The 133,756-nt window shown below is 39.0% G+C and overlaps 1 protein-coding gene, 2 long non-coding RNA genes, 1 other non-coding gene and 3 pseudogenes across 6 annotated transcripts; 3 read left to right on the plus strand and 4 right to left on the minus strand.

Annotated features, from left to right (window-relative positions):
* Positions 1-22,342: 22,342 nt before the first annotated feature.
* LOC141494039 (caspase-14-like) lies at positions 22,343-72,192 on the minus strand (annotated as a pseudogene).
* LOC141493663 (uncharacterized) lies at positions 26,003-28,884 on the minus strand. The gene is made up of 3 exons (XR_012470274.1): positions 28,776-28,884; positions 27,689-27,799; positions 26,003-26,468 (listed from the first exon to the last, which is right to left on the minus strand). It is a non-coding gene; the product is annotated as an uncharacterized LOC141493663 (long non-coding RNA).
* A 3,478-nt stretch (positions 72,193-75,670) lies between the features above and the next one.
* On the plus strand, positions 75,671-76,713 carry LOC141493664 (calcium-regulated heat-stable protein 1 pseudogene; annotated as a pseudogene).
* A 24,934-nt stretch (positions 76,714-101,647) lies between these two features.
* On the minus strand, positions 101,648-116,199 carry SLC25A38 (solute carrier family 25 member 38). The gene is made up of 8 exons (XM_074195903.1): positions 115,948-116,199; positions 115,337-115,527; positions 110,517-110,638; positions 107,704-107,788; positions 107,031-107,210; positions 105,947-106,115; positions 103,043-103,209; positions 101,648-102,455 (listed from the first exon to the last, which is right to left on the minus strand). Exons 2-8 carry the CDS (start codon positions 115,403-115,405, stop codon positions 102,333-102,335), a joined length of 915 nt encoding a protein of 304 aa, XP_074052004.1. The 5' UTR covers positions 115,406-115,527; positions 115,948-116,199; the 3' UTR covers positions 101,648-102,332.
* Positions 115,838-120,294, plus strand: LOC141494565 (uncharacterized). Of its 3 annotated transcripts, none has more exons than XR_012470479.1 (3): positions 115,838-117,746; positions 119,069-119,233; positions 119,679-120,294. It is a non-coding gene; the product is annotated as an uncharacterized LOC141494565 (long non-coding RNA). The 3 variants fall into 3 exon arrangements; XR_012470480.1 differs by having other exon boundaries at positions 115,838-116,730; positions 117,621-119,233; XR_012470478.1 differs by having other exon boundaries at positions 115,838-119,233.
* On the plus strand, positions 120,188-120,294 carry LOC141494617 (U6 spliceosomal RNA). The gene has a single exon (XR_012470510.1). It is a non-coding gene; the product is annotated as a U6 spliceosomal RNA (small nuclear RNA).
* Positions 120,295-124,707: 4,413 nt separating this feature from the next.
* On the minus strand, positions 124,708-128,643 carry LOC141493665 (C-C chemokine receptor type 8-like; annotated as a pseudogene).
* Positions 128,644-133,756: the final 5,113 nt, after the last annotated feature.

The raw sequence follows: 133,756 nt of genomic DNA on the forward strand, positions 1-133,756 counted from the left end.
TGTTTTCCATATCAGTTGTTTTATCAATGAGATGTTTCATATTTTCTTTTAATTTTTCATTTTTTTGGTTTTGAAGTAATGAGTCCTGATTTCTTGTAAATTCATCAATCTCCCTGAATTCTATTTGTTGTCTGAAGGATTTGTTTTCCTCAGAGAGTTTTCTTATCTCTTTTTCCATCTGGCCAATTTTGCTTTTTAAAACATTCTTCTCCTCAATAAGTTTTCGAACTGTTTTATCCATTTGACCTAAGCTGGTTTTTAGCATGTTATTTTCTTCAGCATTTTTTTGGATTTCCTTGACTTGGCTGCTGACTTCATTTTCATGTTTTTACTGCATCTCTCTCCTTTCTTTTCCCAGTTTTTCTTCTTACTCCCTCATTTGATTTTCAAAGTCTTTTTTGAGCTCTGTCATAGCCTGATCCCAATTTCTGTTTTTCTTGGAGCCTTTAGATGCAGGAGCTTGTGTTTCCTCATCTTCAGACTGAGTATATTGATCCTTCTTAGGATCATAGATAATATATTTCTCAATGGTGTTCCTCTTTTTTCTCTGCTTGCTCATTTTCCCAGCCTAAGCCTGTTTTGGGGGTGTTTCCTGAGCTTTTGGGGCACTCCCACAAGGGTCTCAGTGTGTGAGGCTCTGTCCTCCCTCCTGGTCTGTGAATGACCATATGCGCCCCCCTCTGCCATGGGGCCGAGGTGGGGGGGGCCCTGCTGTTCTATGGGGGGGCCTAGACTGCCATCAGGATCTGAATGTGGTCAGAACCCCAGAGTCCTGTTCCAGGGGCAGAGGACAGAGCTCTGCAGTCTCTCTTCACTCCCCTCCCTCAGCTCAGTGGGCTCATGTCCTGGAGGCTCATGTCCTGGGGGCTCTTGCTTACTGGCTCTGCCTGCTTCTGTTTCCTGGATCTGGAATGAAGTGCCCATGCTGCTCACTTTGTTCCCTGAGGGCTGGACTTCATGTGCTCGCTCTGGCAGAGGTTCCCCCCTGCCCCTGTTCCCCCAATTTGTGCCCAGTGCTCCCGAGGCGTAGCTCAGGAAACTCCCCGCTGCTGTGAGCAGCAGCTCCTAGCACCCTGGGGCTGCCTCCGGGAGGCTGAAGTTCTTTCACTCTGGTGGCCCACCCCTTTGGGGGGCCGCCCCTCCAACCCCTGGGAGCAGAGCCTTTCTGCTCTTTTCCAGGTTACCTTGAGTAGGAGAACTGACTCACTGGGTTCCTCTGTGGGTTCTGTCTCTCGAAAATTTAGAGTCCTTAGTTTAGAAGTTTTATGAGAGAGCATCGAAGACACAATCCGCTCTTGTCACCATCTTGGCTCCATGCTCCCTAATACTGGTTCTTCACAATTACAGTAAGATTTATTTTCTTTTTCAGAGAACGAAAAAATAATGAGGCTCTCTTGCTCCAGAGCATCCAGAGTTAAAAATAGTTTTGATCACGTATATTTCTTACACATGTACTATAAGTTTGTGCATACTCGTCTCTCCATTGACTTCTTTTATTTTTTTTTTTATTTTTTTGGTTTTTGCAAGGCAATGTGGTTAAGTGACTTGCCCAAGGTCACACAGCTAGGTAAGTATTAAGTGTCTGAGGCCAGGTTTGAACTCAGATATTCCTGAGTCCAGGGCCAGTGCTCTATCCAATGCACCACCTAACTGCCCCTCTCCATTGACTTCTAATACTGGGAAAGTTATTTTTTTAGGCCTAAAGATAAACAAGTACTAAATAAAATAATCACTGCTAGCAATTAAATATTGGTGACAAAGATACTGAATTGTATTTAGTTGACTGTATTTATTTAAATCTTTTATTCATTCATTCAGGGATCCCTATCAATTGGGAAATAGTTAAACAAGCTATGGTAAATGATTGTAATGGAATATTATTGTGCTATAAGAAATGAGAAGCAGGAAGATTTCAGAAAATCCTGAAACTGATCCAGAGTGAAGAGAGAAGAGCTAGGATAATATTGTACACAGTCAGAGAAATGTTGTGCATTGAAAAATCTATGAATGACTTAGCTATTCTTGTCAGTATACTGATCCAAGACAAACCGAAAGGACTCACAATGAAGCATATTCTCTGTTTCTAGAGAAAGAATGATATCATCTGAATACAGACTGGGGCATGCCACCTTTTTCTTTTTATTTGAATCTTCTTGCACAAAATGACTCATGGAAATGTTTGCACTTGTATAACCTTTCAGATTGCTTACTTTCTCAAGGAGAGGGGAGGATAGGGAGAGAGGAAGGAATAGTTTTGTAACTCAAAACTTGAAAACAGTTTAAAAATTGTTTTAACATGTAATTGGAAGAAAATAAAGTTGTATTTAAAAATTGTATTCATTCATTCAATTAAGTTTTTTAAAAAAGCTTAGAGTTTTTTATAGTGTTCTGAAAGTCTTAATGGAGTTTTAAACTTATGGATAATAGTTTAAACTTCAAACTTCAAATTGCACTATTTTATGGGAGCAATATTAACCCAAGTTTGCGATGAACAAATATTTCTCCTAAGTCATTTGACTCCTATAATTATTTTGAAAATTCTTAGAATTGCAGTATTTTAAACAAATATGGATTGTTTAGGCTGCCTAAATTTGTCTATTGGTCGATCCAATGAGATGAATATGGAAGAGGGGGTCATCTGGATCTCTAATTGCTTTTCCCTTGGTATTTCAACTCATTTCAATGATATGGATTAGCATTACTGGAAATGGTCCTGGATGTGAGGCAATCAGGGTTAAGTGACTTGCCCAAGGTTACACAGCTAGGAAGTGTTCAAGACTGGATTTGGCCTCAGGTCCTCCTGACTCCAGGGTCATGGGATAATCAAATTGGATAGAGATTCCAGATGGCTATGGTTGAAGATTAAAGACCTAGAATGTTTGCAAACCCTCGTGATCATGAACTTCAGGGAAAGTTTTTAGAGTGCCTATTAGTGAAATCAGAAATTAGACTAAACTTAGTAAATATTCTTATTTGAAAAAAAGTGGGGTTTTCTCCCTTTCAAACTGGTCCCTATGAACCTTTTCCTTATATCAATATTTCAACAGATACATGTTCTCATCAATTTGTTTATTGCTCTGTTTGAAAGGTGCAAATTACACTCTATTCATAGCTCAGTTGTGTGATTTTTTTCACATATATCCTTCTATAATTGACTAAAGAGGATTTATCCAGTGCAGTGGAGTTCTATTGGTAGGTCATTTAACTTTTTGTGGGTACCAGTTTAGCACTGAGACTAACTGCAAGAGTCACAGGATTTGGACCTACTTTCAAAGCAAGACTATGAGCTTCACTTTATAGCAGAATATTTTTACTCAGCTGCAATCAAGATCGGTGCTTCATAGCAAATTTCTTTGAGCCAGCTTCCACGATTCATTTTTAATTGTAAAGCTCTTATGACCATGAAAAATTTGAGAGTCCTTTAACTTAGTGTTTGTTCATAACCATGGTTATTTTACTCTAGTATGGCTAGAACAAGAGGGAGGGAGAAAGGAAAAGAGAAAAATCTTTTGAGAGAATATAGAATTACAGAATTTTAGAGCTGGGAGAAACCTTAGAAATCATTTCATTCAACTCTCTCATTTTTTTGCTGATGGAAAAAAAGCTGAGGTTTGGAGAAAGGAAAGAATTTCCTAAAGTTACATGGTTCAATAGAAGGAGAGCCCCACAATTATTCACATCTATTGGCTGCCATTTCATTGTTCTTTCTAGGACACTGCCCTGCTTCCTGTACCCTTTTACTTGTCCCCATTGCTTCTGGTGAGCTGCAATGAGCTGCTTGCCAATCACTCTCAAACTCTTTTTTCTAACCTGATTTTTCTAAAAAGATGGAGACGAGTAGGGCTTCATTCATAGCTATTGTTGTAAACACCTATTCTTCAATAGTTCATTTCCAAGAAGTCAGTTATGATCATAAATGATCCTCATTCTGGATACCGTTTGTGAAGAATGCAAAATGGAGTCACCAAAATCATGTTCTGGTAATACACTCCTCCATTAATCAAAAAGTAGCTTGCTGCTAATCATGGTCTAGCTAGCACTCGTTAATTTAAAGAACTTTTCAAGTTCATGTACATTGAAATAAAAGGCTGAAGAGTTGTGCATCAGATGAACTGAACAAAAGGAGGGAAGTTATAAATACAATTTTTAAACATTCCGTGAATTATATAGCAAAAGAAGAATTTCAGCTCTTTGTAACTCAGAATGGAATTTGAATTTGAATTCAAATGATCCTCTTTCAGAGATGGGCATAAAATCATCATTGATTATTATGTGGACAGAAAGAAACCCTCCAAATACAAGTACATATTTGCACAGTAGTCAGGGTTTTATTTTGTTCTCTGAATTCAAATGCAGTAGAAACTGCAAATTTGTGTCTTTGAGCTCTTTTGCCTCTGTCTCTGTTGTACTAGAACAAGAGGGTCTGTTTTTTCCTTTAAAGATCTGGAATAATTTGTATAATCTGGTCCAGATGTTCCAGAAGATGAGATGGAAAGACAAATGGTGATAGAGCTGGTCCTCTGGAAAGGATGTAATAACCACCACATGCTGGAGAAAAAAATGGACTTCAGGGAGTAGCACATCAAAGTGATATCATTGGTGAGAGGGGAATTGTCCACCTAGGATGGCTGCAGACAACAGTGACAGCTGAGAGGTCAAGAGATGTGGTAGGAAAGAAGGCAAGTTGTAGTGGAAGATGCAAGCATATGGAGGAAGCAGCAAATGGTGGCAAGCTGCCTGCTAGGAGTATCAAGCTGCGAACAAATTACCCTCTCCCAAGGGCACCAACACGGGGAAGCAAACCCTGACATCTCCATTTGCTGAGCATAGTCCAAAAAGACCGCAAATCACGGAGACTGCATGGTTTCTGGAGGATCCTGAGAGAGTCATCTACTTAGCTTCAACTTCAGTGACATCATGATTCCCCCAGGATAAAGTTATCATCAGAAATCTCAACATGTGGAGATTGTCTCAGCATTGGTACTCAGTACCTCATCTGTAACCATGGTTGATTGGAAAAAACAAACAACTTCCAAAGCTTTCCTTGATAGAAGACTCAGAATTTCCAGTCATATCTTCATTTCCCATCAACTTCTCTGCTTGGTATTGACTTCATCAAAATGATACCCCCACAATGAATAACTCTTTTACACTTTTCAGTTATCTTTTGTGTAGGGACTCTCTTCTTTTTTCTTATTTGTATTCCCAGCATTCAGCACAGGGTATGAAACATAGAAAGTGCTTAATGAATATTCTATTTTATTTTGTTGTCTTGACACTCAATGGAATAAGATGTGGGTTCTTTCCATGTCCTTTAGTGAATAAATAAAATAGCATTCTATGTGTTGTCCTTGGATGCCAGTGGTGCACTACCCTCAAATGTCCAGGCTCTACCAGACAAGTAAGAGGTCTCCAAAAGGGGCCTTCTGTTGACTCATAGGTTATAGAAATGTTTTGCTGCTGCTTGCTAGATTTCCTGTCTAAGATGGTGAAAGTAATCAAGGGATAGATAATAAATCCTTCCATGACATTTTTAGAGAAAATATCATATTTTAGGGGACAGCAAAATTAATAGATTGAGCTAAAAAAGCTAATGATGTTCTCTTATAAGCAACACTAGAGAGTAATGATGTCCAGAATGATGGGTAATGTAATTATTATACTGTATTCTATGCCAGTCAGAGAAGAAAAGCAAGCATTCATAGAGCACTTTAAAGTTTGCAAAGCATTTTAGAAATATCATCTAATTTTATCCAACAATCCAGGGAAATAGGACCTATCCCCCAAGTAAATAAAATATAAAATATATGGAAGATATTTCCATGGGAAGGATACTAGTAATTGGAGGTGTGGAGGCTGTGGATCAGGAAATGCCTCCTGTAGAAGATGACAAGAACTGAGTTTTGAAGGAATAGGGGGACCTGATTCCAGGCCTGGGGTGGGGGGTAGATAGAGCAAAGATGGGAGATGAAATATATAGAGAAGGAAGAGTGAGTAGGTCATTTGACTGGAAAGTTGAACATAAAAGAATAAAATCTAGAAAAGGAGGCTGGAGATAGACTATAGAAGTCTATTTAAAAATCCAAGAGAGGAGTATTTTGAAACAAAAGTAATGACCTCTGACACTCCCTGTGGGATCTGAGTTAATTTGTGGTTCTGTGTTCTAGGTTTTATTCAAGTTAAACCTACAAAATGAGTACTAGGCCTCAAGTCTTAGAATTCTCTTTATAGTATTTTATAGTATTTATAGTATTCTGTCTGATTATGAGGATTATATCAATGCCTTATTTTTAATATTCTTTCTTCCCTTTCTTCCTCTTCCCTCCATCTAAGAAGTAAGGAAAGAAACACTGAATATTTTCCTATAGGATCTTGTGCTAATTTGGGTCTCACAATTAACACCAAGGAAATATGGGTGCACCATCAGCCAAGACCACACTATCCATATTAGTTACAGTAAATGGAGAAGTTTTGAATTCTGGAATTAAATTCCCTTACCTTGGCAGTGTACTTTTGAGGGAGGTACATATTGACAATGAGGTTGGCACATGTATTTACAGAGTTAGCTCAGTGTTTGGGAGGCTCTAAAACAAAATATAAGTGAGAAGAGGTAGTAGACTGACTACCAAACTGAAGGTCTACACAGCTATTGTGCAACCTCATTGTCATATGCCTGTGAAACCTGGACAGCGTACCAGTGCCAGGATTTTAAAGGATTCCAAAGATCATCTGACAGAATAAGATAGCAGACACTGAGATCCTTTCTGGAACTAAACTGCCAAGCTTTCAGACTCTACCATAGGGAACACAACTCTGATGGGTTGACTATGCTGTTTGAGTTCTCCATAAAATAGTCTCCATAAAATAGTGAGCAAGCCCTCAAATGGTGGCCAGAAAAAAATGATACAAGGACACCGTCAAGTGTCCAATTCCTTTGGAAATGATTATGTGAAATGGGAGACATTGGCCCAGGACTGCCCAACATGGTGTGCCCTCTGCAGAAGGTGCAGTGATTTATTGGCAAAACAGACTTGAAGCAACTCAAAAGAAACTTGAGATGTACAGATTTAGAGACTCCATCCCAGGATGGATGACCATGGGCTAACTGTGCCAGTCTCGTGCACATTTCTAAGTTTATATTGGTGTGATCAGCTACAGTAGGACACACTGTAAATTAACTTTAACGTAGTGATATCATTTTGTCCTCTTAGAGAATGAAGGAGAAATATCTATACACAAATACTATATACAAAATATACACACATGTATGTACTGCATGTCTATGCATTTGTACACATGCACGTTTATACTCATATTCATATGTGTGCATGCATGCTTATATGTTTTTTTTGTTTCAATTGTGTCTGACTCTTCATGACCTCATTTCAGGTTTTCTTGACAAAGACACTAGAGTTATTCAACATTTCTTTCTCCAGCTCATTTTACAGATGAGAAAATGAGATAAACAGGGTTCAGTGACTTGTCCTGGCAGCTTGAGGCCAGATTTGAGGAGTTATCTTGACTCTTGGCCTAGGACTCTTATCCACTGTGGCAACTCTTAGACAGCAGTGTGACCCATGAGGACTTCAACCCAATTCAGTTATATTGACCTGACAAATCAGTCCATTGGGTTTGATTTGAATTACAAGGTGATAGAAGTGGTTTAGATGAGATTAGAGATTTATATTGAAGGAACATATGACCAAGGTATAAAACCAGCAGCCCTGATATCTATTCCTACCCAATCCAGAGGACAGAGAGAGGGAATATGGTTTTAGGTCACTCAAGTTGATTCAGAGACTCATAACTGCTGCCTACCATGTGACTTGGTCATCATTGATGAAGTACTCATGGGTCCCTTGATTTCATTATCAGGGTGATGGGCACAGGAGTAAGCACAATTGTGTGGGCTTTGACCTCATTACTATAAATGGATTTCATAATCTGGTACTTGCTCCTTCTTTGTCACAACACTAAAAATCAATTAATGAAGAGATCTGACTTTTGCCTGCCTACAAGTGGGCACCAAGTAAAAATTTACCCTTGAGAATTCTGCTAGGGGATGTAGTTCAAAGTCGTAATTGCAGTCAGATATTCCTTTCAAAGGAGTTTCTGAGAGGTGTGATCCAGGGGTCAAAGGATTTACTTTTGAATCAAAGGAAGCAGTAAAGACAGAATTGGAGTTTTGCATTGAGAAACATTAACTGAATTTGCAAAGGAGAAAGGTTGCTTAGCTGAGCAAGGATGAAGTTACTGACAGAAGATAGTACTGGTAGTCTTGGAAGAGTTGCATTTTCAGAAATTAGGTTGGAATAGGTTATCTGTGTGATGAAGATAGATGATTTCTTGTTGATCAAGGAGTGCGTGCTAACTTTGCTGACTAGCTGCCCCTGTGTTTCTTTCTCTTTTTTTCAGAGATAATGAGCATTTTTATTTCCCATGTTTCTTCATAGAGGTGTGTGAGTATACAAACTTGTACACTGGCACTCTTGGTTATTGGGAGATCCATCATGACTAGACTCAACTCTTAATCCTTGCAGAAGCCTGAAAATCAGATTTTTTTTTGAAGTTCTTTCTCTATGGTCAACTTATATGAATTGGTCTTCTTTAGAAGCTACCTATTTAGCTCCTTTTTTTCTGCAAGGCAATGGGGTTAAGTGGCTTGTCCAAGGCCACACAGCTAGGTAATTATTAAGTGTCTGAGACCAGATTTGAACCCAGGTACTCCTGACTCCAGGGCCGGTGCTTTATCCACTGCGCCACCTAGCTGCCCCATTATTTAGATTTTATTCTCTGGAACATGAATTTACTTGTGTGCTTCCCAGGAATGTGGATATCCCTATTTGAGGATAAATAAGAGGAAACTGGGAAACTGACTTTTTGGCCCAAATTAGGGGTGGCAAACATTGCTGATGAGAACTGGCCTCATGGGCTTTTTTAGCACTCTGAAAACATAACCATAAGATGTCCCCATTCTTCATCCATCTGATGTTAGGGAAGAAGTACTCTTGATTATCACATGCTCAACGCTTTGAACTTTAATGGTGGCCCAGATAGTCAGCAAGAGGGAATTCATCTACTTCCATGTGTCTGCTCATTCAATATAAGAAGAAAATATACTACTCCAGAAATACCCAAATGACACCGTATTCTATTGGATTTTAACATTGTTGCTTAGTTTCTCCTTTACCATCTTGTAAATACCTGCAAGTTGGATGGTGATGATGATGCTGTAGAGATTGGGCACTTCCAAATTGGTCAGTCCTTTCCAATCCTCTAATTTGAGTTTACCTCAAATGGGGAAGACTTCAGTCTGATCTTTGATTTTCTGACTCTGTTGCTATAGAGTCAGAAGTAGAGTCCCCAAGTAGTTTTTGAGAATCTTATTTGTTCATGAACCTAACTAGAGAGATGAGAAAATAAAGTGCAGAAATTAAGTGTGGATCTTCCCCAATTTAATGTCCAAGAACAGCCCAGGCTTGCATCTTTCTAGACAAGAACAACACTTCTTGTAAGGAAAATTCCTCCAAATAGCAGAATTTTTTCCAATTAGTCTGCTAGGTGGTGTCAAAGTAATTCGAGCACTGGATGTGGAGTTGTTAGATGGAAATTCAAATCCATTCTCAGATACTTGCCAACTATGTGACCCTAGGCAAGTCACAACTTTCTGTCTCATTTTCTTTGTTTGCAAAATGGGGATGATAACAATTTCACAGAGGTATGAGGTAAAATAAGATAAGTAAAATATCTTGCAAAATTAACCTTATGCTGTGTAGGTGAGAATGCACTACAGGTTTGCATGCTCAAAGAAAAGTAGTCTTTAAGCTAGGACAGGAGAAAAATACTCAGACTCTTCCAGGCTTGCACCTCTAACTAGAAGGAAGAGGCATCTAAGAGAAGAACAAGGTACTTACAGCCTTATACTGGTGAATGGAACACTACCTCTCTCTAGTGTAGAAGAAATGTCTTTCATTCCAAATAGCTAGAGAAGCAGAAGAATAATTTCACTGTTGCAGGTTTTTCTTTTCCTTTAAAAAGCAAAACAACAAAAACCACCCTATAATAAAATATGCTCTTTTCTGAAAATGTGGACATGGTGAGTTTGACGGCCAAGATCCCCAAAATCTTGTTTCCTAGGAAGGAGTAAAATACCGAGATGCTTCCTGAGGACCAGAACTAGGCAGTTTGTGCCTTGGTGTCCTTCATAATGAGTAACACAGAATCCTTAAACACTTGAAGGTTAATGGATTGATTTATTGAAAGGCCAGTCTGTCTTCACCTGCCTCTAGGAGTGCCTGAAATACTTTGCTATTAGAGTCTCTCTAGTCTTATCTCTAATTTTATCTTCATTATCTGTATTCTTCTTAAGGGCAAATATGTTCATTGGAGAGGGTAACACATTAACCAATTAGCAACCACTAATGATTCACTCCTGCTAATAGCAAGAACTTGAATAGGTACAGAATAAACATTAATGGATAGAATTATGAAAGGAGAAGACTACAGCAAAATAAAAATTGTAAACCCACATAGATTTTAAGATTTCCAAAGCATTTATATACTATGTGTCAGAAATATTATTCCATATTTAAAATTTAAACAATATTTAAAATATAAAATTTTTAAATATTGTTTGCCTCAGTTTCTCCAGATGTGAAATGGAGATAACATCAGTTACCTTACAGGATTATTGTAAGGATCAAATAAGATAAACTAAACAGTATAAAATATCTGAAGGTATACCAGTCAAAAACAGACAAGGAACTGTATCAACATAAACATAAAACACTTTTTATATAAAGTCAGACCTAAGTAATTGAATATTTAGTCTTCATGGGAAGGCAAGACCAAAAAAATAAAAGACAATTTTACCTAATGTATTATAACGCTAAGCTAATCAAATGCTAAAAATTATTTTATTGAGTCAGAAAAAATTACAGTTCATTTGGAAGAACAAAAGGTCAGGAATTTCAAAGAAATCGGAGGTGGGGACAGAAGATGTAAAGAATTCAGATTCAGTAGCATCAGACTTTAAACTATAGTATATGGTGAGCATTGTTGAAGTATAAAATAGTTTTGATTACTTTAAAATTTTGTATTTAAAAACCCCAGACTAGAATACAAAAAATTGGAAAAAAATTTCATAGACATCTTCTCATATATAAATGAGTTGGAATATAACTATGATATAGGGAATGAGATTTAGAAAAACATGAAAAACCCATATGTACAAAAATATTCATAACAGCTCCTTTTGTAGTGACAAAGAATTGGAAATTGAGGGGATGTCCATCGATTGGGGAATGGCTAAACAAATTATGGCATATGTATGTGATGGAGTACTATTGTTCTATAAGAAATCATGAGAGATGGGATGTCAGAAAAATCTGGAAAGACTTGCATGAGTTGATGCTGAGTGAAATGAGCAAACCAGAAGAACATTGTACACGTTAACATGGGATGATGATCAATCATGATGAGACTTGATTGTTTTAGCAGTACAAGAATTAAGGACAATTTTAAAAGACTTGTGATGGAAAACTCCATCCAATCCAGAGAAGCAACTGTGCAATTTAAATGAAAACTAAAGATCATTATCTTCAATGTTTAAAAAGATATCTTATGTCATTTTTCCTCTCTAAATTTCTTTTTTCCCATTTAGATCTGATTCTTCTCTTCCAACATGATCAATATCAAACTATGTTTAGCCTGGTCATAAATGTGAAGCCTGTATTAGATTGTTTTCTGTCAGGGGAAAGGGAGAAAGGAAGGGAAGGAAGAAGAAAAATTGTAAAACTCAAAACCTTGCAAAAAAATGATTGATAAAAACCACTGCTGCATGTAGTTGGGAAAATCTTTTAAAAATGAACTTAGACAAATGAAGGTGCTATGCACTTTAAGAGAAGCAGATAAATGAAAATCATAGTATGGGCTTATATATGTCCATTTGTGTATAAATATATAAAGATATTTATGTATATATATCTGCACTTAATTGTATCCCTCTTTAGGGCAGCAGGGAAAATTTGAAGTTAAAAATACATGACAGAGAAAAAAAATCCAAGAAAGCAAGGCTGTGCAGCTCTGAAAAACAATGTGTAGTATTGTATAGGCTTTCATGAAATGGAAATTTGTTTTATATTGAATCCTCTCATGTTTTGTGTCAATGGCGATGTTTTCTTTTTCCTCTTTTTTCTTAAAATTTTAAACTTTACCAAAAATATTTCCAGAACATTTTTATAGATTTTTGATTCTCACAGCTATACTCCAGAGAAGGGAGGGAATATCCAGTCTGTGGACAGTGTGAGGACCCAGGGGAAATCATTTGGTCTGGCACTGCCAAGGCAACTGAAGGTGGGACTCAAAATTCAATAAATTTAGCTTTTTAGGGGTGAATTAAATGTTTGGCCAAATATTGCAGGCTAATTTTTAAGCTTTTTCAGGGAAAAAAATGTTCCTTATCCCTGCTCGAAGTATTGATGTCCTCGTTCACAAGTGGAATCAGAACCCAATTCTCTTCAGAAGTCAAATGGAGCATTCATTCCAGTCTACCAAGGGCAGTGTGTGGGGGCCTTAGCTGGGGCCTCCTAGCAGCATGAAGAAGAGTCCTGCTCTCTTCAAGGGAAGGGGTGCCATTATCAATTCAAAACCATTTGTTAATCACTTACTGTGTATCAGGAACCAAGTTTAGCTCTGGAGCTAGAAAACAGTCCCTGATCTCAAAGAGCTCCTATTCCAATAGGGCAGCAGAGGGGGGGGGGGGGATTAGAAAAAGCATTTTTTTCTATATCATAAACATTGTGCTATCAGCTTTACAAATAACTTATTTGATCCTCACAATTTTGGGAAGGAGCAGATGTCATCTCCATTCTACAACTGAGGAAGCTGAAGTTGAGTGACTTGCTCAGAATCATACAATTATTGTCTAAATCTGGATTTGAACTCAGGTCATCTTGATTCCAAGTCCAGTGCCTTATCCACCGCATCATGTTGCTTTGTAATTATTTCACTTATATTGATTTAGTTTCCCCAACAAAATTGCAGGGGCCTTGGGGAATCATGTGCTCTTCTCACAGGGCCTAGTCCAAGGTTTTCTGCCAATAAATGCCAATTAGTGGCTGGCCTCTCAATTGCCTCATCACTATTTTTTCAGTCTCAAAAGCCATTATGTTCAGTTTTAAAACTGTTGATACTAAAGCTCAACTGTTCTTTCTCAAGAACCTAATTCATCACAAAACGACAGTAATCGGTGACAGTCACATGGTTCCCAAAGTCCTCTCTTCAGAGCAGCTTCTTGGGGTAGTTGCTGGGGCAAGTACTGGTACCCCACTTTGTGGAGGAACTTTTAGCCTAGAATAGTTAAATGACTTGCTTATGGTCACATGGTTTCCAAGTATCAGAAGAACTGGACCTCAGGTCTTCTCAAATAATACTCCATTAAACCAAAAAGTCTCTCCAATGGCCTTGACAAATATCTATGTACATCCACTCTTTCCATTTCCTAATAGGATATGTAGGAAATGAAAACAGTCTGCCTTTGAATAAACAGTACCATGTGCTCTTGATATTCTAATTTCCTATTCAAATAGCATAGATACAATTTCTGGCACCACCAGCTCTCAGTGACTCAGGAAAACAGGGACTGGGAGAATAAAAAAATAATGGAAACATGGTTAATCTTCTTGAGCCTTTTTTAGCCACTGGCTTCAAACTCCTGTTAGGAAGCTAACCTGACAAGCTGCTGCTCAAACTTTCTTGTCAAGATGTCCACAGTGGTATAAAGTGGAGGAGATAGGAAAACCCATGCTCAAGTCCTGTCTGATGCATATTGGCTCTGGACATATGACTCAGCCTCTCAGAGCTCCCAATCAATGCTCTAAGATCCTAAGTTGTGTAGAAGATGCCAGTCTGCTTTGGTAAAGAAAGTTCTTCTCTGGAAACCCCATACTACCCCAGAATCACAGAAAACTATATTTATATCTATTATATATATATATTTTTTTTTTTGATATATATTTATATATCGAAAAAGATATAAATCCTTATCTCTTTGTAAGGACCTACCTCACAGAATAGTTGTAAAACCTGATTGAAATAATAAATGTGAAGTGGTTTGTGAATCTTAAGGTACTACATACAATTTAGCTATTATTCCTATGAAATATCATTTAGAACAATTCCATTTCATCGATAAAGACACTGAGGCCCAGAGAGTTTGGAATTCCCACCCAACACATCACACATTTCCCTTTTGATTCACCTTCACTCTGACCCAAATTTTATTGAGTTTTTGTTGATCCTAAATTAAGGCCTTCATTTCCAGATGAAGACCCTGGGGAAAAATGTTATATTGAGGCATTTAACAAGCGTATATATATTTAGTCTATATGGAAAGTTCCATTGTACATATTTGAAAGGTCTGTCCCAAGGTGAGTTCTTTATAAAATAGTAAAATATGTGGAAGGTAGATATGGGAATGACATATATCTTTTTTATTTTCTTGCACAGCAATGGCAGCAACCTGGGAAAACTATTTAAAAACACCCACAGTTGCTTATTTTTGCTTCAGGGCAGGCCTGCCAAAGGATAGTATTGATGAATTAAGGGAAACAACCAGAGATCCCCTTGGATCATGAAGCCTGTGCTTGCAGTGAATAATGGGATGCTTTCATAATGACTTCCACAATCCCTTATGGAAAGCCAGAGAGTGTTTGTTTGGGCCTGGACTGTGTCACATTAAAGATAAATATTTTCTATAGCTTCAGATTTTTCCCCTGCTGAAAATAACTCTATTTTTCAACAAAGCATATGTATTATCTACAGTCTTTCACATCATATTTATGACAGTCCTCTAATATAATGTAGATCTCCACACAGAGTTGTTTCCATGACACTAGCCAACAGAAAACTGTTCTGACAAACTTATGAAGTAACCTTCTTCTGCCTTCCGCCCCCTGCCCCACTCCTTTACATAGAGGACCTAGTTGCTTCAATTTGCTCTTGAAGATTGATGGTGGGCAGTTCAGCTTTTGTTCAGGCCTCTAAGACCACACCTTGATGCTACAGACAGCCCAGGGCAGTCAAAGCCTGAACCAAAGTGTGCTTTGGAGCACCTGGGATTGAAGGGATTAGAAAAACAGGAAGAAACATAGCAGGCAGATGCCTACTATGTTTAATTTGCTTGGACTGGATGATATATAGTCCATGTCATCACAAGAAAGGGAACAGGTGGGGCGGCTAGGTGGCGCAGTGGAGGGGCAGATGGGTGGCGCAGTGGATAAAGCACCAGCCCTGGAGTCAGGAGTACCTGGGTTCAAATCCAGTCTCAGACACTTAATAATTACCTGGCTGTGTGGCCTTGGGCAAGCCACTTAACCCCATTTGCCTTGCAAAAAAGAAAAAAACCTAAAAAAAAAAAGAAAGGGAACAGGCTTGAGACACAATAAAGGGGAGACAAGTAAATACATGCTGGCTTGGGGAGAACCCATATCACATCATAATCATTTCCCTGATGAAGAAAACAGAATGGTGACAGAGATTTGGAATAGATCCCTTACCCTTAAGGGCTTATCTGAGAAAGATAAGAAAGTTCTTTAATCCTTTAGTTGAAAGAATGGAATAAAATATTTAGAAACAGAGTGATGAAAATTTGTATTTCTGTGATGGAACCAGTAACTGAGTAACAAGCTAAGATTTAAAAGTGAGGAAAAGTCAGAAATGTGAAAAGCCTGGGTATTTACAAGAGGACTTCATGGGATGGAATTTTAAGTTTAGAAAAAAAGAAGTCATGCCAGAAAAGTGGGTGCTGTGTCTTTGTGAGCAGCTAGAGGACACAAAGAGGACAGTTGAGAACTTCTCTCTCTCTCTCTCTCTCTCTCTCTCTCTCTCTAAATATATATATATATATATATATATATATATATATATATATATATATATATAATTTATAGATGTTCTTCTAATTGAGGATGGAACAAAGAGCTCCTCTTCAAACCTCCATTTAAAGAAGGTGCCTAGTTAAGCCAAGGAAAAGAAAAAAAAGTAAAAGAACTGCCATGTTCTTGGCCACATGTGGCTCCAATTGGGGATATGGGTAGCTTACTGCAGGAAGTTGTTGCTGTCACCACTGCTACCATCTCTTTACCACCCAGAGACTTACAACAGCAGTCTTTATTGGATGCCCTTTGGCCACAGAATGTCCTTTTCAATTCACACTTAGTTATGGCTCAGGTAGCAACTACCAGTCTTTTCTTTCCTTCACCATGGGGTCATCCTAGAGGAAACAGTTGCAGAATATTTGATTACTCCTTGAAGGCTATATGTGGAATTACATCAAATAAAACCCAATGCATATGCATTTAAGCACAGATTTCTCATTTACCAGTCTCTGTTACATCTAAAACTCAGACCTTCCTTGAAAGGAGGGAGAGAGGGGATGGATAGAGGAAGGGAGGGAGGGAGGGAGGGAGGGAGGGAGGAGGATGGAGGGTAAGGGAGGTTGGAGGAGGGGGAGGAAGAAGGGAGGGAGGAGGGAAGGAGGGAGGAGAGAGAGGGAGGAGGTGTATGGATGGAGGGAAGGAGGGAGGGGAAGAAGATAGAGTGAGGGAGGAAGGGAGAGGAGGGAGAGAGAGAGTGATAGAGGGATGGAGGAGGTTGGAGGGATGGATGGAGGATGGAGGAGGAGAAGGACAATGAATGGATGGATGGAGGAGACCGATGGATGGATGGATAGAGGAGAAGGCAGATGGATGGATAGATGGAGGAGAATGTAGATGATGGATGGATGGAGGATGAAGGAGGGTGATAGATGAGGATGAGGATGGATGAGTGTTGTGGCTTGCTTCCTTGGGGCCCACAGCAGCGACCTCCCTCCCGGAGGGGAGCTGAAAATAAGGAGTCAAGCTACCACTGCCTTATGCCTCCAGCTCAATTTTATTACTGCTTAGCTATTACATATATACTGTTAGGTCTTCCAGGGTAGAACAAAGAATAATCAGGTAATTGAGGGGGTTGTACATGCAGCATCTTGCATTACAAGATAGGGAGGTACATTAGGGAGGAGTGCCCTTGGTCTATGGGGTGGAATGTTCAGCTCCCGACTCCAGCTCACCTTATCTCTCAGGGCAGCTTGCCAGCTCCTGAGATTGTCCAGGTGGTGGTTTTACTTGGAGATGATTTGTGTCATGCCTGTTAGAATAGCCTGTGTACCCACAGATGAGGATGGATGGTGAGGATGAGGATAGATGGATAGAAGAGGATGAAGATGAAGATGGATGAGGATGAGGATGGATGGATGGATGATGAGAATGATGACAATAATGGATGGATGATGATGATGATGATGATGATGATAATGATGATGGATGGATGATGTTGATGTTTGCCTTTTGTTCTAGAAGAAGATTGTGACATGAGGGAGGGGATGCCATGAGGCACTTGTGGATTCATCTGTCACACCTAAAAACTAACCCCACTCCCAAGTGGACATCAGAATCCAATGAAGGCCTTATCCTTGAACTTCATAAGGACTTGAAGAAGGTGACATGATAGGCAGATAGCTTTCCCAAGAATCCAGACTATGCTAGCAGAAAGACCTTCCTCTCCACATGAGTCAATATTTTCTTTTTTTGTTCTTTTCTTTATTTTCCTTACTTGCCATGAGCCATTTACACATATCTCCTAGCCACTCTAATTTTGATTCTGATTTGCTTTGGCTACATTATTTTCTTTTACCATGTCCTTCCCTCCCCCTACCTTTGGTTGCCTTGCCTAAATCTTTCTATGGGCATGCTTCTCTCTCAGTCCTGGCTCCTGTACAATGATACTTCTTCATGACAATTGACTTGATTTCTAGGACCATAAACAGAAAGAATAATGTGTATATTATCAGGTCTGTTGTTAAAAAAAAAAAGGTTCCTTTGTAAACTGGGAAGTGCTTCAAAAAACATGACTACAGAATAATGGGGCAAGATTTCTCTGACTTCTTTCATCAAGCTGGGACTGGAGGATCCCATAGTGCAATGGGGCTATTGACAGGTCCCTGAAGTAGTCTCCTAACTGAAGATGCTCCAAATGATCACAACAAAGAGACAAGGAAATTGAGTAGTAACATGGGTTATGCTTCACAGGGAAATCATTAGTGTTCCCTAAGAGAGAAATTATGGACAGTTTTGAGGGCTTTGCTGGGCTGAATCAACAGCAACCTGTAGGGGATAATATAACCAATGTTTTATTGGGTAAGTGGGGTAGGGAAGGAGTTAAGGTGGTGCTAGGAAGGGATTAAGGAGTGGGTGATAGGCGCAAACTGTGCATGCCCTAAGGGATCTCTTTACTGTCTTCAAGTCTATAAAATAAACAATGGGAGGGGAGTTGGGGGAGTGGCTCAAAGACTTAATCCTTTCTGGTTTGGACAGGGATTTGCCTAGTCCCTGACAAGTTTCAATGAACTTCATTGATTTCTCATCCTTTCCCCACTCAAGAAGTAAGAACCCAAATTCATTTTGGGAAAAGGATGAAGTTCTTGTCTTCTGAAGTCTTTTCCTGCTGAGAAGAGGTGTACAGCTGTACCTGTCTAGCAGGTCCCATTTAAAGGGGAATTGAAGTCCACTGGGAACTTGGCTGAGGTAGCATCCAAGGGGCACTAACTCCCAGATTTGGATAGAAGTTGACATCCAGCTGAGCTACTGTTTGGAGATATACTGCTTCTAACCTGGAGGAAACAAATCTTACAATGTTAAACAGAAAGGGATCAAAAATGACCAGAAGAAGAATGGTTAGGAGTGCAATGAATATAGGAGTGACTAATATGTGGGATAAAGTTTTGAGATTTCCTCAGTAAAATACTATAGATTGAATTTGGCTAACTATGTGCCCCTCCTCCCTTGACAAAGCAAACTTCTGGGATATTGTTGAAGAGTCAACTGACTTCATCTGATCTGTTGATGTCTGGAGAATCATTCAATTCCTGGGACTAAAGAGATAATCTGGTTTCCGATTGAATTTTATGCTCTTTTCCCTAGATTAGTTTGCTTTCTTTGAATTCTATGCCCCTTTCCCTAGGGTAGTTTTCGTGTTTAGAGTGGAAGACCACATTCCTCATTGATGGGTCAGTTGTGGGGGGGAGGGTAGAGTTAGGATAAATGTGATTCTTGGGCCTTTTGCTTTTGCCTCAATCTCTCTGATTGTGGCCTTCTCGAGAAACAAATAAAGCCTTCTCTTCATACCTTGAGAGATCTCTGAAATTTATTTAAGTGGCATTTGTCCTACACACACTAAGAAGAAAAGCTTACAGAGGAAAATTTTGGGAAAACCAGATCCTCATGGACCTTCTCTATCCAGTCAACTTTTTTCATGATTCAATTCAGAGTTTGATCTGTTGGGAGTTGTTAATGTACATACAGCAGGAGGTATTGGCAAGGGTACAAACACCTCTGCTGGAAACCAAGAGATGGTTTAAGCTATTCTATTATTCAGGACCATATCAGGGATTCATACAGGTCAGTGAGAGCATGTATAGTTTTTTTAGCTATCTGGTTAATAGTTTTGATAAACTTGGAAAGGTTTCATGGTTCATATACCCATACCAAGGCAGAAGGTATTATTCTACTCCCTTCTTCAGATACCACAAGGCACTTTCCCAAAAACCTCACTTCTGTCTCAAGGAGAAATCTGAGTTAACATTGCAAAATGAAAGAGGGGGAATCTGGTGTCCAATGGTACAAATGCCTAAAAGTTTAAAGGGAAACAAGCACAGGGGGCTTGCATGTGATAGAATTTTTCTTAGTGCCCCCCTCTTCATCAGGAATAGGAAAGGACATTCCACAAAGAGTATAGTCCACTGAGGCACAAATAGTTTTGGAACTCTGGTTAAGATGTGACTCAACTTCAGCTCTCTAGGGGTCATAGAGATTGTGTGGCAAGGTATGTAAGTGAACAGTAAGCTATAAGAGATCAACAAAGAGATTGTCAGAGGGTCCTGAAGAGGTATTGGACTACAGGGGACCATATAACTTTCCCATGAGAAAGTCAACAAATCATCCAAAAGTTTTTTCATGGTTGTAGTCAGGTCTGGACCCCTTGGTGCAGGTGGTATATAGGTAGCTGAGGCAAAATTGCACTTGGTTAATTTACAGTCTAAGGAGGAGTCACTTGGAATGCCAAGTTAGAAATCTCTCTAAGGTTAGAGTGTGAGGTGGGAGTGAGTTCATACCCAAATTATAGCCCAAATAGCCCAGGCTATTTGGGATTTATTTAAGCTTTTCTTCTTAGTCATCCTTGTAGCCCTAAAATATTAAGGGCTTGTGTAGCAGCCCTCAGTGAAATCTCCTGTGTTCAACTACAGATCAAAATGTCAGTCTTGAATTAAGCTGCTGTTTATTAGCTCTATATACTGTAAATCTTTTCCCAAGGCCTGGTCAACAGGTAAGGACTATCTTTCAAACCTGGGGTAACACCATACATGTTAACTGTTGTATGTTTGATTTTCCAGGGGGTGTTCATTAGAATGTAAAAATAAATTGAGAATCCTCTTTAGGGAAAGACATCTTTAAGATCAAGGGTAGATAATTATTGTATATCCTCCAGAATTTGAGTGAGGATTGTGTAGGAATTTGGAACAATGGGGTGGATTTCAAAAATAGACTTAGACCTTTACACTATAGGAACAGAAGGGGTAGCATGAGAAGCATGCCCAGGAATTTCTTGTGTCCATACATTAGGCTCCACTGACGTCCATAATTTTAAGGGGAAATGAGATTGTCCAGCAAGCAGAGACAATAGAGGAATGGGAGGCTTAACAAATTTGGGAACTCAATTTCACCATTAAATCCCTTTCCAACATAGGAAAGGGAAAAAAAATGATATGTTCAAATAACAAGTCAACATAGCAGGGTAGAAGATAGGTCTCTATCAGTTTCCCTTCAATGTCCATAACTTTATGCTTAAAGGATTGGAGTTGACCAGAGTGCTGAGACATAATAGAATATGTGAGTCCAATAGCAATAAGAAAATTAATCAGCTCCTTTCTTGTGACAAAGAATTGGAAATTAAATCAATGCCCATCAATTGAGGAAAGGTTAAACAAATTATGGCATATGAAAATGATGGAGGACTATTGTATTGTAAGAAATCATGAGCATAAGGACTTGAGAACTTGGTGAAGTCAGCAGAACTAGGAGATCATTGCATACATTAACAACATTGTGCAAACAGCAACTATGATGGACTCAGCTATTCAGCTATCAAGTTCAATCCTAAAAGACTCATGATAGAAAATGTCATCTACATTCAAGAAAAAATTGGACTCTGAATGCAGAGTTCTATGTTCAATTTTATTTTTTTAATTCTATTTAAGGGAATGGGGTTATATGACTTGCCCAAGGTCACACAGCTAGGCAATTATTAAGGCTGAGGCTGAATTTGAACTCAGGTCCTCTTGACTTCAGGGCTGGTGCTGTCCACTGTGCCACCTACCCACTATGTTCACTTTTAAAAGCATCTTTTATGTTTTTTTTTCTCTATGCAAGAACATACACCATAAAAACATTTACCTCTGGATGTTTGAAGAGCCCCATATTGTACCATACATGTAGGAAAGTGACAACAGGATGAAGGGAGGAAGGGTCCAATCAAATGTCTATATTTCTTTACCTTTTCCCGTAATATTAAAAATAGTTTCTGTGAACCTCTGATTTTGTCCCCATTGTTCAGCTATAATACTCCATCTTGTGACTATTTCTCTTTCTTCCTTGGCTGCCCTAGATGTTCTCATCACTCCAGTTTGTAGCAGTTTCTTTCTTGCTTAAACTTATAATCTTCATTAAAATTCACTTTCTTTACCTTGTTGAAGAACTTAATCTATGAACTTTTTTGCAGTAATCTGTGAATTAAAATTTAAGCCTTTGGAGTGATTTCTTCATCCATAAAAGGACCCCCTACTGATGCCCTCTCCCTAAGTCATTTTCCTGGTTTCCCTTTAGTTTTCATCCAAGAATGATTATGGAAGTGACCCCCATTTCAGGATGTCTTCTACATGTCCCAGTATGAAGGAGTTGCTGAAAGGAGTTCCATTAGGGGAAAAGGAATGCCCTCGACTCAGATATCTGTGCCTTATCAATTATGTAACAAACCATTAAGCATGGAAGCCTTCCTCCCCTTCCAGGATTAATGTCTTCCAGTTTAGCCATATTTGCTATTAGACAGAGGAGAATATATGTTTGTTTTTAGACTTAAGTGCCAGTAGATAAGAGCCAGTATTTTATATGGTAATACAACAATACAAATGTATAAACAAGTTATTCTTCATTTAAAAATCCACCACCTCCATCTCTTCCTCCTCCAAGTATCAAAAATACAGAGCTTTGGTGAGAGTGGACTCCATGACCAATACTACTCTTATGGAATTTCTATTGATGTAAAAGTCTGTGTTTACCACTCTGTTGTTCACCTAAAAAGTAAAAAAGCACAAATGACAAAAAGGAATGTGTAAAATTCAAGCAAATAGTTGAGCTTCAGAAAGGTAAGGCTGAATTTTGCCTCTTTTTTGTATCCCCAGAGGTTAGCAAAGTGTCTGACACATGGGAGGTACTTAATAAATGTTTATTGATTATTAACCAAATACTTATTAAACACTTTGTGTTCTTAGCAACATTCTAAGAAGGAAGAAAAAAAGACTCAAAAAAAATCAATACCTGCCCTCAAGGAGATACAATATGCACATTAAATAGGTATATAGATAGTAGACAAAATGAAGTCAAAGATTAGGCAAAACCTTCCTATGGGAAGTAACCTAAAGCTAAAACTGAATAGAAGAGGTAGAGACTCCAAGAAGCAGAGGCAAGGAGAGAGAGGATTCCAGGCAGTAGATAAAGACAGGGTCTGAGGGTAGGGCAGTTTAGCTGAAATGTAGACTTGTAAAAATCAATAAGGAGGGGGCAGCTAGGTGGCACAATGGATAGAGCACCAGCCCTGAAGTCAGGAGTACTTGAGTTCAAATCCAGCCTCAGACACTTAATAATTACCTAGCCATGTGGCCTTGGGCAAACCACTTAACCCCATTGCCTTGCAAAAAAAAAACTAAAAAAAAAAAAAAAGAGCAATAGGGAGCCATTGCAATTTCTTGATAAAATCTGCACTTTAGGAAGATTATTCTCCTAACCATGTAGAAGATAAAATGGAAGGTATGAGACCAAATAGAGTACTTTGAATCTCCTAACATGAGCTGATGAGTCTTAACTAGGAGCATGAACACAGAGAAGAGGACAGATGCTAGAGATGTCATCCTACCAAACCACAATCTTGATTTGTGACCTGGGAGGGGACATTTTAGAGTATAACAGCAATGGAACATATTATTAAAATGATGATGATGATTAAGATATTTGTCTGATTTTCCTTTATTAGGACAAAGACTGTAGGGACTAAGTTGATGCTCCTGTTTCCAGGCTGATTCATTATCATTATTGTATAATAACATAAAACTGATCTGAGACCAAGGGAGGAGAGAATGAAAAAAGTTTATGACTACTTAATTTACCCCTCAGGCCATTGTTCACTAGCTACATCAACAGCTGCACAATCCTACTCTAAGTGAGTTAAAATCTACTAAGAAAGCAAAACTATATGAGAAAAGACATAAAAGAAGGCATCATTTAAGGGGGGAAAAGACATCAGCTAAGAGTATAGTTTCCTAGTTCATATATACACAACTCCTACTAGAAATTTCTAGGAAATAACCTAATAGAATTAAATCAATGTTTGTTAATCAGTGGAGGAAAAGTTGCATAATATGGAGCATGAATTCATTTATTGATTACTCACTTGAGTAAAAAAATCTGCAATATGCCATTTCTTGCCATGTTGCCGAAAGACTTCATCTATTGCTTGAATCATCACAGAACTATCTCTAGGATGATGTAAAGCAATGTGATCTATCAGTGGAGAAGTGAGTATATTGTTTATATTTTTGATTAGAGTGTTCCAAAAATACATCACACGAAAATACGGAAGCTAGAAAAGCCTTCTACTGAGTTAGATAATCCTTTTGTCTATGTAACCATAGAACATTTCTACATTTTCATTCACCTATGTATATTTCTGCTGCTTCCCAAATCGGTTCCTTGGTCCCTTAAACCCCTTTCCACTAACTAGGCAATCTCACTGTCCAGTGTATAAAGAATTCATGGCAGATGAAGTCAGTAGCTAGTTTACAGTGGGCTAGGAACCAGAAAAAGCCTCTGACTGTCCAGGAAAATAGTCCAGAAGACCCCAGTTCTTATCTGAAGCCCAAGTTGTTTTCTCATTGATATTTCAGTTAAGAACTTCCAACTTTCAGAAGTTCAAATAGAGCTGTAAACTTGCAGGTTAGTCCCTGAAGCATCCTGCTAAAAGTCAGAAGAGATTCAATCCTCAAAGAATGTCCCAAACAACATCTTCAAGTATATGCCCAATCAGCACTCACCTTAAGATTTTAAGGCAGTCAATTCCACTTTGGACAGCAATAATCATTAGGTAGACTTTCCTGAGAGTAGCACAAAAATGCCTCTCTTAGTTTTACCCTATACTGTTAGTCTTAGTTCAGCTCTGTTAGACCAAGCAGATGATCTGAATTTCAGTTTGGAAGAACATCTAGAGTCATCTGCCCCAGTCTATACCTAAACAAGAATCTACTCTACCATGTGGCCAACAATTAAATGGTCATTAGGGCTTTGCTTACAGGACTCTGCCAATTACTAAAACAGTCTACTCTGGTTTGGTTCTAAATACTGAGAAGTTTTCCTCATCATCAAAGCTATACCTGCTACTCCATAGCTTTCACCCACTTTCATATTTCAACCACTTAGGGCCTCTTCCAAATGGTAGTCCTTCAAATATCTGATGATAGTTATCATGTCTCCCCTAACCTTCTCTTTCCCAAAGAAAACATCCCCAAATAATCTTCAAAACACACCAGCATCCTAGTCACCTAACTCCTGCTTATTTTAAGTTACCAATGTCCTCCTAAAATGAAGTAATTGTAGAGTTGTTCTGACCCTGTCTGCCTCTTTGGAACCCCATTGAGGATATGTTTGCCCTGTTTATGGTCTGTTTTCCAATCGAGGGGAGGTTTTCCCAAGTTGAGCTGCCATCACAGGGGAGGTAGGGAGGGTCCTATGTGAACACATCCATATCTTATTGGGAGAGTGATCAGGGAACCTGTGAGCCAGGGTCTCAGGGCAATCCTGGAAGCCTGGGGAATTCTCCAGCACCTACATTGTGTTTACTACTCTTAGTTCTTAGGGCTGATCAAGAGAACTGAGGGATTACTAGGGAAATTGAGCTGTGATTTCCAGGTACTCTAGGTCAACTTTCTCCCCACTGCCCTCCTTGCCCTGTGGTCAGGAGCTGTAGGCAAGACCAAACTTGCCCTGTAAGATGTTGTCACCTAGAGACTGATACCCCTCACCCTCACAGAGCTCTCCTCACTCACATCTTTGGGAATATTATGTCATTTAGTCAATAGATTCATCAGGTTCAAGATCTTATCTCTCAGTCTCATTCCCTAGCTCACTGCTGGAAGCCAGTTCCCCTTCATCCCCCAGCAATTGGCTAAACTGTAAATACCACCTGCAGAAACACTCCCTGGAGCTCTGGTGGAAAAGGCCTTGCCAGATACTACTCAGAACCAATGCTGCCACCAAACTCCAGGGGATAGACTAGTGGATTCATCTGTCACACCTAAAGACTGTTCCCACTCTTGAATGGGCATCTGAACCCATTGGAGGCCTTGCTCTTGAGCTTCATGAGGGCCTGAAGAAGACAATATGTGAGGGAGACAGTTTTCCCAAGAATCTTGGCCAGGTTTATGAGAAGGGCTCCAGCCCCACTTGAGCCCCTCCCCCCTTTTCTTTTTTTATTCTTTTATTCTTCATCTTTACTTGCCATGCACCATTTGCCCATATCTCTTGGCCATCTAGCTTAGGTTTTGTTTTGCTTTGATATATTATTTTCTTCCACCATGCCCCTCACTTCCTCTACTTTGGGTTTCCTTGACAGAATCTTTCTATAGGTATGCTTCTCTTTCAATCCTGGCACCTGTATTATGACACCTCAAGGTGGCAAGGACATGCATAAGAAAGCTACTGTCAATGGATTCCCTGGTTCCCTTACATTCTCTCTTCATCCCTAGACATATTGTGTGTGTGTGTGTGTGTGTGTGTGTGTGTGTGTGTGTGTGTGTGTTGTGTGTGACTTCCCTTTACCACTCCCTTCTTCCCCAGTGGACTGAGCTATGTGCCATCATTCATACCCAACCTCTGGTATATTCCAGACACTATCCTGGTATCTCTGAAGACATTGCTACCATGGATTTCTACTCACTGCTCTCCTCAGCATGTGGTCCAGGCAGTACTCCTCAATATAGGTGGTAGTCCTCTGGCCATTACAAGGATGGAGTAAGAGGTCTGATTTCCATAAATGAGGTTTTCAGAAATCTGTACTGACAGATGAGTGACATGAACAAGTGGATAGCAAGAATGGTGGGAGGTATGATGGGTGAAATTAAATCTCTAATGGAGATGATCTTATAAAACCAAGGGATAGGCATTGGATGCACTCCTGACAGCCCGGGGGGGGGGGGGGGGGGGAGTCTTCCTGTCTTCCTCAATGAGGGAATGCTGTTTTTATGTTAATAAGTCACAAAAGATAAAGGATAGTATTGAGACATTTCTCATTTATATCACCAGGTTAAAAGAACATGCCACAGGAACTCAGTGGTATATATTCAGTTCCCCTTCCCCCAGAATGGGCAGTTTGATTGGAACCTTACTATATCCTCTATTTCATCTTGCTGGTAACTTTTAATTTAATGGGATCTACCCAGTTTCTTCCTTGGCCTGTGGAGCCCATAAATGCTTCACCACCCTAGTGAATAAAATAAAAGTATCTGTAATCATTCCTCCTTGGTCTGCAGGACTTTTCTGGTGTTCCTTTCATCAAAAACAAGGGAATATGACCCTGGTCAAACAGGCAAAGGCTATTAGAACTGCCCTTTTCATTCCTGAGCAAGAGTAAGGTTAGCTCCCTTTAATCTTTGTTTTCCTTTAACAGCACTTTAAAACCAAACCATAAGAAGGATTCCTTTGCCTCAACAAGAGCATTCACATTCTGGATCCTCCCACCACAATATAACTGGGGAATATTCTATCCAAACCTTCTTACTTGTTCCCTTTTCTGTGAAATAATCCTCTCTAGGGTTAGGGTTAGGGTTAGCTGCCCTGAAATTTTTTTCAACTGTTATGCTCTCCAATCATATCTCCTTTATATTTTAATTATTTTAATTAATTACAACTTTGCATTGATCCCTGTAAAATTACATATTATTAAATTTTGACCAAAATTCTAGTCTATTGAGAACTCTCTAGAATATGATTCTGGCATTCAGCTTATTAGCGCTCTCTCTCTCTCTCTCTCTCTCTCTCTCTCTCAGTTTGAGAGAATCCTTTGAATGATTTGGAATCATTTGACAATTTTACAGGTATGCCAATTTTGTTTTCATCTAAATAAGGGATTAACATGTTAAAGAAAATGGAGCTAATGAGAGTCAGCATAACTATCTTTGGTGAGAGGTTTAAATGGTCATAAGAAACACCTGGATTTTTACAGTTATGCTCATTTTCACTCAACACATCTTAGCAGCACAAAACTTCATTACCTTATCCTCTTGGGTGGGATAAAACACTAGATGAAGGAAGTCACTTTTTCTCTGAATCATTTGGTTCCATTGGTTCAGCATCGACTTGAAGAATACCATGATCTTTTCAATCTGTTTTGGTGACAGAAAATGTGACTAGATAATGAAATAAACAATCAACCAGTAATCTGTTACTAATGCCAGATAAGCTCCTCATAAAAAGTTCATTTCACTGCATATACATTAGAGAGAGAGAGAGAGAGTAGATAACAATCATAGACCAAATACCTCAAGAAAAGCTAAGCAAGGTAGATTCTGGTCTAAGGAACAAACAGCACATGTATGAACAGTAACAGTCCACAAAATTGGGAGATCAGGGATTAGATATTTCATCATTTTAGAGGTTAATATAATCAGAACATCATAGATTTATAGCTGGAAGAAAATTTAGAGATAATTCAGCATAACCCCTCATTTTATAAATAAGAAAATTGAAATTCAAAGAGGTTACATGACTTGCCCAAAGTCACAGAGGGAGGTTAAGCACAAGCAATTCAAGTAAAGCACTAGGCAAAATTCTAGTCTTTATAAAAAATGCCAGTTATCAATGGTAGTCTTTTAAGTGACAGAATCAAGATTCAAATCCAGGTCTTATGTCTCCAAATAAAATAGCTTTTCCACTGTATTTTGCTTGGTCCTGAGAAGCCACAGAAAATTATTCCAAAATGTGTAAGGAAGATAAGGCCACTGAGGAATACCCAGGAAAGAAATAGAAGGGGGACTATCACAGTGGAAAAAAACTTTGGATTTCCAAATACTAAGATTTTGTATCCATTTACTTAAAAGATACTCTAACTTGTAGCATCTTAACATTATGGTATTTTGACTCTAGAATAAACAATATTTGACATCTTTATGCATGAGAAGAGGTAGTTAATGAGTATTTATTTCTTTTTGTGAAGTGAGGAACAGTAGTAGTTAGAGAAAGAAAAAATAGTTCTCTGATGAAAATCATAGTCAGAATTTCCTATGGAGAAGAAGAAAATGTTTATAGTGAAGCCTAAGAATTCCCTGCCACTCATGATGCATTCTTTTTTCTATTCCTTACCTCTTCTACAAGCCTGGATTACAAAGATTTTCGGTTTCTCTTGAAGCACTGGACAGTTTTTATTGTTGAACATGTCAAAAATGTCTGACACGTTGACTCTTTCATCCAATACGGTTTTTATAAAGTCTTTCCTCCATGGGCCATAAGAGTAACAAGGCAGCAGCTAATTCCATCTTTTACTCCACTGATTTCATCCCTAAACTGTGTTAATTTCTCCATTAAATCCTGTGACAAAATAATTTGCAAAATATATTTATTCAACAGCTGAACTTAGAATCATTTGTATTATCTATCAAAGTTCTCCAAAGTCCCTCATTTTGCTCAGATTGTAACACTGATTGCTATTCTATCATCAAATATATACCATTAATGGGAAATGAGTGTGTAATATGGCATCATCATTTTTGTAAGCAGTTTTCAAAAGAAACATGACATTCAGGGACAAAGGAGTATAAGAAGCAAGAGAAAATCAGAAGAGTAAACCAATTCATTTTTTTATTTTGAGTTTTGCAAGGCAATGGGGTTAAGTGACTTGCCAAAGATCACACAGCTAGGTAATTATTAAGTGTCTGAGGTCAAATTTGAACTCAGGTCCTCCTCCTGACTCCAGGGCTGGTGCTCTAACCACTGCACAACCTAGCTGCCTCTAAAACAAATCATCTTTAAGATAACTCTGAGTCTCTGGAATTATTTTATATAATTGCATATAGGACCTAACATAAATTTCATCATGAATATCCAAACTACTAAAGGGAAATTCAATCTCCAAGTTCTCTTTACGACAATAAAAATAGAATGAATGAATTACAAAAATCCAATGTTACTTATTGATGGGAGTAGTAGGACCAATGATGGCCTCCATGGCAAGGCCTCATCGTCCCTGGGTTGTTTTTCCTGGTAAAGGAGGTAAAGAAGAACAAAAGGAATACAACCACTAGAGAGGACTCTACAGTGATCTATACAACAGGCCATGGATATCAAATTCTATTCAGCTCAACAAACCTTGTAGAATCAATGCAATTAACAGAGAATTCATTTTCTTGAAACATAGAAAGCCTTCCCTTTACAGTAAAAGTTAAGAAAACAGTAGATTCTCTAGGTCCTTAAATAAAATTGAAAAATTTCAAAGCCTAAAAATACCACTAGAATGTAATATAATGTAATTCATTAACTCCCAGACACTTGTCCCTCAATAGAAGTACTGTGATTCTTTTATCAGGAATTTTAAAGAAAGATTTTGCTGGTCAGGTAGAAGAAAAAAGACTTCAAAAGTCAGTTACCATGATCATTTTCATAATTTTTTTAATATCCTGTTCAGCTCCTGGTCTTCCTTTCTTCATTTACATCATAAAAGCCTTACAAGCTTGGTCCATTCCTATTGGTAATAAAATTAATTATCAAAATTTAGATCCATGTATCAGAAAATATAACATCCTGGACACATAGACTCATGACTTGTCTGTTCAACTCCAGGAGTCAGTGATGAGGTTCATTTGAGAGCTCAAATCTGAAGAGCTCTCCATGGGTTAGTGGTCTGATTTTGTGTGTGTGTGTGTGTGTGTGTATGTGTGTACACACATCAAGCACTTGTATAACTAGATTCCTTTCATTTAGAAGACCCTGAAATTCTCCCTTTCTGAGTAGGGAGATACAATACAAATTACTTATTCTGAAATATGGAGAACCAGTAAAGCAGGAGCATTCTAACCACACTGGAATGGATGTGTATCAACTGAACTGCACCAACAATTAACCATCAATGTGAGGTAAGAGAAGCATTTAGTTTAAATCTATCTAGGAAAAGAGAAGCCTTGTGAAGGAACAGAAATAATAGGATCATGGAGTCCCTAGGAGCTGGATACTTCACATCATTTCTGCAAGTCAGGAGCTTTAATAAGTATCATTGGATTAGATTCAAGTTATGTCCTCAAAACTCTCCAATCCCAGAGGTTCAAATTTGGCCTCAGACACTTACTAATTGTGTGACTAAGTAGGCAAGTCACTTAACCCCAATTGCCTCACATCCAGGATCATCAGTTGTCCTGGTTCATATCTGGCCACTGGACCCAGATGACTCTGGAGGAGAAAGTGAAGCTGGGGACTTAGCACAGACTCCCCTCACTCAAATCCAATTCAGGTGCTTGACATGGCATCACTTCTCTGATGTCATGGTTTTCTTCCAGAAGGAAGGACAAACATCACTAGTAATTCCCCAGAGCGTGGCACTTAAGTCCTTGAAAAGATGTCAATGTTTCTTGCTGCCCTAAGTCAATCCAGAAGTTTGGACTCCACCAAAAGGATGGGATACAAGAAGAAGTGGAATGGGAGAGACAATAATTCTGGCATCCTTGATATTTTAGCTTTTGGGATGGAGATGGTAAGCAGGAGAGATCCTTCCTCCCATAAAGTATCAATAGACCCATTGGACACTTTCAGAAGAGGACAAATTCTCTCGTAGGGATTCTCTAGGATGATCTGGGTGACTAAGACTGAAGAGTACTGAGAGAAGCCACCATTCTATTCCCTTTTATCCTTCCCTTACTCCTTCCCCTGTCCTAGGAACTCTGGTGGGCTATGACTGCATTACTTTCAGATGGGAGAGATAAAATAATAATGAAGGGACAAAAAAGGAAATAGCTAGAAATGATGGTGGGTGCAATAAAAAGACAAAAACCACAGGATTTGGATTCAGTAGAACTGGGGTCTAGCACTTTCTGTGTCCTTGATCAAATCAGGCAAGTTTTCAACTGGTTTTCTCATCTATAAAAGGTCTACAAGAATGTTAATATCTAATACTTTTATAGCATTGTAAAATTTGGACCATACTTAAAGAGATCATCATAGTTGATCGTCACAACTCTGGAAGGCTGATGTTATTATCATCTCCATTATAAAGATAAAGAACCTGAGGCATGGAGGAAACTAAAAGCCCAAGGGTCATGCAGACAGTGTCTAAGAATGAATTTGAACTCAAGTCTTTCAGAGGTCTTCTTCAGGGCCAGAATTCTGTCCAAGCACCATCTAGCTGCCTATAATAGGAGTGGGAATAATAATTATGTTTCCTCCTTCTCTGTGTTTAAGTAACTATTGACATAATTGGATTCAATCCTTCTATACCTTAGACACCAATCTGGATACTGTAAATATGAAGATAAAGGCATGGTCCTTGCCACCAATGGAGTTCATATTCTAAAGAACTTCAACAGTTGGGGCAAAGGTGGGGCTCAGGTAGAAGAGGGCAGCTGCGATCTGAATGAAACCAGGGTTCCCATGAGGTGCAGGAAAGAGGGAGCCCCCAGGGATGGCAGTCATTCTGATGGAATGCTATTTAAGAAGAAAATCAAGCCTTCCAATGTGATTTTATTAAAGGATGTATGAAGGGGTGTAAAGATGAAATCAATTTGAAAATTTAATTTGGAGCCAGTTTTCAAAGGGCTCTAATTGCCAAACAGAGGAGTACGGTTTTTACCCTAGAGAGGACAGGAACAGGGGAGTGAAATCACATACAAATCTCCTCTTTTTTGTAGCTAGGTTAAGTAGCCAGTTCAATTGTCTGAAGATAGTTACATTATTAAGACTTAGGTTAAAAATCAAGAATTTACCAATTCAGGGCCATCATTTTCATAGGGTCTCTTCAAGTTCACCCTTAAAGGCTTTTCTATTTTCAGGAAATACAGACATAGAAAATGAATTAAGAGTAAGGTTACTTATTTATTGCTTTCCCAAATATACTTACCCTATGCCTACCCATTTTGTGAGCCTCATTCCCTCCTGTATTCTCCAGCAGATGGTTGCAACAATCATTTCCCCTCATCCTCTATCCCCTAATCTCTCCCTATTCATGGATTCCTTCCCTGCAGCCTATCAATAGACCAAATCTTTCCTACTTTCCACAAACCTTCAACTTCCCTGCTAGCTACTGTTCTCTAGCTCTCTCTCCTTTTTCTCAAACGCCTAGACTAACCTGTCTTCAATCATCACCTCTACGTCCTCTTCTCTCACTCATGCTTCAGCCCCTTGCAACCTGATTTTGGGTCTCATCACTTAACAAAAACTGCTCCCTGCAGATTTCCTAGTGACCTCTTCATGACTGATGAGCAGGATCTTTTCTCTAGCCTCATCCTTCTTTAGTCTGCAGACACTGATGACTCTTCCACCCTCTCCTCCTAGATATTCTCTTCTCAATAATATTTTGTAATTCTGGAGAAAGAGAGCATGTTTGGATGCAGTATCTACATAATACTTTTTACAAATATTATCTCATTGGATCCTCACAAAAACCCTGCAAGAAATGACATATTTTCATACCTATTTTTCAGTTGATAAAACTGAGGCAAACAGGTAAAGTGACTTCCCCAAGGTCATTCACTACTAGTAAGTTTCTGAGACTGGATTTGACTGCAGGTCCAAGGATCTATCTACTATGCCAGTAGTTACTTCGCTGGGTTTTTCTCTTTCCTAGCTGACTCCTCTTTCTCAGCATCTTTTGCTTGTCCATCATCTATATTTCTTTCTCTCTATAGTGGACATATCCCAAAGCTCTTAACTAGAAGCACTTCTCTTCTCTCCTCTTCCTCTCTAATTGGTGGATCACCACTGAGTACAGGAACGATTCTCTCATGAGGTAACTTCATTAGCTTCCATGGATTTAATCGTGGTCTTTGTGCAATGTTTCCCATATCTGGTCCTAGAATCTCTTCTCACTCCAGTCCCATATCAACAATTGTTTTTTAATTGGGCATATCCCAGATATCTCATAAAAGCTATATCCAAAGCATAACTCATTGTCTTTCCTCACAGATATACTCATTAGTCAAACTTACTTATTCAGGGTGAAGATTCTACCATCATTCTAATTATTCAATAACTTTGAAGTGATGCTCAGTGCTCCCTCCTCTAATCCAATCTGTTATCAAATGTTATCATTTCTGCCTTCATGACATCCCTTCTATATGCCCCCTTCCCTTCCACCCTGGGTCACCCTTGGCCTGTTACAACAGCGTGCTTAAATCTCCCTTTCTTAAGGCCATCCTCACACCAATACATTGCCCACAAGTCAGTCAGAATGATATTCCTAAAGTATAAATCTGACCATGTCACTTCCTTTCTCAATAAGCTCTAGGGGCTCCCCATTAACTCTAGGATAAATTATTAGACTTTATTATTTAAAGTCCTTTTTCTTCTAGAACCAACTAATCTTCACAGACCTCCCACACAGCATTTCCCTTTATGCTCCTTCCAGTTCAGCTAAATTCACCTTCCTCCTGCTTCTCATACAGAACCCTCTAGTTCTCAATGCTTTGCCAGACTAGCACATACTTTCTTCTCATTTCTGCTTCTTACAATCCTGGCTCTCTTTGAAGATTCAGTACACAGATTCATCTACACCAGGGGCTTTTCCTGATTTCTGCAGCTGCAAACACTCTACTCCCCGAATGATTGTGTATGGATTCTGATTGTATTTTTGTAATATACACTCCTAGGTATGCAAACTTCCCTCACCAGAATGGAATCTCCTTGAGAGCAGGAACTTTTTCACTCTTGTCTTTGTACCTTCAACATCTAGCACAGGGCCTGTCAGACAGTGGCTGATTAGTAAATAGTTGTTGATTGTCTTTTAAGTTGTGGATTTTTAAAAATTCTTGAAGGTTCTTTCTTGCTTTTGCCTATTTGTTGGATGCTCTATTTAAAATGTGAAGGAGGAGGGAAAAGAGAGAGGGAGCTGAAGACAGCAGAAGTAAATGCAATAAGTATTTGGGAAAGAGGGAGAATTTAAAGGGAATAGACCAGAAGAAGAAATGAATTTCATCAAGTCAGAAAAGTGCAGATAGAAGTCAGAGCCTTTTGTCCAAAAGTTTGCTTGACTATACAAACAGGAAAAAATAGACAGATAGACAGACATACAAATGAACAAACAAAGGAAAACACAAATGAATGAATAGATGAAAAAAATAGAGAGAAGTAACATTTTCTTAGAGACAAATTTAATGTTTACTCCAGCTTTCTTCAAATTGAGAAGGGGAGAGTTTAAAACTGGACTCAAATCAGCAAACATTTTTTAATTGCCTAGTATATGCCAAGTTCTGGGGTGAGGTCTAAGGATGCAAAGAAAGATAAAAGACAGCCCTTGCCCTCAAGGAGTTCACTCACATCTAATAAAGGAGACAACAGGGGAATGCTTACATACACACTAGATCTAAACTGGTCCCATTTCAGATCCCATTAAAGACAAAGCACTGGGATTATGGGGGGGTGGGAATGGACAAAGGTCTCTTATAGGAAGGAAAACTTCAGCTGACACTTAAAGGAAATCAGGAAGTGAGAATGAGGAGGGAAGAGCTGGAGGATGTGAACACATTCTGACTGAGCTCCCCCACGAATCTCTTTGCTGCTTTGACAGATAGTGTTTCAAGTTCCACAAGTTCCACAGTTTATGTGTAGCAGGAATTCATATGAGTCATCTCTTCCCAGAAAATTGGGGGTGGGGGTGAGGGTAGGGAAGAGGAGAGACATCAAATATAGGTAGATAGATAGATAGATAGATAGATAGATAGATAGATAGATAGATAGATAGACAGACAGATAATACAGGTCATAAAAAGAATAATAAAGTCCCCTGCAAAAGGTTGTCTATCCCCCACAATTTAATCCTAGTTTGATTTCAAATTTTATTTATTTGAGCCTTTTTCTCAAATGCTAAGGCAACATTTAGTTTTTTCAAAGCTGCTGAGCTGGACATCATCTGTGCAATTCCAAACTGACTAAGAATCGCCCTCTACAATATGCCTGATACAAGATCTAGTCTCCCACTGAAGATAGCCCCCGCTGCCCCCCAGGGAGGGGAAATCACATTGAAGCCCTTCATGCACTGTGGGATAGTTCTGACTATGAGGAAATTTCACATTTCATTTAGCCTAAATTGACTTTTTTTGTGACTCTCACTTCGGATGTCCTCGTTTCATTCTCTGGGATCAAACAGAACAAGGATTGGTTCCTTTTCCATATGTATTCTGATGAAATTGGATTCACTAAGTTTACTTAAACAGCTGCATCTCAAACTTGAGAATGTCTAAAGTCTGGTGTGGAAAGGGCATGTTTGGAATGAAAAGACCTGAGTTCCAATGGCACACTGGGAATCAGGTTTAACAACCAATTTAGTTAGAGATGGGGGTGATGATTATATTCAGGACTCATTTAAATTTAACCTGGATTTCTAACAATTTCTCCATCAATTTCTTAAGATTAGATAACCAACAAAGAATAAATCAAATCCTAGTTTAAAGTGTGAATGCTTGTGTGGACAATTTAACAATACTTACCTTGGGAGCATTTTTTCCATTTTTTTTACTGACATTGGACTAATGACTTGACCATTCTGATCCTCACCTGTCAAATAAAAAAGATATAATTTGTATTGTCAGGGTTGTTTTAGAAAAGTCGCTGTACAAACCAGGAAAATACTTTGAAAATATGAGCAGCTGAATGAGGGGACAAGGCTTCTCTGACTTCTTTCATCAAGGTGGAACTGCAGGATCCCACAGTGCCATGGGGCCTATGTCAGGTCTTTGCAGTAGGTTCCCATAGAGTCTGATAGCCTAACTAAGCATGCTCAGATAAGTCAGCAAGAAGTTCGTAAAACAAAGATGTTTCTCCTTAGGCATGGTGATGACTTTCAAGGGAAAAACCCTCAAAAACAAATGTGGACCAACTCCAATTTGAGTTTGGAGATATAATCAACTTCCACCTTTTCAGTTTCATCTCATGGCTTGAACCCTGTAGTACATAATAGTTGGGCTTTTCTCCCCATACTTTGCTATTCTCTCCTACCTCCTTGTTTTTGCTCCTACCTGAGATGTCTTACCTTCTGCTCCTCTTGTACTGAATTTCTATACATCTTTTAAAACCCAATCCAGATGGTTACCCAAGGGGCAGGTTGGTAAAATGTCTAGATTACTGGGCTTGGAATCAGGAAAAACTCACTTTGAATTCTGCCACTAGCAATTCTTTTTTTTTTTTTTTTTAGATTTTTCAAGGTAATGGGGTTAAGTGTCTTGCCCAAGGCCACACAGCTAGGTAATTATTAAGTGTCTGAGGTCGGATTTGAACCCAGGTACTCCTGACTCCAAGGCCTGTGCTCTATCCACTGCACCACCTAGCTTCCCCTCACCACCTAGCCACCCCCGCCACTGGCAATTCTTTACTGAGTAACCACAAGCAGGTTTTTTCAACTGACATTGAGTTTTGTTTTTTTTATTGATATTTTATTTTATTTTTCCAATAACATGTTATGAAAGTTTTTCAACATTAATCCACAAGTATTTGCATACTTTTAAGTTATATAATTTCCCTGCTCACCCCCACCCTCCAGCAACAAATAGGTGAATATTGTACAAACTCAATTTTTGTTTAACATGTTTACAAATTAGTCATTTTCTATATGAGGAATTAAGATTAAGAGAAAAGAGACAAAAACATGAGATAGGAAAAAAATACATGAGAGAAATTTTTTAAAAGTGAATGTAGATTCTATAGGGCTTTTTTGCTTTGTTTTGATTTGCTTTGCTTTTCATCCTGGATGGGGATAGCATTGTTCATAGCCCCTCTCCAGGGCTCTCCTAGCTCTCTGGATTGATGAAAGAAATTGCATCCATCAAGGTTGATCAACTCACAAGTTGTTGTTAAAGTGTACAGTGTTCTGTTGGTTCTGCTCCCTTTGCTCAGCATCAGTTCCTGTAATTCTTTCCATGCTTCTCTAGAGTCATTCAAGTTTTCTTATAGAACAATAGTACTCCATAGCATTCATATACCATAATGTGTTGAGCCATTCCCCTTTGGATGAGCATCCCCTCTATTTCCAATTCTTTGCCACTACAAAAAGAGCTACTATGAATATTTTGGAACATGTGGGACTTTTTTCTTATTTTATGATATTTTCTGGATCTAAGCCTTGTATTGGAATTGCTAGGTCAAATCAATTTTATTGCTTTTTAGCCATAGTTCCATATTGATCTCCAGAACGGTTGGACCAGTTCATAGCTCCACCAACAATGCATTAATGTGAGACTCAGTTTCTTCACATGACATAGGAAAACAATAACACCCATAGGACCCACCACTGTAAACCATATCCACACTGATATGTTTGGTCTTATACAAGAATCTATCCCCTCTCTGGTTCTTGGCACAGGCTTTCTCCCTAGGTCTATTCAGTACTTCTGTTTAATAGACTTCCTACCTTCCTTAGTTGACCAAAGTGAATCACATTTATTGCATTGGAGCTCAGAGGGTGGAGTAGGGGAAGGTCCCCTGAATTATAATACCATCTCTTCCCATCCTGATCTTCCTTTGCTAGTGTGATCTCAGAAATGACTTTGTGCATATTTGTATTTAATTTTCTGTGTCTATATTGTCTTCCCTAAAAGGTAAGCTCTCTGAAAGCAAAAGCTAAATTGGTTGTAGCTCAGTATCTCCAGTCCCTATAGCACACATATACTAATGCCTGAAGCAAGCTTGCAGAGACAGGAAAGGGCAGCTAGGTGGCACAGCAAACAGAGCACTGGTCTTGTAGTCAGGAGGAAGAGAATTTGAATCCAGCCTCAGACCTTGATTCTTACTAACTGTGTGACCTTGGGCAAGTCACTTAATCCTAATTGCCTCACATCCAGGGCTATCCCAAATCTTCCTGATTCAGATCTAGCCACTGGACCCAGATGGCTCTGGAGAAGAAAGTGAGGCTGGAGACTTAGCACAGACTCCCCTCACTCAAAATCCTTCCTTATGGACAACAAGCAGGAAGCACTTGCTTTGGGTCAAGCGCCATGCTGAGGAGTGAAGATATAAAGAGAAGAGAAGAGAATCCCTGCCCTCAAGGAGTATACATTCTAATGGGAGACACAACATACAAATGATTCTATGCAGTCCTGGAATTTATAGTAGATGCCACAAACTTGATCTATTTGGAATGTCCTGTTGGAGATCTTTCCTGTCAAGGATCCCAAAAGATCAGGGATAACTCCAGGTAGATTATAAACCCCTTCAGGGATCCAGCACCCAGTCCAGGATAGAGTTGAACCAAGGAAATCTTAGGAAAGACCTGGTAGTTTAGAATTGAAAGGGGGGGGGGGGTGTGTGGAGAGAGATGTCCCTGAATAACCTTTATGGAGCTATCAAAATGAATCTCCATTTTGGACTCAACATTTGGGCATCATGGGATTCTAAAGAAGTCCTTAGATTAGATATCAAAGAACTCAATTCTAGTCAAACTCCCCACTTACTAGCTTGACTTTGAACAAATCAAGTTACCTCTATAAGTATCAATTTTCCCATCTGGTTTCCTGTATCTCCTGATTATATCAAGTCCTACTCTTTTTTTTTTAACGGATGCTCCAAATGCCAGTCTAGGTCCCTGATCTTTAAAACTTCATCTTTCTACCTGGGTGACAGATGGGAATGAGGCAGCAAGATCATCAGGACACATGTAAACTCTGCATTCTAAAACTGCATCTGAGTTTTACTAGTGATGCAAATTGAATTGAATTGTCATTTTTTATTTTATTACCTTGGCCTACCTATGAGCAACTGGCATTTGTCCAATTATTTAGCTCTGACTTTATTTGTGACAAAAGTGTTTTGTATTTGCACTCATATTGTTTCTGGGTTTGTCTTGGCAGGTAGACTCCCAAGTGTTTCATGTTGTCTACAGTTACTTTAAAGAGACTTTCTCCTTTTCTCCCTGCTGTTGGACTTTATTGTAAATATATAGAAATGCTGATGATTTATGTAAGTTTATTTTATATCCTATTATTTTACTAAAGTTAATTGTTTCAAGGAAATTTTTAGTTGATTTTCTAGGGTTCTTCATTACCTGTTCCAATTCCTTCAATTTCTTTTTCCTTCTCTTATTGCTAAGGCTAACATTTCTAATACAATATTGAATAATAGTGGTGATAATGAGCATCCTTATTCCACCCTAATCTTATTGGGAATGCTTATACCCATTGGGAATGTTTATACCCATTACATATGATGTTTGCTGGTGGCTTTAGTTGGATACTGTTTATCATTTTAAGAAAAATTCCATTTATTCCTATGCTCTCTAGTGTTTGTAATAGGAATGGGTACTGTATTTTGCCAAAAGTTTTTTCAGTATCTTTTGAAATACTAATATGATTTCAGTTAGCTTTATTATAGATATGGTCAACTATGCTGATCACTATCCTTATATTGAACCATCCCTATATGTTCAGTATAAATTCTACCTGATCATAGTGCATTATCCAAGTGATGCTTGCTGTAATTCCTTTGTTCCTATTTTATTTAATATTTTTGCATCAATATTAATTAAGGAGGTTGATAAATAATTTTTGTTATCAGTTTTGATTCTTCTTGGTATAGGTACCACACCATATTGGTATCATAAAAAGAATTTGGCAGAAGTCCCTTTTCTAATTCTTCTAATAGTTTATATAGAATTTGATATAATTGTTCTTTAAATGTTTGTTAGAATTCACTTGTAAATCATCTGGTTTGGGAGATTTTTTTAAATTATAGAGTTCATGGATGGTTTGTTCAATTTCTTTTTCTGAATTGGGTTATTTAAATGCTTAATTTTCCCTTCTGTTAATCTGTACAAATTACATTTTGGAAATGGCAGCTAGGTGGCACAGAAAACAGCACTGGTCTTTTATTCAGGAGGATAAGAATTTGAATCCTGTCTCAGATCCTTGATTCTTACTAGCTGTGTGACTTTGGGCAAGTCACTTAATCCTAATTGCCTCACATTCAGGGCCATCCCCAATCTTCCTGATTCAGATCTAGCTACTGGACCTAGATGGCTCTGGAGAAGAAAGTGAGGCTGGTGACTTAGCGCAGACTCCCCTCACTCAAATCCAACTCATATGCTTGTCTCAGCATCACCTCCTGATTGTCATAGTCTTCTTCAAAAAATCTAGGATAATCAAAAAACATTATTTTTGTAAATATTCACTTAGATTGTCAGATTTATTGGCATGCAGCTGGTAAATAGCTCCAAATTATTTCAATATCAGTAATGAATTCACCCATTTCATTTTTGATTCTGGCAATTTGGTTTTCTTCCTTCTTTTTTTTAAATCAAATTAAGCAAAAGTTTATTTATCTTATTGTTTTTTACATAAAACTAACCCTTAGATTTGTTTATTAGATCAATATTTTTCTTACTTTCAGTTTTCTTAATTCTTTCATTTTCAGAATTTCAAATTTGGTATTTAATTGGGAATTTTTCATTTGTTCTTTTTCTAGCTTTTTAGTTGCATGCCCAATTCCTTGATCTCCTCTTTCTTTTATTCATGTAAACATTTAGAAATATAACATTTTCCCCACTAATTGCTTTTGCTATACTGCATGAGTTTTGGAATTAAGTTTCACTGTTGTCATTGTCTTGAATTAAATTGTTGATTACTTCTATTTCTACCTAAATTAAAGTACTTATTCAATACCAAACCAACCCAAACTACCAAAAAATTATTTTACGGAGTCAGACAAAATAGCAATAAAATTCATAAAGCAGCAGTCATCAAAACTGCCTGATACTGGCTAACAAATAGAATGGTGGATAAGTGGAATAGATAAGGTACAAAAGAAACAGTGGTAGATGCCTATAGTAATCTAATCATTGATAAATCCAAGGACTTCAGCTTCTTGGATAAAGAACTCATTCACTAGTGTTTCTGATAAAGTATTCATTTCAATTATATATATATATATAATAAAACAGTGAGACTTACAAGACTTACAAGAAATATTATTCTCCATGGTCAAAGGATATGAAGCAGTTTTCAGATGAAGAAATTAAAGCTATTTATGGTCTCATGAAGAAATAATCCAAATCATTATTGAATAGAGAAATGCAAATTAAAACAATTATGATATACCACATCATACCTTTCAGATTGGCTAAAATGACAAAAAAAGAAAATAATTTTCAAGAGGATGTGGGAAAATCGGGATACTAATTTACTGTGGTGGAGTTCTGAACTGGAACAACCATTCTGAAGAACAATTTGGAACTATGGCCAAAAAGACAATAAAACTGTGCATGTCCTTTGATCCATCAATACCTCTACAAGGTCCGTATCCCAGAGAGATCATAACAAAGGGGAAAAGCTTCACATGTACCAAAATATTTATAGCAACTCTTTTTTGTAGTGGCAAAGAATTGGAAATTGAAGGGATGTCCATCAGTTGGGGAATAACTGAACAAATTGTGGGATACAAATGTGATGGAATACAATTGTTCTGTAAGAAATCTTAAGCATGTGAACTTCAGAAGAACCTGGAAAGACTTGCATGAACACATGTTGAATGAAATAAGCAGAACCATGAGAACATTGTGCACATTTACAGCAATACTGTGAAGCAATCAACTATGATCAACCAATTCCTCTCGGCCATTCAGTGATCAAGGACAACCCTGAAAGACCTGTTAAAGAAAATGCCATTCATATCTAAGGAAAAAGTTGTGGAATCTGAATTCAGAACAAAGCATTCACTTTTTAAAACGGGTTTTTTCCCCCTTTCTTCTCATGGTTTTTTCCCCTTTTGATTCTTCTTTCACTACATGATTAATATGCAAATATGTTAAACAGGATTGTACATGCACAATTTATATGACTATATCTAGATCTAGATCTATAGATCTATAGATCTATAGGTCTATAGATCGATAGGTCTATAGATCTATAGATCTATAGATCTAGATATCAGATTATTCCATGCCAAGTGAAGGGGGGATGGAAGGAAGGGTGCTAGAAATATGTGGAACTCAAAAGCTTGCAAAAGGATAAAAGTTGATTTTTGCATGTAATCAGACAAAATAAAATAAATTAAAATTAAAATGTAATTGGGAAATATTTAATAGAATAAATAAAAATACAATAAATAAAAAAATTAATCTGGCCTGCTAACTTGCTACCTGGGTGAACATAAACAGCCTTGCTCTCAAAAATGGAACTAAGAATACCTGGAGCCAAAGTTTACTTCACAAATGAGATGATTTATGGAGTTCAGTAATGGTCAAACCTGATTGGTTTTTTTAGGGGTTTTTTTTAAGGTTTTGCAAGACAATGGGGTTAAGTGGCTTGCCCAAGGTCACACAGCTAGGTCATTATCATTATTAAGTGTCTGAGGTCGCATTTGAACTCAGGTACTCCTGACTCCAGGGCTGGTGCTCTATCCACTGCACCACTAGCCTCAAACCTGATTGGTTTTTTGTTTTGTTTTTTTTTTGCAAAAGGCAAATGGGGTTAAGTGGCTTGCCCAAGGCCACACAGCTAGGCAATTATTAAGTGTTTGAGACCGGATTTGAACCCAGGTACTCCTGACTCCAGGGCCGGTACTTTATCCACTGTGCCACCTAGCCTCCCCACAAACCTGATTGTTCCTAAGGGACTGGGGGAGTGGGGGTATGAGCGTTATCATTGTAAGGGAAGCCCCCTGGAAACAACAAAAAGACGGAAGCCTTGCCCCTGTAGCCCATCTTACCCCCATTCGTCTGCCAGGTGGGACCGACCCATCTTCCTGGGCATCTGACAGAAGACCTGAGGGGCTTTATTCCCTCCAGCAGCAAATCCACCAGCGCGGAGGTGGCGAAGGTCTTTTCCAGATCCTGCGCCGAGACTGTGGGCTTCACCTCATTGGCCCTCAGGTATGCTCCGATCTCTTTCTGGTCCTCAGTCAACCTGTCCAGGGTGCTCATCATCTGGTCCCTGAGCGAAGCCATGGCCCGCAGCCAGGGCGGGAAGGAAGCGTCGGGGGGCAAGAGGCTTGGGGAAAAAGAGAGAGAGAGAGAGAGAGAGAGAGAGAGAGAGAGAGAGAGAGAGAGAGAGAGAGAGAGAGCGAGCAGATCCGAGCCGGCGGGAAGAGGCGGAGGCGAAACCCTAAGAAGTTTCGGTGGCCTTGGGAGCCCCGCCCCTGGCCGGACAAAGACTCGGGGCTGGCAGTCCTGGGGCCGGGAGGAGGAGCCGCCCAGGGCGGACCGCGCCCTCCCGCTGGAGATGATCTCCTAAGAAGCTTCGCTTCTCTCCCCGGCTTTCCTCTGAGGGTCTGGCCAAGTCCCGGAGGAATCTTTGCATCAGTCCCGGCTCTGGCTCTGGCTCTGGCTCTGTGACCACCCTTCTCTTCCCACTTTCTATTTCTTTTCTTCCCCCGCTTCTTTCCTTTCTCCCTCTTTTCTCTTTCTTTCCCTCCTTTCTGTCTTCCTCCCCTTCCTCTCTGCTCTCTCCTCCGTTCTCCCGTTCTCCTCTTCAGTATAAGTACAGTATATTTCTTTCATTCTTAGTTACAGTATTTTACAGTATTTCTAATCTTTTTTTTTTAGTATTGAGATTTAAGACAACCCTGCAGAACGAATCCCTGGATTTTACTCACCCTTCAAATCTTAACTCACTTTCCTTTCTTATTCTCAACTTGCTTTACACTCCGCATTTTTCAAAATAAGATTATGGGTCTTTTCAGCTTCTTACATCATCATAGTTGTCCCAAGTATTCACCTGACTGAAAGGGTTGAACTGGAATCCCATTTTCTTAAAACTGGAAAAAAAAAATATTTTGGAAGAATCCACAGTACAAGATGACAGAATTCCAAAATCAAATTGGAGAATGAGGTAGGTAAAATGAACAATTATCGTGAATTGAGGCATAAAACAGACAAGTGGTGCTCAACAGTGTCAAGGGAAGCTCTGTGCAAAGGAGATCCAAACTTAGAGAAGACCTCTCAAGTACCTTACCCTCTGAGAGTGTTACTTTCAGGAATTTGGCTAGCACCCTGGGTTCGAATTCTCAGGTGAAAAGTAAGCCTGAAAGGATAGCTAGGAGGTGCAGTGAAATAGAGGAAGACCTGCGTTCAAATGAGCCTCAGACACTTACCAGTTATGTGACCCTGTGCAAGTCACTTAATCATATTTGCCTCAAAAAAAAAAAGCCTTTGGTCCAGGGCAAGTCACTACATAGATCTCTTCATATTTCATGTTTAAAATGAATAAAAATGTGAGGGTAGGACTATTCAAAGATGTCTTATAACAATCCCATGACTCATAGAATGCAATCTAAACTCCATCTGGCTTTTAACACATCTGTTCAACTTAATCTTTTCTCAGTATCTAATCTGAGCAAGATGTAACAGTCAGATCACTTTCCTTGGGCAAGTCTGTACTAGTTCCTCCCTCCACCTTTAAATAAAGTCTCTACATAGGTTCTTGAGTTTCTATTCTTGTGGAATACAAGATCTGAAAGGTTCTTCCCACTCAAAAATGCTTTGAGTATCATCAGGAGGATGGGCCTATTTGAAGTGGACTAGCTTAAGTTTGGAAAGAGACTCATTCATATTAAGTGACTGCAAATACAGAGGAAATACAAATCAAGAGAAATTATGGTATGATAAACCATTTAGTAAAAAAGGTCACTTAAATTTGAAAATTACTCTATAGCTATTAAACTAAGATTTTAATAAATGATTGGATTTATTTAACAACAATATGTGCTAACATCATAAAAGGAAATATTAGATTGAATAAAAAGTCTGAAATATGGTTGAACTAGAAAGTGAAATTTATAGTCAAATAATTTGACTTTACATTGATTTTCAAATCAAGCTTTAAAATGTTCATGCTCAAGCTTTCTACTTAAATTCAAACTTGCTTATACCATATCAAAAGCTTAAACAATCTTTCATTTTAATATACTTCTCTTATGGTTCAAAAACCCAAACCTTCTTATACCTTTCATTTTTTCTGATACCTATTATTATTATTATTATTAATATTATTATTTTTTTTCTTTTCAAGTCTTCCAAACTAATTACTCAGACTTTACAACCATTCTTCTTCAACCTTTCAGACTGTATTCATAAATTCTTAGCAACTGGGTGCCATTGCTACTGAATAAATGGAAATCCTTGCACAAAATGGGGTATAATTTCAAGCCTGTTTCATCCAAGCATATAATTATATATAAATTAATTTGGAAGTTTACAGCACTTAGTCAGTGCTATTTTTCTAAGGATTTATGTGAACTATCATATAGTCATCATCTATATGGGATTGTTTATAGTGATATAATATATAAAGACAATGACCAAAGAGGCAGATCCAAGATGGTGGACTCACCTGAGTTCTCACCCCAAACCACTCCAAAATCTTTAAATAATATCTCTTAAACAATTCTAGAGCAGCAGAACTCAATAAAAAGATGGAATGAAACAATTTTTTCATCCAAGAGAACTTAACAGGTGGGCAGAAAAGATCTGTCACATCTGAGGTAAACTGGAGCAGAACTTGCCAACAAAGACAGGGAACAAAGACAGGGTCCTAGCAAACTAGGAGCAGTCTTGGGTGACTGAATCAGTGGCAGCACTGACAGCTTCCAGACTTCTCAACTCACAGATACAAAAGACAACCTAGAAGTCTGGAAGGAAAGATCTATTGTACTTGGGAGTCAGTGGAGCATAGTCCTGCAAGGGCTGTGTCAACACAACCCCCATCCCAGCAAACCAGGAGCAGACCTTGGGAAGTATTGGATCAATATTGGCAGTAGGTGCTTCTGGAGTTCTCATCCTGTAGACAGTAAGGGGGTGAAGCAATTGGTCAAAAAAAGATTGCAGGAGTCTCTTTACTAGCACTGAGAGAGGACTCTTTTGCTTTACATATATTAATATCTGGGTCACAGACTTGAGAAACAGTCTTAGGGAGAGGAGGAGCACCAACTCACCAGGGATGATGGTCACAGAAGAGTGACCCTCCTCACACTTCCAAGACAGAAAAGAGTGCCTTGGTCTCTCATAGATCAGAGCACAGGTCTGGAGAGTAGAATACACACCCGTCCTTAGATCCTACCACCTTGGAAGAATTGAAAACTTGCGGGTATCAAAAAATATCTCTGAAACAACTGGATTCAACCCCTAAAGCTTGAGTCAGTGTGCCTTCCACCCATAAAGCAGTGCCTCTCTTTAACAAAGAGACTTAAAATCAAGTAATAGACTGGGGAAAATAACAAAACAACAGAAGAAAATCTGACCATAGAAAGTTACTATGAAGACAAATTCAAAACATGCACTCAGAAGGAGATAATAAAGTCAAAGCTCCTACAACCAAGTCTGCAAGAAAAATGTGAATTCATGTCAGACCATGGAAGAACACAAAAAGGATTCTGAGAATCAATTAATGGAGGTAGAGGAAAAATTGGGAAAAGAAAAAAGTGATGCTAGAAAGGAATCAACAGCTTGGTAAAGGAGACAAAAAATACTGAAGCAAATTAACACCTTAAAAAGCAGAAGAGGCCACAGAAAGTAAACAAGATACAAAATGTCAATTATCAAGGAAAACTGCCCTGATGTTCTAGAATCAGAGAGGAAAACAGAACTTGAAAAAATACATTGATCAATTCCTGAAAGAGATCCCAAAACAAAAATTCCTAGGAATATTATAACTAAAGCTCTCATATCAAGGAGAAAAATATTGCAAGCAAACGAAGGAAACAATTCATAAGAATAACATAAGATTTAACAGCTTCTACCTTAAAAGGACCACATGACTTGCAATATAATAGTCTAGAAGGCAAAAGAACTTGGATTACAACTAGGAATAAACTACCCAGCAAAATTGAGCACAATCTTTCAGGGGGAAATATGGATATGCAATGAAATAGGGAACTTTCAAAATTTCCTGATGAAAGACCATAACTGAACAGAAAATTTGACCTTCAAATAGAAGACTCAAGAGGAATATAAAAAGGTAACCTGGAAAGGGAAATAATAAGGGACTTCATAAGGATAAACTCTTTACATTTCTACATGGAAAAATGATACTGTTAATTCATAAGAACTTTCTCCTTATTAGAGTAGCTAGAAGTTAGTTATTAGAGCAGTGTGTGTATGTGGTGGGGGGGACACAGGAATGAGTTGAACATGAAGGGATGATAACTAAAAAAAAAAAACTAAGGGTCAAGAGCAGAATATATTTCAAGAAATGGTAATAGAAATACATTTGGATAAATTATCTCCCATAAAAAAGGAAGAAAAAGCTTTTACAGTGAAGGAGGAGAGTGAGTGAACCTAACTGTCCTGAGAATTGACTCAATTGGGTGGAGAAATCACTCTTATCCTACAGGAAAGTAGGAGGGGAAGAGTTCAAGGGGAGGGGGTGGTGGTGAAAAATGGGATGGCTGATAGAGGGAGGAGAGAATCAGAAGCACAACACTTTTGAGGAGGGTTAGGGTGAAAGGAGAGAGAATAGATTAAACCAGAAGAGAAATAGGATGGAGGGAAATGTAATTAGCAATACTATGAAAAAAAATTAAAGCAAGTTTCTCTTATAAAGGCCTCATTTCATAAACAGATAGAGAACAGAGTTAAATTTGTAGAAATGTGAGCCATTCCCCAATGGATAAATGATCAAAAGATATGATAGTTTTCAAATGAAGTAATCAAAATTATCTATGACCATATAAAAAAATGCTCTAACTCAATATTTTTGAAGAAGTGCAAATTAAAACAATTGTGAAATAGTCCCTCATAATGTCTAGATTTGCTAATAGGACAGAAAAGGAAAGAGACAAATATAGGAGGGGATGTGGAAAAAAATGAGACATTAATGCATTGTGGTGGAGTTGTGAACTAATTCAACCATTCTGTAGAGCAATTTGGAACTATCCCCAAAGGAATATAGAATCATGGTTTATATGGTTTTATAGTACTCCTAGATCTGTATACCAAAAGGGATTTAAAAAAATAGGAAAAGGATCTATACATTAAAAAATGTTTATAGTTCTTTTCTGGTGACAAAGATTGAGAGTTGACTGAACAAATTGTGGTATGTGATTAATGATGGAATGCTATTCTATTATCAAAAATGATGAGCAGGATGTTCTTAGAAAAATCTAGAAAGACTTTCATGAGCAGATGCAAAGTGAAATGTATTGTGTACAAAGTAAAAATAATATTGTAAAGTAATCAGCTGTGAATGACTTAGTTATTCTCAGTCATACAATGATCCAACACAATTCTGAAGGACTTCTGATAAAAAATGATTTCCAACCCTAGAGGAAGAAGTGATAGTATTTGGACATAAAAAATTCTTTTTTTTACTTCATTATTCTTGAGGAATTTTTTGTTTACATATTCTTTTACAATATGACTTTTACGGAAATGTTTTGCATGGCTCTACATGTATAATCTATTGAATTGCACACCCTCCCATTGTGGGGGAGGAAGGGAGAAAATTTAGAATTTAAAGTTTTAAAAATGAATGTTAAAATTGCTTTTATATGTATCTGTGGAAAATAAAATATTAAATAAACTTTAAAAAAGAAAAAAGAAATGAAAAACTGGATTATGGATTCTGACTTACCCTTTTCACTTTTCACTCTCTGAGGAAAAATAAGGCTCTACTGCTTTAATCTCATCTTTCCTAAACAGTGCCTTAAAGCTAAGACAAATGCAGAAGTAAATCTGTTAATAAGTCTGTTCACCTTCTGTATCCAGTCACCAAAATAGAATTGTAGGGTTTTTCCATCTTGACTGTCTTCCTCATTCTGTTTACTTGGGGGTATCTAGTGCCATCTGTGAGGTGATCCCTTTGCAGGAAAAAAACAGTTCCTGATTGAGCTGGGCCATAGCTATATTTCCCAGCTAGGCTTGCAGTTTTTGCCTTTATATTCTGTGCAGACTATTCCCAGTTCTAACTGGACCTCCCAAGCATGCATTCCTCCTGTTTGAGTGAATTAATAGTTATCCCAGTTATATGAGAAATAAGGATAATGCTCAGCATTAATTTGATAATTAATTTTATTAGAAATAGTATTGAAAATGGAAATTTTTTAATTCTTTCACTTTTGATTTTAACTGTTAAAAGATTGTAAAAAATAAAAAAATAATTAAAAATAATAATCAGTAGCAAATTAGCAACTGAGTTAATGTGTCAGTATTTTAAAATTTCAGGATCTAGTTCCATGCTTAAATGGTTAAATTGAAGTGATTTGACAAGAAATTGCAAAGGAAAAGATTTTTTTTTTTAGAATCTAGTCTGTAATTCTATTACTATAGCCTAATAGTAAGTTTAAATCATCTTTTTAATCATATCCACCCATGTTTCAAGATAAATTTGTAAGGCCTTTTAATCTAACATGTGAAAGTTATATTAATAAATAAAAATCTTATATTTCTGATCAAAAACTGGTTTCTCATTAAGGTTTATAAGTCTGAATGTTAGCCTCTACCCTTCTCAAGGTCTGTGTCTCTCCAGCTATAGATCTGAAGGCAGATTATGCCTGTGTGAATTAACCTGATGCCCTTCTAATTTCATCTCCTAGTTGGCTTTCCCAATTGTATAAACATTTAGAGAAACATCATCCCAAAAAAGCAGGAAACAGTTCTGGTTATCTCTATATGAAATCCAAATTTTGGAAAGGGAAAAATTATGTATACAGCAGCTGATTACATAAAATATCAAGTTGAAACAAGGGAACTTTGGCCAGAGAGAGAAATAATGTATTTTTTTCCTTTTTTCTATATCAGAGGTGGGTGTTATAATTCTTTTCTTTTTCCATATTGCTATAATACTTAACTTTCTGTATTGGCCTTGTAGTGAAAAGCAAACTCCTATTAGTAAGCAAGGAATGAATTTAGCAAACAGGCCCTCTGTTAAACCAGTTAATCTTTAAAACTGATAAAATTTCTCCATTCTTTATGTTGACTCTGTGCTAGTCTGGAATATAATCTTATCTAAACTAGCATCTCCAATTATCCAGGAAAAGCTTCATATAAATTCCATAAGGCTGAAATAAATTGTGTCAAAAAATATTCTGAAGCAAGCATCTCTAGTTAGGGTGCCATAATACTAAAAATTACTCAGGTCAAACTATAACTCTGAACCCCTCCAGACATTCATAGGGACACTACCTTATGTCATTAATTAAGCTACTCCTTAATCCCTCCCTGATACCACCCTAACTCTTCCCTACCTGCTCCCCAATTCTGCCCTACCTGCACCTAACCCCTCCCTCAAGAGTTCCTTGAAAATGTCCATCTTTCTTTCTCCATGCTTAGCTCTGCTGATCTTAGCCCAGCTACTGACACTGTTGCTGCTGCCCCTTCTGAAATTCACAATGTCTATCAAAAATTTTCTTTACTTTGCTGCCTCCTTAAAGAACTTTATGAATTAACTTGTCATTTTTTTGCAGTAATATGTGAATTAAAACTTATGACCTTTTCAGATACTCCTGGGTCAGAGAAACTTGTGATTTTTTTTACTAATAAACCCCAATAGTCTTTGCAAACCCCCTCCCTAGGGGTGTCCCCCTCCTAGGCACCCTTTATCAATTCACCTTGGATCAAAGTCAGAAAGGTGACACTAGTCTGGCTGCTAATTGGGTCTTTGTCAGTTCTGACATAGGATAGACCTCATGAATGGGAAGTGGATCATAATGTAATCAATGACCCCATGCAATAATGTATAACCTGATTGGTTGGGTGTTTTCTATAAATACTCTTCTCTCATTAAGCTCTGGGCAGACATCTCTAATGATGGCTACCACATTGAGGTTTCTAGGTAAATCTTAGAGAGAAACTTCCCAAATAACCTAAAATTTCTATTGTTTTATATTTAAACAAAAACTTAAGTTTCACAAATTACATAAATATTGAATATGATAAATATATTGATTATTGTGATTTTTTTATATAAAGTATTACATTTTATTGCACTGATAGGTTAGCTAATAGTAATTTAAGTAACTCTGAAATTTCAGCTTTCTGCCTGGGGAATCAGGCCTCATCCTGCTAGCATTAAAGTAAAATCCTTAGGACTTTTCAAGTGAACCAAAAGCACCAGATCAACTTAGTCTCAGAATTTCTTAACCTAGCACATATTAAGCTAACCTGATAATAACTGATATGATTTCAAATTGTTTGCAACTTGAAATTCCCAGGTGAATAGGAATTGGCAGGTGGAATGCTCTTTATCTGATAGTCTCATACACACACACACACACACACACACACACACACATATATATTTACTCCATTCTGCCTCCACCTCTTCCTTTCTCTTTACCAGTCCCACCCACTATTAATGTCCTGTTAATGTCCTATTTTTTTAAAATCATTCCATCAAAGTCATGTACATACCATGAATGTCCATACCTTCAGTCTAAGTATATTCCCTTCAAATAGAATTATAGTTTTTAAAAGTTATGAAGATCTTCCTCCCAGGTAGGCATGTAACCTGTTTAATCTTATTGGATAGAAGTCTTTTTCCTTTTCCCCCAGTTTACCTTTTCCTGAATCTCTGGAATTTCCCATTTGAAGATCAAATTTTCTGTTCAACTCTGATCTTTTCATTAGGAAAGTTTGAAAGTCTTGTATTTTGCAAAATATCCATTTTTTCCCCCTGAAAGAGAAGACTCAGTTTTGCTGCATGGTGGATTCTTGGTTGCAATCCAAGTTCCTCTGCTGTCCAGAACATCATATTCCAGGTCTTCTTTTTGGTTTATTCATTTTATATTATTACAATTATCTTGTTGTGAGAGTAAACCCCCCCCCAAAAAAAGATATAAAAGCCTAAGAACAGTGAGAGAGAGAGAAGAGTACTTCAGTTTGTGTTCAGATTCCAATGGCTTTTTTTTATCAAGGTTTTAAAGTAGTCCTATGATTTTTTTTTGCAAGGCAATGGGGTTAAGTGGCTTGGCCAAGGCCACACATCTAGGTAATAATTAATTGTCTGAGACTGGATTTGAACTCAGGTACTCCTGACTCCAGGGCTGGTGCCTTATCCAAAGCATCACCTAGCCACCCCAATCCTATGATTTTTAAGTTGTCTCTCTTAGATCTATTTTTCAGGTCAGTTATTTTATCCAAGAGGTATTTTACATTTTCTTCTATTTTTTCATTTTTAAAATTTTGTTTAACAGATTCTTGGTGTCTAATGAAGTCATTAGCTTCCAATAGTCCCAATCTATTTTTCAGGGAGATTTTTTTCCACTTAGCTTTTTCATCTCCTTTTCCATTTGGTCAATTCTATTTTTAAAGGAACTTTTTCCATTTGCCCAATTGTGTTTTTGAGGGGATCATTTTCTTTTGCATTTGTCCTATTATATATTTAAAGGAGTTGTTTTCTTTTGTCATTTTTTTTGTAAGATGTTAATTTTCTCTGGCATGATGTTAATTTTCTTTTACATTTCTTTTACAATTTTTCCATTTGATTTTTTAAACTCTCTGAGCTCTTCTAAAAATTCTTTCTGGTCTTATGTCCTATTCATATTCTCCTCTGAAGCATATCAGCAAGTTCTTTGGGCTTCTCCACCATCAGTACTCAATCTTCTTGCTCAAGTTTTGGCCAAGTGGAGAAAGGACTGTTCAGGAAAGGAAACATCAGGTCATGGAGCTGTAGCTGCATAGCACATTTCCCACCATTCTTCTTCCTCAAATTTGAAAAAAAAAATGATATGATTCCTAAATATTTTCTCCCTTCTCTTCAGTTAGGGTCCATGGATATGGAATGTTCTTTATTCTATCAAACTCTCTTGATGGGTTGATTGGTTTGCCTACTTTTTTTTCTCTTCCTTTTAAAAATTTTCATCGTGAAGGGCAACCTACTACTTACAGAAGAGAGGAAATATTCAGGGAAAAAATGGTGACAAAAATAAAAAGCAATAAAAATGTAAAAAAAGAAAATTAGAGCTTCAACACATTGCTAGGAAACAGTGACTATATTTGTTATTTGCATCTTTTAAGGTTTGGAAGATGAGTCAAGTTTAGTTTATAATTTTTTGTTGCTGATCAAATGATAATATTGAGTTTTAATAAAGGGTAAAGTGCATAGAAATTTGATGGTTCATGACTTGTCACAGAATCAAAGAATCAGATTTTTATAACAATACTCAGAGTTAAGAGGATCATTTTCTACATCTCTAATCATACTTTTCTCTCAAATAAATCATCATTTTCATCAGAAAACATCAACAAGTCTGTTTCTTGTAGAACTAAAATATCTTACATTTCAGTTCAATATCTTTGGAGCCTAGGTTCTTCTTATAGGATTGTGAGCTCCAGGGTCAGAACTAGCAACATCACTAACTGGTTGTGTGACCTCTATGTCTTCGTCTCATCTGTTTAAATGAACCAGATGATTCAGTTTTTTCTATAGTCTTCAATATTAAGAAATAATTTGAGAATAAGACTATATATCAAATGCCAATGTTTGCTAAAACTTCCCAGGAAAGTTTCATCAAAGAACTGGGACCTGAGTGAGGCCTTAGAGAATAACTAGGTGGAATTAGAAATGGAGGAATTGTCCATCAAATTGGGAAAGATTGAACAAGTTGTGATAAATGATGGTGATGGATAATTATTGACTTAAAAGAAACAACAGGCAGAATGATTTAAGAAAAATCTGACATAGGAATTGATGAAAAGTGAAATGAGCAGAACTAGAGCATTTTATATAATAATGCAATATTGTACTATGATGAATTGAGAATGACTTAGCTACTCTGATCAAGACAATGATCCAAGGACTCATGCATGATACAAAGTAATAACTACCTATAGAGAGATAACTGGTAAACTCTAAGTACAAACTAAAGTATAATTTCTAACTTTCCTCTTTTTTCTTGCTTTTTTTGGCAATATGGCTAATGTGGAAGTATTTTTTCTGCTTTCACATGTGATATATTGCTAACCTGCTCAAAGGGTTGGGGAGAGGCTAGAAGGAAGGAGAGAATTTGGAATCAAAATATTTTTAAAAGAAGGTTAAAAACGAATAATAAAATTTCAAAAGAGGAAGAGAGACAATAGTAAGGTAGAGGTGGGTATCTGGAGAAGCTGACAAAAAGTCATGAATTGGTCTCATTCAGGGCTTAGGAAGACTGAATCTGAATCCCGCCTTGGACCCTCAATAGCTTTGGAGCACTGAACAAGTTTCTTCATCTTTGTGAGTATTTTCATTTATAAAATCCAGATGTAATACTAGTAACTACCTTACAGGGTGATTGTAAAGATCAAAAGAATTGCTATATTGAAAAGATTTTGCAAATCATAGCAACAGTTAACATCTCTATAGTGTTGTCTATGGGCCCAGCACCTTGCTAAACACTTTATAAATACTTATAAAAATTTATAAATAGTATCTCATTGTAACATCACAACAACCCTGGAGGGTAGGTGCCATCTTTATCCCTATTTTACAGAAGAAAAAACTGAGGCATCAGAGGTTTAAGTGGTTTGCCCATGATCACATTAAACTAAGAAGTGTATGAGGGGGGGTGGCTAGGTGGTGTTGTGGATAAAGCACTGACCTTGGAGTCAGGAGTAACTGGGTTCAAATCCGGTCTCAGACACTTAATAATTACCTAGCCGTGTGGCCTTGGGCAAGCCACTTAACCCATTTGCCTTGCAGAAACCTAAAAAAAAAAAGGGTATGAGGGTAGATTTGAGCTGAGATCTTCTGGACTCCAGGTCTTCTCTACCCACCAAAGTGCCATGTGAATGTGAGTTTCTGAAGGCTAGGAATGACTTTTGTCTCTTTTTGTATCACTAAATATTAGCAAGGTATCTGGTATATGGTGGGTCCTTAATAAATATTTATTGAGTGGAAAACAAATACTTAATAAGAACTCAGTGTTGCCTCCAAGCAACGTTTTAGGCAAGGAAGAAACAGACCAAAAAGCATCAGCACCTACCCTCAAAGAGTTACCATTCTAATAGATTCAATATGCACATTTTACACAGAATATACTGTGTAAGTATATACAGAGTATAAGCAAAATAAAGACAAAGTAACGATAGGGGCCATGAACCCCACAGATTAAGGAAAAACATTTGTACAGGAAGTAACCCAGAGCTAGTAGTGGATCTAGAGACTCAGAGAAGCAGAGATGAGAAATGAGCATTCCAGGCTTTAAACCAAGACATGTTGAGTGTGTGTGTGTGTGTGTGTGTGTGTGTGTTTGACCAGATTATAAAGAACTTCAAATGTCAAACAAAGCAATAGGAGACAATGTAATTTCTTTTTTTTTTTTAGGTTTCTACAAGGCAAATGGGGTTAAGCGGCTTGCCCAAGGCCACACGGCTAGGTAATTATTAAGTGTCTGAGACCGGATTTGAACCCAGGTACTCCTGACTCCAGGGCCGGTGCTTTATCCATTATGCCACCTAGCCACACCTACACTATAATTTCTTGATCAGGGGTATGACATGTCAAAATCCCTACTTCAGGAAGATCATTGTGGTAACTTTAGAAGATAAGACTGGAAAGAGAGAAATCAATTAGGGTATTACAATCCTCCTGGTATGAGTTGATGAGGGTCCTAACTAGAATACCTGTAGCATGAGGGCAGAGAAGATGCCCAGTCTGGAAATGTCACCCTGATGAAGGAAATATATGAAAGGAAATATTGTCTGTGCTCTCATAAATATTGTGGACCCCTGATTTCCTTCCCATTGTTATTCAGCACCTCAACCTATTTTGAGATGTAAATTCACTAAGATCAACCTAATTTCCTCCCCCTCCCTCCTGACACATACCACATGCTCTGCCTAAATCCAGTCACAGCCAGGGGTTGGTCAGTCTTTAGGCCCTCACACTGGCTCCTCTTGGCATGGGTGGTAGGTAAGGTTTTCTTTAAAATTCTCCTCTCAGACACACTTCTGCTGATCTCAACTGTCCTGCAACCTTCCAACTCTATTCCTCTTCTGAATGCTTCTTCCCTCACTTTGCTACTCATGGCATCTGCCCCCTGCCCCATTGCCACTGCTGTTGCTGCCCTTTCACTATCTCTTCCAAAAACTCACTTTCTTTACTTGCTGCCTCCTTAAAGGACTTATTGAATCATCTTGTAACTTTTTTGCAGTTACCTGTGAATGAAAATTTATGGTCTTTTCTTACACCTCTGGGTCAGGGAGTCTTGTGACTTCTTCACCAATAAACAAACCCTAGTCATCTTTGTAAGCTCCCTACTCCAAGGGAACCTTTCATCAAGCTACAATCTTCATTTTCTCCAAATTCTTATGAGAGGCTCTGACAGCTCTCCTGGCCTATGCTCTGGTCTGTGGGCAAACTCAGACCCTTTGCCCTGGAATCGTGAGGAGGGTCCCTGTTCTGTTAAGGCAATAAACTCTGTTATCTTTCTACTCTTTTTACTGAGATTAGAGTCCCACACTGGAATCCAGATCTGAATATGGGAAAAACAACAGTGTCTTAGTTCAGGCTTAGCAAAGAGACCCCTGCAATCTCCCCCAAACCTCCTACCATTTGTGGGCTGAAAGATCCAGAACTACCTCCTGTGGTCTGCTCCTGGTCCATTAGGGCCAGGTCTGTCCTGCTAAGGCCTGTGCTAGATTGTGCTCCACTCTCAACACAGTATGGCAGAATTTTCCTACTGACTTTCCAAGTCTGGGAAGGAGGATAAGATTGTTGATGACTATTTGATGAGGACAAGTCTAATGAGTGAAACTTTGGACAGGTTCATTCAAACTCAGGTTTATTACAAGGTGATGAACTTTCTGGTCACAATAATGCTCAAAAATACTTTTAAGGGAGTTGTGATCTGTGATAGAAGAGAGAACATAAAGTAGGAGGAAATTACAGACTTTTGAAATATTGATTTCTAGAGCATTTTCCTCACTAAAGTCCTCTAATATCAGTAGTAGGAATTTATTATTTAATATTTTTGTGACCTCCTTGAAGGAGGCAGTGAAGCACCTTGGAAAAACCATCAACTCTGCAAGCAGAGGACCTGTGCTTAAACCCAACTTATGTCCTATGTTATCTTTGAGGCCTTGGGCAAAGTTACTTGAACTTCTTTAGCATCAATTTCCTCATCTGTCAATGAGCAGGTTGAAATAAAATGTCTTCCAGCACTAGATCTATGGTTCCATAAATCATTCTACCCCAGGTTTCTTGTCTGCATAGCTACTGCACTTTCCTTTTTTAACAGGCTTCCTCTCCCTTAGGATATTTGGAAGGGCAAAGTCAGATGCTAAAAATAACCACATTCAAATTGGTATTATTAGATGCCAATAACCCCTCATCCTTACACTGCTGTTCCCTTAGCCCTTCAAATTCCTTGGATAGAAGCAGACGAATGAGATACGGTTAGGTTTCATATTTATATATCTGTCTTCCCAGATAATAGAGGATCCTGTCAGGTATAGAAACAATTAGAATATGAAGACAGAAGGGTACCCTGAAATACCTAGCTAGCCTCAGTTTGCAAAGTGGTATGAGAGAAGATTTGTGTCTTTGAACAGGAATCTAATTCTGCCTAAAACCTGGTATTTTAGGAGTCAAGGGGGGAAAATAGCAAGACAAGTGATACCCTTTGAGATAACCCTTTCTTCATCCAAATTTGAGAGTTCTTCACATTTTCAGTTATATTTATCCTAAGCTCTAAGTAGGAAAAGGATGTTATTGATATTCTCAAATATTTTGGAAAGAAAATCAATGGGAGGAAGCACCTAGGTGGCATAGTAGATAGAATATCATCCCTGGAGTCAGGAGGACCTGAGTTCAAATCCAGTATCAGACACTTAAAAATTACCTAGTTGTATGACTTTGGACAAATCACTTAACCCCATTGCCTTGCCAAAAAGAAAAAAGAAAATCAATGACAACAACCTGGCAGTCTTTTCCCATGTGACTGAAAATATAGATATGAAAAGAACTGGATAATCATAATTATTATGAGGATTGATGATCTTCAATCATCCAGCATCAAGTTAAGATCAATTTATCAGAACTTTACTCATCTTTAATCTACATAATGCAGTCTAATTCTTTTTTGATTGATATTTTATTTTATTTTCTAGTTACATGTTATGAAAATTTTTCAACATTCATCCACCAGCATATTTATAAGCCACACACTTTCTTCCACCCTTCCTTCCTCCCTCTCCCCTCAGTGGCAAAGAGTCTAGTGAATGTTGTACATGTACATTTGTATTTAACATGTTTACATATTAGACATTTTCTGTAGGAGGAATGAGGACTAAGGGAAAAGAAAGAAAAACCCGAGATATGAAGGAAAAGCATAAAAGAAATTTTTTTAAAGTGAATATAGTGTTCATTCAGATTCTGTGGGTTTTTTGGTTTTGTTTTTGTTTTTCATCTGGATGTGGATGGTGTTGTCCATTACAGGTCTGTCAGGGTAGTCCTAACTCTCTGGACTACCAAGAGGAGTTGTATCCAACAAAGTTGATCAACTCATAATATTGCTGTTAATGTGTGCAATGTTCTCACGGTTCTGCTCCCTTTGCTTAGCATCAGTTTTTGTCATTCTTTCCATGCTTCTCTAGAGTCTGACCATTTTTGGTTTCTTATATAATAATAGTACTCCATAATATGCATGTGTCGTAATTTATTCAGCCTTTCCCCAATTGATGTGGTGACAATAGAAATTTCTTAAATATATTGTGAATTTTCTAGTCTAAACAGGGCTATGGTGCATATGCTGAGGACAGTCCGTGCAACCATCCTAAGTCTCCAAGTAGGAAAAAGGTACTATTAATGCTCTCACATATATGGGAGAGGAAAGAGAATTAATGGCAGAAACAACCTATGAGCTTTTTCCCATGTAACTGAATATATAGATATGAAAAGACTTGGGTAATTATAATTATTATGAGGATTGGAGATCTCCAACCATCCAACAATGTATCAGGAACTTTATTCATCTTTCATCAACCTAATGCAGCCTATTTCTTACAAAGAATAGACATCATAAAGTAGACAAAGGAGAATTTCCTATTGTTCAAAGAGTTGCACAACACATCATGAAAAAATTGCTAATAAAAATTTATATTCATTCAAAACTAAAAAGATAAGAAACTGAAGCAAATTTTAATTTTTACTTCAAAATAGACCTGTTTTATAAAGAGCCACAATTATTTAATGCTATTGCTTTTTAACACTTGTTTTCCCCAACACTTCACAAACTTTAATATCTACAGTAAAAAAGTTTGAGTAAAAATATAGACTTCTGTACATATATTTTCTTTTAATTTCTGTAACCTCCTCAAACACACATGCATGTCCAAAAGTTACTGCATGTATACACCCAGTACAAATGCGGGGGGGGGGGGTAAAGAAAAAAAACTGCTATCCAATAAGTTGAAACTGGCTATATCCCAGCATTGGAAAAAGATTCTCATAACTCTTGAGAATTGTATCTCTAACAGAGAGAATATACCTAGCTAGAAGTGATGGACACTCATGACTTATCCATGAGACTGCTATCCAATAGGATGAAACTGGCTATAACCCTACTTGGGAGAAAGACTCTAATAACTGTCAAGAATTGTAACTCTATTAGATAGAATGTACTTAGCTAGAAGTGACAAACACTCAGAATTTTCTATAACTCAGATAGAATGATTTACAAACACCTCCTCCTTAAAAAGGGGGACAGGAAGGAGATAGGAGGAGGGAGGAGATTGAATGGAGTAAATCTCATTGGGGAAGAAGGGAGGAGATGAGAAACACTTGAATCTTCTCATCAGACTTGGCTTAAAGTTAACTTACACACATACTCAGTTAACTTAAAAAACATCTTACTTTTCAAGGTAAGGGGAAAAGGAGATGGGGAGATGGAGAAAGGGAGGGGGGAGGAAAAAAGGGGAACTAACAAAAGGAAGGTAAGGGAAAAGGGAAAGGGGAAAGAAAGGGGAGGGGGTGGATATAGGAGGGCAAACACACTGAAGGGGGTAGTATTCAGAAACAAAATTTGGGGGAATAAAACTCAAAATAAATAAAATATTTAACAGGAAAAAAAAAGAATGACATAGAATTCTGATCAATTCGAGTACCAACCATTATTCCAGATAACGAATGATGAAGCATGTTACTTAATTTCTGTCAGAAGTTGATGGAATAATGATGAAGGATAAAAAAATAAATATGTTTGAACATAGGGAAAAAATGAGAATTGTGAGGCTCACAAATTGTTTTATATGATTGTATATAGCTCCTAACCTAAATTTCATCATGAATTTCCAAGTTACTTATAGAAAATTCAATCTCCAAATTCTGTTGATAAAAATGAAACTGAATGAATGCACCAAAATCCAATTTTAAGTATTGTTAGGAGTACTGGGATCACTAATAACCTCAAGGGCAAGGGATTGACTTCCCTGGACTGGTTTTCTTAATCAGGGAGGGTTTCTGTCAGGATAAAGGGGAACACAATGGAGACAAGTAGGAGGAAAGAATCTCTAGTGACCCATCCAACTGGCCATCAATCTTAAATTCTACTTCTTTCTGAAAAGCTTCTTGAATCAGTGCAATTAATGAAGAATTTATTTTCTTGAAACAGAAAAGTTTTCCTTTACAGTAGAAGTTAGGAAAACTATAGGCTCTCTAGATCCTTAAATAATACTTAAATGAAATACTTAAAAAGCTAAAAATGCCAAAAGAACATATTGAAATTCATTAACTCTCATATACTTGTCCTTAAATAGAAAGTCACTTTAACTGCATTTGCCTTTGAAGAGGCTGATTCAAACTCAGGGTGGCTACAAAATGATGAATTTTCCAACCACAATAACTGTCAAAATCTAGTAAGGAAGTTGTCATCTGTGATAGAAGAGGGAACATAAAGTAGGAAGGAATTACAAACTTACAAAATATTGGTTTACGGAGCATTATCCTCAATATAATCCTCTGATACCAGTACTAAGAGGCTTATCATGCATTTTTTGTGACCTCCTTGAAGGAGTTAGTGGAGCACCTTGGAAATTCTACAATCATAGGACTTGTGTTTAAACTCTACCTACATTTGATGAAACTTTTGAAACTTTGGGCAAAATTACTTGAACTTTTTTATCCACAATTTCCTCATGGATCAATGTGCAAACTGAGCTATAGTGCCTTTCAACACTAGATCTATGGCTCTATAAACTGTATTCTACACCAGGTTTCAGGACTGTATTGCCACTGCTGTTTTTTTTTGTAGCAGGTCCATTCTCTCTTAGGGTATTTGGGAGGAAGAAGGTAGATGTTCAAAAAAAAATTCCTTTGCATAATTATGTTCGAATTAGTATTATTAAGTTCCCAAGTTGTGCTTCATCCTTGCAATGTCCAATGCATCCTGATTATTGTCTTCCAGAGATGGGGGAGATATTCTCTGCTCTTGACTTCTTACCTACTGGCAAAGGTGACTATAAAGACTACATAGAAATCAGCCTTTGTGCCAGAAGTATAGTTTAATAAATTTGTTATGCTTTGACAGAGTCCCTTAGGAGCAGGACACCAGACAGAATTTGGGGAGTAAGTACATTATAGAAATCAAAGAGGGGCATAAAATCAGAGAGTGGGGTCCAATCCCAACTGGTAGAGTGCCATAAAACTGTCTGAGGATTTCTTGGCACTCATCAAAGGTCATTTAGAGAAGAACATCCCTCCATGTGACATCAAAGGAGAGGTGCTCTGTTAGGGAAGGAGAAGGGCCCCCCTGACTCAGACAATCGATTTAAATGAGTTTTCCTCCCCTTCCAGGATAACTGTGCTAGCTTATGACTGTTAATACAACAACTGAGATTTATATTTGCTATTAGTGAACAGGATAAATTAATATTTCCTTTTAGACTTAGGTGTCATTAAGTTTTCCACAGCTTGAAGCACAAGGCAAATGCATAAACAAGTTATTCTGAAGTTATAGTCCTCCACCTCAACCTGACTCTCTTCCATATGTCAAAAGTACACATCTTTGGTAAGAGTGGACTCTATGACCAGGGATACTTTTACAGGATTGTTATTCAGGAAAAAGTCTCTGTTCACCTACGAAATAAAAAGGACAAATTACACAAGGAAATGAATAAAATTCAAGTCAACAATTAGATCTGTGAGCTTCAGGAGGGCAGGATCAGCTTTTGCCTCTTTTTTGTATCCCCAAAGCTTACTGAGGAGTCCGGTATATGGGAGGGGCTTTAAAATGTTAATTGATTATTAAACAAATTTCTGTTAAGCACTTAAAGTCTTCTTAGCAACATTCTAGGAAAGGAGGAAGCATACCAAAAAGCATGGGTGCTTCCCTGGAGAAGTTACCATTCTAAGGTCCCTGTACAATGTCCATGTATAAAGATATATAGAGAGTAGATTCAAAATAAGGGCAAAGTGATAGGGGAGAGGACAAATTTAGGCAGACTTTTAAGAGCCCAATTAGATTAGACAAAAACTTTTGTATGGAAGGTAACCTAGAGGTAAAACAAATCGAAGAGTCACCAATTACTTTCAATGTATATCATGGAAAAAATGTAAGGATTATCAGACTGCATTATGTGGGGGGGGGGGAAGGGAAGAGAGGGTGGGCAAAAAATTGTAAAATTCAAAATTATAAGAATTGATAGGTAGAAACTACTCTTGTTTATAATTGGAAAAAAATAAAATATTTATAAAAAAAAAATCAGCAACTCCAAAAAGGATAGAGGTGAGGGGGAAAAAACATTCCAGACCTTAGACAAAGACAGGGTCTGAGTGTGCAGAATCACAGAGGAGGGCCATTGAAATTTTTTTGGTAAAAATCTATACTTCAGGAATGTTGTGGTAACTGGATAAAAGATGGACTGGAAAATGAGAGACCAATGAGGGGTCTGCAGTCCTCCTGACATGAGTTGAAGAGTCTTACTGAGAGTGTCAATAGTCTGATTTCAGAGAAGAGAACAGGAGCTAGAGATGTCATCCTCCCAACATACAATCTTAATGTGAGGCTGGGAGGGTTTTTAGGAGATATCTGAGAGAGGATAATTTTCCCATAGAACACAATAGCAATAGAAAGTCTATTAGAATGATGATGATGATGATGATGGTGTGATGATGATGAGGAGGAGGTTATTTGTCATAATCTTGACATTGATTACTTTCATTCAGTCCAGAAATATGAGGACTGAATTGTTAGTCCTACTTCCAAGATGATCCATTATCATTATTAGACAATAACTTAAAACTGGTTGGAGATAGAGGAATGAGAGAATGAACAAGTTTATAATGATGAGTTAAATTACCCCTCAGGAAATTGTTTCCTAACTACATAAACAGCTGCACAATTCTGCTCTAAAAGAAAGCTAAAAATCTACCAACGAAGCAAAACTACAGGAGAAAAAACATAAAAGAAATGACTTCATGTAGGAGGAGAAGGACTTTAGGTAAGAGTACAGGCACCCAGCCCACATGCATACAGGCATATATAAAACTTAGGGACTTCTAGGGAATGTGCTGATAGAAATAAATCAATGTTTGTTAACTACTGAAGGAAAAGTAGCAGAACATGGACCACAAATCCACAGGCTTACTCACTCGAGTAAAAAAATCCACAATATGCCACCTCTTGCCATGATCCTGAAAGACTTCATCTATCGCTTGAACCATCACAGACCCATCTCTTGAGTCCTGTAGAGCAACATGATCTGCCAGGGGAGAAATGAAAATATTCTTAAAGTATTCTTAAAACACATATGTAATCTACACCTAAATTTCAAAGCTACAAAAACTTTTCATGATAAAGATATTCCTCTTTTCTCTGAAACACAAGGACATTTTTACATTTTCATTAATGTGTTTCCCAAACCTGCCCCTTGAACCCTTAACCCTGCATATCCACTAACAAGACTTTTTCAATGACCACCCCCCCCAAATCCATGGCAGATGAGGTCAGTAACTAATTTACAGAAGGTCAGGACCCAGTAAAACAGTCTAGAGGATGGAAGATATTATCTGAAACCTAGGGTGTTTTCCCAGTGATGCTTCAGTCAAGAAATGCAACTGTCAGAGTCTCAAATTAACCCTGTAAAATAGCTGGTTAGTCCCTAGAGCACCCAACTGATAATCAGAAAGTATTCCATGCCTAAAGAACATTCTGTCACAAATTAAAACAACTACATGATATCACGTCACGCTATCAGATTGGCTAAGATGAAAAAAAAGGGAAAATGATCAATGATGCAGAGGTGGGAGGATTAGGACATTAATGCATTGCTGGTAGAGTTGTGAAGTGATCCAACCATTCTGGAGAGCAATATGGAACTATGCCCAAATCATATCCTTTGACCCAGAAATACCGCTACTAGACCTATGTCCAAAAGAAATCATAAAAAATGGGGAATAGTCCTATATGGTCCAAAATATTCATACCAATTCTTTTTTTGTAGTGGCAAATTGGAAATTGAGGAGATGTCCATCAGTTGGAGAATGGGTGAACAAGTTATGGTATATGAATGTTATGGAATGTTATTTAAGAAACCATCAATAGTTAAACTCTAAAGCAGCATGGAATTAATTACAAGAATTGATGCTGAGGGAAGAGAACAGAACCAAGAGAATTTTGCACACATCGATCACAACATTGTGAATTGATCAACTTTGATGGATGCAGCTCTTCTCAGAAGTTCAGAAAAGTAGGACAACCCTAGGAGACCTGCTATAGACAATGCTATCCACACCCAGAGCATGAAAAACAAAACAGAAAATCCTCAAAAATCTGAATGGACATGACCTACACTTTTTAAAAATGCCTCTTTCTTTCCTATTTCATTGCTTTCTTTCTTTTCCCTTAATCCAAATTCCTCATAGAGAAAATGACTAATCTGTATACATGGTAAACATAAATGTGTAAGTACAATATTGACTAGATTGTTTTTCATTGTGGGGAGGATGGTGGGAAGGGAGGGTGGAAGGAAATTATGTAACTTAAAAATATGCATATCCATGTAGATGACTGTTGAAAAACTTTCTTAGCGTGGAAAAATAAAATAAATTATCAATTGAAAAAAATATTCCATATAACATCTCCAAACACATGGTCAGTCAGTCTTCACCCAAAAAGTTCAAGGAAAGGAAAATCTACAATCTAGTACAGCAGCCAGGTCCAGTTTGAGAAGGAATAATGGTTAGGTATGATTTATTAAGAGAAATTCCTAATCATTCACTTTCTCACTTTCTACCCTGTGCTCTTGGTCTTAGTGGGGCTCGAGGAAACCAAGCACACTCTCTGAATTTCAAACTTTGAAAAGACAACTAGAGGTATCTGCTTGAGCCCACACCTGAATAAGAATCTACTCTACAAAATGACTAATAATTAAATGGTTAGCAGTGCTATACTTGAAGTCTCTACTATAAAGACATCCACCAATGCCCAGCCAGGCTACTTTGGGATGCCTCTAAATATTGGGAGTTTTCCCCATCATGAAACCCAAACCTGATCTATTTCTTCCACTTAGGGATTAACTGAATAAATCTAGTCATCCACATGGAAATCATCCACATGGAATTTCTCAAATATTTGCCATTAATTATCATGTTACCCTCTTTTTTCTGAACTAAATATCTCCATATAATCTTCAAAATACATCACCATCTTAATCACATTACTCCTAATTGTTGCAGTTTAATGATGTCTTTCTTAAAATGAGGTGCTTTTTGATGAGTCATTCTAGTCCTGTCTAAATCATGGTTACCCCATTGTAGGCTTCTTAGCAAAGATACTGTGGTCATTTGCATTTCTTTCTCCAACTCATTTTACAGATGAGTCAAACTGAGTCAAACAGGGTGAAGTGACTAGCCCAGGGTCACATAACAGATTTAAATTGAGGAAGATGAGCACACTATTCACTGTGCTACCTAGCTGCCCATTGAGACACTCAACACTGAACAAAATATTCTAGATGAGGACAATAGAATGAGCAGCCAATTTCTGAACAAATTTCCTTAATGTACTTTCTATCTATCATATCACAATGTTGAAAACTCAAGAGTTTTACCCAATTCATTGCATTCTTCTCATGTCTCCCTTACATTTACCTGTGTAGTTGAATTAAGACTTTGTATTTATCCCTGATAAAGTATGTCTTACTCAGTTTTGAAAAAGATTGTACCCTGTTGAGATCTCTCTAGAGTATGATTTTTGACATCCAACTAATTAGCTCCTTACTTGGGAGTCATCAGAAAAATTATCATTGTGTCAATTTTGCTTTCATCTGAATAAGGACTGAAATCTTAAGCAACATTTGACCAATGGCAGTCCAGGGGACTACTAATGGTTGTAAAGGACCAAAAAGACAAAGGACAAAACCCTTATGAATTGAAAAAATTTTGCATTAAAAAAGGTGTTGTGTGGGATAATTTAGTCTTTGGTGATCTCTCTTTACATGGTCATGAGCAAGAATAATTTTACTACAAATGTGAAATCTAAATAACATATCTGGATTTTTTACAGTTGTGATCACTCTGGTTTAACATGCCTTAGCAGCACATAAATTCAATGCCTTACCATCTTGAGTGGAATAAATAATAAAGGAATCACTGAATGTGGGAAGTCTCTTTTTCTCTGATTGGTTCAGAATGATTGCTTCAGCATCAGCTTGAAGGACACCACAATCTCTTTGATCTGTTTTGGTCAGAGAAGATGCGACTACACAGTGAGACAAATGATCATCCAGTAAATCTGCTTCAAATATCAAATAAACACATTATAAACAAGCACCTATACATTGGAGAGAGTAGTTCATGAATATATTTCCAGTAATTCCAGAAAAGATAGACAGGCCAGAACTCAGGTCTAAAGAGCAAATGGCACATGAATGAAGAATAATAGTCTTCAAAACTGGTGGGCTAGGGACTGGAAATTGTGTCATTTTAGAGTGTAGTTATAATAGAAGCATAGATTTGTAGCCAGAAGGAACCACAGAGATGAAACAGTCTAAAACCCTCTTTTTTTATTTTACTCTTATTTAAGGCAATAAGGTTGAGTAACTTGTCCAGGGTCACAAAGATAGGCAATTATTAAGTGTCTGAGGCTGGATTTGAACTCAGGTCCTTCTAACTTCAAGACTGATGTTCTAACCACTGTGTCACCTAGCTGTTCCTGAATCCCTCTTTTACAAATAAGAAAACTGAGCCCAGAGGTTACATGTCTTGCTCAAAGTCACAGAGAAAATTACTATGAATTATGTAAGTGATTTGGAAAATTCAAGTCTCTATAAAAATGCCAGTTATTGATAATAGCGTTTTAAATTTCAGAATCAAGATTCAAATCCAATTCTTTCTTGCAATACAGAGTATCTGGACTACATTTTGGTGGATTCTGAATAACCACTGGAAATTATCACAAAATGAAGAAGGAAAATAGAGACACAGGGAAACACCCATTAAAAAGCCAAAGGAGGAATATCATAGAGGACAAACAGCATCAGTAATGTGGAGTTACAAATACTTAGGGCCAGAATCCTCTTATTTAAAAGGAACCAAGACACTCAACTTGAAGGATCATAACATTATAGTATTTTTGGGTCTCCAAATTTACAAAAGTTGACATCTTTATGGAGGTGAAGGGGCAGCTAAAAATTATTACTTCTTGTCATAATAGGAGTGGCAACAGAAAGAAGGAAAGTCTTTCTGCTAGGAATATCAGGACCAGAATTTCCTAGGGACAAGGAAAAAATTGCTGATAGCTGACAGCTGACTTTTTCATGCTCCTTACTTCCTCCTCTACAAGCCTGGATTAAAAAGATTCTTGGTTTAGCCTGGATTAAAAAGATTCTTGGTTTTCCTTGAAGTGCAGGGCAGTTTTTATTGTTGAACATTTCAAAAACGTCTGACAAGTTGACTCTTTCATCCAGTTTGGTTTTTATAAAGCCTCTTCCTCCATGGGCCATAAGAGTAACAAGGCAGCACCTAACATCATCTTTCATTCCATTGATTCCATCTCAAAACTGTGTTAATTTCTCTATTAAATCCTGTGGTAAATAGAAATGAAAAATGTGTTGATTCAAAGGGGGTGAACTTTTAACCAATTTTATTATCTATGGTAGTTTCAAGTTCCCCTTTGCCCAGGATGCAACAGTGATTGCTTATCTCCTAATATAAAATATAGACCCTTAACAGGAAGTAAGTGCCTAAGAAGGCATCAACATCTCGAGAGGCAGTTTTCAAAAGATAACTTCCACTCAGAAACCCTGGAGGTCAAAGAAGCAGGAGAAAATCAGAGGAGTAAAATGCTTGAGACTCAGGAATTATTTTATATAATTGTATAGCTCCTAACCTAAATTTCATCATGAATTTCCAAGTCACTTATGGAAAATCCAATCTCCAAATTCTGTTGACAAAAATGAAATAGAATGAATGAATATACCAAAATCCAATTTTAAGTATTATTGGGAGTACTAGGACCACTAATAACCTCCAAGGCAACAGATTGACTTCTCTGGGTTGGTTTTCCTTATCAAGGAGGGTTTCTGTCAGGATAAAGAGGAACATAATGAGTCAACTGGGAGAAAAGACTCTCTAGTGACCCATCCAATGTAGAATCTTATATTCTACTTCTTTCTGAAAACCTTGTAGAATCAAAGCAATTAATGGAGAGTTCAATGTCTTGAAACACAGAAAGGTTTTCCTTTACAGAAGTAAGGAAATAGGCTCTCTGGACACTTAAATAATACTGAAATACTTAAAAGGCTAAAAATCTCACAAGAATGTATTGGAATTCATTAACTCTCACATAGCTGTCCTTACATAGAACTACCATGATTCTTTTATCACAGTTTTTAAAGGAAGAAAACATAGTTGGTCAGGTAGGATTCAAGATTCCTTCTTTAGAAAAGAAGGTTCTAAAATTCAGTTCCCAAAGTTGCTGTCTTAATTCTCACCTCTTCATCAGGATCTATGCATGATATAGAGTCAAATTTACACTTCCTGAGTCAGTTTCTTATTTTTTTACTATCCTGTTTGGCCCCTGGTCTATCTGTCTTCATACACATTACAAAAGCCTTATGAGTTTGGTCCATGTTGTAGCATTCCTGTTAGGAAGTAAAATTATTAAATGCAGTTTAATCCTATGAATCAGAAAACATAACACACACGATACACAGGCCCATGGGCTGCCTGTCCATACCCAGGGGTCAGAGCTCAAATTTGGTTAAGATTTTGTGTGTATGTGTCTACGGTTGTGTGTGTTGTTTCAGTTTGTGAGTGTGTGTGTGTGTGTGTGTGTGTGTGTGTGTGTGTGTGTGTGTATGTATAAATAGATTCATTTTATTTGTAAGTTCCTGAAATTCTCCCTTTCAGAGTAGATGTTACAATACAAATCAGTCATTCTGGAGAACAGAGAAACAGTCAAGTATGGCCATTCTAACCAGACTGACATGAATGTATCACTACCAATCATTACCATATATAAACACTTGAATTACCCACAAATTTACATCATACCATTCTGAGGTAAGGGAGGAGATGGGTTTGAAGTTTATGTAGAGAAAGCAGAGCCCTGCAAGAGAACAGGAATGATGGCATCATGGATTCCCTAGGTGCCAGATTCTTATCATGTCCACAATGCAGGAGTTTTAGCAGATTTCACTGAATTAGATATAGTTAGTAGTCTTCCAAATGTCCCTAATTTCAGAGACCTGATTCTAATGATTCCAATGAGAACAGACCCCTTAAGTACCTAGACCGAGGTTATGTTTCTTGGTCCCTGATCAGTTCAGAAGTGCCACCACCAAAAGATGGAATATCAAAACAAGCAGAATAGAAACAGACTGCAGCTCTGGTTTTCTTCTCATTTCAGATTTTAGAAGGGTAGTGGTGAGCAGGAGAGACCCTTCCTCCCATAAAGTATCAACAAACCCATAGGCACATTGCTAACAAAACAAAAAGTGTTCACCTGGTTCAGTTTAAAGGCTGGATGCTGGTCGTCCTGAGATAAATGAGCTGGTTTAGGATCATCCTTTGGATTCTTGGCATATGGGATCCTTTTGAATTGCAGGGGAATCATTGAGGATGATCTAGGTAAGAAAAACTAAGGGGGACAGACTCCTTACAACAACCATATCTCAGTTTCAAGCCTCTTTCCATTTTCCCTTGGCCTTTATCTGGGATGCAGCAGGGACAGCCCATTTCTTCCCCTTTCCTGGGGGGCTGGTGGGCTATGACTATCTTACTTCCAGATAGGGAATATCATAACATAGGATTGGGGGGACAAATAAGGAAACAAAAATGATGGTATATGTAGTTCAAAAGAAAGACCAAAGGATTTGGACTGAAAAATACTGGGTTTAAGTCTGGGCTCTAGCGCTTCCTAACTGTGTCCTTGATCATATCAGGTAACTTCTCCACCTATTTTCTCATCTATAAAAGGGCTACAGAATGTTAATATTATGAGATATGCACCATGCTTCAAAAGACTATCTTATTTGATCATCACAACTTAGCAAGGAGGCAATTCTTGTTATATCCATTTTATAGATAAAGAAACTGAGACAGAGATAGAATTTATGCCCAAGGGTCAGGTAGGTAATAAGTATCTGAGAATGGATTTCAACTCAGGTCTTCCTTAGGTCTTGTTCAGGGCCAGTCTTCTGTCCAAGGCGCCACCTAGCTGCCTAGGAGTGTGAATAATAATTATTATGTTCTTCCTCCAAAGGTTTAACTAGGGGCCCCTAAGTGACCCAGTGGATAGAGCACCAGGCCAGGAAGCAGGAGAACCTAAGTTCAAATCCAGCCTCAGACTCTTAATAATCACCTAGTTGTATGACCTTGGGCAAGTCACTTAACCCTATCTCCTTACAAAAACAAAAAGGTTTAACTAATGACATAATTAGATTCACCAAGCATTTATTAAGACCTTGAGTTGGACAATGCAAGTATAAAGATAAAGGTATAGTCTTTCCCACTCATGAAGTTCATATTCTTTTGGAGAAGTTCTAACAGTTGGGATGAAGTGGGGTATGGGACTGCAGGCTTCATAAGAGTGGGCAGCTGAGTTTTGATTGAAGCTTGGGCTTCCATGAAATGTAGATAAAGAGGGAGAGCCCTCCAGGGATGAGAGCCAGTCTGGTGGAATGCTGTTTTGGGGAAAAATCAAGCCATCCAATTGATTTGACTAGAAGATGGATGAAATGGTGCAATAGGAAATCAGTTTGAAAAGTGAAGTTGTTGGGGCAGCTAGGTGGCATAATGGATACAGCACAAGCCGTGGAGTCAGGAGGACCTGAGTTTAAATCTGGCCTCAGACACTTAATAATTACCTAGATGTGTGACCTTGGGTGAGTCGCTTAACTCCACTGCCTTGCCAAAACAAAAAGAAAGAAAGAAAGAAAGAAAGAAAGAAAGAAAGAAAGAAAGAAAGAAAGAAAGAAAGAAAGAAAGAAAGAAAGGCAAAGTTGGTGCCAGATTTCACAGGATTCTAAATGACCAACATAGGTCTATTATCCCAGAGGGAGTAGACAGAAACATCGAAATCACATATAAATCTCCCCTTTAATAGCTAGGTTCAGTCTCCAGTTCAATTGCCTGAATGAGAAATCAGGAGTTGTTAGATACTTATATTACTCAGGTTCAAATGAAAAGTAAGAATTTACCAATTCACGGCAGTCATTTGCTATGGGTTTCTTCAAATTCAGATCAGAAGGCATTTCTTTTACTAGAAAAGTAGACCAAAAAAAAAAAAACCAAGTGTAAGATTACTTATTTCTTGCATTCCGCCATACTCTTTCTTTAGACATCACCCTTTCCTTAACTCCATTCCCTCCTGTGTACTTCAGCAGATTGCTCTTAGGATACTTTTCTCTCATTCCCGATCCCTAATCTCTCCCTGTCCAGGAGTTTCCATTAATAGCACCTTTCCAGTTTGCTATTGTTCTCCAACTCTTTCCTTTTTCTCAGTCTAAGTCCTGGACTAAGATGTGGTTTTTTTTAAAAAGATTTTATTTATTTTGAGTTTTACAATTTTTTTGCCTATTCTTGCTTTCCTCCTCCCACAGAAGGCAGTCTGTTAGTCTTTACATTGTTTCCATGGTATACATTGATCTCAGTTGAATGTGATGAGAGAGAAATCATATCCTTAAGGAAGAAAAATAAAGTATGAGATAGCAAAAATCACATAATAAGATAACAGGGTTTTATTTTTCTAAATTGAAGGTAACAGTTTTGGTCTTGTTTAAACTCCGCATTTCTTTTTCCTGGATACAGATGGTATTCTCTATGGCAGATAGCCCAAAATTGTCCCTGATAGTTGCACTGATGGAATAAACAAGTCCATTAGGGTTGATCATCACCCATCACCCCCATGTTGCTGTTAGGGTATACAGTGTTTTTCTGGTTCTGTTCATCTTGCTCAATCAGTTCATGCAAATCCCTCCAGGCTTCCCGGAATTCCCATCCCTCCTAGTTTCTAATAGAACAATAGTGTTCCATGACATACATTATACCACAGTTTGTTAAGCCATTCCCCAAATGAAGGACATTCACTTAAGTTCCAATCTTTGCCACTACAAATAGGGCTGCTGTGAATATTTTTTTACAGATGATGTTTTTACCCTTTTTCATAATCTCCTCAGGGTATAGACCCAGTAGTGTATTGCTAGATCAAAGGGTATGCACATTTTTGTTGCCCTTTGGGCGTAATTCCAAATTACTCTCCAGAAAGGTTGGATAAATTCACAGTTCCACCAACAATGTATTAGAGTTGGACTAAGATGTCTTAATCATCACCTCTATCTCCTCTGTTCTCATTGAATCTTCCACCCCTTGCAGTCTAACTTTAGGCCTCCTCACTCAACCAAAACTGCTCTCTGTAGTTTTCTCAATGACATCTTCATTGCCAAATCAAATGACTTTTCATCATTCCTCATCCTTCTTCATGACTCTGTTGCCTTTGACTCTAAAGACATATCCTCACCTTTATCCCTTTTTTTTTAGTTGAAAAAACTGAGACAAAGAGGGTATAGACTTCCCCAGAGTCACAGTTATGTGACTAGTTTTTTTTTTTACTAGTTATAGTAAATATTTGAGACTGAATTTGAATTCCAGGACAAGGGTTCTCTCTGCTTCTCTTCTTTCAATCTGATTGCTCATTCAAATAATCCTTTGTTTGTCCATCATCTGTATTTATATTCCCATATAATGGTTATATTCCAAGGCTCTTAAGTAGAAACACATCTCTTCCCTCCTCCTCTTCCTCTCTAATTGATGGATCACCACTGAGTCTCCATTTGATAACAGCATTAGTTTCCATGGATTTAATCATGGTCCTGCTGCAAATGACTCAAAAATCTACTTATATGGCCCTAGCTTCCTGTAAAAGCCATGTCCAAAGGCTAATAATTGTCTTTCCTCCTAAACATATCTGTCTTTCAAACTTTCTTATTTATACTGAGGGAACACCATCCTTCTAATCACTCAGTAACTTAGGAGGAATACTCAACTTTCCCTCCTTTAATACAAACTGTTGTCAAATGTTATCATTTTGGTCTTCCTGACATCTCTTCTGTATGTATCTTTCTATTCCACCCTAGTTCATCTTCTCCCTTGGCTAATTATAACAGCCTCCTTCTCAAATTTCCCTTTTTAAGCCCCTCCCCATTGCCCATATAGCAACCAGAGGGACCCTGAAGTACCTCTAGGATCAACTATAAGATCATATTATTTGAAGATCTTCACCTCCTGCCCCAAACCTTCAGAGGCCTACCACACAGGATTTCCCTCTAGACCAGTTAAATTTATCTTCCTCCTGCTTCTCATACATAACCCCCTGGTTCTAAGCTCTCGAACCTTGATCCTGGCTGCCTTCCAGATGTCTCTCCTGCTCTCTGCCTCTGAAAATCCTGGCTCTCCTTCAAGATTCAGTTCAGTTTCTATTTTCACCTGTCATATGAAGAAATTCTCCAAATCATTATTGATTAGAGAAATGCAAATTATAACAACTCTGATGTACCAGCTCATACCTATCAGATTGGCTAAATAACAAAAAAGGAAAACGATCAGTGTTGGATAGTTTGTGGGAAAACTGGGACACTAAAGCACTGTTTGTAGAGTTGTGAACTGATTAACCCCTTCTGGAGAACAATTTGGAACTATGCCCAAAGGGCAATGGCAATATCACTGCTAGATATACTTCCTAATGGGATCTTTAAAAAGAGACCCACATGCACAAAAGTATTTATAGTTGTTACAAAAACTAGTCATTTTCCTGTGCTCTAGCAATGTAAAACCACCTCACACAGGTGGAACAGGTGATAAGAGAGAAGGAACATGATTAGAGGCCAAAATGAATTGTACAGGACAAATATAAGAAGGAAGAGTAGTCTGAGGTTGGTTGTGGGGGATTTTGAGGGAGAAATAGGCAAATGGAAATGGCCACCGAAGGATGGTCTCCTTTTGGAGAGCTGGAGGAGAGACTGAGTCTAGACTTAGAGGGGAGCATAACATGAAGAGGAGACCAGTATGACTGCAGGGAGAGGTTCACTATGAGAATTGGAATACTAGGTGGAGTGAGAGAATAACATTGCAGAATCCTAGAATCTTAGAAACGCAGGCAGTGCCTCTTAGATCGCCTAGTCTAGTCTCCTCTGTTTATAAGTAGAGAGTGATAAAGAAAGAAAAGTTGGGAGGAATAGGTACCCCGACTTCTGACCAGTGTCCATTCCTATTACTCTCTTAAATATGCAGTAGAAAGATACTGAATTAAGAGTCATGGATGTTATCCTCCCAACATGCAATCTTGATTTGAGGCTGGGAGGGTTTTTAGGAGTTGGCTGAGAAAGGACAACGTTCTTCTCATAGAACACAATAGCAATCAAAAATATTGTTAGAATGACGATGATGATGATGATGAAGTAATTTGTCATTACCTTAATGCTGATTACCTTCATTCAGCCCAAAAATGTGGGAGCTGGATTATTGTTCCTATTTCCAGCCCAATCTGTTATCATTATTGGACAATAACTTAAAACTGGTTGGAGACAGAGGAATGAGAGAATGAACAAGTCTATAATGATGAGTTAACTTACCCCTCAGGTCATTGCTTACTAGTTACAGCAACAGCTGTACAATTTTGCTCTATGAGAAAGTTAAAATAGCTTTCTCTCTGCCTCGACTAGATTGTGACCTCAGGATCACAGTGTCAGAATTTAGAAGGAACCCCAGAGGCCGCCTAGTCCAGTCCATCACTGAGCCAGGATCTCTCATCTACATCATATCCAGCAAGTGGTAAACTATGTCAGCTGAGCCTCCCCAACCACCAAAGCCCCCCACCCATCCAGCCTCTCTCTGTCTACCTGATGGTTCCCGGGAAAGGGACTGTTCACCATCTCCCATGAGAGGATACCTCATTCCCAGTCCCTTGCCAACCCGACGGACCAGAACCTTTTCAGCGACCGTGCGGGCATCTGAGGGACCTGTCTACAAGAGGGTCTGTAAATGCTTTTGCCGCTCCAAGGGGCATGGCTTCATTACACCAGCTGATGGTGGCCCAGACATGTTCCTTCATATCTCTGATGTTGAAGGAGAGTACATGCCTATGGAAGGAGATGAAGTCACCTACAAGATGTGTTCAATTCCACCAAAGAATGAGAAGCACCAGGCTGTGGAAGTTGTTATCACTCACCTGGCACCAGGCACCAAACATGAGACCTGGTCGGGACATGTCATCAGTTCCTAGGCAGCCTCTTAGCACCCCTGCTTCCTCTCTTCTCCCCAGCTTGGCTCTCTCAAAGGACACTGTTCTGGGAGGGGAGGTGGGACAAGTTTTGGGGACAGATAGATGAGTTATGAGTAAATTTTGGCCAAAGGGTGGGAAGGGACTGGGAACTCAAAAGTCAAATTGTTAAATGTGACTTATCTCCAGAAGAAAGGAGGATCAGGGGCAAGGAGGGAACAGGGTCTTGATTCCTTTCCACCTGAAATGTATTAATTTTTTAAAAAGAGGAGGCTCAGTAGCTGAGTGGAGGATTAAACTTTGAGCCCAAAGAGATGTAGAAAGGGTAATTTGGGATGTGTTATTTTCCTACCATTCTGGCTGGGCAACTATTAGCCCCAGTTTCCACATAAGACTGTCTACCTGTACCTGTGTTTGCTGGTACTTTATACCATCAAAGTTAGACTTCTGGGAGGCCCAGTAAGAACCATGTTAGGAAGTTTGGATTTTATCCCCTGATGTGTCCCAATCCTATAATGACTCAGCTTGTCACCTCTTAGTGTCCTTTGCTATTCTTAGATGTTTAGCTTCTGCCTTAGCTTTCAGACAGAATTACTGATTGATTAGAATGGGACTAACCTGAGGATGATGGAGACAGGAGAAGTATCTGAGTTCAGGGAATGAATCTCTGGATTCTTAGGAATTTGTTTCTGTGCCTTTCTAGAGGGTATAATTCTCTGGATGGAGAAACTGGAGGCTCCAACCATTGGCCAGAGAAAAGGAATTGATTGGAGATTGGGCAGCCCAGCCCTTATGTGAATCCCAGACTATCCCATCTGGATGATTATGTCATTTTAGCTGTGCTGAACTGTGAGACAGAATCCCTCATTCTCCTGTAAAACTTTCAACATGTATGAGTACTTCCCTGCTCCTAGCAAACCCTCTGGGCTTTGATGTTGAAGTGTTGGTTTGGATCCACATCTCTGGTTTGGCTGTTTTGTACTCTGTTTGAACCATTGTACTGTGAAAAGTAGAACAATGGTAGCTCCTGTTTAGAAAACAAAACTATCTCTTGAGGTTTGTTCTGAAACACTAGCTTACTAAGGAGTAGTTGTTTGCTTTCTGACAACCTGGTTAAAATGAACATTTTAAACATATTTTGGATGATGTCTTATTTTAAATGTGATATATTAAAAGTTTAGTAATTTTTTTTAGTGATTTAGGTTTCTATCTTAAACCAGATGCAATTGCATGTGTGTGCTTATCTTGCTACAAGATTGCAAGTATTGTAAATATATATATATTCTTTTTAGGCAAATGAGGTTTTGGGATTTTCTTTGTAAGTGGTTTTCTGCATTTTCAATGATGGCTCTTTAAAAGGAAAAATGTATGTTATGTTCTGAACTTTGTGATTTTAAAAAACATTTTAAATAATGCTTATTTGCTGATGATTTAAACTGAAGTTCAAGAATTAACTGCTTATTAACTTTTGTTGAAAATGATGAAAGTAAAGTTTCTTAACTTTAAAAAAAAAGAAAGTTAAAATAGATCAAGGAACAAAACTGCAGGAGAAAAGACATAAAAGAAATAAGACTTCATCTCAACAGGAGCAAGACTTCAGGTAAGAGTGCAGGCACCCAGTGCACAGGCATACAGACATAAACAAATACTTAGGAAATTCTAGGGAATGTGCTGATAGAATTAAATGCTTGTTAGTTGGTGAAGGAAAAGTAGTATAACATGGACCATTTGCTGAGTACTCACTCAAGTAAAAAAGTCCGCAATATGCCACTTGTTGCCATGTTCCCAAAAGACTTCATCTAATGCTTGAATCATCACAGGGGAACCATTTCTTGAGTCACATAAAGCAACGTGATCTGCTAGGGGAGAAATGAAAATATTATTAAAGTATTCTAAGAACACACACATACTACACACATAAATTTGGAAGCTACAAAAACTTTTCCTTAAGAAAGAAAGATGTGTCAATCTATTGTCAAATGTTATCATTTCTGTCTTCATGACATCTCTTCTACATGCCCCCTTCTCTTTCACCCTATTCATCTTCTCCCTTGGCCCATTATAACAGCCTCCTTCTCAGATCTTTCTTTCTTAAGCCCCTCCTCGTTGCCCACAGAGTAGCCAGAATGAATTCCATAGAGTACCTCAAAGATTAACAAGAAGACGATATTCTTTAAAGTTCTTTAACCTTCTGCACTGAATCTTGCCTTCAGAGAACTACCACACAGGATTTCCCTTCTGGCTCCCTCTAGTCCAGTTAAATTCACCTTCCTCCGGCTTCTCATACATAACTTTCTAGTACTCAGCTCTCTGCCTTGAAACTGGCTGCCTACCAGACCTGGCTTATCCTCTCTCCTCATCTCTGCCTCTTAGAATCCTGGGTCTCCGTCAAGATTCAGTAATCAAGTCCCAACTTCACTTGTCATATGAAGAAATGCTCTAAATCATTATTGTTTAGTGAAATGCAAATCTTATGGACCACCTCATGCTTATCAGATTGGTAACAGAAAAAGAAAATAATCAATGTTAGATAGGATATGGGAAAACCGGAACTTTTATGCACTGTTTTAATGGAACTTTAATGGAAAAGGAAAATAATGTTGGATAGGATGTGGGGAAGACTGGAACTTTAATGCATTGTTTAATGCACTCACACAGGGCAAGCGCTCACAAGGGGATCAGAAGAAGTGATACCAAGACACACTGAAGGTCTCGTTGAAGAACTTTAGAATTGCTTGTACAGTATGGGAGACCCTGGCACAGGACTACCCAGCATGGCATGCTGAGGGTGCTGTACCCTATGAGGAAAACAATTGAAGCAGCTCAAAGGAAACATGGCATCTGTAAGTTTGGAGTACCCACCTCAAGTGTTCACATGGACCATTTGTGCCCACCCTGTGGTAGAGCATTCTGAGCTCGTATTGGTCTGATCAGCCACAGTAGGACACACTGTAATTTCTTTCATACATAGCGATGTCATTTTGGTCTTCTTCAATAACAAAGGACAAGAACCAACCAAAATGATTAAAAATGTATAACCTATATTAGATTACATGGGAGCTATGGATGGGAGACAGAAAACTATCTTTACACATAATTGGAAAAACCAATAAGTAAACATATATTTTAAAAGCTCCTTTGTAAACCAAGGATTGCTTTGAGAGTGTGAGTTTCAAAATGTGGATTCAAAGCTTCCCTGATTTCCTTCATCATGCAGGAAATGGAGGGTCCCACAATGCTTTGGGATTGCCATCAGGGCTCTGAAGATAGATGTCTCCCTTAGAACCTGCCACCCTAACTGATCATGCTCAGAGAGGTCAGCAACAAGTACGAAGACAAAGATGTTTCTGTCCAGACTATGAGGCAACTGGAAGGAGACAGGATCCACCACCTCCAGAACCCTTGCCCTCAAGAAGCTTATATTTTACTGGGAGTTACAACATACAAATGATTCTATACAGTCTTGGAATTTACAGTAGATATCACTAGATCTGTAGCAACAAACATTGGAGTTTACTGTTGGAGATCTTTCCTACCAAAGAACTCAAAGGATCAGGGACAAACTCCAAGGATCAGGTAAATTTTAAACCCTTTCAGGAATCTTAGTAAAGACTTGGTGGTTTGGAATTGAAGGGGGGGAGGGGGAAGTTCTTCAGATGTCTCCTGAATAACCACTGATGGAGTTATCAAAACGAATCTTCACTATGTTGATATTTTTAGTCTCATGGGATTCTAAAAAGTTTACATCACCTCCTTTCTTGTGCTAGTTCCCCTCTCACTAACTTAGACATACTTCTCCCCATCTGGCCTCCTTGCTGCAAACCCTAATGTTTTTTAACTGATGCTCCAAATGGGAATCTAGGTGGGATCTTTCTATCTGGGGAACATCTGGGAGTGAGGCAGCAAGGTGATGAGGGACAAGGAAGGTTCTGGATTCCAAAACTATGTCTGTGTCACTAAGCTGTGCAAATTTAACTGGTCTGCTAGCTTACTAATCAAGTGACAGTACACAGGGAAGTTACTGAATCTCTAAGCCTCGGTTTGTTGGGCTGTAACATGGAGCTGAGCATATGGGGAGCGGGAGCTTAGTTTTTCAGGGTGCAGTGGGGCTCACAAATAAGATGATTTAAAGAGTTCAGTGACGGGCAAACGTGATTATTCCTCTGGGAGGGGTAGGAGGGTGTGGGTGCAAGGGAAGCCTGCAGGGCCGGACCCCCACCCCCCAGACCGCAATCCAGGGACAGTTCCACACGGTTTATCCGCCAAAAGGCCCGGAATAAGACCCAGTGGATTCTCCTCTTCTCAAAACACTGGAGCAGCACCTCGGCCAGCGCCCCGCGCCTGGGGCCCTCAAAAAGCAGGGTTCCGACCCCAAACACAGATTCAGACAGTTCGACTTCTTCCAGAAGCTTCGCACTGCCCCTCGTGGGCCCTCGGGTGGAACCTGACCCCTTCCAGCTCCGACTCGCTGAGCTGGTCCAGTTTGTTCACCAGCCAGAACTAGTACCTCTCCATGGCTGGGCGGGGAGCGGCGGGGGCTGCGGGAGAGGAGTGGGGGAGACACGGGCAACCCACCTCCCAGCTTCGGGACCCAGTCCCTGGTGTGGAGTTGGCCTGACAGGAATTAAAAGTTTAACTTCCCACCAGCTTTTCTGGGTGGGTCTGTTCTGTCCCTGACTCTGTTTTCTCTCTCTCTCTCTCTCTCTCTCTCTCTCTCTCTCTCTCTCTCTCTCTCTCTCTCTCTCTCTCTCTCTCTCTCGTCTCTGTCTCTCTATTTCTGTCTCTATGTCTCTCCTCACTCTCTAGTTTCTATCTCTGTCTCTACTCTCTTTGTCTCTCTGACTCTCTTTCTCTCTGTCTTTGTGTCTCTCTCTATCTCTCAATCTCCTCTGTCTCTTTCCGTCTCTCTCTTTTTTGCTCGAACTTTCTCTTTTTCCTCTTCCCCTCCTCTTCTTTCTTCTGTCTTTGATCTTACTCCCTTTCCCTTTCTTCTCTCTTCTCCTTTCTTTCCCTCCTCTCTCCCTCCCCACTTTCCTCCTCTAGGACCCTCTGTCTCTCCTTCTAAGACACAGTATTTCTATTTACAGTTAGCCATGGGAATTTGAGTTAGATCTACAGAATGACTCCCCATGCTTTATCTGGCCATTGGATTTTTCCCTAATCCCTCAGACTATCAATATATGACTCTCTCTTCAAGTCCTAATTCAACCAACCACTACTCATTTGTGTGGTTTTTTTCACATTTTTTCACATTTTTCACATTGTGCTTTATACATTGTGATCACCAATCTTTTTAAAGAATACATTTTTCCTGCTATCTTCAGCTTCTTATATCATTAGAGCTGTCCAAAGTACCAACTTCCATGAAACAATCCCTTTTCTTGTTTTGGGGGGAAAAATGTATTTTAGAAGAGCTCCCACCACAAGGTGAAAGAATTCCAAAATTACATTCCAGTATATGGTAGGTGATATGAACAGATTTCATGAAGTGAAGCATGAACAGACAAATGATGTACAGCAGGGTCACCTAGGAATGCTCTGTGCAAAGTAGGCCCAAACTTAGAGATGATCTCTCAGGTAACTGATCCTCTGAGATGGTCATTGCAGGAATTGGAGAGGATCCTGAGTTTTAATGCTCAATTGAAAAGACTACCTGAGAGGACAAAGAGTTGACTCAGGGAATAGAGCACCTGTCATTCAATAGGGAGGAACTCAGACACTTACTAGCTGTGTCACTTAATCCCAATCCCTGATCGCCTCCCCCAAAATACCTATGTGACCAAGAAGAAATCATTTGGTTTTTTCCACAAAATGAGTAAAAATGTGAGGGTAGGACAAGTCTATGATCCTTAAAAATCACCCCATGCATCATGATTAAGATCTAAACTGCTCAAAGTGACTATAAAAACATTCTATAACATAACCGGAGAATGATCTACAAGCCAGACCACATTTTTGTGGACGGAGTTCCTGTTCTTCCTACCTCCACCTCTAAATTGAATTACCCATCTAGGTATTTGAGTTTCTAGTCTAGTGTAATACAAACTCTGGAAGTTCTAACCACTCAAAAAGGCTCTGAGTCTGGTCAGGGGGATAGGTCTGTTGGATACCTATTTGATGATGACAAGCTGAACTTTGGAAAGGCTCATTCAAACTCAGAGTGACTACAAGATGATGAATTTTCTGGCCACAGTAACCCTCAAAAAATTAGTAAGGGGGCTGTGATCTGTGATAGAAGAGGGAACATGCAAAATGAGAATAAATAAATATTAAATATTAAAAAAGAAGAGGGAACATGAATTAGGAAGGAATTATGGATCTGTGAAATGCTGCTTTGAAGAGCAATTTCCTCAACATAATCTTTTGATACCAGTACTGAGGGATTTTTAAGCTAATTTAAGGCAATGGTGTTAAGTGACTTGCCCAAGGTCATACAGCTAGGCAATTATTAAGTGTCTGAGGCTGGGTTTGAACTCAGGTCCTCCTGATTCCAGTAATGGGGGGAGGCTTATTAATTTATTTTTTAAAATAGCTTGACCTCCTTGAGGGAGGTCATGGAGCACCTTGGAGAGATTGCAATCTACAATCAGAGCACCTGTGTTTAAACTCCACCTATGTCCTATGTTACCTTTGAGGCCTTGGGCAAAGTTACTTGAACTTCTTTATCTTCAATTTCCTCACTTTCAATGAGTAGGGTGTACAATAGTGCCTTTCAGCACCAGATCTATGGTTCCATAAATCATATTCAACCCAAGTTCCTAACTGCATAGCCACTGCTCTTTCCTTTTGTAACAAACCCACTCTCTCTTAGGACATTTAGGAAGACAAAGTCAGCTGTTAAAAAAAAAACATCTTTGGGGCAGCTAGGTGACATAGTGGATAAAGCACCGGCCCTGGAGTCAGGAGTACCTGGGTTCAAGTCCAGACTCAGACACTTAATGATTACCTAGCTATGTGGCCTTGGGCAAGCCACTTAACCCCGTTTGCCTTGCAAAAACCTAAAAAAAAAAAATCTTTGCATAAACATATTCAAATTGGTATTATTAGGCCTCCAAGTTGCACCTCATCCTTGTACTGTCCATCCCATTTCACCCTCCAAATTCCACATCCAGATGGAAATGAATGAGATATAAGAAACCATCCTTGGAGATGGTTTCTTCATCTAAATATGAGTATTCCTCACACGTTCAGTTGTTGTGACCTTAGCTCAAAAAGCTCAAGGACTCTCCCTGCATGTTGGGCCTTCTCCAGGCCTCCTGATCTGCATCTTGCCATTAGACCAGATGGCTCCTGAGGAGTGAGGCTATTCACTTTGCAAACCAACCCTTCATTTAAATCCAATTCCCTTGCAAAATGTGGTATCTCCTTCCTGATATCATGGTTTGACTCAAACAGTGTTTCTGTCCTGATACAATATTCTTTCTGAATTTAAAAATGTTCATCAATCATTTTACAAGGTCTTCCTAGAAAATACAGGATGCTGGCAGGTATAGAATAATAATGAAGAATCTGAGCTGGAAGCTGAAGGATGCCCTGGGATACCAAGCTAGCTTCAGTTAGGAAAGCAGAATGGCAGCAAAATCTTGTTATGGAGCAACAGTCTAACTCTGCCTAGAGACTGGCTTATTAGAAATCAGAGGGGAAATGGCAAGGGTGATGGCAGCTCAACCATTTTCCTATTGCTTGACTTCTAGAACTCTCCAAAGAGGCAAAGTGTTGCTAATACATCTGGCAATCTTTGCTCATTTCCTTTCTCTGGAAGCCATCTCACTCTGATACCTATGCCCTACAGGCCTCACTTCTGATTGGAGAGAACCTGGCCAGGACCACAAGGCTCATTTTCAATTTCATTCTTTGTTCTCCAGACTTTCCTTCCTTCTATCCAATTTGTATATATTGACTTCCCTCCACCTTCAGTTCCCATTTGAATGAAAGGGTTTTGAAGGTAGGGAAAGCCATCATTTTGCTTCTACTAGCATTCTGGACCCTTATCAAAGTAACTGGTGGAAGGTAAGTACTAAATAAATATTTCATCTATAGATCCATCTGATCACAAGCCCTTCTTGTTAGATGGGACTACCAAAGCAACAAGGTTCTATTAAGAAACCACAAAGGACTCAGAATAGAGGAATATTAGAACAGCAATGGAGGAGGGATGGTACAAAAGAAAACTAGCCATTCTTTGTGCTCAAGAAACTTAAAATGTCCCCAGGGAAACAAAAGACACAGGTAGAACAGGTGATAGGAGAGAAAAATCATGATTAGGAGCCAAAATGGATTGTACAAATCAATTATAAAAAGGGAAGAGTTGCCTGAGTTTGGTTGAAGGAAATTCTGTGAGAATAAGCAAATGGAGATGGCCACTGAAGGATGGTCTCCTTTTGGAGAGCTGGGGTGGGGAGTAGAGACTGAGTCTGGAATTGCAGTGGAGCATAATGTGAAGAGGAGACCAGTCTGACTAGAGGGAGAATTGGAGTAAATATGGTGAAATACACTAGGTGGAGTGAGAGATTAGAGAATAACATGACAGAATCTAGAATTTTAAAGATGTAGGCAGTTCCTCTTAGGTCGTGGAGTCCAGTCTCTTCTGCTTTTAAACAAGGAAAATTTGGGAGGAGAGTCCAGGTTGCCTAACTCATGACCAGTGTCCCTTTACATTAATGTCTGAAATGTGCAGTAGAAAGACACTGAACGCAAATGCTACCTTTGTTGTTCTTTCAGACCTTTGGTTTCCTCCTCTGTAAAAGCTGATGGCAGGTTGGAATGAATTCTCTTTTAGTTTAGAAGCTATGATCCTGTTGACAAAGGCTCCCTAGAGGGGTGTGACATAACAGTAGCAATTTCCGAAGGCAGAATGGAAGGACGGTGACTGGAAGGAAGACTAGGAAATAAAGTCACTATGACCATGAAGGTATGGGGTGATCTATGGAAACATCTTCAATCACATACCTCCATAAAGCTGCAAATGTGCATCACCTCTATTTATCTCCTTTGGTTCTGACAACCTTATACTCTAAGTTCTGTAGCTATGATTTGCTCCCATTTTACAGATGAGCCTAGAAGATAGGATTCAGATTCAGGCCTTTCTCCTGATTTCATGTATATCACTCTTTGATACACCATATCATACCACACTCTTTAAAGAAAGAAAAAGATGAATTTGAGGACTATTGTAAGAAAGGAATGATAGGAGTTAGTAACTGATCTAAGGAACAGGACATTTAGAGAAACTGAGGGTTGGAGTCTAGGTGAGTGGAAGATAGAAATGGACCCACTGAAAGGCAAATCGCTGGGGGCAGTGAGGGGACCCAGGACAGACAACTGAAGGCTTAGAGAGAGGAAGAACTGAGCAACTTCAGTAGGACCTACTGCTTATCAAACTTAACAGATGAGCCAGGAGGTATTAAGAGAAAAAAAAAACAACAGCTTCCAAAAACTGACTACATAGCAGTCTCTTCACATCATCTCCCATCACACCGAATTGATGCATTAAGAGTAACATTCTCACTTCAATGAGTTCAAGAAAGAGGGCAGGAATAACCAGAGCTAGGTGATCCCTCAGTGAGTCTAGTTACTCCTTCTAGCCTGTCTTTCCTAGATCACCTGTAGTGGTCAGAACCCTGGGAGGCTACATAAAGGCTTCCTGGGTGAAAAGCAAATTCCTCTTAACCTCACTAGGAACTGGAAACCTCCCTACCTCTCCCTGCTATTCTGCAGATCCCAAAGTACTTAAAAATGCACAAGACATGGTTTGTTTTGCATTAAACCTATAGCTCAGTCACCTAAATCATCAATATTTGTTATATTATATATATACCTATAATTGTTTCAAAAGTTTCTGCTAAAAATACCAGTAGGTTAAAATATAAAGTCTTTAGTTCTTGTCACCCAAGCCCATTTCCTCTCTCTAAATTTTACTATTGGAACACAGTAAGGTAATTGAGGGGAAAGAGACCATGATGTTTGCAATCTTGAGAACAATTCAGTCTTCAACTCTTGAATGGCTCCCACTAAAAAGTTGTAGCTTTGTGTCTACTATGTCTTCATAAAAGCAAATCAACTCATCCAGTCTGAGAGAAGTTTATGAAGGAAAATCTCCCTTTCTGATGATTTGGCTCGTAATACCCAAACATATTAAGGGAGGTTTTCTTCTGATTGGCAAATACGACATTTATCTACAAGAAGAGGTTTAATTTATACGGCAAATGGAAAAATATCCTTTCTCTTTAAACTCACAATAATAGTAGGTCTCATTGGCAGTTCCCCTAAAGCCTCTGATGACAGGGAGAAGTGGGATCAATAATTCCTAAAGTAGTGTATGATCCTGGGAAGGGGACATATATCTATCATCTTTCCAGGATTTCTAAATTCCCCACAATTCTGAATACTAGTTATTTTATATAGAGTGCTGTAGATCGATGAGCATTTTTAGTGTTTAAAAATCAATTTCTTCTTTTCTTTCCTCAACCTGGTTAGCATCTCAAAATTAAAAATTTTAGGGGGGGGGGACCAAACCTACTACTAATCCTTACTGATTTCCTGCCCTTTCTGTATCCCATGAAAGGAATCATTCCTAATCACGAAACTTTGCCCAGTTTCATTAGTCAAGTATTTGGGTTACTCAGTATGAGCTTTATTTTCCCCTACTGAGGTTCTATGAATAGAGAAGAAACAGAGATCTAGCTATCTGCCCAATATTAGCTTCTTCCTGCAATCTATAAACACATTTTCATTTTTCTCACATTTTCTAGGTTTTGATGTGTTGTAAATCCAGAAACTATATTGAGACTATATTCAGTCAGTTACATTTTATCAGCTTTGAAATTATGCATATTGGAGAATTATAAATCAGATCCCCAAGGCAGCTTTCTTTCTCAGGCTTTAAAAATGATTTTAAAAAGGCCTTAAAGAACTTCACCACAATCAACAAGTCAAATTAGGTTTTAAGGAAAGTATAGTATTCCTTCAGGAAGACCCATGAAGGAACCCAGATCAGAGGAGGTAACTTTAATGTAGATCTGGGGAAAATGTAATCAATAAATCTGTAACCTCTTGGTGACCCAAAGGGTTCATAACATTTCCCCAGAGTAGAATCATGGCATTTCCCATCTCTTACCACTTTAATCTGACTTCCCTCAAAATACTGGAAAAACACAAGTGCCATTATATGAGAAAAGAGCATTTTATTTATTTATTGTTTTAGGCCTTTTGCAAGGCAAACGGAGTTAAGTGGCTTACCCAAGGCCACACAGCTAGGTAATTATTAAGTGTCTGAGACCGGACTTCAAACCCAGGTACTCCTGACTCCAGGGCCGGTGCATTATCCACAGCACCACCTAGCCACCCCTTTACAGCATTTTATTTAAAAACTAAAACCAAAATCTGCCTGACCTTTCAGATTCCTCAAGAACTGGGTCTATTCCTACTCTCATAATAACATGGCACAGAAAGGAATAAGGTTGTAGATGCTTGTGTGAAATGGGGGATTGGATAAAATAAGCCTAACTGTTCCTGGATGGAAAAAGACATTTCTCTCCACCCTTCACCTCCACTCAGAAATACTTACTATCCATCAGGGAAAGAGATTTGAAGATGAAACACAATAGAAAGTAATAAGACTTCTATAATCTCTGTAGAGGTGTCCTTTAATAATCCAAGTTTGTGAAGTTGAATTGAGGCCTTAAGGAAAGCTATAAAACAGTTTTGAGCCTTCCACTGGGAGAGGGGAGGGGGTAATTTTGGTAATTTCCCTAAGATGCTTTTACACTAACAATGTTGAGGCTTTATATATTTCCTCTTGAAAAAAAAGTCTTTGTGTCTGTTACTTACACAGATTCACAGTATAAAACAACAAAAGGTTTTCTAATGTGAAAGGAAACCAGAAGGCAATTTCATTACACGTGCTAGATTAGAAAGATGATTGTCTTCCTATTGCAAGCCCACACACCCATGTTTTTGTTGGGGGTTTTTTGGGGGGGTAGTTGGTATCATGATTCAGCAATGTGGCTAATTTTAGAGTTTCTTGAAGGAGATTATGAGCCCTTTATGCTTCAGTGGCAAATATGGTCAATGGCAAAAAAAAGATTGACAAATGAAGATTCCCTATCCAGACCATATCCAACTAGTCCCTAAATCCTTTCATTCTTGCAGTGTTTGCTCCCATACTGGTATACGCATCCCAGTTACCACCACATGACACTAGGACTGGTTATAATTTCTGTGTAATATTTTGACTATCTAAACATATCTTTCCCCATTTGCCTGATGCTCAAAGCATACTATTAAGACACTTAGAAAATGAAAGAAATACCCAAAGATGTCAGTACAGTTTTACTACATTTTGTGAAAATCAGGGCCACACAAAGAACTGGAAAAAGCAGATAATCATAGGGATTGGAGATAAATAAAGTGTAGGACTTAAATGTAATGGAATACTGTGCCATAAGAAATATTGGATATGAAGGATTCAGAGAAGCATGAATTAATTACAAACTGATGCAGAGTGAAGTAAGGAGACCCCTCAAAAAATAGGCTGCTACATCAAAACAAAGAACAAAAAATAAATGATATGTAACTCACACAACCAATTTTAGAATAGGAAAGGAAATGAAAAAATATGTCTTGCTTCCTTCTATGTTGAGGTTAGGGCCCATCCATAGGGAGCTGCATATTTTTTCTTTTCTTTTAAAAATTTTTTATTACAAAGGACAAACTGCTACTGAGAGAACATATTCAGAAGAAAAAGGGGGGCATAAAAAGGCAATAAGTATATGAAAAGGAAAATTATACCTTTGCTAATATTTTATATATTGTCATAGGTGACGTGCTGTGAAAAGAAGAATCAAATGGGAAAAACTAGGAGAAGAAAAAACAAAAAACAATATTTAATATGCTTTGTTCTGTATTCAGGCTCCATTGTTCTTCCTCTGGATATGGATGGTATTGAACATCAGTAATATTTTAGAATTGTCTTTGATAACTGTATGACTGAGAAGAGCTAAGTCTATCACGGTTGACCATCAGACAATGTTGCTCTTAAGAAACAGTGTTCTCCTGGCTCTTCTCACTTCAGTTAGCATCAGTTTATATAAGTCTTTCCAGGTTTTCCTGAAGTCTGTCCGTTCATCTTTTCTTACAGAACACTTCTATTATATTCATATATCCCAACTTGCTGGGAATCCCCTTCATTTCCAATTCTTTACCATTACAAAACTATAAATATTTTTGGATTTGTGGATAGCTTTTTTTTTATGCTTGCCTTAAGAAATAGACCTAGCAGTGGTTTTGCCATTGTCCTTTGGTCATAGTTCCAAATTGCTCTGGATAACAGGTAATTCAGCTCACAATTCCATAGTGTTTTAGCATCCCAGTATTCCCATATCCTTCTGATGGGGGTGATCATTTCCCTTTTTTGTTATTTTAACCAATTTGATAGGTATGAGATGATACATCAGAGTTGTTATAATTTTCATTTCTCTAATCAATAATGATTTAGAACATTTCTTCATATGACAAGTGAAGATAGAGCTTGAACTGAATCTTTTAGGTGACCCAGGATTCTAAGAGGCAGAGATGAGGAGAGACAATAAACCAGGTTTGGTAGGCAGACAGTATCAAGGCAGAGAGCTGAGAACCAGAGGGTTATTCATGAGAAGCAAGAGGTAGGTGAATTTAACTGGTCTAGAGGTAACAGGAAGAAAAATCCTTGTGGTAGACCTCTGAAGGTAAGGTGCAGTACAGAAGGTAAAGAATTTCAAATAATATGGTCTTATAGTTGATTCTAAAGCTACTTTAGGGAAGTCACTCAGTTACTATGTTGTCAATGAGGAGGGACTAAAGAAAGGGAGATTTGAGGAGGCTGTTTTAATAGACTAAGGGGAAAAGGTGAACTAGAGAAAGGGACACATAGAAGAGATGTCATTAAAACAGAAATGACAAAATTCAACAACAGATTGGATCAGAGGAGTGTGTAATGAGTGTCTGTCCAAAGTGAGTGATTAGAAAGATGTTGGTTCCCTCTTCATAAATAAAAAAGTTTGGGAGACAGGTATATTTAGGAGGAAAGACAATGATTATTCTTTGGCTATGGCTTTTATGGGTTACCATAGATTCATCCAGTTCAGAAGCAATTGGTGATATGGGACTAGAAGTAAACAGAGAGCCTAGGGCCATATAAAGTAAATCTGTGGTTCATTTGAAGCAGGACCATGATTAAATTCATGAAAGATAATGCAGTTACCAAATCAGTGAATAGTACCTGTACTTAGTGGTGATTCACCAATTAGAGAGGAGGAGGAGGAGGGAGAGTCTTGGGATATACCTACTGTATGGGAATATAAATATAGATTATGGACAAACAAAGGATTCTTAGAGCAGTCAAATTCAAAGAGAACTAAGAGAGGCAACTGGTGGCATTGTAGATAAAGCCCTTGTCCTGAAATTTAAATCCAGTTCCATATACTTAGAAGTTGTGTAGCTCTGGGAAAGCCACATAACCTCTTTGTCTCAGTTTTTTCAACTGAAAAATGAGGATAAAACTGGGGGCATGTCTTTAGTGTCAAAGGCTGCAGAGACAAGGAGAAGGATGAGGATTGATAAAAGGTCATTTGACCTTTTGAAGGTCATTTGAGTGATGAGAACCAAGGCCAGATTGCAAAGAGTGGAAGATTAAGTGAGAGGAGAGGAAGTAGAGATGATGTTTGAAGACAATTTAGTCTAGGACTTAGGCTGAGAAAAAGGAGAGAGCTAGAGAGTAATAGCTAGCAGGGAAGCTTAAGAATTATTGAAGACTTGGGCCTATTAATAGGATAAAGGCAAGAAATTCATGGATAGGGACAGATTAGAGGACAGAGAATGAGGGGAAAGTATCCTTCGAGCAATCTGCTGGAGAAAACAGGAGGGAATGAATGGGGTTAAGGAAAAGGGTGAAGTCTAGAGAAAGAGCATGGAGGAAAGCACAAAATAAGTAATCTTACTCTTTGGACCTTTTTTTTTTGGTCTATTTTTTCTAGACAAGAAAAGCCTTTCAGCAAGACCTTGAAGAAACCCAAGGGAAATGACCACCATGAATTGGTAAATTAATTCTTATTTTTCACTTGAAACTGAGTAATGTAAGCATCTAAGAACTACTTGATTTCGCATTTAGGCAATTGAACTAGAGACTTAACCTAGCTGTAAGAGGGGAAATTTGTATGTGATGTCACCCCCCCTGTTCATGTCTATTCCCTCTGGGATAAACCAATAGACTCCTCTGTTTGTCATTCAGAGTCCTGTGAAATCTGGCATCAACTTCACATTTCAAACTGATTTCCTATTGCACCCCTTTCATCCATCTTCTAGACAAATCAAATTGGATGACTTGATTTTCCCCCAAAACAGTATTCCATCAGACTGGCTCCCATCCCAAGAGGGCTCTCCCTCTTTACCTGCACTTCATAAAATCCCTGGGTTCAGTGAGAACTCAATTACCTCCTCCTACCAGAGCTGGTACTCTCTCACCCCCTCTTTACCCCGATTGTTAGAGTTCTGACCGAAGAATGTGAATTCCAAGGGTGGCAAAGACTATGCCTTTATCTTTGTGCTGCACTGCTCTCTTGCCTGTGTTCAGGCCCTCCGCTCTTCCCTGGAGCTGTGAGGAGAGTCCCTGCTTGGCTATGGTGGTGGCGTGGGGGCCCAGATTTTGACATGGATCTGAGTGTGGTTAAACAGCTGAGTCCTTCCCCAGGAAGAGTAGAGAGGCCTCTGCAGTCTCCCTCACCCCCCTCACCATCTATGGGCTGACAGCTCTGGATGTGCTGGGTGGCTCTGTCAATTGTCAATGCAAGTTCTCACCACAGGGCTGCTCTGAGACCAGAGCTCGACTCCACACTCACTCTGGTGTGGCAGAGTTCTCCACCACCCCTTCCAGCTGTTCCCAATGATTAAATTGCCCCCTCTGCCACAGACCCAGGTGCCCAGCCAGGCTGTAATGTGGCTGCAGCTTTTTCCAACCAACTCGTCCTGGTGGAACAGACCTTTCTTGCCGAACTTCTAAGTTGTCTTGCACTGGGAAATTGTATCACTCAGTCTTTCTGTGGGTTCTGCCCCTCTATATTTTGGCTAGATTCATAATTTGATAGCTTTTGGAGTTTTGGGAGAACAAATTTCCAGGAATTCCTGATTTCACACTGCTATCTTGACTCTGCTCCCAATTCTTGTTTTTTTTTAAATTCCTATGAGTGCTTTCATGCTTTTGTCTCTTGTTGGATGCTTTATGTAAATCCTGAAGGGGGAGGGAAGAGAGAGGAAGCAGAAGGCAGGGCAAATGCAGAAACGATGTGGGAGAGAGAGAGGGAGTAAGCCAGAAGAAGAAATGAATTTTATCAAACAGGAAAATAGAAAAACACATGCATGAATGAATGAATGAATGAATGAACAAATGAGTAAATGGACAAATGAATGAATGAATAGATAGATGGAAAAAATAAAGAGAAGCAACTTATATTTTCTTAGCTACAAATTTAATGTTCATCAAGCTTTCTTCAAATTGACAATGGGATAGTTTAAAATTGAAGTCAAATCAGAAGGTCACACAGCTAGGTAATTATTAATTTTCTGAGTCTGGATTTGATCTCAGGTCCTCCTGACTCCAGGGTTGGTGCTCTATCAATTGTATCACCTATCTGCCCCCTATTAGCTGGACAGCACCTGGTACAAGTACTAGTGTTCCATAAGAAACCATGAGTGGTTGGACTTTGGAGAAGCATGGAAAGAATTACACGAACTAATGCTGAAGGAAAAGAGCAGAACCAAGAGAACATAGTACACGTTAACAACATTATGAGTTGCTGATCTATGATGTATGAAGCTCCCCTTAGCAGTTCAGAGATCAAGGATGACCCTGGGAGACCTGTTATGGACAAGATTATTCACATCTAGAGAGGGAAAAAACCAACATAGAATCTGAATGTATACTGTGTTCACGTTTTTAGAACTTTTCTCATGTTTTTTCTTCCTATCTCCAGGTTTTCTTTCTTTTCTCTTAATCTTAATTCCTCTTACACAAAAATGACTAGTATGTAAATATGTTAAACAGAAATGTATATGCACAACTTTTATCAGACTGTTCAACACCAAGGGGATGGGGGAGGGAAGGGATAGTAGTAGAAAAATGTATAACTTATAAATTACAAATGTTGAAAAACTACCAAAGCATGTTATTGAAAAAATAAAATAAAATATATTCTTGTTTTAAAAAAAAAATTCATGTTCTCTCTGGGTCTTGACATAGGCTTTTCTCCTCTGCTTGATTTAGCACTTCTGCTTAATAGACTTCTTTCCTTGCTCAATTGACCAAAATGAATCTCATTTGTTGCTTTGGAACTGAGAGGGAGAAGTGGGAATGGGGGGATAGTCCCTTGAATAATGCCCACTCTTCACATCCTGGTCCCTCACTTGTTAATGTTTTCTCAGAAATGACTTTGTACATATTTTTATTTGATTTTTGGTGTCTATGTTTTCTTCCCTAGAATGTAAGCTCCTTGAAAGCAAGAGCTAAACTCATTTTAGCTTAGTTTCTCCAGCCCTAGCAAACACATACTGAATGAAGGAAGCAAGCTGGTAGGGACCATTTATGTTGTTGAAGTCCTTCCTGATGGACAACAAGCAGGAAGTACTGAATATATAAAAACAGGCCAGAATGAAGCCCCTCCCCTCAAGGAGCTTGCATTCTAATGGTAAATATAACACACAAACTGATCTATACAGTGATAGAATTTATAGTAGATGCCACACACTTGATCTGTCCCAATCAGTATTGGAATGGATTGTTGGGGATCTTTCCTGCCAAGAATTCCAAAAAGATCAGAGATAAACTCTGAGGATCCAGTAGATTATGAATCCTAGGATCCTGCCCCAAATAGAGCTGAACAAAGAGAATTTCAATAAAGACATGGTAGTTTGGAATTGAAAGGGGAGTGGGGAGATGCCCAGAAGAACCTCTTGTGGAGCTATAAAAATATATCTTGGATTTATTGCTATTTTTTGGCATTATGGTATTCTCTTTTAAAACATTTTAAAAATGTTTTCATTTATTTAAGGCAATGAGGTTAAGTGATTTGCCCAAGGTCACACAGCTAGGCAATTATTAAGTGTCTGAGGCTGGATTTGAACTCAGGTATTCCTGACTCCAGGGCCACTGCACCACCTTGCTGCCCCTTCTTTCTTTCTTTCTTTCTTTCTTTCTTTCTTTCTTTCTTTCTTTCTTTCTTTCTTTCTTTCTTTCTTTCTTCATTCATTCACTTATTCATTTATTCACTCATTTATTTATTTGTTTGTTTGTTTATTCATTCGTTTGTTTGTTTGTTTAGGTTTTTACAAGGCAATAGGGTTAAGTGGCTTGCCCAAGGCCACACAGCTAGGTAATTATTAGGTGTTTGAGACTGGATTTGAACCCAGGTACCCCTGACTCCAGGGCCAGCGCTTTATCCACTGCTCCGCCTAGCTGCCCCTCCCTTATTCTTTAAAAAAAAAATTCTTTATTTGTTTTTCCAACAACATGCAATGGTATTTTTCACCAATCATTTTTTTATAAGATTTTGAATTCTACATTTTTCTCCCTCCCTTTGACAGAAAGCAATCTATTATAGGTTCTACAAGTGTAATTGGTGTCATGAGATTAGAATCAAGAACACCTCAAATCTGGTCCTAGCTCCCACTTTCTAGCTAAATGACCTTGGACTAAGCAAGTTACCTCTGTAAACATCAGTTCCCCCATCTGGTTTCCCTAGCTCCCCGTTGTTTTAAATCCTAAGGTTTTCAAGGCACGTTCCAAATGGCCATCTGGGCCCCTGATGGTCTTTCTATCTGGGTGACGGACGGAGGGGATGAAACAGGGAGGTGATGGGGACACGGGGAGTTCTGGATCCCAAGCCTGCACCTGACCCTGCCCAGATGTCAATTAAAACTCCCCTGCTGGCTTGTTCTCGGGGTCCATAAACAGACACAAGTCCCTCAACCCTGAAGCCTCGGTTTGTCTGGCTAGGAATGGACCTAAGGAGAGCTGGAGCTGGGCCTCTAGGGGAGCCAAGATTAAGTGGATGGTTTACAGAGCTTAAACCCGGTTATTCTTGGGGGCCTGGGGAGGGGGAGAGATAAATGGGGGTCTGTGCAAGGGAAGCGTGGGGGACCCGCTCCCCAATACCCTACTGCATGTAAGAGGTCCGCGTGGTTTATCCGCAGGAGGAGCTGGATAAGAGGGTGTGAGTTCGAGTCTCGCCCAAGCGCGGCAGCCGCAGATCGGGGGCACCCCGGGGTTTGGGGAGACCCTTTCCAGGTCCCATTCTGCGCGGCCGGGGATTCGGGGCGCACTCAGGAAGAACTTGAACCCTTTCAGTTCGACCCACTCTGTTGGGTCAGTTTGTTCACCATCTGGTCCTTGAACCTCTCCATGGCTGGAGTAGGGGGGCGAGGAATGGGGGAGACCCTGGAAAGGGGGGCCAGTCTCGAGCTGCGGGAGGGAGTGGAGGCAAAAGTCTAAACAGTTCGATAGTTCTTTGAAGGCCTTCTCTAACATGGTTCCTCCCTACCTGTGCAAACTTATCTTTCATCAATTCCTCGGCTGAAGAGAACATTCTCTACCAGACTGGTCACAATTCTGTGGAGAGCCTACAAGAGACCTCATGTTTCCGTCCCCACCTTTAATTTGTCTTCCTCTATTTCTTGAGTTGCTATTCCCGTTGTATATATGGTCTGGAAGGTTCTACCCACTCAAAAAGGCTCTGAGTCTGGGCAGAATTGGGGACAAGCTTAAGTTTGGTGAGGCTCATTCATAGGTGCTGCAAAGTGATGAATATTCTGACCACAATAACTTCATAAAACAGACAAAGGGGGTTATTTGTGATAGAAGAGGGATTATAAACAGACCTTTGAAATTGTGGTTTGTAGAGCCCTTTCCTCACCAATAAACCTCGGATGCAGTAGTGTCCAGGGTTACTAACCAGTTGTTTTTTTGAGACCTCCTTGAGGGAGTCAGTGAAGCATCCCGGAAAGCTCCAGCATTCTACAATCAGCACCCACTTATGTCCTATGTTACCACTGAGGCCTTGGGCAAAGTTACTTGAACTTCTTTATCCTCAATTTCCTCATCTGTCAATGAGCAAGCAGGCTGAACCTTAATGCCTTCCAGCACTAAATCTATGGTTCCATAAATTCCATTCTACCCCAGCTTTCCTGACTGCATAGCCACTACTCTGTTTGTAAAAGCCCCCCCCCCCCTTCTCTTAGGGTATTTGAGAAATATCTTAAATTCAGTGTTGAAAGACACTGAATTAAGAGATAAGATTTGAATATAAATCCTATCTTTGCTGCTCACTACCTGTGTGGTTTTGATCAAGTTATTCTTTTAGAGTCTTGGTTTTCTTCTCTGGATTTGGACTGAAACTCTCTTTTGCTTCAGTACCTGTGATTCTGTGGGCATCAGGTATGATATAACAGAGGTAATTTCCAAAGGTAGAATGGTGAGACAGTGACTGGCAGGAGGACCAGGAAAGAAAACCACTGTGACAATGCAGATGTGCAGTGGGAAGGAGGTTACCCTACAGGGAGATCTGTGGGAACATCTTCAATTGCATCCTGCCTTAAAGTGGCAAAGTGCCACTAACTCCTCTGGTTCTGACAACCATTTAAGTATTGTAGCTACTGATATTCCCATTTTACAGATGAACTAGGGAACAGGAAACAGACTCGGGTCTTCCTCCTGACTTCATGTGCATGACTCTTTCCTACATCATATCACACTGAATTCTTTAAAGGAAAGATGGAATTGTGAAATATTGTAAGATCATAAAGAATAGGTAAGACAGAGAAGCCAGGAATGGCTGAAGATTTGAAACTAGGTAAATGGAAGGAAGAAATGAGCCCATTGACAAGCAATTTAATTGGGGGGCAGTGAGCCTAGTGCAGACAACTCTAGGCTTGGAATAAGGAAGACCAAAACAATCTTAGAAAGACCTTCCTCACCAAAATTAACAGGGATCTTTCTTGTTCTGCCTCCATATGAGGTTGTTTTGAGGGTCAACTGAGATCATGGAAGTCCTTTTTAAGTTGGATACCCTATGGGATGACAAAGCTGTCATTAGGAATTCCCTATACTCTTATCTACCTAAGGCAGTCTATTTCTTACAAAGAATTGTTATCAACCAGATAAGGCAAGGGAGAAACTGCTGCTGCCTGAAGATTTGCACAACATAAAATACAAAAAAAAAAAATGCTAATAAAAAAAGTATATTTATTCAAAACCAGAAATATATTAAGAATTAAAATAAAATACTTTTGATTTTGAAATCATTTAGTTTCTGTAAGCTCCTCAAACACATACTCACTGTATAAGCAGTCTGAACATGTTAAAGTTTAAAGGGTAAATTGTGGTCCTAACTGGTAATGCAATCATTTTATTATTAGTCAAGCATTCCTAGGTAGCTATGAACACACACTACACATATTGTTTAGGATCAATTAAAATTTATCTTAGTTCTTATTCCCTTTTTCAAGTATTTGGATATTTTGATGATTTTCTTCCACAAATTCTGCCCTAAAAAGCAGGTTTTTTCCCAGTGGAAAGATTCTTCTACTCACTTATGAAAATCTTAACTTCTCCTGAATCCTGAGGATTGCTACAGATGGTAGTCAAAAAAAATAGTATGGGAACAAATGCAATCAAATTCTGTGAAGAAATGATGGGGTCCCAGAAAACAACAAAATTCACAGTATTTACTAATGCTTCCAAAATACTAGGGTAGAATTAGAACTGATGATAAAAAATAAGATAATTATATTCTAACAACAGAAAAAATGCTATTCTGCTGGACTGGTCAAATTGGAGGTGCTTGGCTGCTTTTTAGGGCAGAATTTGTGGAAGGAAATAATCAAAATATCCAAATACTTGAAAAAGGGGCATAAGAACTAAGATAAAATTTAATTGATCCTAAACAATATGTGTAGTGTGTGTTCATAGCTACCTAGGGGAAAAAAAAGTGTCTCACACTACACACCATCAGCAAGCTCCTTAGGCTTCCCAGTCCCGTTACTCAATTAATCCTCTTGTTCAGAGTTAGCTCTGAGTAAAGAACGGGACAGAAAAGTCAGATCATGGAATTGTTGCAGCAAGGTATATTCCTTACTGTTTTTCCTCCCCAAAAGTTGAAAAAAAAAATGATTCCTAAATATTTAGGTGGCCCTCTCGATGCAAAACAAGACCATTACCAAGTCCTGTTGCTGAGTGTTTGGGGGGTTGTTACTGATATCATGTGCTAACCCTGGACCCCTATGAATAGTGTTAAGTAAATGAAAGAGGTTTGTAAGATATTGGACCATTCTACCCACTCCACCCTACCCTGACCCCTACCAGGCTAAGATGAGACAGAAAGGCTTATTGGGGGGGTCACAATTTTCAAAATATTCAAAATTTTCAAAATCATTCCCCCATCATACTGAGGAGGTACATTATGACCAAAATTCCCATTTCAATGAGTTCAGGAAAGAGGGCAGGTACAACCAGAGCCGGAGTGCCTCCCAGTAGAAACTCTTCTGGCCTGTCTTGCCTAGGTCATCTGCAGTGGCCAGAGCCTTGGGTGACTACCAAAGGGAGGGGCAAAGCATGTACCCAAAAGAAAAGGCTATACAAAGGCCTCCTGAGGGAGAAGCAAACCCCACCTAATTGGGCTGGAGTCTGGGAGCCTTCCTGCCTCTTCCTGCCATTTCTCCTTGGATCCCAAAGTAGTCAAAATACACAAGTCAAAGTCTGGCATGAAGCCTGCAGTTTACCCCATGTCTTCTTTTCTCCTATGTCCCCTTACAGCTGTATCAAATGGTTCTGCTAGAGATACTAGTAGGTTAAAACATAAAAATTTCTACTACTTCTTTCCCAAACCCATTTTCTCTCCTAAATTTTAGTATTAAAATACAATGAGGAAATTGAAGGGGAAAAGGGTAACTTTTTACAGTCCTTGAAGACAGTGCAGTCTTCAGTTTTTGGATGGCCTCCAGCAAAAACCTGTAACTCTGTGCCCAAGATATCTCCATAAAGGCAATTCAATTCATCCAATGTGAAGAGGTTTTTGGGGGTGGGGGGGTGGAGAGAGCTAGGTGGCACAGTGGATAGAGCACCAGCCCTGGAATCAGGAGGACCTGAGTTCAAATCTGACTTCAGAAACTTAATAATTCACTTAACCCCATTCCCCTGCAAAAACCGAAAGAAAAAAAGGTTTAGGAATGAAAAATCTCACTTTCTGTGAATCTGGCCTATAAAACCCAAACATTTAAGGCAATTCTTTTTGCTTGGCAAATATCACCATTTATCTGCAAGAAGATACTTAATTTATTCAGCAAAGGGGAATATTCACTTCACTGATCCCCTAAATCCCTTCTTTTTAAAATTCTGATGGTAGTAATTTTAATTGGCAATTCCCCTAAAGTCTCTTTTACTGATACTGGGTAAAATTGAGAATAATCTCTAAAGTAGGTTGCACCCCTGGGAAAGGGCTATATATATATATCCAACATCTTTCCAGGATTTCTAAGTTCCTACAATGCTAGGCTACAATAGCCTAGCTGTTTTCTATTAGAGTACCATTTATAGACAAGGGACATTTTGAGGGTTTAAAAAGTCAATTTCTTCTTTTCCTTCCTTAACCTGGGCTAAGAGTCAAAATTAGAAGTTTTTATAAAAGACAAACCAAAAAACCCTTCAGTTGGACCTTCTGATTTCCTTCTTGTTGGTTTTCATGAAAGAGATGAATCATGTCCAGTGATAAAACTTTGATCAATTTTTCCCTTAACCAAGGTTTTGTGTATAATAGGAGAGACCTAGCCCCCTGCCCCATGTTAGCTCCTTCCCATAGTCTATAAATTTTCATATTTCTCTCATTTCCATGAGGTTTTATTTTGATATAATTCCAGAAACATGAGGAACATAAGGAAGTAAGGCTGTATAACCAGTTACATTTTACCAGCTTTGAAATCACACACACTAGAGAAATACAAATCAGATTCCCAAGACAGTTTTGTTTCTCAGGTTTTAAAAATATCAAACACAGGCCTTAAAGAATTTCATTAAAACCAGCCAGATCAAATTACCTTCTAAGTAAATTGGCCAATTCCTTCATGAAAAAGGAGGGGATCCATTAAGTAAGTACAGATTGGAGGAGGTAACTTTAGTGTAGGTCTGGGAAAAGTATAATCAATAACTCCACAGCTTCTCAGTGACCCAAAAGGCTTATCACCTTTGCCAAAATTAGAATGATGGCACATCCTATCCCTTGCCACTTTAATATGACTTTCCCCAAATTACTGAAAAAAACTATACATGCCATCATAAAGGAAAACTGCTTTTAATTTAAAAACTAAAATCAAAATCTGTCTTGCCTTTCAGATTCCTCAAGAGCTCGTGTGTATTCCTACTCTCTTAAGGACATGGCACAGGAAGGAATCAGGTTGTAGAGGCTTATGTGAAATTAGGGGATTTGATAACACAAGGCTGTGGTGTCCTCAGGGTGGGAAATAACATCTCTCCACTCCTCACAGCTTCCCCCCAATACTCCCATCCCAACCCTCTTTCCTGACTGCCTTGTCCCCTCCCAGAAATACTTATTATCCATCAGGGAAAGGTATTCGAGCATTAAACACAATGGAAAGTGACGAGTTTATAATCTCTGAATTAAGTAAACTTAGTTATGTGTCCCCTTTAATACCCCAAGTTTGGAAAACTAAGTCAAGCCCATAGTAAATTCTCCAAAAGCAGCTCTGAGCCTTCCACTGGGAACAGAGCAGGGGTAATTCAGTAAGGAGTCTTCCCTAAAATGCTTCTAGATCAGACATAGGGAACTTTTTTTCTGCCTATGGTCATTTGGATATTTATAACATCATTCCCCTGCTATATTTGGTCAAATATTTATTTACCCCTAAAAAGTTCCTACATTTATTGAATTTCAAGTCCCACCTGCAGTTGCTATGGCAGCACCAGACCAAATGATTTTATAGACCTTAGGACATTCCCCACCCCTGTTCTACACTAACAATACTGAGTCTTTTTACATTTCCTCTTAAAAAGGGTCTTTGAGGGGTGGCTAGATGGTGCAGTGGGTAGAGCACTGGCCTCAAGTCGGGAATATTCAAGTTCAAATCCAGCCTCAGACACTTAATAAATACCTAGCTGTGTGGCCTTGGGCAAGCCACTTAACCCCCTTGTCTTGCAAAAAACAACAACAACCAAAAAAAGGGTCTTTGGATCTTCTGCTTTGGCAAAATAACAGTACAGAACACATGAAGTTTTCCTAGTTTGAAAGGGAGTCATAAGGCAGTTTTCATTATAACAAGAACTAGATTAGAAAGACCACCACCCTCTTGGAGGAACTGTATCATCTTAAGACAAGGGGACAATACTAGTTAAGTAGTCTAAATAACTTTAAATAATGTGAATGATAAAGTGCTTGAATTTTTAAATCCTAACCTTAGTTGCTGAAAATGTCAAAGCAACTTGTTTAACTAGCTTGGAGTTTAGGTGTAAATAATATGTTCTTTCTAAGCCCAAACAGAAGTGAATTGGCTTGATAGGGAACAACTGGAAAACCAAATTTACCCACAAATATTAAGGACACAATTTTAAAAATGATTTCTTTTCTCCCTTATAGTTTGCCAAAAAACAAAATCTGCTATGGTGAAGGTCTTTTTTTCCACTTGTCAGAGCCTCAATAAATTAACATTGCAATTCAAAGACATTCTCCTTGGCACAAAAAACAGGCCTGGCTATACTGTCCCAAGTGCTTATCCAACTAACTTATACCAAAGTCCAACCTGATGCACATAGATGGTTCAAGTAGAATTAATTCTACAGAGAAATTTTTTCTGGATACCATGAACCTTGAACATGGTATACAAAACCTTCACCCCATCCCCAACCCAGTCAGTTTATTGGCAAGATGGGCCCCTTGGAATGCTTCAAATGGTCAAACATTTCCATTTCCTTCATATACTGACAGGAGATGAATCCATTCTGCCTTGACCTCTGGATTAGAAACCTCATCTTCCCCCAAAATGGACAAGCAGAGGAAATAGATTGATTCCTTCCCTTCTCCTTCCACTCTTTCAGGACTTCAAACCCATCTTAGCCATCATCTCTTCATAGACCGTCCAAGCCATGGCTGCCATCAGAGTTCGTCTAAGGGCACGGGGAACACCACCATGGAAGAAGCCAATTAGCCCATAATCCTACAAGAAGAAGTCAAAGTAAGAACAAAATTCTACAACCAAGATCAGAGGATACCACAATGAAGAGAATACAGGTTGGAAGCCTTGATGACAATAATTCTCAGACACTTTCCAGCTATGTGATGTGGGGCTAGTCACTTACCCTGAGTCTCAGTGTCATCATCCATAAAATCAGATAGGTCTAATCTAAGGTCTAACCATTAAGGTCTCTTTTAGCTTGAAGTCTATGATTCTTTAATAGGAAAATGTGGGCCCCAACATCTCAGTGCTAAGACTTTGGGGATAGCCTGTCTTCTTGTATCATCCTTTCCTTGATAAATGAACAATACTATAGATATTAACAAGTATGCTAGATCTTGGCAAGTCTTAGCTCATTCTCTACCCAGAATGTATTCCTAGCCCTAAAGCAATAATTTTTCCCACCTGTGGAGAGCTTTAGTTTACTAAACAATTTTCTCTCATAATCCTGTAAGACATGGGACATAAATTGTCATTTTAATATGAGCAAACAGTCTTGCCCAGATTAAAGACCAGAAAGGTCAGACACAGATACTGCAAAGACTAATGAGGAGCTAACTCAGTCTTACTTTGAAGATGACTGAAACAGTTTGGCCAATCCTCTGAAATTTCTGCGGTGACAGCTGCATGTGCGTTTTGATAACATCTGCAGGCTGAGTTACCAGTGACGCCAGAATGCCAGCAAAGGCCCCACAAGTGAAGTTCACAAAGGGAACGAGGGCAGCGTCCAAGTCATCTGAAATAAGACAAAAGCAAAATTCGCTGGACAGTCTCACCATCCAAGGGAATACCAGTCTTCCACTTCCTACCACTTCTTTACATGAACTACCAAGCTAAGGATTCAAAGCCAAATAAAGCCAGAAGCAAATTAGAAACATGAACTATTCTCACAAAAACATTTTGCTGCCCCCATATTTCCTTTGTCACTGATTACAAGTTAGGTCAATGGCACCTAGGGATTTTTATTTGGGGTTTGGCTTTTTGGGGGGTTTACTTTAGTCTTAGGGAAAGGAAGTATATTCTGTTTAGTCCTAGCACAGAATCACATCTTCTTCCTTAAGACCTGTCACTCCTGCCCCCAACAATCATAGCATGAGTCACAATTTCCTGCCCATTTAACTTATCCAAAGCTATAACTTGGTCTACACTACTGGCCAAAGAATTTTTTATTAGAAACTCAGCTAGATCTTCAGTTTCTAAGAGGGTGGATTCTGCTGTTCATATAAAACTTGCCTATTCCCCGAATGCCTCAGAAAATCAAGCCAATGTTTGTTTCTAAAGGAACTATACACCTCTTTATGCCAGCTAGAGAACATGCAAGTCCACTAGGGTTAGGCTGCCTTAAGAGTTTGGTGTATACCATACCTAAATGTTCCTCAAGATTCAGAAACAAACAAAAAATCTTCAGAACTTTGGAAGACCTCTTTTTTGTCTTGATTTTCACTATAATATTTTGAAACCAGTGAGGCCAAATGAACTGTCAGTCTTTATATATTGATGGTACAGTGATGATTGGCTCTAGAATCAAAGATCTGGGCTCAAATTCTGCTTCTGAGACATACAGTGTCGCCTTTGGCAAATCACAACTTCCCTGGGTCTCTCTAAAGCCTCTGGTCCATCACAAACTCTTTAGGTGCCTTAGTGGGTAGTGTACCTGGTCTGGATTCAAAAGACTCATTTTCTTGAGTTCCAATCCAACCTTAGATACTTATGAGCTTTGTGAACCTGGGCAGGTCACTTAACTCCATTTACCTCAGTTTCCTCAACTGTAAAATGAGTATGGAAGGAAGCTGCAAACCACTCCAATATCTTTGCCAAGAAAACCCCAAATGGGATCACAATGGGTAAGACAGGAATGAACATAACAGAACTTTGAATCAACTCCTTATGAACCAGCAATATGTTCAGTAGCTAAAAAAGCTAACACAGTACAGTAAGCGAAGGAGTGTCTAGGGATAATGGGAGATTCCCACAACTCATCTTGGTCAGCCTATTCTAGAGTATTATGGCCAGTTCTGGGAAACACATTTCAGAAAGGAAATGAACAAACTGGAGTATGGAGGAGGACAATGAAATTGGTGAAGGGAGCTTCAAGTTCAGGCCATAGAAAATTGAAATTAGGAATGTTTGGGGAGACAAATGGGGTGGTCTATTTGAAAAACCATCAAGGAGCCACTGGATTAATATATTTAGGTAAATTTAGACTTCATAGAAAGTAAAATGCCCCAACAATTAAGAGGTATCAAAAAGTAGCTCAGAAAGGAATGGATTTTGACTTAGTAGAGGGAGATCTTCCAGCAAACTCTAGATGATTAAGTAATGACCATGCTGTGGACAGAATTCTTTTTGAGGAACAAATTCAATTATATGGAAGAAGAAGAGATCCTTTTCAATTCTAAATTCTAGAATTCTCTCAAAATCTAACTTATCCACTTTCCAGGAATATAGACATCTGAAACCCAGAAGTCATACTATGTTCAATAATCCCTTATTTGAAAGAACTCTGCTCTCACTCTTTTTACTAGATGGCTCCCTAACCACAACTCCACCCTCCCTCTCAACCACAACTCCACCCTCCCTCTGTCCTGTTAAATGTGGCTGCTGATACTGTACCACTTCTACCTTCCAATGTTATCTGAAGAATTATGTTGTATGAGATATCATATGGAGCATGCTCAGTAATCACAAGGCCTCATGAAAATGTTGTTACCACTATTAAAACAGTTAGGTTATCAAAATGCTTAATCCTTAAAACTATTATCATTTGGATTGCAAAATTTTTCAAAAGAACATGAGCTCCTTGAGGGCAGCATCTTTTTTTGCCTCTGTATCCATAATATTTGGCATAAGGGAGGCACAAAACAGGGATTGCTGTTAATATACCTCATATCAAACTCTAAAGGTAAGCCTGGGGGAGGGAAAAATTATGTAAACTCATAAATCCTAGCATGCCAGCTACCCAAGGACCCAGGAATTGATAATGTGATTTCTGTCTGAGAAGCAATCTAGTCAAGTTTGGAAAGGCTCCTTACTGGAGGATTTCTGACCAAAGCAACTCATGAAGAAGGGATGGAAATTTGCATTGGTAGAGAAGTCACCACATTAAGAAAAATCACAGCTCCAGAAGAGTTACCTTAAACCATTAAAAGGAGATTTGGGCTGATCGTGACCACTACCATGACCACCCAGGCTTCTTTACTTCCCTCCCTCATCCTCTGAGACCTGGGATAAGCAATTTTGTCATTGGTGAGGGGGGCCCCCTCCATGAAGTCCCAATACCAGCTGCCAGAAATTAAATCAATAGGTCATTTTACTACAATTCATGGTGCTTTAAATACACAATAGTTCAGAGAGACCAACTGGAAAGAACCTGAACCAATACTAAACAAAAGCAGCCAAAATTGAATATGTTACTGAAATCGAGAAAGCAGATGAAGCCTCTCCAATTCCAAAGGCCCAGTCTATAGCCTTACCTTTCATCACAACCTTTCTGGTCTGGTTATAAAACATCAGGTAGATCCCAGAAAAGGGAGCATCTCGAAGGAGTGTTGCTGTCAGTCCACTAAAGAGGCCCTTATGTCCTTCTGTGCGATAGATGTTCTTCAGGGCACCATGGATGCTCTCGTAGCCATACCTCCCACTCTACAAAGGACACATAAAGCCAATAATTTTCCTACCAGAGGATGTGGAGTAACACATTGTCTACTTTGCATTCTGAATTAAGTTTGATAACCAAAAGATTGTGCCCCTAGCTCCTTCCTCCACCAAAATCCCTTCTATTAACATATATATATATATATATATATAATATATATAATATATATAATATATATAATATATATATGTACACACACACATATATGTATGTATATACACATACACATATGCATATATACAATGCATATATGTGTACATACATACATACATACATGTATGTATGTATGTATGTATGTAGATATGGACCTACTTGCTAAATTCCCCCAAAAGGTACATGAAGAGAGGGATAATTTCACTTTTGTGTGTGTCCACAACACCTAGCACATAGTAAACTTACTAACAGATACCTGATGATGGCTAGATCACCAATTAAGAGCTGGAAGGGACCTTAAAAGTCATCTAGTCCAATCCCCTCATTTTACAGAAAAGAAAATGGAAACCCACTGAGATAGAGTGATTTGCCCAAGGTCACCCAGGTCCTTAATGGCAGAGCCTAGATTGTAACACAGATCCTTGGATTCCAGATGGCACAATGGATAACCATCCCTGAAGTCAGGAAGACCTGGGTTCAAATGCTGCCTCAGACACTTAATAATTACTTAACTGTACGACCTTGGGCAAGTCACTTCACCCCACTGCCCTGCAAAAAACAAACAAAAATCCAGATCCTTACAATTCAAAATTCAGTCCTCTTTTCATTGCATATCAATCATGTCATCCTGTGGAAAGTCAGAGGGAGTTGGCCTACCAGTCCATGTTCCCAGGGTCTCTCCTCAATAATCCTAATGCCACTGGAATAGTCACCTGTAGTGTTTAGCTCAAAAAAAGCTCAAGACTCACCTCATACCTTGTCTTGACCACAGTGATGGGCAACATGCAGACCCCTGCAACAGCCCGGGAGCCAATCCCCAGCATGACAGACTGAAGAGCTGTAGGGGGCTGCCCCAGGAGAAAGTACTGCTTCATGTAGTAGAGAGTCCCAAAATAGATCCCAACTCCAGGGACACATCTTACAATGGACTGTAAAGGAGGAAGCAAGAGTAACTACAAGAGCTGGGCTGGACCCTGCCTCAGACATGGCTCTATAGCACATAAATCAATAGATCTTATGGGCATTTATGTGTATAAGAATACACCCAAAGCACTCGATGGAGAGGTAAAATGGCAAGAACTGGCCTTGAAGGTAGGATGGATGGGGACCCTGGCCATGTCAGCTAACCTCCTTGTTCCCAATATTCCAGAGCATGAGGAAGTCTCCTCTTGGAAAGCTTCCAATACCCAGGCTATCACAGGCCCTGGTCCTGCTTCAATCCCATAGCACCAACATTTATTAAGTGAAGAGTCGGTTTTTCAATCATTCTTTCAGCAGGGAAGTGATAAGATGAGAAAGTTCAAGAAAATCATAGGGCTCTAGTCCCACCCCAATCTCTAGTTCATATGTATATTCTAAGAATTCAGTAGAAATGTCTAATCAAAAACTGGTGCTCAAGATCCAAGCCAACAGGACACTTACTGGAGACATTCCTTTCCAAAGTCCCAGCAGACTTTCTGTGCAAACAACCTTGTATAACAAAGATACCATTCCAATACGTTTTGACCTGAAAGAGGAGATAAAAGACAGAAAATAAGACACAGTCTTTAGATGGTTTCTCCACCAATAAACACATGTTCTTCAAGGACACCATGGTATAGACAATTATGTTCATATCACCTGTGACATTTGTTGTTACATGTATTTGACCCTTAGTATGTATGATTATATGGAAACATATATGTGTATGGGAATACTCATTGCCTTCTGCTGTTTCTACACTATTTTGTGTAAAATGTTTATCTATCTAACTAAACAGCAAACTGCTTAAGGGTTGAGACCAACATTAGGTATTACTGACAACCACTTCCCACCAGAGTTAGTCAGATTCATAATTATATGATAATCCATTTACAATGAATTTTTTGGCAAAAATGTGAAATGTCATCTGAGGACACCTAGATCAATGGAAGCCTCAGATAAAGGAATGAAGAGTTGTCTAAGAGGCTGAACTCCTTGGAAAAGAAGATGGGGGGGGCAGCTACATGGTACAGTGGATAGAGCACTGGCTCCAGAGTCAGGAGGACCTGAGTTCAAATCCAGAATTAGCCACCTAATAATTACCTAGCTGTGTGACCTTAGGCAAGTCACTTAACCCCATTGCCTTACCAAGAAAAAGAAGGAGGGGGAGGGGGAGGGGGGAGGGGGAGGGGGAGGGGAGGAGAAGATGGGGCAAGGGATTTGATGGTATCCCATACTCTAAAAGAGTAAGCATGACCTTATCATCAATCTGATCATGACAACATGAAACAAGAACCAGCATCAAAATATAATGAGACAGATGAAACTATTTTCTGTTATAAATATGGAGTAGATAGATTTAGGGATAGAATGAAGGAAGTCAATGTTCAAAAGGCATAAATATGTTCAAGAAATGAAGGTTATAGAATTTTGCTGAAAAATTTAGTGTTCAACCAATCTTGAACACATTAAATTCTTACTGTGTGCCAGATTAAAAAAAAACTTGGAATGTGAGATATCTCAGCTGAACAAAATGGAAAATAAAACAAAGCAATGAATTTCAAAGAAATTAAAGCATTTATATTGTAGATCTAACAAGTGAGTTAGAGATAGAGAAAAAATATTCACCTTGATATAAGAAAACTATTAAAAAAAATTCCAAAGGAATTAAAATAGTAGCTCAAGGGTATCAAAGTCCAATTTACTTCCTAGTCAGCAAAAGGTACTACTTTTGAGTAAAATCAGGTTTAGGGTTGAGGAGCCCAGTTAAGACAAGATGGCGAAAAACTGAACCCAGAGACTGCATTCCCTGCCTAGTACCTCAAACATATAGGAAACAAGTTACAGTGTTTATGGGATGGAAAATTTTTTGCTTCAGGGATAGATGTACCAACTTCACTAGACTCTCACTATTTCTTTAAGAGGCAAAGGCATTGTGGACAGTTACAGTTCAACTGGAATTCTTTGAAGAATTTGTGAAAAGTCTGAGAATTTGACTTGTTTTGGAAAAGAAAACAGCTTAAGAGAAAAACTGAGAAGATGGAGAGAAAGAACTTCTTTCCTTGGAGAACTGTATTTTTGAAAACTATATAGTTTTCAAAAGAGCAAGAAGAGAAAGCTGAGTTGAGGGCCTGTCCTTCCAGAATTGAGAAGTCAGCAGAACGATAATGGAAAGAGATGACTTTGGCCATGCTATTGCTCAGAACACATAAGTTGTAAATAACTGTTTTGTTTTTAATGCAAATTGTTAATATTTCTCTAGGTAATAAATGATATTTAAAGCTAGAAGATTATGGAGCATGATCCAGAAAGGTAAGAAAAAGTTTAATGTAAAGGTTTCTATTGTTTATTAACATCTAATAAACTAAGGGTGCAGGGTTAGAGCTAATTGATTATTTAATGAGCAACACTGCAGTTTTAGCAATTTGTGAAGAAATAACTGAACATATCCTTTGATAGAGTCAGAAAGAGAACAAATAAACTGAGCCAGTATCAGGTAGAGGGGTAATTACCCCACATATATTATACTTGGAGAATTGTCATTGTATTTAAATCTCTGCTACCATGAAAGAAGGCAAATACACTAACTGGAGGTTAGTTAGTTAGGAGGTTAATTAGAAAATAATTTGACACAAAACTAAAAGAGAATGGAAAAGAGAACTACAAAAATTGTTAGTGGAAGTTACATAGGACTGGTGATGGTAATAATCCTTTTCTCCAAGACACTTGGAACAGATTACTACTTGGAGTATTCTTCTCTTTACAAAGTTGTTGAAACCTACTTCTAATGGTACATACAATTCTTCATTTATGTAAGTGAATCTCTAAAGGCCCAGCATCTGGTTCAAAGGACATGTTGAAGTTAGGAACAGAAAAGGGAAAATAGGAAGAAGAAGAGATGTGGGGTCAGATACCAACACACAAACAGGAGAGGACAAGCATCATATGGGGACCACGGATGGAGAGAGGACAGATGAGGATATTCAGAACAGAGCAGGGCAAAGGTTGCCTCTCAGCTCAGGTCTCAAACCAAGCCACAATCCAACACAGCAGTGGCAAGCTGTCTTGTGTCCCTTCTCCTCTTTTATTTTGGGGAGTGAGAGGCTGTTGAACATAGAGCTGAGGGGCAAGAGCAGAGAGCCAGCCCAGTATTATTGGATCAAGTTAATAAAGTTGTTTTTTGAAATGCAAATTGTAGAATTCTAAGAGTCAAATTTATGTAATACTAATTTACATTAAGCTGCACCTATCTATAATTAGCAGGCAACACCTACCCATGGTGTGCTGGTTGGAGAGTCTGCAGTCTAGTTTTAAGCAGATCTAGAGGTTGAAAAAGCAGAGCAGAACAGGTCCCACTGATGGAACCACACAGAAAGGCCTTTATCGCAGGATGCAACTGAAAGACAATTGAACATCATGATGCAAATGAGGAACCCAAAATCATTAGATAAATTCATAGGAACTAATCTCTTTTCTCCCAAAATTAATACAATTGAATCTTTCAAAACATTACAGTCTACATTATTTCACCTTAAACATTAATGGAATATCAATCAGAACTCTAGTTTCCTGATTACCTGACTGCTATTTTATATTACAAAAAAAAAAAAAACTCAGGGACAATTAGGTGGCACAATGGATACAGCAGCAGGATACAGTCAGGAGGACCTGAGTTCAATCCCAGCCTCCAACAATAATTAATGCAGCTGTGTGTGACCTTGGGCAAGTCATTTAACCCCATTGCCTTGAAGAAACAAAAACAAAAATAAAAAACTTAAAACCCACTCTCAAAAACTATCATTAGACTATACACAACAATGGCTTTTTAGGGGAGGCTAGGTGGTGCAGTGGATAAAGCACCGGCCCTGGAGTCAGGAGTACCTGGGTCCAAATCCGGTCTCAGACACTTCATAATGACCTAGCTGTGTGGCCTTGGGCAAGCCACTTCACCCCATTTGCCTTGCAAAAAAAAAAAAAAAACTAAAAAAATGGCTTTTTAAAAGCATAATTTTACAATATTAAAAATATATCTTAATACATCCTATCTTCCCCATTTACTAGTTAAAAAGAAACCCTTTTCCCCAGTCATGATTACTCATTTGTTTCAATCATGCCTGGTGGACCAAAGAAGTGTCTGTATGAGTTTACTACTTTTGAACTCAGGTACTCCTGACTCCAGGGCCCGTGCTTTATCCACTGCGCCACCTAGCCACCCCTACTACTTTTAATAGTGCCAATTACTACAGATAGCACCAAACCTAGAGGTGACCACCCATAAATCAATCCTACATAGGATACCTTTTGACCCAGTGTGATAAAAAGGGACTTCAAAATACAGTTTGTTTTCATCTATTAGCTACAACACGGGAACCCTTTTGCAGGGATAAATTAGGTTACATATAATTTAGCTTGACATGGCCAGTGATAAGGGGATGAGACTCTTAAATAGTTACGAAAAGATGGCAAATAAAAGTCATATTTTGAACCTAAGTAGAAAACAGCTAATCTGTGATAATTTTATAGGCTCACTAATGAAAACGGGGATTTGAACAGAAGACTATCTTAAAATTCAGCTAACTCTAAGCAGGAAAAATGCTTTACGTAAAGCTTAGCAACAACCCTGGAAGGCAGACATTTTATTATCTTTTTATGGATGAGAAAATTCAAGCAGAGGTATAGGTGACTTGCCCAGGGTCACAAGGTCTGAACTCCAGTTTTCCTACTTCTGGGCCCAGATATCTACCTATGCACTGATCCTGACAGCTCTTTATCATTGGTAAAAAGCTTTCCATGATATAAGTCTGATGATGGTCCTACAGGTATTATAGGCATCACTAATCTGTCTTTAGGAAATTGAGATGCCCAACGTGATTGCAGAGATTTAATGTAGAGGTAAAGGTGTCCTAACACCTTTGGCAGATTCCTAGAAGGTGAAGACGCACACTAAGTGCTTGATAAATTAAGAAACTGAAGCAGCTGGGAGAAGTAGGGGAGAACCTTACTAGCTGTGTTGCTTAACCTGATGAACCACTCCAGTATCTCTGCCCTGAATTTTGATAGAAAGTGGGATTAAAAACTACACTTGAAAGACCATATTGGAACTCTTAGATCCAAACGAATGCTGACTCCTTCAGGCAAACCTTCGGAGACTATACTTGGTTATATGCAACGTAAGGAAGACTGTCGCTGATCAAAAATTCCATTTTTTCCTATTTCCTCAACAGTAGACCCTTAGCTTTGTAAGGATGGAATTTTGGTTTTCCAGAAGGAATCAAAAAGCCTTTGGAACCAAGCCAAAGGACCCAGCTAAGTTTCTGTCATAAAATAGGGGGTTAAACAGAATTGGCGGCAAGTGGATAAGATGGAGAGAGCTGGAGTTGGGGCCTGGAGGGCCGGGGCTGCCCTTGGGGCTCGGACACTAGCGGTGCGACCCCTGGCAGGTCATTTACCCTGTCTGCCTCAGTTTCCTCATCGGGTCAAATGAGAAAAGGAAAGGGCACAGCCACCGGGCTGCCAGCCCCCCCACCCCAAACTGCGCCCGCGGGGCAGCCCCGGGCCGGCGCTCTGGAGGCCTGGCTCTAGCTCCGAGCTGACACATTTGGCTCGTTTTGTGCTCACAACAGCGGGGGCTGCGCCCCCCCCCGGCCCCCTTCAGTGCCCGGCGTCTGCCTCAGTTTCCCCGTCTGTCTCAGCCCCGCCCTGAGCCCCGCCCCCAGCCCCGCCCCGCGCCGCCGCTCACGCCCACGCCCGGCTCCAGCTCCGACAGAACCATCCTCATCCGGGGAAGGAGCCCCCGCCCGCCCCGTCCCCGCTCCGGCCAATCCCGAGGCGGGCGGCCCGGAGGTCAGCCAATCAGGAGGCGGGGGCCGGACGAGGAGCGGGAGGACCGGGAAGGCTGGCGCCAGCAGGGCCGCGGCCGGGGGGGGGGGGGGTCCTGCCGGCGGGGAGCGGGCGGAGCGGGCGGAGCGGGCTCCGGACCAGGCCGGACGCCCGCGCGGCCCCCCCCCCCGCGCCGCCACCACGCGGCCCTTCACGGCTCCAGGCCCAGCAGCGCCAGCCGGGGCCCGTGCCAGGCGCCGCGCCCCCGCCGGGCAGGGCAGGGCACCGGGTGCTGCTTCCACTCCAGGGCAGGGCCGGGCGCCGGCGCTGCAGCTTAGGGGCCACGCAGGGTACTGACCGACCTATCTCAGCATGGCAGTGCCAGCGCAGGCCGGCATCACCAATCCTCTAACTCACACAAAAATGAATGGAAAGGGGGCGGCTCGGTGGCGCGGTGGATGGAGCGCCGGCCCTGGAGTCGGGGGGACCTGAGTTCAAATCCGGCCTCAGACACTTCATAATGACCTAGCTGTGTGGCCTTGGGCAAGCCACTTAACTATTGCCTTGCAAAAAAGAAGCCCCAAAATTAAAAAAAAAAAACGAAAAGTGTTGGAAACCCTTGTTTGATTGAGGGTTGCCACAGATCTTCAATTTGTAAAAAAGAAAAAAAACCAAAATCTTTGGAATACAGTAAAGCAAAACTCAATAAAAACAAGGTATGCCCGTCTCATATTTGATTTTCACAACAGCCCTGGAACGTAAATTTTTTATAATCTTCATTTTAAGGAAAACTGAGGCAAACGCTGTGCTTAAATGACTTCCCTAGGGTCACAAAGCTAAAAACTATGACAGCTAGCATTTAGAGCACTTTAAAAACACTTCATTTGATCCTCACAACAATCTTGGGAGAATACCCCAAGTGCTATTCTTATCACCATTCCCATTTTACAAAGGCAAATAGAGGCAAAGTAATTCACCCAGGGTCACACAGATGGTATGTATCTGAAGCTAGATTTGAACTCAGGTCTTCCTGACTCCAGTGCCACTGTGTCACCTTACAGACCTAGAGACACAGCACAGGATAACAGAACATGACTATCCTGAAGTCAGCTGACCTGGGTTAAACTTCCTCTTTAAAAAAAATCCATGACCTTTTTTCACATGTTAACTGGGTGAACACAGGCAGATCAAAGGCAGATCCCCTAACCTCAGGGACCCCTTGCCCTCAATATTCTAAGATAATTAGAGTCAGGTTATAGAAAGGAGTCTATAGAAGGAGGCATCTTGTCCAACCTTCTCATCTTCCAGATGAGGAAACTCAGACCTAACAGTGTGACAGGAATGTCACTAGCAGTCACTGGGCTTCAAAGCTGGGGCTCTCAGTACTCTACCAAACAGATCCAACCTGTTTACTCCTGCCCTGGGATCTGAAACCCCCATCAGTCTCAGTTCCTTTCCTGGCTTCCCTGATGGGGTTGCAGTTGGGATTCATTCCTCTCCATCTTTCAACTTTCTATTCCAAATCCTGTGCTTTGGCCTTTCCAGTAGAAAGAGGCTTAAAAAAATATCTACCCCTCTATTTTTATACACCACCCTCTATGGTTTAATGGGGGGCGAGGGAGCAATAGATAAAGAGCTGGGGTTGGAGTCAAGGCCTCAGTTCAAGTTAAGCCTCAGATACTTAAAGCTGAACAGCTCAAACCTGTTTGCCTCAGTTTCTTCAACTGTAAAATATGGATAATAACACCTTTCTCCCAGGGTTGTAGTGAGATCAAATGAGATACTTATAAAGACAAAAGCTCTTAGCATAATGTCTGATACAATTTAGACCCTCTATAAATTTTCTCTCCTATCTCTTTATAAATATTATTAGCTCTGTTTTAAAGCAAATTCCACATGTTGCAGGCTGTCGGTTCACTCCCTTTCCCTCTAGTGCAGGATGCAAAGAACTTGTCATGTCGCAGTCTATCCCCACAGGCTTGCATTACAGCAAGGAGGGGAAAAAAGTCCTAGAGAACTCACAAACATCGCCCCATCACCGCGCTAGAACCTCCCTTGCAAACAACTCCACCCCCTTCCAACAAACAACCTCAAAGTCGGAGGGGTGGAAAACATCTATTTGCAGCTCAATCTACTCCAGCAGCTTGGGGTGCCGGTCCCACCCTACCCCACCCATACTGAAGCAGTCTCGAGCGCCTTAGGACACCCTCTTCTGTCCCAAGGGCTCCTGCTAGCTCGCTCGAGGTTATCTGAGGCCCCGCCCGGCCACATTTACCATAAGAGTTTCCACTTTGTCTCCAACATCTTGAGTTTTGAGTATCGGGGCCCGGGATTTCTGGATCATCGAAGAGGATGCGCTGGGGTCTGGCTGAGAAAGACAAGGGTGAGGCGGGAACCCTCCTGGGCTTCCCAGCTCCCGGGGCCCAGGAGGAGCTAGGCCGGCCAATACAGGTGTCCCAGGAGGTGCTGGAAAGGGAAGGCAATTTGTTAAGAGCGGATTGGTCATTTCCCCTCCCCCTCGGCGGCACCCCCTCTCCATAGCCAAATCCCTTCCTTCACTAGCCGAGAAAGTCCATCTCTAGTCTCCTCTCTTATCTGTCAAAGCTGTTTTCCTCTGGGGGAAGGAGAGCGCGCCAGGGGCAGGCTCCATCTCCACGCTCGTAAACACAGCTGATCCCACATTGCCTGGCACACAGCAGACGCTTAATCAATGCGTGCGGGATGGCATGCAATGCGTTGCCGATCCGGGTACCCCCCGGGCTGGCCGGCCTCGGGGGCTCCCACCGCGCTGGCCCCGGCCGAGACCGTGCTCCTCCTAACACAAACCTAAGTCCCCGGGGTTGCCGCGGAGGGCAAGCACAGGCTTCGTGGGGCGCCGAGGGTTACCTGGGAAACGGGGCTGTTCTCAGCGGCTTCCCAGAGGCCTGGGCTCCCCCATCTCCATCCTCCCGGGGGGCGGCACAACCGCGGGCACGGCCCAGGGGGTCCCCTTCTCCTCCAACTCCGCAACCGCCCCTTCTCGAATCTTCGCCCGGGAGGCCCTTGTCCCTCTGCCCTTCCTCCCGGGCAGGGCCTCCGGGCTCGGGGCTCCGCGGCCGCCCGTCAGACGTGGGACTTTTTTTTTGTTTTTAAGTGGGTGAAGCCAAGCGGGGGAACTGCTTCCGGGGTTAACGTCGGGGCGCCCCCGAGCCGGCGCCGTGACCCCCCCGCCTACAGCGACCCCTGCCGAGGAGGTGTGGAACTGCAGCTGTAGAACCGAGGAGGCGTGGTTCTGTGATGTCTCATTCCTAAACTATGTCTGAGATAAAAAGCCACCAAAAGACGTGGAGGCTCTTCTGAGCAAAAGAGAAAGTTTCTTTTGGCTTTTCTCCAGAAAAGGGCACACTCCAAGTCTCACAAGATCAAGGACCCAGTTGACAGGCAAGATTACATGGTCTAACCCCTGGTCCTCCCTATCCTCCCTCTCTGTGGACTCACTCTTCAGAGCTACATTCCACTGGTGAAAATCTACCCAGCAACAAAGAAAAGAATGCAAGGTCTTCATAAAATATGACCTCACCACCCAGATGGCGAGAATAACCTTCAGGATTATAACCATCTTATTGAAGTCTTCTAAGTCTGCTGATCATCAAACAAGTCAGGAGGCTTCTGAGCTTCTTGGAATGCAAGGTTTTTGTCATGGGAAAAAAACTACCATCCTAGTAGTCAGTAAAAGTAGTTTTATCAAAAATGAGGAGAGTGAGCCACCTGTTTGGAGTACAGGGGACTTTCTTCTAGAAAGAGTTTATGATGCTTTCATATTTCTTAACCCTGACAGGACTTCACTAGGAACATTAACCCTGAAATGGTTTTATTGGGAATATTCCACTCACTTTGGAGGCAAGGGAGCCAAGCTTCTTTATCTGACAGAGGGGGAAACAGAAGCCCAGAGAAGAGTAGGCTCTTGTCTAAAGACCCAGGCAGGATTCAAACCAGGGATCCTAAATCCACCTCTTCCACCCCCCCATACCCAGCTCCTTCTAAAGGCTGAGTTCCTAATCATTTCTGTGTCCTCTTTGGATGCCCCAGAAGTCTGAGGAAGCCCAAGGACCCTTTCTTAGAATATAGCTTTTAGAGGCATGAAATAAATTCCATAGAATTACAAAGAGCAGTAATCTAACAGATATACAAACTAGTAAAAGACAAGTTTATGGTCCCCCAGTGCCTTAAGTTTCATAATAAAAATGAAGTACCATATAGCACCTACTGTACACTAGATACTATGCCACATACTTTACAAACATTATCTTATTTGTTCCTCACAACAGCCCTGGGAAGGAAGAAGGAGGTTCTGTGATTCTTCCCACTTGACTGATGAGAAAATTGAGGCTCAGAGTTTAGTGACTTGCCTAGCATTCCACAGCTAATTAACATCTGAGGTTGGATTTAAACTAGTCTTCCTGATTCCACATCAGACCATACTAGGTTCTTCAGAGTAATCTCGGATTGCTAGATATGGAAGCAGGGGCCTGGGTTTAGATGCTGACTCTTACCCTCAATAAACTCCTTGGTTTTTATAGGTGGATAAAATCTGGGAAGACTGGATTGAGAGTTGAACTATTTGGATTCAAGTCCCAACTCCTTTTTTTCCTTTCTTTAGCAGCATTAAGAATTAATCTTGGAAAATTCTCTTTCAAGGATTATGAGTGAGTCAAACCTTTTAATAATACCTTTCTTAATTCTTTTTAATCCTCCCTTGATTTAATCCAGGACTGTCCAACCTTACTTTTCAAAGTTTGGGGTTGGTTTTTTGGGTTTTTTTGCAAGGCAATAGGGTTAAGTGATTTACCCAGGTCATACAACTAGTTATTAAGTGTCTGAGGTCAAATTTGAACTCAGGTCCTCCTGACTCCAGAGCCAAGAGCTCTATCCACTGTGCCACCTAGCTACCCTGTTTTCAAAAAGGGCACCTGTTTTATTTAAACAAAAACAGCTGCCCTGTTTTATTGAAACAAAAGAAAATATATTTTGATTCGCCATTTTAGTGAGAGCTCTTCAGTAGCTCTGCTTTGTTTACTAAAGCATTTAGTAAACCCACTGGCAGGCTGCACAAAATCAAACTGGGCTGTTTATACATAATTGTTGCCAGTTCCTTCCCCCCTTACACTGTGATGTGATGAAGTGGAAATACTGAGCAGAAAGCAAATAGTTAACTTGTACCTTCCCATACTGACTTTCTTCCTACAAAGCCCCTCTTGTGTAACTTAAGAGATCGTTTTTTTCATCATCTCTGGGAAATTTTTTTGTTTTGTGACTCTTTAATCTGAGAGAGATTCTCATCAATTATTCTTTATTTGATCAGAAACCTCCCTATATTATATACTTTATATATATATAAACATTTCCCCATGACACATCTTGCCCCAGACATTGACCAGAGCCATCTGGTCCACTGAGGCATGCAGAGAATATTGAAAGCACCTAGAGCACTGGCCTGGAGTCAGAAGGACTTGAGTTCAAATCGGGCCTCAGATATTTGATATTTACTAGCTGTGTGACCTTGGGCAATTCACTTAACCCCCTTGCATCACACACATACAAAAAGATTAAAGCAAAGGAAGGCTGAGGTAACAAAATTGCCCAAATAATGAGCAAACTATCCTTGTTTATTTCTGAAGTGACTTTCCAAATCACACATGAGCAGCATCCCCCCCCCCCCCCCCCCCGCCATCCCTTACAGTTCACCCTCCCTTTCTAGGATTTCCCTTTAAACATTTTTATCTTCCCATATGTTGCTAGTTCTTGAAACTCAGCCAGCTTGGAAAAATGCAATAAACTCTGTCTGCCCCCTATAACTCTGTCATTGAGTCTATGAATTCTTCATTCTGCTCAACCCAAAACTATACTCCATCAAATCAGGCTTCTCAGAATATTAACTGCAATTCTTATTGTTGATTACCATAAGGATACCTGTCTATTAGGGCAGATTTTTAATTCTTTATCCATCCAGGACTCATTTGTCTCATAGTTAAAATGAAGATCGTGAACTAGATGACATCTGGCCCCTTTTAGCTCCAAATCTATGATCCTAAACCAGTTAATCTCAATGGATCTCAGAATCCTCATCTGTAAAATGAAGGGATTGGACCAAATGGTCTCCGAAGGATCCTCTAGACCTATTTCTCTTCAGCTGGTAAGAATTGAAGCAGGTTGAAAATAGAGAATATAGTTCTCAGCAGGCTGTGTCCTTGACAAATGTTTATTTTGAGAATTACTATAGTTTGAATTATCAATAAAAGCGATCGTCAGTTCAGTGTAAAATAGAGATGTAAACAGAGAGCAGTAAAACTTAAAATTGCCATATATATATATATATATATATATATATATATATATATTTCTGTCACAAGTGGTTGGAAATTCACCTTTCACATAAAGCCTCCTTTTAATCAGATTAAATTAGAAAAGGTGAAACTGTCATTTGTAAAGATAAGAGAACAAGATAATATTTCTGGTTTAAAAAAGGGAAAGACTTATGAAGATCATTTAGCATATCTGATAGATCATCATGGTCCAAAGTAAGGTAGGGACCTTTTCTGAATTTAATGAGATTGTTGATAATGATCCTTCTGTCCTAGATGACTGTGACTCAAAACACATCAGAGAATTTCGTTGATGGACAAGTATGGAAAATCCCCACCCACTGAAGACTTCTGACAGTGCCAATGTATAAATATGTTCCCCCCCAAAGCTACTGTGAGCCCAGTTCTATTGAGCTTCAAATCATACATGATTTATAGAAGGCTTAATGAACTAATAAACATGTCTTTTGTAAAGCCAAACTCTAGGTAACCCTTTCTCTCATTACATAGAAAAATTTAGGGTAAGACCCTAGGCATTTTTCAAATATTTGGATTTGGATTCCCTAGAAAGCCTTTTTGGATTTATTTTTTTTTCTTTCTGCCTTAGTAGACTTAAAAGGAAATTTGAAAGCTTGATAATTTTCCTAATTTTCTATTTAAAAGGTAGCCAATCATGAACCTACTCACAAAGTGGTCTCAAGCAATCTCCAAGCTCTAATCACACTGTACCTAGCTCTCCCTCATGCCAACATTTTGTTACTTGTCATCTTCAAGAATAAAGGATAGTGCTCGCTTCGGCAGCACATATACTAAAATTGGAACGATACAGAGAAGATTAGCATGGCCCCTGCGCAAGGATGACACGCAAATTCGTGAAGCGTTCCATATTTTTTTATTAGAAAGTTCTTAACTTTAGTATTTTCTTAGTTGGTTATAAAATAGAAATTCATTTTTTATAAATCATTTGCTGAATAAAGTTTTATATGCTTTATTTTTTAAATTTGAATTATATTTTTTCAATGAACCAAGAAATCTATCTTCTACCTATGGGAAAAAATGAAAGAAAAACAACATTTTTATAACAAATAGGAATAGTCAAGCTCTGGCCATATCCAAAAAAATATGGTTCAATCTCTCCTGAATCCATTATTTCTCTGTCAGGAGGTAGGTATATGAATCATGAGTCCTCTGGAATCATGGTTAGCCATCGTTCATAAAGTCTTTCAAAGTTGTTTGTCTTTATTATATTGCTCTTATTATATAAATTGTTTTCCTGGTTTTGCTTACTTCCCTCTGCATCAATTTGTAAGTCTTCCCAGATTTCATTGAAACTTATCCTTTTGGTTATCAAGGAGCACTGAAAACAGAAAAAGAATCTTTTTAGAAACACAAACAAGGGGTGGCTAGGTGGTGCAGTGGATAGAGCACCGGCCCTGGAGTCAGGGGTACCTGAGTTCAAATCTGGCCTCAGACACATAATAATTCCCTAGCTGTGTGGCCTTGGGCAAGCCACTTAACCCCATTGCCCTGCAAAAAAAACCCAACAAAAACCTAAAAAAAGAGCTGCTATGAATATTTTTTTGGGCGGCTAGGTGGTGCAGTGGATAAAGCACCGGCCCTGGAGTCAGGAGTACCTGAGTTCAAATTCGGTCTCACACTTAATAATTACCTAGCTGTGTGGCCTTGGGCAAGCCACTTAACCCCATTTGTCTTGCAAAAACAAAAAAAATGAAACACAAGTAAATTTTTTTTTATTTCTAGAGTAACAGAATTCACCTTGCCAGCTTTCAAATGAATAACAAAGCATATAAAAAAATAAAAATAAAAAAAACAAAAAAAACAAAAAAAAGAATAAAGGATAAACATCATCATCATCAATGTTATCACTGCAATAGCAGGAGGACTTGAAGTGGTGCCATTCCAATTCACAGAGTACAAGAGAGTTCTTTCTTTCCCAAGCATTTCCCATAAGTATACTTAAATAAGTGCTTGTTGAGTAATACTGATACTAGACCACAGTCAAATGACACTTTAGGGCTAGAAAGACTCTTGGGAAAACTAAGCTTCTTTATTCTCCCACCATCCACTGGCTTCATGTAATTCAAGGGTCAAACCTCTACAGCATTGTTGGAATGCCCTCTATCCCTAAGTTCATCATTTAATTTTCCTTGATTTCTTCAGGACTCAAATCAAAGGCCAAATTTTTAGGAATGCTTTTCCTGGTACTCCCTCACCCCTACCCCCCCCTTTGTAAGATTACCTTCCTCTAAACCATATATTGTATATTCCTAATTATTTACAAACATCCTCCACTAAAACAGGAGCTCCTTGAAGTCAGGGATTATTTTTGTTTTGCTTTGCATCCCCAGTGTGCTTGGAACTTAGTAAACTCTTTTAAAAATATTTAATTTATTTCTTTTTCCAACAACATATAATGGTAGTTTTTAAATAATCTTTTTTTGCAAGGTTTTGTGTTTTACATTTTTCTCTCTCCCTCCCTTCCCTCCCCCCTCCCCTGAAAGAAAATATTGATCATGTTGTGAGAGAAGATTGAAATCCAAATGGAAGAAAAAATTAGTGAGAACAAATCATATAATTAGTAAGTTTACCTGACTAACCTAGAGTGGTTAAGTTGTGAAACCCAGGGCAAGTCTTTAACCTCTGTTTGCCTCAGTTTCCTTATCTGTAAAATAACAACCAGGGTTGTTATGAGGATCAAATAAGGAAAAAATTGTGAAGTCTTTAGCATAGAGTCTGCCATATAGCTATATAAAAGTTAAAGATTATTATTATTAATGATAATACTTGTTATTATTTGAATTGCTCAAGATCACCAAGATAATGTCAAAACTGGGTTTCAAACCCAAATCCTTTCATTCCAAACCCAGCGCATTTTCTGTTCTGCAAGAACAAATAGCTCCCTGCATTTCTGGCTAGCTGGCTGACTGGAGTTTACTTCAATTGTTGGGACCCTTCCCTCTAGGGTAGATGCAACAGCTTGGAAGCCAGACACCACAAGGGGGCAGCAGTACCTCATCTGCATTTCCTAGAAGGAATTACAGTAGAAGGGCCCTTTTCCAGAAATACTAGAAGGCAATGTAATGCAGAGCTCGTATCAACAAGGGATTTCAATTCAATGGAGAAAGTAACTCAGAGCCCAAAGATGTTCCCAGAAAACTTCAATAAAAGTTTTGTAGGAGTCAAATAGAAGCAGGTGTGGACAGAACTCTGAGCAGGGATACCACCCCCACCTCCACCTCAGCAGTTTTGATGAGTTGCCTTAAACATCTCGTTTACCTTGACTTTTGTTTAGTTTTCTTACTCTTCATTCACTTTGAGACTACGTTCAGTCTTCTTTGTTGAGAAAAATTTGGAGAGCTTGGAAATTTCTGACCTTCACTCTCTTCCCAGTTTCATCATAATTAAAAAAAATAAATACATTGTTAAGACACAAAAATAGAATACAGTGATAAGTAAGGATAGGAACTGAACTTGTGATAAGGGACTTCTCTCTACCAATGCAGGTCAGCATCTTCTCTGCAAATGATAGTCTTAGAGAAATGTTTGTCACTGAGCAATCAGCTCACAGGAATTTATAAGGTATTATGGGACTTGAACCCTGATCCTCCTGGCTCCAAAACCCTCCTTTTCTATTATACCACACTGCCTACAGAAGAGAATGAAGCCATTTGAGCAAGTTCCTCATCTGTACAATGAAGGGGTGGGATTAAATATCCTCTGAGGTCACTGCCAACTCTAAATCTATAACCCAGTTACTTATAGTGCTTTGTTCATAGGTGATGTTTATTCAATTTAATTGAATTTTCCTAATAAGGAATCCATAAGAACTCAAACTATAACCTTGGACCCTAAAATTCCTGTCATTGAATCCATTAAGCTGGGAGGTATTAGGGAACACCAAAAATAATTCTATTTGCACACCAAATCAAATTATTCACATCCTAAATAAAAGAGAGTAGGTCCTTGCTATATTGAGAAAAAGATTCTTCCAGGTCATAAGACCCAAGATGCTGGAAGAACTTGCTGTCTTCAGGAACCCTAGATACAGGGCAGACTTAAGTTTTAAGACAAAGGACTTCAGATTTGCAGTTAGAACTTGGACTCCAGAGATCTCTATGGGAGATAACTGGATATAAGCTATCCTTGCAAATGATGAAACTGAGGCTCATGGAAGTTAGATGATTTGATCAAAGTCACAAAGGCAATAGATGTCAGAGATGGTATTTGAATGGAGGTCCTTGGAATTAGAGGACTCGAGTTAGTGCTTAATCCAGTATACCCCATAGGCCCATCCCTTCCCCTCCACCCCACCCACCTCAGCCTATAATCTAATAAATGATATTAGATTCTCACCCAATCAAAGGCCACCCTCTGGGAAGCTGAAGTCCCTTCAGGGCTAACTGGGGTAAACTAGAGTCAGAATCTCTGAACTGAAATCCCACTCATAGCTAAAAAAAGAAATAAAAAGAGAGAAAGAAACAAACAAAGAAAAGAAAGAGAAAGAAAAGAAGTACAGAAAGAAAAGAAAGAAGGAAAGAAACAAAGAAAGAAAGAAAAAGAGAAAGAAAGAAAGAAAGAAAAGAAAGAAGGAAAGAAAGAAGGAAAGAAAAGAAAGAAGGAAAGAAAGAAAAGAAAGAAAAGGAAAGGAAAGGAAAGAAAGAAGAAAAGAAAGGAAGGAAGGAAAGAAAGAAGGAAAGAAGGAAAGAAAGAAAGAAAAAGAAAGAGAAAGAGAAAGAAAAGAAGTAAAGAAAGAAAAGAGGGAAGAAAGAAAAGAAGGAAAGAAAAGAAACAAAGAAAGAAGTAAAGAAAGAAAAGAAGTAAAGAAAGAAAAGAGGGAAGAAAGAAAAGAAAGAAGGAAAGAAAGAAAAGAAAGAAAAAAGGAAAGAAAGAAAAAAGAAAGGAAGGAAGGAAAGAAAGAAGGAAAGAAAGAAAAGAAAAGAAAGAAAAGAAGGGAGAGAGAAAGCTGCACCTCTTCCCCACCAAGTTCTTAAATATCAAATGCCCACAAGATAACTTTTTTAAAAAAAGGATAAAGAGGTAATACAAGGACTTCCCTCCGGTTTCCAGAGGCCACCAAATGCAGACAGGTGGTGCAGGTGCTTGGAAATGAGCCGGTCATGGATAGAGAAACTGGGCAAGACTCACATGAACTGCCTCCAAGTAAAGTGAGCAGCAGCGACTGAAGAATAATTTATACAAAAGCAAATAATTTTGGAAAGAGAAACAACTCTAAGGAGATTTAGAAGCTTTAATCCAAACCATGACCAACTACAGTGCCAGAGAACACACTATTACACGCCTTACTCACCTCCAGGAAAGGTGATGGATTCATGTGGAGCTGGAGGCATTGGTCTCTTTTCTTAACATGGATAGTGTAGAAATTTGATTTGCTTGATTATAGGCTTGTGATATGGTTTTATTTTCCTTGATTTTTCAATGAGGAAGGAAATAGAGGTGAGAGAGAGAATTCATAGCTGAAAATAAAATCTTTTAAAAAGTAAACTGATTCAAGAATGTATAGTATGTCTTTTAGGTGCTAAGTTTTGGACATACCAATATGAACCAACCACCAGATTTCTTACAAACCAAAGTTTGACACCTTTCCCAATGTTTGTTGCAGGGTCTTTCCTTCACCAAGAAAATAAGCCCGAGGATCTGATTTCCCAAGTGATTGCTGAGAAGACCCCATCAATAGCAAGGCTCAGGATGGCAATCTTTTAGCAAGGGGCACTTAAACTGAATTTGGAATGGAGTGCAAGATTCCACAAGGCAAAAATTAGGAAATAGTGCTTTCGAGTATAAAAATACTGGGATGGAAAATGGAACATTTCATCCCAGGAATAGAAAGTAGATCCATTTGACTAGAATGTAAAATATGTGAAGAAAAAAATGAGCAAAAAGTCTGGAAAGAGTAAGCTGGAGGGGGCAGCTAGGTGGCTCAGTGGATAAAGCACTGGCCCTGGAGTCAGGAGTACCTGGGTTCAAATCTGGTCTGACACTTAATAATTACCTATCTGTGTGGCCTTGGGCAAGCCACTTAACCCCATTTGTCTTGCAAAAAAAGCTAAAAAAAAAGAGTAAGCTGGAGGTCAAAGGTCCTTGAAATTTAACTGGAACAAGATTGTTTGGAAGAAATAGTACAGAATCTTCAAGGACCAAATGAGACCATGAAATTCACACTGAAGTGACCCTGGAACTTTACTACCTATAGAAGACTGCCAACATCTGAGACCCCAGATCTGCATTTTTTAAATAAGTTCCCTCCCTGCTGCCTTTTTAACTAAATTTTTTCAAAACAGAATAATATTTTTATTACAGTGGTTTCCTAATGGAGAAGGAAAGGAGAGGCATTTATTGAAAGAATCAGATATTGCAATTGGATAGAATTTCAGATACTATCTAGTCAGAAAGACCTGAGATCAACTCTAACTTCAGAAATATATTAGCTGAATGACCCTGGGCAAGTTGCTTAATCATTTTGAACTTAGTTCCTAATTTTTCAAATGAGCTAGAGAAAGAAATGGCTTGGTGATACAGTGGATAGCATTTCAGCCCTACAGTTAGGAAGGCATCCTCCTGAATTCAAATCTGGACTCAGACACTTACTGTTTGACCCTGGACAAGTCACTTAATCCTGTTTGCCTCAGTTTCCTTGACAGTGGAAATTGGGGATAATAACTTCGACCTCACAGGGTTGTGTTAAGGAATAAATGAAATTTTACTCTGCAAATGTACTTAGCACAGTGTGTGAAACATAGTATGGGCTAAATAAATGCTTATTCATTTTTTTCCCCTCCTCTTCCTGTATGTTGTCCATCTTTTGAATGTCCTTACAAAGTAGTGCCTATCACTACATATAATATTCTACAAGTCATCCAGCAAGACAGAAAAAGACACGTGGGACTTTAATCTCTTTAGTCCTGGACACCATGATAATGATGTTTGGAAGAAGACCATGACATGAGGGAGGTGATGCCATAACAAGTGAATTGGATTTGAGTGAGGGGGTGCTTTTCTAAGTCACTCCATCTCTTTGTGGTGGCCAGATATGAATCAGGATGACTTGGAGATGGCCCTGAATGTGAGGCAATCAAGGGTAAGTGACTTGTCTAAGGTCACACAGCTAGTAAGTGTCAAGTATGTAAGAACAGATTTAAATTCAGATCCTCCTGATTCCAAAGCTGTTGCCCTATCCACTGTACCACCTAATTTACCTCACTTAATGCAGCCCCAGTTCACATTAACATTCTTGGTTGTGATATAAGCACATGTGTGATATTGCTGTTGACTCATATTGCATGAGCCTCCAGTCTATTAAAAGCCTTAGAAGAGATGTCAAAGGGAAAAATCAAAAGTTTGCCATGTCCTTTTGATAATCAAAATTCCCTCATGCTCTTTACTCCCTCCAATACCAGAATCCCATATGAACACTTTGTTCCCTTTAAAATGAAAAAAGGTAGAAGCATATATAAAGTCACCATATTCCTGAAGGAACATGAAGAGATTGAATGCCCAAATGTTCCAAACATGTGTTTGTTATCTAATCATGAGAGCTATTTTAATTTCTAAAATATTACAGAGAAGTAGTTCTTGAACTTTACCTTTGAACTCAGATCATAAATGATAGGATTGACACAAAAGTGCATGAACAAGATGACTTCAACTATCTGGGTAGCTTGAGTGAGTTTCTGACTAAGGTCATACCTTTCCAGGATGTGCAGGTTGTTTAGTGAATTTGGAAAGAGCATCACCATTATTTTCATTTTTTGGCAAAGCTATGGGGTTAAGTGACTTGCCCAAGGTTACACAGCTAAGTGAGTATTAAGTGTCTGATGCCTGATTTGAACTCAGGTCCCCTTGATTCTAGGGCCAGTGCTCTATCCCCTGTGCCACCTACCTGCTCCCTGAAGAGCATCATCTTAAAAGGAACCCAGAAGAGGGAGAATGCCACCACTAAGATGAGGTCCAACTGATGACTTTGATCTTGTGGTGGTTCTGATACCCATTCAAGTACCTTAGGATATTGGCATAATGATAAACAAGATGCTGGGGGGTGGGGGGATGACAAGGTCCAGGATGTTGATTTGAAGGTAGGTGATGAGTTTCCACAACAGCTATGTCTTCATAGAAGGAGTAGCACATGGGGGTACCCTACTCTAAAGAAACTTGGTAAAATACCAGCAAAAGGACAGAGCTAAAATAGCCACCAACCACATCAGGAGGCTGACAGTCTTGCCTTTCCTGGTTGTCCTCACTTTCAAGGCATAGACAGCATGGAGATACCTATACATGCTCAGGACAGTGATGAAAAAGATGTTGCTGAAGAAGCCAATGTAATAAACTCCTGAGATAACTTTACACATGGTGTTCCCAAGGACCCAGTGGTCCAGAGTATAGTGTGTCAGGAAAGGGAAGGAGAACACAAGCAGATCAGAGCTGGCCAGGTTCATCAGGTATACACCAGTCATACTTCTCAGCTTTTTACAGGCTTCCAGAACCAGAATGTCCAGGGCATTCCCCAGCAGGCCAAAGGCAAAGAGGAGGCAGGGCAAGCAAAAGAGAGCCACACTTCTCATGGAATTCAATGTGGCAGATAGTCTACATGTCTGGATAATAGTCTTCTGAGATCATGGACACATTTGGTTCCAGGGTGTAATCCATTCCATGTGAAATCCATGATTTCACACAATCTTAGTTCTCCAAGGCAGTCTGTAGATCTTTAACCCTCCCTTTCCTAACTTGAAATGCCATACTAGTTTTTGGTTTTTCTGAAACAGCTTTCAAAAATATATATTTCCATAGTATGAGTGTGTTGGCTATAAACTGGATTTAGCTAAAAGAGGAACCACTATTGAATGGTGCCTCTCCTTGTTCTCCATTTCCCCCTCGGTGGTGTGCAGCACTTGATTTCTCCTTTTTAATACTCCACAGCAAGTACCTCTCAACTTGACTCTTCACATCCACTTCTGTGGTCTTCATGTAAAGCTCCCAACACTGGCAAGCCCTAGGACTTTATGGTGCCATGTCAAGAAAGCTTAAATCACAAACATTTCATACAGAGCATTTCCATCTTAACTCTTGATCCAAAGTCAATTTCTAGCAATATATTTTATCTGATTGATCCTTTAGAGTCTGTAAAATATAGTGGATAGAAAGTTAACTTCTAAGTCCAAAAGAAGTGGGTTCAAGTCTTGTCCTTGAAGCCAGGGACCTGTGGTCAGAGGAGACAGAACCTCCTGTGACATCATGAAAAGTTAAAAATAATAATGATAAAATTAAATAGCTATTAATACTTGCTTATTGATCTGTTATATATATATATATATATATATTTAAATTCTATATGATTCCAGTCATTTTCATAGACAAAACAGCTGAATTTATGTATTTTAACCTCAAACATGGGAAAAGATGGGCAGTGAGGCAGTGACCTGAGCCTCACCTCAGATTTGCAATCCCTCACAGTCTGGATTCAACTCATACAATAAACATGTCTCAATTGCTATTTCTCTGTGTGCCACAGTATATTGTTTGCAGACCTTTTTATTATATATGCTCATTTCCCATAGTTTAGATGATGCATTTCTCATATTTGGATAAGACATTTAGTAACCTTCCAAAAACCCACCAGATGAGACGGTCAGTCCATCTGCATCACTGAGGGGGCATGTGTTTGTGCTACCTCTATTAAACTCAAATAGTACAAATCCTGACTGGGATACTGCAAGTGCCTTCCCAGTCGTGGACCCACCACATGTTACTACTTGAAGCATACTGGGTCTGTGATCTTAGGCCATTCACTTAAACTAAGGTCTTTCTTGATCTCTCCCAGTCGTGATCACTCAGCAACAAATCACACAGAAAGCCTCTTGGTCTTTAACATGCAAAGAAAATGGTAATTAATTTCCTTTAATGTGTTTTCCCCCATGATAAAACCATAACATTTCTAATGTTAAAATATTTGCAGTGCCAAGGACTTTAGCAGTAAGAATTTTTATTCTCTTTCAGATTTTAACCAAGTAGTTAAGACACCTGGGGAAGCAGAATTAGTTGCTGTCTCCATAGCAATTGATTTCCTGCATGATGACTATGGAGACTGGTTAGAGGTAGGGCTATGTCTGGAAACAACTTATTCCTAGACTGTGGGCTTAGGAACCTAGGCTATCTACATTGACTGACCTGTGGTAGCTGGTTAGTAGTTAGTGGGGATGGTAGGCCAAGGAATTGCTTTCCTGGCTAATGTCTGCAGAAGCTAAGATAGAAATAGGAGCATGATCTGAGGGGTGATGCACTCCTAGGATTAGTTGTCTGCTGTGCTCTATGGATGTTGGTGGCGGTGTTGAAGATGATGGACTCATTCTTCTTAGGAGTTGCTCCTACTTCTGACATATACTGACTTTGTGACCCTGGGTAAATCAATTAACCTTTAGAGCTCTAGGCAACTCTCTTAAACCATCGGTTACAGAGAACTTGGTATTTGTAGAGCTAACTTTTTCACCTCAGACTGCCCTAAGTCTGTGAAATCACAGTCCACCCCCTATAAATATCCATGTAAAAGCATTTAAAATATATAGCAAGTCCTCAAAATCTTAATACCAGTCTGAGTCGTGGCATTGCTTAAAGGTTTCACTCCCTAGAACCTGTGGAGTGACCCCTAAGGTTCAGGCTCGGAGCTGAAGTAGTAGAAAAGCAAAGAGCTCTATTAGTTCCAAGAAGTAGACTTGGACCGGGGAGTGGGAAGGAGTTGAAATCATCTAAAGAGGGTGATAAAAGAGACCACACTTTTATAATAGAGGGCAAGGAGACTCTCACTGCCTAAAGCAAATTTGAAAGAATATGTTTGTTCCTACCCCTCACAATGTGACAACTTAATTCTGTTCATACCACCTCATTCAAGAAACAGATTAGTATCTCTTTATTTCCCATAATGAGTCAACTGTGAATTGGAGATGTCGAGTATAGGTAGAAGAAGATGTAGATAAGATAAGGAAGGATGTAAATGTCATATATGGTTTACTTTTGGAAGGTAGTGAGATGTAGTTGCCCTTGTTATTTGTCCTTGTCTTTTCTACCTCCTCCTTCCCCCAAGACTGCTGGGCTTAGGTTCCTAGGCTATCAACATTTGAGTCTGAGAGGACATGCTAGCAATTCTACCCAATTACTAGAAGCTCAAAGCCTATCTAGGGTGTTGGGGTGAATAAAAGTCCAGATCACTATGGATATTGAGGACAAGACTTTTCATTGATTTAGATGCACATGAAGAAACATTAGTAATGATTTAGTTTCTGTACTTTATTTTAAAGTTTATTATTATTTTTTGATTAACAAGTATCTATTCCCTCTCTGTCCCTCTTCCCCCTTCCCTGAAAAAAAAAAGAAAAACAAAACACTAGTAACAAATATGCATTGGCAAGCAAAACAATTCACCTCTGACCCCTGGAATCCTGATTGGTCACTGTATGGATCAGAGTTCCTAAGTCTTTCAAAATTTCCTGTCTTGACAATGCTATTTTTCTCATTTTCCTGGTTCAGTTCACTTCATTAGAAATCTGTTCATATGACACTTTCCATATTCCTCTTAAAACATCTATTTCATTTCTTATGGAAACAAAAACATTTCATTCCATTCATGTACCATAATTAACTCAGTCCAATCCCCTCATTTTTCAGGTAAAGAAACTCACCTGTAAAATGACTTACCTGATTTTATTGGGAATGCCACTAGACTATCCCCATTGCATATAATGCTTGTTGATGGTTTCAGATAAATATTGCTTATTATTCTGAGGAACAGTCCATTTATTCCTATACACTCTCTAGTGTTTTTAGTAGGAATGGGTGCTTTATTTTGTCAAAAGCTTTTTCAACATCTATTGATATAAACCATATGATTTATGATAAGTTTGTTATTGATATAATTAATTATACTGACAGTTTTCCTACTATTGAACCAACCCTTCATTCTTGGGATAAATCCTATTTGGTCATAATGCACTTTCCTAGTGATAACTTGTTGTAGTCATTTTGCTAAGATTATATTTAATATTTTTGCATCTCTATTCATCAGGGAGATAGGTCTATAATTTTCTTTCTCTGTTTTAACTCTTCCTGGTTTAGGTATCAGCACCATATTGCTGTCATAGAAAGAGTTAGGCAGAGTTTATCTTCACCTATTTTTCCAAAGAGTTTATATAGAATTGGAACCAGTTGTTCCTCAAATGTTTGATAGAATTCATTTGTGAATGCATCTGGCTCTGAAGATTTTTCCTTAGGGAGTTTAATAATGGCTTTGTTGAATTTCTTTTTCTGAGATGGGGTTATTTAAGTATTCAATTTCCTCTTCATTTAACCTGGGCAACTTATATTTTTGCAAATATTCATCAATTTCACTTACATTATCAAATTTTTTGGCATAGAGTTGGGCAAAATAATTTCAAATTATTACTTTAATTTCCTCCTCATTGGTGGTGAGTTTACCTGTTTCATTTATGGCACTAGCTATTTGGTTTTCATTTTCCTTTTTTTTAACCAAATTGACCAGAAGTTTATCAATTTTATTGATTTTTTCATAAAACCAACTCTTGATTTTATTTATTAGTTCAATAGTTTTCTTGCTTTCAATTTTATTAATTTTTCCTTTAATTGTTAGGATTTCTAATTTGGTATTTAATTGGGTTTTTAAAATTTGTTCTTTCTCTAATTTTTTTAGTTGCATATTTAGTTCATTGATTTCCTCTTTCTCTAATTTATTAATGTAAGCATTGAAAGGTATAATATATCCCCTGCCTTGAGTGAATCCCATAGGTTTTAGTATGTTGTTTCATTATTGTCATTATCTAGGTTGAAATAATTCTTTCTATAATTTGTTGTTTGATCCACTCATTCTTTAAAATGAAGTTATTTATTTTCCAAATTAGTTTTGGGTCTATATCTCCCTGGCCCAATATTGCATGTTTTTTATTACATTAAGATCTGAAAAAGATGTATTCAATATTAAGCTTTTTATGCCCTAGTATATGGTCAATTTTGTGTAAATTTATGATCAAGGAAGAGATGGAGAACATCATTAAAAGCAAACTAGATAATTTTGATTACATTAAATTAAAAAGCTTTTACACAGACAAAACCACTGTAAACAAGATCAAAAGAAATATAGTAAACTGGAAAACAATCTTTACAACTAGTATTTCTGACAAAGGACTCATTTCTAAAATGTACAGAGAACTGAGTCAAACTTTCAAAAAACAAGCCATTCCCCAATTGACAAATGGCCAAAGGATATGCAAAGGCAATTTACAGATGAGTAAATCAAAGCAATCCATAGTCATATGAAAAATTGTTCTAAATCACTACTATTAGAGAAATACAAATTAAAGCATCTCTGAGGTACCATCTCACAACTCTCAGACTGTCCAATATGACCAGAAAGGACAATAATCAATGTTAGAAGGGATGTGGGGAATCTGGGACACTAATGCATTGTTGGTGGAGGTATGAACTCATTCTGGAGAGCAATTTGGAATTACACCCAAAAAGCAACAAAAATGTGCATACCCTTTGATCCAGCAATACCGCTACTGGGTTTATACTCTGAAGAGATTATGAAAACGGGTAAAAATGTCACAAATATTCATAGCATCCCTGTTTGTGGTGGCAAAGAATTGGAAATTAAGTGAATGTCCTTCAATTGGAGAATGGCTTAGCAAACTGTGGTATATGTATGTTATGGAACACTATTGTTCTATTAGAAACCAGGAGGGATGGGAATTCAAGGAAGGCTGGAAGGATTTGCATGAACTGATACTGGGCAAGATGAGTAGAACCAGAAGAAAATTGTGCACCCTAACAGAAACATGGGGATGATGGTTAACCTTAATGGACTTGCTTATTCCATCAGTGCAACAATCAGGCACAATTTTGGGATATCTGTGATAGAGAATATCATCTATATCTAGAGAAAGAATTGTGGAGTTTGAACAAAGACCAAAGACTATTGCCTTTAATTTAGAAAAAATTGTTATCTTATTATGTAATTTTGCTCTCATACTTTTATGTTTCTTCCTTAAAGATATTTCTCTCTCATCACATTCAACTTAGATCAATGCATACCATAGAAACAACGTAAAGACTAACAGACTGCCTTCTGTGGGGGGTGGGGGGAGGAAAGCAAGATTAGGGGGGACAATTGTAAAATTCAAATTAATGAAATCTTTCTAATATGAAAAAAAATGACTTGCCTTAGGTGACACAGTTTCAAAAAAGAAAACAGTGGAACCAGAGAGGGAACTAGCATCCTCTGCTCCCAAATCCAGTATTCTTTCCATTACAACACT

The sequence above is a fragment of the Macrotis lagotis genome, chromosome 7 (genome assembly GCF_037893015.1).
Source record: "Macrotis lagotis isolate mMagLag1 chromosome 7, bilby.v1.9.chrom.fasta, whole genome shotgun sequence".
Taxonomy (NCBI): domain Eukaryota; kingdom Metazoa; phylum Chordata; class Mammalia; order Peramelemorphia; family Peramelidae; genus Macrotis; species Macrotis lagotis.

Bases quoted from the DNA above. Each gene is read 5' to 3' on its own strand.
- SLC25A38 (XM_074195903.1), bottom strand. From the start codon at position 115,405: ATGATCCAGAAATCCCGGGCCCCGATACTCAAAACTCAAGATGTTGGA. The intron at 106,116-107,030 runs GTGAGTCTTGAG...TGTCCTTTGTAG, and splicing joins TGGTCAAGACAAGGTATGAG to AGTGGGAGGTATGGCTACGA. The intron at 103,210-105,946 runs GTAAGGCTATAG...GTCTTATTTCAG, and splicing joins CAGAAAGGTTGTGATGAAAG to ATGACTTGGACGCTGCCCTC.